The sequence below is a fragment of the Gymnogyps californianus genome, chromosome 5, assembly GCF_018139145.2.
Source record: "Gymnogyps californianus isolate 813 chromosome 5, ASM1813914v2, whole genome shotgun sequence".
NCBI classification, from domain to species: domain Eukaryota; kingdom Metazoa; phylum Chordata; class Aves; order Accipitriformes; family Cathartidae; genus Gymnogyps; species Gymnogyps californianus.
This window is the reverse complement of record NC_059475.1, coordinates 21,744,650-21,888,828: the sequence shown is the minus strand read 5'-3', so window position 1 is coordinate 21,888,828 and position 144,179 is coordinate 21,744,650. Positions and strand designations below refer to the sequence as shown.

Here is a 144,179-nt window from a genome sequence, read left to right as displayed (position 1 = left end):
CCACTGCACCCCGTTAGTTACTACCTCGCTGTTGGAGATGGGCAATAAACCTGCACAGAGCAGCTGCCACCAGATGTCCAAGCATGCAGCACAGACATGCTGAATGCATTAGTGACTAATTGAACCACAAGCAGCTGTGCAGAGGGCGGGGGAGTGGGGGGAGTACAGGGGGAACTGAGGGGAGAAGGGGAGACACATTTCTCCGTAGGTGGTTTCAGTCTGTCTCTGCCCCTCCCTTCCCTGGTCGGCCCTCCCAGAACACATCATGCCACAAGAACCTGGAAACCAATATATCAGAGCATGAGCTGCCATCTTTGCACTAAGCATTCTGTATTCCCACTTTTATTTCTTTCATTTGCAGTTTATCAGTAGGTAAACCAAGCTTATACTGGGCCATCTCCAGGATGTGCTCTTTCTCGTCTCCCTCACTCTCCTCACTGTCTTTCCATTCTCTTCCTTTTGATTTTGCTTCTTGACTTCTACCTCGACTTCTCTCTCTCATCTCCACTCATTTCTCCTTTTTCTTAGCCCCCATCCTTTCTCATCCACTCTCCCTTCTATGCAGCATGTTGGAATAATTAAATCAAATGTTTAAAGCTCCGGAAGAGCAGGTGAGCTTTACAAAATGCAAACATTCACACGACTCAGTAAACACTTGATACTTGCATAAGGAAACTGTTAACAGTACCTACAGATAAATCCTTAGGGGCTGTTATGCCTAATATGGACCTGACCAGAGCCGTTCAAAGTCAAGGGCAGTTTTCTACTGATTTTGAGGAACTTTGAGTCAAGCCAGCTGTAAACAGTATTTGGTTTACTCCCAGTATCTATATTATAACTCTGCATACTGTGTTACGTTTTTTCCCTGTGTATATATAATCTGAGAGGATAGAGGGATTATATCAGATTTATAGCCACTGATAAAATATTTTCCTGTCTAAAGAAAGTAGAAACCAAATTTTAGTTGGATTCATTCATGGAACAATTTCTGTTCACACCAGGTCTGTTTGTGCCAGTCTTGCCATAGCCACATATAACATAGCCACATTTAGGCTGTGCCCTAAACATAGCAGTGTGGGAATGAACAGTTAAGCCTGTCTTTTCCAGTTACGAAGAACACTAAAACCAGACCTGGTCTGTATATAAATGGAAACTTCCTGAATTTCAGCAGTCTCCCTCTTAGCCAGTTTATGACCCCTGTGAAAGGTGGAAGGGAAGGAAAAGTATCCTAATTTTAGACCATAATAGGCATGTTTGTTTTCAGAGACAAAGATAATAGCTGGCTCCAGTCTGGCTCTAGGAGGGAAGGTGCAGGTGTGTGCACATCATACAATGAACAGGGTGAGGAGGCTGACAGGCATACCAGTGCTAGGTTTTGTACTGCTAAACTTGCTGGGTAAAGCACACACCAAGCAGTCTGCCCCTCTTATATGGCTTTAGGTAATGCATTGCTACAGCAGTAGCATCTTCCTCAAACAGGCAGTCCTTTTGCCTTGTTGGATGTGCAGACATCAGCAGCAACTATCATTTCCCCCTTTCCCCCCCCCAAAAAAAAAGTTTTTAAACCTGTTAGTTCTGCAGGTTAAACGTAGCCAGGAATCAATGAACTTGGCTCCTCCTGGTGCAACAGCAGCAGCTTGCTTACTAAGATTTGATCCTTTCTGCCCGGGCATACCCAGACAAAGCCAGGACAGCTGTCTCCCTGAGCCCAACGGGAAAACAGGGAGCCCGAGGGGGTGCCTCAGGTCCAAACGGCACTAAGAGCCCCTCCACGGATGGAGAATGCACAAGGCAGGAACACCACGCCCCCCCAAGTTTGCCCCTTGGAGCTCACTTGGAGTGTGTAGCGGTGGCAGTTAGGAAAGCATTTTTCATTTCTGAGCTCTACATAATTTATATGGGGATTGTAAAGGAAAATAAACGATGACTGCTGAGGGAAATTGCTTTCTCTATATAAATAAGCAAAAGAAGGTAATTCTGGGTGACTCTGCAGGCAGGAGTTTTGTTTGAGGCTGGGACAGAGGCACAGAAAATAGATTTCATAAAATTAGTGAGACAGAAACTCTGTTTTTGCACATTTCCATGTTCCTGAATTTCCGGTAGAGAAATAGATAAGGGAGGATCTGAATGCTATTACAACACAGTGAGTTTATCTTAGAACTGGGAATTGTCACACTAGACCACACATCCATTGCCTACTTAACAACTTGGCTTAAGTAACAATGAAAGCCAGTATTTTAGAAATGAAAAATAAACACTCATTTGGGATATTATTACATCGTTGGTAAGAGTTCAATTATGTATTGAAGTTTATTTCTTTCATTACATACCTAGAATAACACAGCTGTGTTTGAGAATGCATGTTTCTTACTGACCAAAACCTGATATTATTTGTGGTTTATTTGCTTTGTCTTTTCTTTAATAATATTGAGTGACAATAATTTACTGAAGTTAAGAAAAAAATATTACCTTGAATATGATTTTGAAAATGTGCATGCATTCAGTTGCAGTCCTTTTGGGTTGCCTTTTGAGGGATGTTTGAGGTGACAGAATCTACCAGCAAGAGATATTAGCCAGACAGAAATTCTGTACAGAAAAAAAGAAATTTGATGTTTTATGCAATTGTAAATTACAAAATTTGCACTATGCTGGTGATTTATATAAATAAACTAATTATCAAATGACACAGTATCACATGATCATCATTGCTAACCAACCCCATATCATTTTTTGGTTCCTGCATACCATTTTTTCAATCATTTGTGATTCATTGGTAAAGAAAACATTTGTTCAGGAATTTACCAGATTCTTCTGAATAATGCATGTCTAAAATATTTGCAATGTGTTCACAAACTTTTAATTTGCAGAAATGTACAACTGGCAATAAATAAAGTATTATGAGTTATTTGTTCACCTCTAAAACATTACTTATATATGCTAAACATTTTATTGAAGTCTTAGAAGGATTAAGCAGGTCATGTCTGAGCAGCATTTTGAACAAGTCAGATCTGGAAAGCTATTAAGACTCCTTGAGATGTTGAAGTTTCAGCCAACTTGCACTGAATTTACAAGATATTATCTATGTCTGAGTCATATGAGATTTCAAAGATATGAGAGCAAATTCAGTGATATACAAATGGATATAAGACCTAGCAAGAGAGCCTGCAGTTTATCTGCTGTCCATTGTACCTGGAAGTCCCATCAGTAAAAAGCCCATCTTCCTATCTTTTGCAAGATACATTAACATAAATATGTTTATACACATAAAGATTTAGCTGGGATTCATACTCCACCCAGTTTGCTTTCTATAACCAACCCTTCTTTAATTGTTACAAGAATTTAATGAAAAGTTTCCCTAGGGGTATAGGTAGGAGAGGCAGAGATAATAGAAGGAAGAAAAAACTGTCCTGTTAGTCTGATAGATCTGGTACTATAATAAACTCTGCACACCACTATCTAGCAAGCAGGAACTGCTAGCCAATACCACAAAAAGAGTATCATATTAAACAGTTTTTTGAGAGTCTTGGGACAAAATGGAATGTGTTGAGTGCATTCCTGCAAAGCTTCTTTCCCTTATACAGGAGGAAAGTCACTGTTTGGTATTAGCTAGCCCACAAGTACAGATCTACATCAACATCAACTCTTACAAATGTATTACTCCCTAAGTGATGAATTATACGAGGCATATCTCAAGGGGCATAGATGTGAGATAGACAGGCTATGAATGTTTAACAGTCTAATTCAAATAAAGATATAAGGATACTAAAGCTTATCTCAACTATTTAAGGATTCCTTTTTAACTTCTCCCTCCCATATTCAAATTCATTTCTTCAATCCCAGCCTAGCTAGTTTTTCCTCTCTTCTTAATCACATATTTCTCTACAGACAGATATCTGAAACACAGTTCGCACGGCCCAGTCTTTGCTGAACTTAGCAATTCCAGAATACTTTGCACTTTTTCTATCTTAGCCCATTAGAGAACTAATTGAAGCACTCATAGAAAGCTGAGAAATAAAAAGGTAAAAATACACCATATGCTGCTAGTCACATGCAGCCAGAAACTCTTACTGAATGTCTGAGGAGCTTCAGATTGCATCTCTCAAGAGATTACTCATTTCCTTCTAAAATATGGGTGCATCATGTAGAGAGCACAGCAGCTCCTTTGCACAATATTGTTAGGTATGAGAATTTCAGAGAATAGAAATATCATTTTTCTCTAACTGCAAGTATAGTTTACAGTCTTAATTATTAAGATTGTGATTACCTGAATTAGAACGCAGCCAAGACTATAAGACTATATACACACCTATGAGTGAGTAAGACCAGAGTATTTGATTGTACTGGTTTTTTGCCTGGCATGTGGAAGACATGGATTTAAGTCCTTTACCTGCTGTGACCATTTCAACCACAGCTGCTCTCCCAAGAGTGTGCGCTAGCTAGTGGACAGTTTGATCCCCTTGAGCTGGATGTCTCTCAAGCATTCGTGTTGAAGTTGCTCCATTTTGCTTAGACAGTTAGGGAAATATGAGGCCAGAGAGAGAAACTGAACCTATGGCTGGATGGCTTTGTTTGACACTCTTGTGGGAGAATCGAGGTCCCTTCCTCAGGGAGTAGGCAGTTTCGCATGTATTTGCACATATGCATAGCAAAGAAAGCTCTAGCCTGCTTCAGAGTTGAAAACATTGTAGCCACAGTTGTACGGCATTGCATATGAGCTAATTAGCCTTGCAGACAAACCTAACTAGCTAGGACCAGCTGCATTCTGGTAGTGATCTATGGCTTTCAGGAACTCATGCCTCTACATAGCTTGGCATTACATCATGTGGAAGTACCAGCTGGGTACATCTCTTTGCCCTCTTCTACTGTATGCTGAAGTCATGTTCCTAGTTCCTTGAGGTGAGCTTACCTAAAGAACATAGCACACACATTGCGGGATTTAGTCATAAGTCACCAGTAACACTGCTTGTGGCCTTTCAGATAAGAAAGGTGATATCTCCCACTGAAGTCTGGGGCAGTCTGTCCTTTCCCCACCTCCCTTCTTTTTTTCTTTTGCAAGGCTCTTCAGGATTTCAGATTTTGCTGGTATGGATTTAGCCTGAAGCAATAGCCTATTCAGTAACAGATTTTGGCCTTGCCAAATAAGTTCTTTGCCAAGCAGGAAGTCTGGCCAAGCAAGACTAGGAAAAATTCCTCCTGAGACTCAACTGGAGTAAGCGTTAAAATTCAGACAGGAAAAAAATCAAGCTGAACATTAGGAAGGTCCTACCAGCTACATAAGTGGAATAGCTTCTGAGAACACGCTCATCCTTGCTGAATGATGGATGAGATGACTAGACCTTTTTAACTATAAGTCTGTGATTCACTTAAGAGGATCCCACATCTCAAGTGCTATACTTGAAACATCTGAACAGTCACTGAAACCAGCACTAGGAATTAATCACATCATGGTGGGTTTTGCCACTCCTCAGAGACTTTACTGCAGACAAGGGGTGCTTTCAGTCACACAGCTTTCAGGCTGAAACTCTGTTCCTCTGTTTCTTGGAACATAGGTTAATTACTTTATGGGAAAGAACTTTTGTATTTTAACCTGTCTCATCTCTATTCATGTTATTGATCATCTCACAGACATCCTGGATTTTACATTCCTCAAGAATCCATTTTATCATCCCTGACAGATGAGAGATTATCAGTAGATAGCCAATTACTAGGTGAAAAATGAGGAATAGTCTGAGTATGAAATTATGAGATTCATTCTTAATGGTCTCTTACTTTCTGCTCCAAAAGAAACACCAACTTATCTACACTTTCCTCCACTCAGTGCCTTTGTCATGGAAAGACGGCACCATGTTCTGGGCTGTGCAATGCAATTAGAGCCTTACAGGATCAAGATCTTAGAATAATTTCTACTGCCTCACAGATTCAGTAATTGCTTTTAACATAAACAAGAGAAAACATATGGTTTGATGCCTGACTGAATTGAGAATTCAAGTCACAGGCATTGTAAAGAAAAAAAGAGTTCTCCTAAAGACACATATAGTGATCTTCTAGGTCAAGTACACTCTCATTGCCATGCTGTTACACATTCTTCAGTGCTTTCCACTATTACTTTGCAAATAATGGTCGCTTTTTAGAATGCTAGGCGGTGCTAAGGAATATTGGAAATAATAACTGTGCAGCGCTGACTTGTTTCATAAATTCTTATGAGTGGAGTGGTACAGAGGGAAAGAAATAATAAAAAAAGAGGGACACAGGATTTGAAATGTGGGTACCAGGACTGGGCTAAACACATTCTTTTCTGGTTGGCATTATCTTCATGTGGTCAATGAATCATTTCTGAGCTGCAGGTCAGAAACATGTAATATATAATGCCCTCTTCCTATAAATATGGTAACAGAGTAAGGAACAAGTATAAGATCTGTCAGGAGATGTGTTCTTTGTCACTGAAAATATCACCTCCAGAGAGACAGAGATCTCAAGCAAAATGTACTTATGTATTGTCCTTCAGATGACTCTCTACAATGCTCATTCATGTGCATGGTTTAAGCCATGCAACACTGACCATACAAGCAACTCTAAAATATCTTCATAAATCTGAGAGCCACGAGACAAGTTATAGAACACTGGGGAAAAAGAGGGGAGTTCCAGGAGAGGTTCACAGGATGATGGCTCCTTTTCCTTTCTGGGGCAGTTGAGTTGAGATGGACACACAGGGCGACCCAGCAACACTGGCCTCAGCCATTCTTTCCTACAGGCAGAGACTCAAATTCACTAGAAGCTTTGGTCCCAGCTGAGCCTTCCCCATTGCTAAGTAGTCCCAGAATGAAGCTATGAAATGATCATGAGCCACAGTTTGATCCTCTGTATATTTAGGTTTTGGCCCCTTGTCCTGAATGTAAAAACTCTAAGACAGAGTTGTCCTCTTAGAGGTAGAAAAGTAATTTCTTGATCTGAGTAGAGATTCCTTTTCCATATCAGTGTAAAAATACCTTTTCCCAAGACAAACACAATTTTTGACAGTTTGAACCCTTTTAGCATTTCAAGATCTGAGTACTACCTATCAGCCAGTCTGCAAGTTTGTGTGGAAAGCAGTCTGAATTCAGATGCTCAGCCCTTCTTCAGAAGAATTATGATCAATGTACAACCCAAACGGCACTCAGATGTATCTCTCAATGACCTCAAACCTAACAGTACAACAAAAGGGGAATAAGATACAAAATAGTCTTAGAAATTTGGTCTGTTCCATGCTTGACGTATTAAAATCAAGGAGCTTGATTTCCCCATTTCGATTGTAAAGTTTAGCTTTGGTTAGGAATCAAAACCTATCCCTAAGGCTGAACACTTACAAATGTAGGACTATTTCCAGTAAACCAATATGCCTCACTAGGCCAAATACTATGTTGACTTTTCTCCCTATGTATATCCTAAAATCGAACAGATTTTAGAGGGGAAAGGAAATTCCAAAGTCTCAAGAATTTCTATAAACCTCAGCTTGCCTTCGCTGTTAAATCAAAGACACACCAGAATTTGCATCTCTGATGATTGCTATGAGGTGGAAAGACGTGCAAACAGCAGAAAAAAGGTGAGCCTGGAAAGAATTCAGAAACCTGCTTTAAGCCATAATCTCAAGCCAGATACAAGCTTGAGAGAGGACACGAGCCATGATACAGACAGAGAACTCATTTCCACCCAGCAATTAAGACCGCGTTGCCTCAATCAGTAATCATTTGCACGTAGTCACAACCTACTCACACTCATTGTAGATAAACGGAAATTCACTTCTTAAATTTATTTTTTAATTCAGCATCAAACACATTTGTTTAATTATTTTCAAAAGCTTTTGAAATGGAATCAGAAGCCATCTGTAGGGTTTATAAACTTCAGTTTCCAAATGAACAAACACATTTTTCTCAACATCCACCTTAGTCCAATCGTTTCTTTCCTTTGCATGTGGCTACATGATGAGCGAAGGAAAGACATAAATAACCATGCCAAGTATTTGGCAATGACCTCTCTATTATAGTCAAGAAATTGCACATCAGATGAGAAGCTGCAGAACTTAATTAAAAGGAAACAAAGTTACACAGTTTGTTACACTGGTTTGTTTGTTTTGGTTTTTTTTTTTTTTAGGGTTTGTTGGTTTTTTTTAAGTTACAATTTATTTTAAACTTGCAGAAATCCTCAACATCCTCTTAAGGGAAATAAAAGTCTCAGCTATGCAAGTAGATTATAGAAAGTACCAAACTGGCGTTCAAGGATTGCTTGGTTTAAAAATTCCTCTATATTTCTGCACAGTTGCTCTGCTGTTTGGATTCCCATGCAACTATTGATGGTGTTAGCTTTTGTGGAGACTTTTTTTTTAAAGGAGAGGAACAGTAGCAGAAATATAATTTTTTATTTGGCTGTAAATGTCTACCACATTACGTTCTCTTAAGTATGCTTTTAAAAAGAAGGAAAAAAATATAGTTGTGATATCAGGCTTCTTTGTATCTATTTTCATTTTGACGTGCAAATGAAGGCTGAAACCTCCACAGCAGCATGTAGTCATCCAAAGACACTTGTGTGTGTATATATATATAAAATATTGTGTGTGTGTGTGTGTGTGTGTGTGTGTGTAAAACAAGAAACTTTATGAATCACTCATCACATATTTAAAGAAAAAAACTACAAGAATACGTCAAAAGGGGATTCCTGAAGGACTTCAGTAGAATTCAGCTATGGCATTAACTCAAATCAAGGAACCACTTCTCAGTATCTCTCTGTGATAACTTGGTTCTGACTTCTGTGATTTCCTTGATATTCTTAATCCTGATCAGGTTTAAATAAGGTAGATACTAAAACTGATCAGCTCTTTAGACAAGGGCAATTCCAGTGCAAAGTCACTACTGCTACTACTGACCATATTTTAAAAGAGAACAACCCAGTTTGCTCTCTCTTTGGTGTGGGAGAGTAGGAATTTATTCTTTGAGATATTGCTTTACATAGGTGGCTACCCATATACTTTTGATGCTAGATACCTACATTCAAGCAGTTGTTCAGAGCTGTGATGCTGTGTGAATGGAAATATTTCCTTAGAAAACAGAGAAATCTACCTAAACCTCAGAGGAATGTGAGATTTTAGAAATAACCCTATTCCTCTCAACATTTCCTGCCATAGCTATAGCAAATGCCTTTTATAGATCCCATTTATAGGTACTTGACTTGGCTTGTCTACTCTATACGGAACTCTGGGTGAGGTTCTGGTTCTATTTGGGGAGCCATAGGGCTGACACACCTAATTATTAGGTAGTCAAGTGCTTTACTGGATCTGATCTAAAAAAGTACATTCCTCAGAAATTATGTCAGTGATTCTGACTGGTTCCAATGGGACTATTCTTGGGCTTAAATTTGTGAGTTCAGGTATTTTGCTGAATGCGAGAGCTCATGTTCCTAACTGATCACTGATTACCACAGAGACATTATTATACACCAACTTTCTTCTGTTTCTGTTACTTATAACCAGGCAAAATTAATTTGAACTGCTGCTATTGTATTTGCTTATCACTGTACACTGCTTTAAATTCCCCAAATTGGCTACTTAGGATGTGAGGCAATGGCAAAACAAGTTTTCTGTGTTTTTTCCTGAACTCTGTAATCTAAATTCTGCCCAGGCAAATCACACTTTTAACTAATAAGATATGGAAGACTGATATGTAAGATAGATAGGAAATTATGAATTAAAACAAGATTTCTTTGATGTTTTGTGGGATCATCTTCCATTTTTTCCCAAACAAATCTAGGAAAGACTAGAACGTTTATTACAGGGAACACCAAACAAAGAAACATCAATCCTACATGTTTAAGGCATGAAACAATGAAAGCTTTTATCATATTTAATGTGTATTGCAATTGCTTTATATAATCTTAAATTGTCCTTAGGGGACCTGCAGTATGTTTTGAAATATAGAGTTATTTTACCAAATCATTAGAATATTCTTTGATTCCTGACATCTCATAAATGGAATGAAAAGTCCATGCTTTCAGCTCATTTCAGATCTGCATAGCTCAAAAGTGTACTCAAGTAATTATAACAGTAAAGTCCTTATTTCTGCCAATGACTCAGAATACAGTAAAATAAGTTTTCCTCTATAACACATTATTGCATTTTCCTGCAGTCAGAAACTGAGTGTTTAGCACTGTGGGAGGCATGGAGAACACCCTGTTTTGCTTAGGAAATATCAGATAGACTAGCAATGAAGAGATGGGGAGCTGAGTTGGGAGGGAGCAAAGTAAACTGGCAATTAAAGGAAACAGGAAAAGAAATTGTATATAAGGAAAGTCAACTTAAAATGTGATTTCAGGTGAACATTTCAAAAGATAGATTTACCTGCCAGCCTACCAGGAAGTAAGAGAGTTGAATTTGTGAAAGGGATTCAGGTATCTCATGGTCTTGTCTCTGTCTCACTAGAATCTATAATGCCACAGTAACGATACTAACTACAACAGAAGCACGTGTTTGGGGTTTTTTTTTCATTTTGTGCAAGATCTAAAACTTGCATCCTTGTGCAGTGTCTCCTCTTAACAACTCACTGAAGAAACTTCTGACATCTCATTATTTTAATATTTGAACTTCCCCTTTCTACAGTCCCCAAAAGGCCCCGTTTCCCCTCTGCTACAAGTAATCATCTCACCTCTTCTATCACAAAAAGTACCCAAAATTCTTACCTAAATTTAAGAAGTAAGTGTTTCACATTTTTTCAGTCTTTAATTAGGTTTTACAAAACTCTTGTTAAACCAATTTTTCTCTGGCAGGATGTTAAGTAAAAAATTGAGTCCATGTAAGTTCTCTTTGAAAGATTCTTTAAAATTTTAAATAGAAGTTGTGTTTGACCCATATTCTCTGGCGTTTTCACACAGTAAGCAGCCTAGCTTCAGCATGTGGTAATTCTCAGGATATCTGCAATGACTGATAGCACATGGTTGAAGGTACTAGATACAGAGACATGTTCTATCACATTCCCTCTTGAATGCAAGTTCCTGTGTCACTGTACAGTCATCAATGGCTCATGATACTGGTTCATCAAGTGCCTATTTCATACTCGAGGCAGCTTCAATTATTCCTAACTAACTGCTGCTCAGAAACTATTGATGACTACACATTTTGTTCAAACAAAAGTGCTCAAGACAAAAAGAAATTCCCAAAGAGAAAGAAAATTGTTTACCTGCTAAAGAATCTCTGAAACACAACTCTTTACTATCTTTCATAATATCACCTAGTACAAGAAGTGTTTACCTGTACTTCCACTCATTCAACAAAGGAACAATTTATTCTGTTTTACTCATTGGATTAATGAGAATTATGTCAAAAGAGAACAAAAAAGAAGTTGAATTAACATGTTAGTTCAGAGAGACTTTCTGCCCAGTGTGTTACCCTTTTATGTTCTTGATTAAATAAAAATTAAAATGAAGAAGGTTCTTACATGCCCTCACTTTTCTTTAAAGATATACATAAGAGTATATCTTTACGAATCCTGACTCCTGTAAATATCATTGCATAGTATGAGATTGGATCCCTACTTTACCACCATGTTAAAAATCATTTTTTAGAAAGATCTTTTTTTTTTCCCCACTATACTTTCTCACTGCACTTCAGAGCATACACATTTACTGTATTTGTGTAGAATACATGGGCAGAGAGGGAGTTCCTGATGCTGGTGACATTTTTTCCCCACACACTTAGCAGACTGTAAGACGTGTGCTCCCGAAGCAGCAATGACTGTCAGTTTTTCCACTACCAATGAGATCATAACTAGAATTAAAGAATTTCCTCTTCCATTGCGTATGATGTTCTTTCCTTTCTTTTTACTTGATTTCTTCGCCAATCCTTCTGGCCTAAAACACAAAACCTGAGCATAAACTATCTATTTCCCTCAGCACTTTAATCAAAGTGGTTATCATCCCTCCCAGCTCTCAGGTTAGAACTCTGTATTTTAAAGAATTTTGCAATTCTGACTTAGAAATTGAATTGATTGCATGTTTATAAGAATATGTGTTTACATTTATGTTCTCATTTATGCATATTCAGATCTTAATGGAAGAAATTATTAGATTAAGCAAGAAAGTGAAGCAGTGCTAATCAGCACAGAAATGTTTGTGTTAAGCCTAATAGTTTTTCCTTCAAAGGGTCAGACTGGATATTCATCTGTGCAATGCAAACAAAATAATTCCTCCAAAATGGATTTTCTCATTTGAAGAGATGAAGTAAAAATATTTATTCATCAGTTCTCTCTTACTATGTTGGCCAGAGAAAGTAATTTATATTCTACTGCAATTAGAAATAACTAGATAGGTCAGCGTTGCAAAAATCCTTCACAGTTCTCTCTTACAACAGCACTTTTAAAGAGGAGCAAATAAATGATTTTGTGCTCTATACTGATGTATGTGGTCCCATTGGCTTGAGAGGGAGTGCTCAGAGTGATCAGAATTTTACAGCATGTGGGAAAAAATTTCTAACAATGAGGCTTGTTTTCCTCTACAATCACTCCCAAAGGGAATGACAATAATAACAGAGCCCAGCAAAGCAGTGGGTAACACAGAATATTGAAAATATTCTTCTTTGTCAGGACCAACAGACTAATTTGTATGTTTAACCCACATTACTTTGGACATACGCAGATGTGTCCAATTGAAAAATGAGCTTAAATGGATACAGTAGTTTGCTGAGAGGATTTGAAGATGCACTGGAGTGCTCATAGGAATTTTGCATGGTTTGTGCATAATTACCTCCATGGTAATAAAGCAAAATATTTGTACAGGGACAGAGAAGATCAGGGGTTTATAAACAGACAATACTATCTACGTGAATACTAATGCAGGACCACTTTGACAATCTTCATGCACTTTTCCTGCCAGCCTACATTAAGTAAAGCCCTAAATTATTTCAGTGACCAAGAATGCAGCCATTATTTAGAAAAAAGTCTCAGGAACAAACCTGGTACTTCCACAGTAAGATGTCCTTGGAGTTAGCTGGTATTTTTTCTAAATAACAAGAGTCAGTAATGATTAAAAAATTCAGTATGTTGTCCACTGATGCCCTTGATAATCTTTCTTATATTCATTTCATGAAGAACAACAAACAAGTTCACAAAAACTTGCTTAAGTCCAGAATAAGCAGGTTTCACAGGGAAATCTGATGCTTGCACCAATTCCATCACACTTTTGTGATCTCAGAAGTAAAGTGGTTGCCATCCAGAATAACTCCTTTTTAATATATACATCCATCTGGGCTCTTGAATTGCAGAATCAAAGCTTCATATGGTTTAAGTCACAAGATACTGAAGTTACCCAGAAGGGCAGCAGCAGCAGAATTACTGCCTCAAAGTAGCTCTCGTAGTCTATATGGCTATATTTTTGCTTTTCTATTATGTTTGTTTAGCAATCTTGTATTTGGCTAAATAATACTTGTGCATGATACTGACACAGTCATTTTCCCAGACAATTATTACATTTACAAGTTTAATCAATTGCAGTAATTGCATCATCTTTGCTTTCAGTAAGGTGAACTGAAGTAATTTTAAAGAACATAATAGCAATAATAAAACAAGAGATAATTCATAAGGTTTTCCATAGTCATTCTAGCAGCAGATCTCAAAGGAGTATTAGGATGCCTCTATTTAAACTTAAAAATAATAAGGATGAAAATAATCTCTACTTACATGCTTGATTTCAGGGTTTCTATATTTCTTCTTCAGATTAATTTATGCTACCTTATTTATTTTCACATTACTTGCTGCAAATGAGATGCATAATGTATTGCTCCTCTGTCTTGATATATAGATGCTGATTTTCTGTCCATCATTAATTATATCTGTTGGTCTGGGAAAACATATTATATTAGCTTACAAAATTTGTTCAGGTTTAATTGCTACTGAATTGAGGCAAGGGAATAATTTTTCATAAAACCAAGACCATTAACAGCAGCTGCTCTAATTGTCTTTTCACATGACAAGAAGAAAACTTTTTTGTAAAAGCAATTAAACAGCCTCTTCTGATGTTTACAAAGAAAACATTGTAGAACCGACTAAAAATGAAATTGGCTTAAATATAGTAAACGCAAAAATGAATCCAGGGTATTTTCATTCTTCACTAAGTAAAATGCAAAAAGCAAATAAGCAGAAGCAACTGTGAAAAGCAAAGTTGTTTTTTTTCTCCCAGAACACCTTCTGATGTCCAATACTTAGAAGTTGTTATCTGTCATACAGTTACAGATTCTTCATTTTACATACAAAATGGACAGCAATCTTGTATTTTTGGTCACAGGCTCCATTAATAATGTGATACATATTTTATGTACACACTGAGTGTGACACTCATTATGAACTTATTTGAAATTCAAACTGATGATATCACCAGCAATAGCAGTGAGGATGGAAGAAAGCCAGGCATCATGGCCTCTCAAATGAGCCTGAGGAGGAAAGCCATTGAAAATAAGCAGTGCTGGGAGATTATTGTATATTACTGAGCCTTACTGCAAGATCAGTCAGTTTAATTGATGAACACAATATCAATCCCTTGGTTCTGGGAGCACAGGATGAAAAAAGCACACATCAACACTATTAGTTACTTTCAGGAAGTTACATGAGGAAATAAACTCATATCAAGGCCTCTGTTTAACCAGCTTGAGTGAATAAAGAGGGAAATCGAAAACAGTGAAAAGAAGAGTTTGTTGAAGACCAGTTGACCTGAAGAAGAAAACAGAAAAAGCAAATAAAGAAATAAAGATGCATTGTGAGAGGGCCACCTATATGAGCCTTATTAGGGTGTATGTACACGAGCCTCAGGGTTCAATATTTCTATGCCTATTGAAATAGCTTGGCCATGGCAGTAATGCCAGGAGGCTGGGTAAAGGTTCGGGTAAGTTTTTTTAGCCATTTCTTTCAATCTATACCTTCATGACTGAACTCCCATCACTCTCCAAACTAAATCACAGAATCACAGAATGGCTGATGTTGGAAGGGACCTCTGGAGGTAGCTGGTCCAAACCCACTGCTCAAGCAGGGCCATCTAAAGCCAGTTGTGCAGGATCATGTCCAGACAGCTTTTAAATGTCCCTGAGGATGGAGACTCCACAACCTCCTTGGGCAACCTGTGCCAGTGCTTGGTCACCTTCACAGTAAAAAAGTGTTTCCTCACATTCAGAAGGAACCTTCTGTGTTTCAGTTTGTGCCCATTGCCTCTGGTCCTGTTACTGGGCACCACTGAAAAGAGCCTGGCTCTGTCTTCGTTACCCCCTCCCTTCAGGTATTTAAATAAATCTGTAAGATCCCCCCTGAGCCTTCTCTTCTCCAGGCTAAACAGTTCCAGCTCTCTCAGCCCTTCCTCATAGGAGAGATGCTCCAGTCCATCATCTTAGTGGCCCTTCATTGCACTCCCTCCAGTCTGTCCATGTCTTTCATACTGGGGAGCCCAGAACTGGACACAGTACTCCAGGTGTGGCCTCACCAGTGCTGAGCAGAGGGGAAGGATCACCTCCCTTGACCTGCTGGCAATACTTTGCCTGACGCAGCCCAGGATACCATTAGCCTTCTTTGCAGCAGGGGCACATTACTGGCTCATGTTCAACTTGGTGTCCACCAGGCCCCTCAGGGCCTTTTCTGCCAAGCTGCTTTCCAGCTGGGTGTCCCCCAGCATATAAATATTTTGCATCTAACTTTGGAACATCTACACAGCCTTTTTAGCCATTATTTTTATAATAGCATAATCATGGGCTTTTCCGTTGCACTGGATATTTATTGCACAAATTTTGGAAAAAAACAGCTGGTGACTTTGCAGCAATGAAGAGATGTAGACTCCTTGCACTGGAGGTTCAGAATGTCTAACTCAGTGTCTGATGTACTCAGCTAGATCATATTTCACTACTATAGTTATAATATAAAGTGCAGCAGCTGGTGAGTGTAAGCTTGACAATGCATTCTAGTAGACAAAATAACTTTCAAATGGAGATTCCAAGCAGTTTGCCAGGAATTAGCCCTGAATATGTCTTGAAAATAATAACATTTTTCCTACTTTGTAATTAGGATAGAGGGATCCTCTCATTGACCTAGTCCACTCACCATTTTCAGTTTTTCTTTTCTGTTGTAATTACCAGAGAAAATATTTCGTGGTATAAAGGTCAGCTTAATGCCACCTGGACTGTCAAACAGTGCATCAAACATCTACAACGATTAGTAGTAGACAGCCTTTAAAAGCTACCAAGATTTGGTCTTGTTTCTATGCAAGCCATCAGAGAAAACCAATTTTAATGGTTCAGCCCTAATAATGAAAAGTTAAGGATTCTCTTCTAACAAAGTGCTGATTTTGCCTTGGAAGCAAAGATAATACTTAATTGAGCAAGACATTGAGCAAAATGAAACAGCTGAATCAGTCTGGAGCAATGTACTGGTTGAAATAGGATGGGGGGAAATGACAATATTTACATTTGGAAGGAAGAAACAGAACACAAATGTCACTGTGTAAATTTTTGGTTTAGAAGATCCTATTATCAAATCAATAGGAGCAAAAAACAGAAAAGAGTAGAATAGTTCAGATGGTGGTCTAAGACATAAATAATACCATGTGTGTACCAGAATCTCATTTCCAGTTAGTTATCAATCATAAAAAAAGAAATGCACATTGCTGTTTGCTCTTTGTGGGATTCAGTTTCCTGCCCAGTAAACTGTTCTCTGCTCACAGTTGTGAAATACTACATGCAGCTGTACTAAAATACAAGGTACAGGCCAACCATGTGAACTAGACTGCTGTGTATAACTGATCTGTCTGACCATTTTTTTACTGCATCATGTTTTACATAAACTTTATTGAATGACTTTATATTCTCCTACTCATTAAAGAAGAAGATATTAAATAAGTGAGCCAAGAAAACAGAGTCTCCTCTAGAAACTTTCCCATGTACTAATGATTCCCTTTTTACAGTTTTTTTTTCTGACCTCTCAATTAGTCAGATTTTGTTTCTATTTTCTGGTGTAACGCTGACTGAACATGTATGATTTCAGTTAGAATACCCATGTATACTATAAACATGCATGTGCTGCATCTAAGTGCAAAATCTCTTCTGTTCATTTTCTCCTTCATGTTCCCAACTTTTGCTGAAGTGATTCCTACAGATTCTCAACTCTACATGCTTTTATGCTGTTCCTGCTATTGTCAAAACTCATTACCAGCTGCTAATATAAGAAGAGCTGGACAGATCCAGCTCTCTCCAGAAAACTCAGCGCATATCCATGAAAGACGTAGCAGATTCTTTCACTCTAAAAGCCAATGGAAAAAGGTTAGCAAAGATTGTATTCAAATTTTATTAAAGGGATTGAGAAATCAGTTTGAAAATCAGCACTGGCATTTTATTAAAACATTGTGATATTCTAGATTTAAAACATTTTCAAACTATTTTTGACTTTTTTTATGCTTCCAGGCCTTTAGCAAGTTCTCAATTAAATTGTCCTTAAATACTGTTTATGGGAAAGTAATGCAGATCAGCTTTTTCCCTCCAGCTATTAAAGCAAGCCACTTCATTTATATAATTCATCTATTCAACTGCAACAGAGATTATTTAACTAAAAGTTTTCCTCTTTGATTTTTATGTTTCAGTTCCCCTCCCTTTCCTTCCCCTTTTCTTATTTCTTCTCTTCAATTGTTCAATCCACTAAAAATTTCTTGCAACAAATGTCAAACTTAATATGTTATGCATTTGAGGAGATAATTCAGATGGTTTGTTTTACACTGTGTATTTATGTTTAATATGATCTCACAAAGAACTCTCTTATCTTGAACAAAGAGCTCTCAGATTTTGGACTTCCCATTTGTTCAGCTGAAGACTTATGTGTTTTGTAAGGCTGGACAGAAAGCACCAAGCAAAAGGAAGTTAAATTACATAAAGGCCATTTGCTTCCACTATAAAGGAAGCCAAGCTAGGGAGGAAAAAACCCCATGAGGTTTCCTCCGAAGAATCTACCTTGCCATAGCAACCAAAGGCTTTTTAGAACTAACAGATGAAAAGGTCAATAATCCCTGATTCTTGAAAATTTGGAGTTTAGTTCCTATCACCCTTCTCATGCTTCTACACCAAAGGAGCTCTATAATTCATGTTTCTATTTTATTCAAATGCTTAGCAGCAACTTACAAATGCTTACAGCAGGCAGAACAATACTGACACACCTGAATGGTAATGACTTTCTCCCAGACTTCCATGTAGAAACGCAGTAGATATGTAGTGGTCAGAACTATATCAATGCAGTCTCTCCCATCCTGAGAACTAACAAGTCCCTTTCCCATGGAGCACTAGTAGGGGTACAAAGATGCAGCTGAGATTTAAATAATGGCAGACAATGATCCAAATGAAGACAGAGAATGCTCCAGCATTCTCTCAGTAGTCTTTCTGTTTTCACTCCATGAATGCATGAAAGAGCTGTTCATTGTATCAGGTGCCATGCCAAGGAAGAAAGTAATATATGTTTTTGACCTTCAGTGGTTTGGGACCGTAATACTTGTAGGTTCACAAGAAGAACATTTAATTTTGCATCCCTCTCACTCAATACAGTCCAACTGCTTGCTCTCTATGAAACCAACTTGCGTAAGTATTAACAGCAACTGAGTTGAGGAGGTTTTCCAGAAAAGGAACAGAAATTTTTAATGAAGAGTAATATAAAATGAACAGACTGAAAATTAGTGCATCAAATCTTCTCCACTTAGAAAAATCTGAGAGAATCAGATGCATATATCTACAAGCACTTCATTTTCCATTCCTTAATTTGTTGCCACACCTCTATAGAATCACCATCTGGTCCTAACACTAGACTACTTACTAGAATGGTAATCAGAGACAAAAAAACGGAAACACTGTTTTTTGTTGCTGCCTGAACTGCTACTTTTACTTCTTCCACTCAAGTTTATTCATGACTGGTCCCCTAGGAATACCTTCGCATAGGACTTTGTATCTACAAAAGCAACGCAACATGTAAAAAAGTACTTTCTGGGCATTACATGCTGACCTGGATATGTTCCTTCCAGACAAGAATTATATCATATTATCTGATATTATGCATGCTTCCTATGGGAAAGTTTCCCATGGGCAGAAAGTTGATGGCTTAGATTTATCATTCAAAACCTCTGAAATGGTTACATTTTGTGAATGTTCTCCAACATTTTCCAGAAAATTTTCAGTAGCTACATGAAAAATGATTGAATTTTCAACACAGCTTTTCTCTTTTCAAACACATAAATTTAATTACTCCTCCTATATGAAATTTATTAAGGAATCTCAGGGTTTTCACTTTCACAGAGAAAAAGCAAGTTTTGTTACAATTCATAATCTTTATGAAAGGATCAAAAAGTGAAACTGCAAAACTTCGTGCAAGATATATTCTGTTGATACTTTTGCAGAAGTACAATACCTTGTGACCGTGAAGCTACTTCCTCTTTTTTTTTTTTTTTTTGCTAAGCTGGAGTTTGACCACTGAGCTGAAGACATTAGCAGTGAATTGGAAAAATCTCTCCCTGTACTAGGATACATTAAGTGAAATATCAGAGCACGTGAGCCTGAGTACCGTGTTCTGTACTCCCTTCTGTTTATCTATCCTGCTTATTTCAGGCCTCACAACCATCCTAGATTGTTTCCCTTTGATTATATTTTCCTATGTTGAAGGGATTAGATAGTACCATGCAATTCTATCACTTTCTCATTTTATGTCACACACAATTCTCTTCCCCTATTCAGCATTCCCCACAGCAAAACTCAACTGTGGCTAATAATGCATGTTGCCTTTCTGACTATGTAATGCACTGATAATCTGGAATCTCCGGCAAGTTTTTTTCTTAAGTGACCTGCAGGGCAATAATGAACAGAAATTACTTTCTTAGAGCAACAGTGTATATATTTTAATATTTTCTGTATGATTCATCTTTGTATACACTATTTACACATCAAAATTCCAGGGAGACTTAGCCACTCCAGATAGGCTATTAACTCAGACGCTAAGACTGGCAAACTGTCTCCAAGTGATAATGTACATACCTACACTAGGCAAGATAAGTACATCAAAGAGGCAATAGAGAGTGTGGTCTGTGGAGGGAAGTGTTTAGAGTTGGATTTCTGCATACTTCAGCCACTCAGAACAGCTATGTTAGTGTACAAAAGTCAGCCATTTCATCATCTGTGCAATTTATGCTTGGGTGCCACATGGTGACTTCTTGTGCCACATCATAGTGACTTCTTGTAGGAGTAAAACAATTTTTCCAGTTGGGAGATGGGGGAAGAAGGAGGTGAGCAACTGCAGAGTACTATAAAATTAAATATCTAGTTAATGTCTGAGGATGGACATTTTTTGCTTGTAATTTAAATAAGCTCAGCAGGATGACATTTTCATGTCACCTCCCCTTTCTCAAACTTTCACCTGTGCAGTTCCTCAGACAGCATATGAGCAGTTCTCTGAGGAGCCAGTATTTTGGTGGTTTATACCATCTAAAATGATGACAGACCATTTTAACCTTTTAATCTTACCTCCTAAAGAAAGTAAAATGAAAGGGTTTTTTTACCTGCAGGCTCTTCCACAGAAGTGATAGAGGTGAAAAAAGAGTAGTTTTTTCTCCTTGGCTACTACTTAAAATGCTACTTAACCCACTCAACTTGTGATTAAGGTCACTGCTATGTTCAGAAGGATGAGTCTTGGGAAACGTTTACTGAGAAGTGTGTTTATATGGAAGATCTAAATAGTTCCTGCACTGTAGATTAAGGGAACTGGAGGGAGGAACCAGGGACTAACTTCACAAAGATTGAATACACATTTAGACTGTAAATTTGGAAAGGTTTTCCAAGCTTACCCAAAGCAATTCCCTGTTCAAACAGTCACCTAGTCACAAAAGTGACTTTTCATGTTATTCTGATCTCTATCTTAAAAGTCCCATGAATACTATGGACTGTTTTCTAATGGAGGGCTCCTCCAGAGCCTTCTTGCTCTCATTTTCAGACTCCATACAATCACAGCACCTCTCTCTGTTTGATAGTGTATTCTTTGGTTTAAGATGTCATCTCTTGGTAGTGGCTATCCTCCTCGTTCATGTGCAGAGAGCAATATCACCTTTTCCACTTGCCTTTCTAAGCCAAAGAATGCAAATTTCTCCTGAGTGTCTCCATTCCCTTAAGCATCCTACTTGCCCTTCTTTGCACCTCTTCCAGCTTCTATCAGTTGTTCACATACCTACCACCTCTACCAGAAATGCTTTGACTGATAGCTCTCAGAACATTTGTCTTTTCCCATGGATGTATATCTTGTTGGCACCTGATAGTTGTCTATTCTCTCACCCAAATTCACCTCCTTTCTAAGCTGCCTACCCCTGTGGTAGTCCCAATTCAGAACAGTTTTTTGATTAGTCTCTCCATTAAGTGCTTTTCTTTACTGTATTGCTGAATTTCATCTCATTTCTATTACTCCAGTCCTCAATGCATTCAAACCTTCCTGTGTGATGATACAGTTCTACCATGTGATGACAATGGAGCATCATCTTTGTCATCATCAGTCCAGCCCTCCACTCCCAAGGTGCTTCTTTACCTCTCTTCTCCTTTACCAACTCCTTCTCCACTTTATAATTCTTGCACTCATTCCCTTCTTAATAATTTTTAATGTGGCCCTATATATGATGCATTTAATTCAAATAAATAAGATTTTCCCCACTGCCAAATAATTCCCTGATTTTCTAGAGAAAGAGATAAAAGATTTAAGTGGCACAACCTTCTGTTTGCAAAATCATTGCTTGAATGCATCCTTGTTTCAATCTTTGAGTAATCCTGTCCTTCAAATTTGCTCTGAAGGCTTCCTTCTCTTTCAGGTTGAACTAATGCACCTACAGATATGCAGATATATCCCTTCCTCTGTAGGTGTTGGTAAAACATTTGCTTTTCTTCAATGTTAATCTGAACATTGTATAATAAATACATGCAACTTGGCCCTGCAAATTTTTGCATGTTAGCTAACTTGGAAACCTAGGAAAGAGGTTGACACCGTTTTAGGTTTTGAATCATAATAGATAAATAACTTTACTCCCAATCACGTCCTCACTGCATTGAACATTTTTCCTTATAAACTTTTCAGTTGATATGGCTAAAGGACCTCTTGAAATCTATTTTTTATGTTCTTAACAAGGTCTGTCTTAACTAGGTTCCTGTTGATTCTTACTGTAGCCATATACTTCATGTCCAAGACAGGGTATTTTTGGTAAGCAGACCATTTTCCATTCATTCCCAGCCCTCTACTTATCACTCTGGAGGTACCTATTATCTATTAAGGCACAGAGTGCCTTGAATAAGTTTTCCCTTGCATGAAATAGGAATTCCTGATAGTTCCACAACATTCTAATTAAGCATCAGAACAGTCTACATGCAAGCTTCTCAGCTTTCCTGCTTGAGTAACTTGACTAACTAATCCCCATCCTTTATACAAGAAAATTATTTGTTTTTCTCTCTTAAAACTGAAGGCCTTGTTCACAGATCTGCTTTTGGTTATCCTTCCCTTAAATTTATAGTGGAATCAAGCCACCATCATTCAAGTCACAAGTGTTTTCTGTGGCCAACTCTTCCATACCACATTTGTAGCATGTTTTATTACACACCCATACCAAGCTAAATAACATCACCCCTTTCTAATTCAGGGAACAATCCATGAAGAAATATATTAACTATCAAATCTGGGAATGTCTAAGGCTCATCATTGTAAGTGGCATTTCTTTTCTAACTCTTATCAAGAAAGCTAAAAATCTCAGAGTCATGCAATTCCCAAAAGTCTTTCCTAACACCATTAGAAATATGAAAACATCTATACAGGTTTCAGTATTGTCCTACGATAGCTTATTTTACTATTCTTAACTAGATTTCCTTTTGATCCAAACCTATTCTCCTTAAGTCATGCTACCTCTTTTTTGTTTGGTTTTTGTTTCTTTGTTTGTTTATGTCTGATCATATTGTGAGTATGTTGCATTATCCATCTGCCTTAACACCAGCTAAATGTATAAATAGTGTTTTTGTATATGGCATACCTCTCACTACCTACACTCCAGTCATGATTCTTATTCCACCATGTTCCTCTTATGGAACCTCCTCCTCCCCATGCCGTCTAGTTTCATTTCCCCTACCATCTCAACTTCCTCCGTTGTGTTACCAGGCTGTGGTATTAGTATATATATATATTTGGTTTCTTGCTTACCACACCCAGTCTCTGGATGAGGTGTAGTTCCTTCAGTACCTATACTGTTCCTTGTTTTCATCTACATGATTCCCTTTGCTGTCTTTCTGTCCACTGATCATATTCCTTTGCATTTTGTTGTATACTTATTTCTCTGATTTATGCTCTTGGTGAGCAAATACTAAGCCTCAAAATCATACAAGTCTCTCCCCGCCTTCTTCCCTTGTTCCTTAATTTAAAATTCATATGTCTCATTATCATTGCAGAGATTTCTCCAGGTAATTGGATAGAAGATGAATTGAAGTAGGTCACCTATTAGGTCTTTACCTTTTTTACACGGCCTATCATAGCACAGTTCATGATCAGTAATATAACAGTCAGAAATGCAACATACCGGCTCCACACGAGTGTTGAGGTTACTGGCAGAAAAACACTGTGGCAGAGGGAAGTCTATAAGGCTTGGATATAACAGGAGATTACCCAATTCCAATGTTCAGGCTGGTTCCTGCACTATATTTTTTAGACGTTTGTCCAGTCTTATTTTTTAAGTCTACTTTAAAGCATTTTGCAGTCTCATAGTTATACTTCCTCCAAATTTTTCACCTTATTAATTTTTGTAATACTTCCTTTGCATCACAGTAAATTCCTGTCCTTCTTTGGCATTCACATGCTTCAGCTTTTGCAGACTGTTATCACGATTCCCTCTGACTTATCATTTCACATTTTCCTCCCAAGTCAATCTTTCCAGACTGTAATCATTTTGCTACCATGCCTTGCTCTAGAATTTTTGCAGTTTATCAACAGCTTTTTATGTGAGCCCTTGACTTACACAGAATATTCATCCTGCCTTACCAAACACGCATTATCTAAAAATAACACAAATTTTTTCCACTGTCATATCTATGATTTACAACCTCATTACTGAATGAAGTCATAGAATTATAATACTCTTCACGCTGACAACTAACTTAATCACTGCTTGATTGTTTCTCCCAGCTTTAGTCATGCTTTGTCTCTTATTGTGTAGTACACCTTTTGGGGAGGAGGAAACATCTTTTTCTACAATGTCTCTGTGCAGCACATCATAAACTGATGCCTTGCTACATGAGGTGGATCACAAGCATTAACCACAAAAGAACATATAGTGACCACAGCACAATATCTTGTATGAATGTAGAACATCAAATACTGTTTTTTGTTCTTGGGTTTGTTTTTTTCTTTTCAACTCCTTGACATGGAAAAAGGTAGCAGAGGTGATTCGGTATCTGCAGAAACCGAGAAAGTCCAATGAATCTTGAACAGTTTGTTACTGTGCAATTATCCAAGGCTTCTAAATTTGCCCTTCAAATCTCAAATCTAATATGATTGCATAAATGTGCATTCAGAAGCAAAGAATTTTGACCTTAAATTTGTTCTTATCATGAAGTTCTGAATAGTTATCATCATGAAGGTTCAAGCACAAATACTAGGTATCTGAATGAAAAGTAAGTCACTATTGTTGTGAGAAAATTGCCTTCAGCAGCATTTGGCAAAGTCCATTGGGCTTAGAAAAAGAGAGCCTATGGACTTGCACTAACCTCCAATTGCAGTGTTGATTTACAGAGGACATATTCCAAGTTTCTTAGTCTCAGAAAGCAGACTACAGATTGCAATTTATTTTCCTTTGCAGAGACATTGGAAGAGGGAGAGTATTAGAAAGGGTCTCTTTGTCCTATTCTCACACAGCATTTGATGTTATAAATTTGCTTGCAGTTTTATCACTGTGCACCTAGACCTGGAAGGGCAGATTCTAACATACTCACCATGAAGTGTGTGGTCGTCAGCTGTGAAAATATAAATGTAGCATTGTTAATTTTTTTCTTCCACAAAAGTCCAACCTTTCCTTCATGGACATGAAAACAGATTTGGCATGTGCCTCTCTGTCAATGTGATGGAAGAGAATATAAATCCTTCAAGAACTCTACATGGAATCTTTACAGCGTGGAGAGTTGGGGTTTTTTCCCTCTTTTTATTTTTTATTTCCTTTTAACAAAGAGGCAGTCTTTTAGCTTTCAAGTAATGGTATAGAAACTCAGCAACCTAACCTATGGTTCAATGTGAATAATAAAAATAAGTTGTCGAGAGGAAGCAAAGAGTTGTGGAGGAGAGAGAGAAAAAATAAAAAAGAAATGTATGAGAAGAAGAGAAGGGAAAGAAAAATGAAGGGGAGACAGAGCAGAGTATAAAATCTTTCCAGTGAGTTCCGATACTGGAGTACATGTATGTACAAATAACTGTGCAACAGATACCAGAGCACTAGCACTATGAGCACTACTGTATATTTGACTTTTTTAGTTGTAAGTGTGTACAGCTCCCCCTTGAAATTACTTCAGGCAATTCAAAGGAAACATTGGCTGCTCACAGAAATCCTAAGAAATCTGGAGAAGTTCCAAGATTTTTTTTTTTGTCTTTGCCAGCCATTTTGAAACTAAATCTACTGAAGGAGAGCAAAATCTGGCTTGTTTCCTCTGCCTGTATGTTCCAGAGCCCTGCAAGAATCTTTCCTTTTTCTTCCTCCATTCGAGGATCTAGCTCAGTTTTTCATGAAGTATTTTTAGGTCATGTTTTTACGAACAATAAAAAGCACTAAGAAAATGCCAAAGTATTATTAAAAGAGAATGGAAAATTTTATATACAAGGTTTAGCTAATAGCTCAAATATCCTCCCTACATCTCTGTCTTTTTGAAAGTATGCCAGACAGGGCTCAATTTCATTTCAATTTCATTTCAATATTGTAGATCAAGAAAAACATTTTATTATATGCAGGGAAAGGGGAAGAAAGGAGGGAGAGACTGGCTATGTAGGGAAATGCCTTCTAGTGAGGAAAGAAAATCCTTAAATAAATAAGTTTTAAGGCTCTGAGATTGGAAATAAAACACACAGTCCTATAATTTTAGATTGTTGCTTGGGTTCCAGGTCAGTCTTATGTAGATAGATATTTCCATTTGCTGGTGGCTTAGTAGCTAGTATTGGTTTCTCCACCTATTAAAGCCATGTAACAATATCTGCTTAAAAATCATATTTTAAAGGTCTGCTAAATTTTGAAACAAAATTTTTCTAGGTGTCTGCTGTGTTAAGGTAAATTTAGTTTTTGGAAAATTTCAACCAGAATAGTTTAGTCTTTTCAAAAATTAAGAATATATTGTTTTATTCAAATATCCATACTTCTGACACTTTTTTCTTTCAGTTCTTCTAACACCCACGTACTTTACAGTTTTACATGGGAGTGGTTGTTGCATCAGGAGCATGCCATATTCCAATCCTATGACTGCTGCTAAAATTCTAAGAGTAACTGCATCTCATATACACCCAGTGGCTCTTTGCAGCTATGATTATTAAATATTCCACCTCCACAGGGCATGCCCAAGCACGGGGCTAAGCACAACTATCCTTGAAACTGCCAAATTCCACGTAGCCAGACAAACCCCAGAGAAATAAAGAAGCTGTCAACTCATTACAGAGCTGAGTGCAGATCCAGCCAATAGTTGCTACATCACACCAGATTGTAACCAGCATTCTCTTAAGCTGAGAATGGGAAATTACACCAAACTGGGAAAATCTTAGCTTCTGCAGGTGTTTTAAATGTTTTTCCCTTTAATTAGCATCCCATAAAGGCAGAGCAATCATGTTATATATTGGTAACAACCCACCCAAAACATGAACTAGTAAAGATTCCTATGATTCAGATATACATGGACTTTCAAGTAAAATCCTAAAGGGGATATAAAAATTGGAAGTTTTAAAGGAATTAAGGAATTAGGCTAGAGGACCATCCAGTGTAATATCTTGTCCTTGAGTGAGCAAGACGTGACACTCTAATAAGGAAGAGAGGAAAACCTGGCAACATGTACTCTTTCAAATACCAAGAATCAAACTATTTATCTGTTCCATTTAAAGAACTCAAGACAACTCATCTAATGCCATTTCTAAAGTACTTTTCAAGTGAGTGTGATTTTTTTTTTCTTAATTAAAAAGGCCTTCATATTTCAAGCTGCCAGTACAGCATTATTCAACAGAAACTTAATTAACATAGTAGCCTCTAATGGTGAAGTTCACTTTTCTGTTAGGTTTACTTTCCATTCTAGCAACTTTTTTTTTCCTGATCACTACGTTCCAAGCACCACCAGTTTTGCCTCTTTAAGAGACAGGAACTTTATTTTAGTACCCTTCATATCTGATAGGTAATGATTCACATGATTTTGCTGTTATCTTTTGACTGGCATGAAACAAATGTTTGGCTTTTGTATCAGATATACTGTACAATTTACATCTCAACTTTAAAAATACCAAGTAAAATACAAAACACATCAGTTTCATTTTCTCCATCCGCCAATTTTACACAGCAATATCTAGTCAATTTTTATTATATGGGCATTTATAATGGGCAACAATTGCTATTTATTTAGCAGTCCATCATCATCAATTGACTCTAACTGCAGGCTACATTTAAGGATAAATTTGTCACTGCAATACAGCAACTGATGGAAGGCATATTGTTTTGACAATTGTTTATTTCAGATGAATATATGTGAGAATTTAAGGAGGAAAAACACAGTGACTTGGAATCTGACAATTCTGGGTCCTGTTCTTAAATGCAAAGGAACAGTCATAGGCATAATTACAGCAAGGTAGTCATCAGCACTCTGTATGCAGTTAATTTAATCCTGACTAAAGCCAAATGCACATCCAGATGGGAAAAAAAGATGGAGAGCCCTTCTGAGAGTCATGGGCAAGATGCAGAGAATGAAACTAGGTCCCCTGTTAGTCATCTGCACCCCAAAACTTTACTGCCCATTAGTCAACAGCTCCTTATTCATGGGTGGTGATTACCACATTTCCATGGCAAAAACCTCCTCTTCCCAGTTACACGCTGAGCTCTTTCCCTCACCCAGGAAATAAGCCACAAGCAGGTTGCTTTGCTGCTTTTCTGGTTCCAACAATACCTTATTTTGTAATGCATTACTATAATTATTTCTTGTTTCTGGCTATTCCCGTAATAATTTTCAAGCTAAAAAAATTTTCCAAAACAAGTGTATGATGCATTGAGGGGAAAAAAGTGAAAGTATGTAGGAAACAAGTGATTATTTCCTCAAGTGCTAAAGATCCTAACTGATCTTTTTCCGCCGCAGAATATTTTAAAATAAAGTTTGCTTTGCAGAAATACAAAACCAGCCCCCAGATACATTCATAGACATTTTGGTACCTGCAGTCCTTATGCTATTTTTTTCCCAGGCTGTTTCTGTGTCCTCTTGTACGCTTGTACATCATTTTTTGGCTTGCATCAGCAGGGTGAAAGCATGTAGTACCCTCCTCAGAACAAAACCCAGGGTGATGTAACACTTGCTTTGCTCTGTCAATTGCTCTATGTCCAAACACCAGCCAAAAGTAATCGACCACTGTCTAGAAAAATAGAATCTTAGATGATGATTTGCATGCAAACTTCTCTGGAAAGAATAGGCATACTATATGTTAAAACAAAGTGAATAAATGCAGAAAACAAATTGCAGATGTGTCTTTCATATACAGTTGGAGTACAGAGGAGAGAAGATTTGAGAGAGTTTGATCCAGTTAATTCATATTTCAAAAGCTGCTGGTTGCCAAAACAGTATGCATGTGTTAATTAGGACCTCTATGTTGGTATTTTTAATCTTGACATACCTGCAGTGTAATGCCAGGTATATATCATATAACTGTGTGCTGTTGCAATTTCTGTTCTAGTGTGCACAGGCATTTGGTTCATCTCATTTTGCCTAAAAGGAAACAGAGAATGGTGTTAATAAAAATATGAAAGTGTCCTAGAATAGAGTAAGAGCATTAAAGACTGAAAGTCTCTATGTCAATGTCTCCTGAATCATTTCATCACAAAATTTATGACTACTTCATGATTAATCCAAAGCCCAGAATGCTCCCATTGGCTGCAGCAAGAGCCGCCTTTGCAAGCAGGAAAGTAAGACCCAGCGAGCTGAGGCTTGTTATTTCTTACGAGTTGGTTATGGTGATCCTGTAAGAGTAGAATTAATAACCGAGAAGTTATTAATTTGGCTGCCTCTGCCTGCTGTGACGCTGAGCATACCTCCTACTTTGTAACTCTCCACTCATTTCACAGGACTGGCAGCAGACCAGACTACACATAAAGACAGCAGTGGTCTGCTAGCCTTCAAGCTTGCGTAACTCGGTTTTCCAGAGATGGGGGAGACATTTTTAAGCGATTTAAATGAAGGAATTCAGTATTTCTAAGTTAACAAGCACCAAGCCTGGGAAATCCCTGCTGTTCAGTTTCCATCCAGTAACTCTCACTAGCTTCAAGACAGTCAAGAGCCATTTCACAAGTACTTAGGCTGAGATTTACCTGAAATCGAGAGCTAGAACAAGCACTGCTTGTATTCCTCTTGAGCACACCATGACTATAGTAAACAGACAGAATTTTTTTTTTTTTTTTGGCAGAATAGTTATGTCAGTGAAACAACAAAGCCACAACAGTTTTAAAAAACTAATGCCTATGTTCTCCTTACGGCCATTTTAAGAAAAGCTTTAATTTTTTATAAACCTAGCTCTGCCTTGCTCTAATTTTCATATTTTTAAGTTACAAGGTTATATCATTGTCCATTTACACACAAATCATATGGACAGTATGCAGGCAGGGTTTTTTTCAACTTACCCAGCGGGTTTTTTTTTTCCTTCTGGTTTATATCAAATGACTACTGCAGACTTAATGTTTCATAAACAAGAAATTCTGTCTCTTCTATTAAGCAGCACACACATCAATATGCTCTCTCACACAGACACACCTTTCTATTATACACTTTTCCAATAAAATTATACATAAATAGAAGGAGACATAATCCTGATTTCTTCTGACCACTTTAGGTAAAAATCTCTAGTTAAGAAGTTTCCAGAAATTCAGTGAAAATACCTTGGATCATATAGTCTAAACAAAAATAATTTTGAAATAGACAACATGACAATAGACAACCTCACATTTTTATTACATCGACATTTAAAGTCCTCTAAAATCTTCCTACTTATGATTTATTAATTGTAATACAAAGTTGCTTTTTCATAAAGCGTAGTTTGTATAACACAAAGAACTATTTGGGCTTTGTTTATGGAGTTATTCTGTACCAATTTAAGAATTATTTTTGCAAGCCCAAACAACTTGGAAAGTCCTCTGAGAAAGAGGAGTTATCTCTTTCTTAGTGTGCATTCTTCAATTTACTGTCAGAAAAAATATTTACTGGTTTGCTAAATTGCTCTCTTTCTTAGTATGTTTATGAATAATACTGGCATGACATACAAGACGTATTCATTCAGGGTATTTTCTGCCTGTAGACAGACAGACCCCACCAATAGTCATTCAGCCTCACAATCTCCAAGCTTACTCAGAAGATAACCAGGCACATTTGGAAAAGACAAATAGTTAACTGACTCAGTGAAAATGATCAGATTTCCAAAAATGATCCCCCTGATGTAATAGAAATGTCTTTAAAAGAACAAATGAGTCATGTTGCTATAGCAGGACAACGTTTGTATGCATTGTAGCTATGCAGTATAACCATGGAAAACTTTGTGACAACGGGATAATCATGCTTGTGTAACTCATGCATACAGACTTTGCTATTATCTCAGTCTAGCTCTACACGATTCAAGACTTCTCTTGGTTTCACTTGCTGTGAACTATCACACACAGTATATCACAAATTCCTTCACTGGCACATATCGCATCTCTGGCCATGATTATTCCACCCAGAAAGACAGATAGTGAAGCCACAGTGTACTGCAATTCCCTTGGCACTTTCAAATGTTAACTTCTCTAATGCTACACTTAAAAAGGGAATACCTGCAGAAAGTGGCATCAATTGTTTAGAAGACAGCACTTTCACCTTCTCCCACCAAGTGTTATGCCCGAAAGGAAGAAAATAAGATATTTACCCCTTTCATTTGCAGGAGACATCACTTCCCTCTGCAAAACATGCTGCAGGCAGGAGGGTTATGTCTACTTTCACTGATAAATGTTTGGCCCTTCCTTTCTCTGAAACTTGAAAAGGCAGAGCACTGATTCATTGTGAGACAGCAAAACCAAGAAATGGATGCCTACAAAGAACCAGACCAAAACATAGACTCATACATACCTCAAGGACAAACCAGGAAGGATTCAGGGGGCCTCAGCTCAAGGCTGTGATCATCAACAATCTTATCTCAACATTTTGATTCCATGTAGACATATGTTTTGTGTCAGTAAAATGATTTTGATGTCTGCTACTGAATATGCTCAGAAAGCCCAAATGCAAAATTCACCGAGATCACAAGAGCTGAAAAGTGTGATCAGATTTCTTATCATTGATGGGAAATATTGATTACTGTTCACCGAACACTGAACAGTAAAGATAATCTTTATTTATGGGAAGTAATAATTAATAAGGCATAGACTTACTCCTGAGAAACATGACTCCAGGACACCCTTCCACATTAGCCTCTCTGGCTGACTGTCTTTGCTTTTGAATGTTGTGTTCTTGGCTACATAGTGGCTCACTCTCATGATATAGGTAAAGATAACCAGGTGCCAGTTTACCCTCTGGTCTATCTATGGGTTTTTTCCTGGAAGGGTGAACCCTTGTCAGAGGAAAGCACTGAACCAAGGGTCTTCTACTTTCTGAGCAGGTCTAAGTGTCAGACTTCCTTTCAGAGGAATGCATGCTAAAAACCCCACCACCACTGAGCCAGCATCCTGACTGCAAGAACAAATTGGCCTCCGAACTCTAGAAGAGGGTTTCTTACTGGGAATTTCAGGTTTTCATATACCTCAAGTCATGAATAAAGTAGAATTCCAAGCCCAGGAAAAAGGCCAGATTTAAGAATTACTTCTCTACTGGCCTCTATCAGTCTGCCTTGAACAACCAGGCTGACTTCTAGCCCAATTCTCCATGCATTGCAAGATGCTTAACATCCATAGATTCCTTTTTTTCATCTGAGACTTCCATCATTATCTTCCAAGCTTTTCAGTAATTTTGACAGCCTAAAAGACTCAGAAATCCCAGGGCATGAATTAGGAATATAAATGCTGGTACTGGGACAGCTGTGTGCAAAAGATATGTGGGAAAATCTCTCATAAAAACATGCACCAAAGTCTCTCCATCTCTCTCTTCCTTCTGAAAGAAACAGTGAATTGGATTGCCCTGTTTGGAATCGCATATTCTCTCAAAATCTGTAAGGCAGAGTGTTGCAAGTCAAGTGATGTCTCATTTGCCTCTTCATAATGTCCAGATGCTGGCTGCCAAGAAAAAATTACTTCTGAATTCAAAATTCACCAGGCAAGACCATTACAATCATAATAAGAACCTGATGAAAACCGGTATTCTTCCATCATGTGTAGCTAACATTTACTCCACAAGATTTCATTGGAATGAAAAACCTCCTTGCTTGCACCTCTGATCACAGAGTCTGGGAAGCCTCACATCCTGTTCTCCTCATGAGGACTGGGTTCTTCCTCTTTATGTCTTTGAGAAGGAAAAAACCAGAGTTTCTGAGCTTTGTCAGCTCCTATGCAATACTATATTTCCCTCTTGGGTTCATATCCACATTTACCAGCAGCTTCAGGTGAGAAATGTGATAACATCACTACAGCATGATCTCCTGATTATGACCTGATAGATCTATTATGGCAGCAGAAAGCATGCAGACATGAAATACATGCAGACAGACATCAGCAAATGTTGCATTACTGTCCATGGCTAAACAGTAGGTGAACTGAGGCAGCATATCTCATCCTGGAAATGTAAGAGTTCTGTTGTTTAAATGCAGCTAGTCCAGCATGACATTAAGCCAGTGGAAGTATTAACTCATCTCTATTTCTGTGCCCATGTTAATACTGAGCTGCAGTCAGCATTTCAAGTAGTTACTTTCAAAGGAGACGTGACATGCATAAAGAAGAACTATTAATGTTCTACTTTCTTTGCTTATAGCAAAATTTATGGGTTTCACTCAGCTTCCCTTCCTACTTAACTTTCATGCGATGCCAGGGTGAGGTCTTTGCTTTCAAAAAAAAAGAAGAAATTCTTCCATTAAGTCTTTAGAAATGTGTCCAGATGATCAAAACAAACACCAAAAAAGAAGGTCCTGAAAATTACTTTGCCAAAGAGATCTCACACTAACCTGTAGAGTTGGGTGTTGTCAACTGATGACCTATTCTGTGTACAGAACAACTTATAGGCTAGATCACCATGCATGAACACTACAATTTGCTGAACCGTTAAAAACCAAAACCAAATTTAGATGACAATCCAAATAATTTCTGGACAAAAAGGACACGCTGCTGTTCAAAAGAGTTTTCACCATTTAAACTAGTGGTTGTGATAATTCTGTCTTTTCTTATACACTGCCAGAGATTTACATAGCTAAATTATGGAATGAGGTGTCACCTCTGAAAAAGGTGTACTTTAAAGATACTATGGCATAGGCTGAAGTGTGAGCTAGCAACTTGTACAAGGTACGTATTGAAAAGGAGAAGGAAACTCCTTTTCTTGGTTGCAAATGCAACCATCAGACCATTTGCGATTGAAAATTCGCAATCTGTGTTGCTGAACACAGAGTTTGATTCTCAGAGCCAGCTGCATTTAGGGAAATATGACGTTATTCACCTTTGGAAGAAAATTATGCAAGAAACTCCCTGAAGTGGAAAGAAAGCCACACACCTCCCCAGAACTAATCAGGGGAGTTAGCTATGCAAACAAATTTCATTAGTTATCAGACTGTTTTGGATAATTAAGTCTCATGGGCCAGGGTGTAATCACTGGAAAATTCCCACCCTCTCCCCATCTCTGTATATAACTTTGAATAGATTCCTCATGTGTCTTATTCCTGTTTTAAGAAAGACCTGCCAGCAGACCAACAGGCAGATCATTGCATCAGGCTTTTAACTGAGACCATGGGTGGTTGCAACACAGTGGAAGGCTGCTAACGATTTCCTGTGGATCAGAATTAGGAAAACAGTGCTTTGAATGAGAACAGCTTTGCAGTTCAGTTGTCAGGAACCAAAGACAAGTGTCAGAAAAGAAGGTAGTGGAGAGACTATAAAACAATAACCACAGACTTGCATGATCGACTAGATAGGGAAACACCTGATGATGCTGTAGAGTTACTGTGGCTAACTTCAAGGCAGCTGCATCCACAGCAAGCTGAAAAAACTTGTTTCTCTTTCACCTGCTAATGGGCTCAAGCAAAAGAGAACGTAGGCCCAAACTTTGGGACTTTGCCATTATCACATTTATATTTGAAAATCTGTAATTAAAAAGGAACCTTGAAACATTTGGCTTTATAAAAATATGCCTTAACAACAGAAAATCAATGAAGGAAAAACCCTGCTTTGACTTGTAGTGTTGGATAATAATGCATTAAAAAAAAAAAAGAGGACATCCTACTCTAGGCTAAATCCACCCTCACAAATAAATATGGCAAAAAAATCAATAAGGACTGTAAAGTAGATGCACTACTAGAAATATTTTTTCCAAAGCGCACTTGTGATATTAGATCACTACCAGCAGATTTCTGAAAAAAATGTCAGCCGTGGCATCAGTCCTTATAAAGGGAGAAAAGAACAATATGAGCAATTCTCACCTGTTCTTTCACCAAAAAAAATCTTCTCTCAGCATTAATAACTTTGCAAAAGTGTTTTGGTTGAAACAGAGGGGAAAAAAAACCAAAGCCACCAGGCTAGAAATTGTACAGCTTGATAGCTGAGAAACTCAGAGCCAAAGATATGCTCCCTTTATTTTTATCTGATTTGATTACTAATTTAATTTACTTTCTAACAAAACTTACATGGCAAAAGTAAGTATCCTTGACATAATGGCCTTGTTTCTATTATTTAAATCAATATTACACTAGATTTCTGGTAAACCATACAGCTATAATTGATTTATATTGCAATAAACATGTTCCTTATGCCTCTCTATACCATCCATCTATAGCACGTCCCCAGGATTAACAGACTTTGCGAGTTGTAGGAAAGTCAATTCAGACACTGATGGATCTTCATGAAGCAGCTCAGACTTTCAGGCAGTACAGAGGAGTCCAATAAAGGAACGTCCTGCCTGCGGAAACACAGTACTTTTTCTAATGGCAGCTGCCATTGAGTCATCAAGCAAAAGTGGTTACGGAGAATCTCTTTCCCAATGCCTTGAACTTCAATGATTCAAAGACACTAAGTACATAACATGTTGCTTCCTTTAAAAAATTAACCACAAAGCCCAAAGAATATTATGAAAAGAAATAATGTAGCTAGAAACTGTATCTAGGGGTGACAAGCCAGACAGACTTGTGATGGACCAGCTGATGCATAAAAAATGCAAAAAAGCTAAACAGATTTCCCTTTTTATAATACTATTTTTGTATGTCACAATGAGCTAAAAGTCCTTTTTTACTTAGAGCATTCTAGAAAACATGGCTTTGGCAAAACCTCCATGAACCTGCTAGCTAGTAAGAATGGTGCTTAAATTGGTTGTTCAACAGAGTCTTTTTACAACATATTGCTGAATATGTAATTAGAACAACAATTTAGGCTGAAAGCTCCCAGATGAAGTCCAATGGAGCTGCGCAGGCTGAGACTAGTGGAGAACCAACCCTTTGTCAGACTGTAAAAAGGGAGTTATACACAACAGCTCAAGGAGTGTCTCCTAACTCAGTGTAGACAAACTGTATTATTTACTTGAATAAGTCTAAAAAAAAAAGTAAAAATAATGAGTGTAAAAAAGAGATCATAATATGCTTCCTGTATAATGACATCACAGCAGTGGCTGGATACTCCTATCTGATTGTTATAGTAATGGGTGTTTTCAAAATGCATAGTTTCTGTGTTGCAGTCTACACCCACTGCTTTACCAAGAAATCTCCAGAACTATGTTTTCATGCTAATAAATAGCATGCAAGCAAATATCTGTTTGGGGGAGAGGGGCAGGGTTGCTTTGGTTTGGTTTTTTAAGTGCAGCAGCCTCCAAGATGGATCTCAGCAGCTGCTCAACAGCATGCAGTAACATGGCACAATAAGTTTGAAACAATCGAAATTGAAGCTGTACAAGGAGCTTTCTAGGGAAGCTGGAGGCAATTAGTCAACCTGGAATATTTCCCACAGCGCAGTTCACTATACAGCCCCTTCCCAGTCCTCTGCTTATTCCACTATTCTGTTGTGACTATCTTTGCTAACTTTCCAGCACAGTCTTAAAAGCCAGTTGCTGTAGTATATTATGCAGGCTTGGAAACTATTCAATGCTACTATTTGTACTGTGCAGAGAGAGGGAACTTTGCCTCTCCTTTCAGATGGGACAGCGTAGTTAAAATCTTGGTCAGATGTTCAACTTGGAAGAGATTTAAAATTAACATTCAAGTATGAAAGACCTAATAACCCACGGAAACAACTGGAGGAAAAACCACCATTATTAAAATGGCAGAAGAGCCAAGGATAACTATACTTATTGTTGACATGAGTGAAAGATCACTTGCTTCCATTCAAATCCCCTCATATTTCATACAGAATATAAATTTGAATAGGCAGCACTTGACTAACGGTAAAGCTGAGGCCTAAAGTAAGAGTGGAAAAAGAGACTTAAAAAATGAAAACAGAAGAAAATGAGAATGGAAAATTGAGAGGCACACAAAACAGAATGATGGGACAACCAGTGGAAATGGGTGTGCTGGGAGACAAAATTGGAGAACAAAGAAAGAAAAAAAGATAGAGGAGACACACTAAGGGGAAGAGTAAGAGGAAGAAAAAAAGAAGAAAAGAGATCAAGAGATGAAAGCAATGCCGCGGGGAAAGGAAAGCACAAGATAAGGCATTGGGATTGAATAAGACAAAGCAAACATCACCTGGAAGACCCTGGTGTTCCTAATGCGTCACCTGCAAGTTTTGTGAATATTAATAGATTTACATGTTCTACTAAAAGTGCAAAAACTTCTACTAAATCTTCTACATAATTTTTCCCCAGATTAATTAGTTAGCTGGCTGACTACCAAGTGAATCTGCCATTGTAAAACTGCTGTCACCATAAAACACATTAATCTCTACAACAGTGAAGCTGTGCAGTCTACCAACTAAATTACTGTAAATACTTTATATATGGTGTATTGTTGACTGGAGAGTAAATACTGTATACAATGTATGAATATACATGGTTACATAGTGTACTCTCTCTCAAGGGTTACCTTCAGTTTAGCACTGACTGTCACTCTAAATCTGTACCTATTTAGCGATGGCTTTGTGAAATAAAAAGCTTTTCAAAGTTAAATTTCCAGAGGCTGCCCTAATCATGTCAAAACATATAAACACCGTGAAGGTCTGTAACATTTCATTTTGCTCCAAAGGTATTCTTTTGACTCAACCAATAACGCTTTCCAGGATATCTCATCATCCACCAGGCTACTGAGAGTGAGGGCTATAAATTTTTGAGAGCACTTTTATGTTCTCATTCACTATGTAGCATCTAAAACAGCTTACAATGGCAACATTAAAGACTGATGCTCGGCAGTTATGGATACAACTTGAGGAAGATCTTGTGGCATCATAACCCATCCCACACTTGTGTCCTTGTTCTTGAAGTATCCTTGTCCAAGAAAAGGATGAACTCCTACTATAATGCCCTAAAAATGAATTTGGATTTATTTTGCCTTTTTCCAGGCATAGTGCACTTGGCAACTCAGTGTATTTCTTCTTACTTAGGCCAGCTCTGTGTGGCCTAATATTTCTCAAATGAGCTTTGTGAATCTAAAACCTAGCAAGGTAGAAAGTAACAGCATCCTGAGTTTGCTATACCTCTGGCTTTTAGAACAGAGGTCTAATGCTGAGATAAAATTAAACTGGTTCTAGTACACTAAGTATACACAGGCAATTAGGGTAAAAATGAAAACTTATTTGTTAAGTGAAAAGATGGGTACATTATAAATGCATCTCTGAGACTACACTTCCCATCTATTAAAGCAGCATATAAGAAATGAATACAACACTAATTTTGAAATGTAAAAAAAGTCTCTGTAAAAGATAAGCTGGAAGGCTGACATTCTGCTAGGAAAATATACTTATGAAAATACAAAGATTAATCTTCAATAAAAGTTGAGATAAACTTGAATAAGCAAAGATAAAAACTGAGATTAAGAAAAGACTGGAATTAAAAGAGGCTTGGGAATTGAGAACACATTTTTCACCTTGGTAAAACTGCAGCAAGGGAGGTTGCACATGGAAGCCATAGTGCATTGAGGTCTTCGAAAGCTGAACCAAAAAGTGACTCATTCTTAGGAGGAGCAAGGGCCAGAGCAGTCCCACAGGGACTGAAAATGGTGGCAGAGCCAGATGCTGCTAATAAGGGTTTATCGACACTCCCAGGCAAGGCAAGTGATGAACCAGGTACAGAGTCCATCCAGGCAGTCCAGTCAGGAGCAGAAGACAGGGCCAGAAACAAGGCTATAATGTACATCCAAAGGGTCTGTTCCAGGAGACAAGCTGCCTACAGCCAAGGTCTGATATCTGTAATTTACTTTTCTTAACAAATGGCTTTCTGCAGTCTGAGAAGCTTCATGAGGAATATGTTATTTAATATGCATAATTCTGGAGCTATTTCTCCAGGTAAGGACTTTGCTCCAAGTAACGTGCCCAACAGGATTATTTTCTGCATCTTCTCTCTATACTGACTTGTTGGTCAACCTGAGGCTGTTCCAAGGAAGCGTACACCCTCAGAAATCTCATTTAAGCACTCTGAAAAGGGTGGTTTTCCTTAAGAGTTCTTTTCTGGACAGATTTATAAGGATAATGTCTTCTGATAGTGTCCACTAAGGTCTTCAGCAATATTGCATTTATGATTTACCATGCCTCCTCTGGAGGTACTGTGTCATCACATAAGCATAAGATCCAGCCAGCAAAATGCTTATAGATGCCAGAGCAGAGGAAAAGAAGAAAACTGCCTCAAGGGAACACGGTAAGGGAAAATGAAACTACTGCAATAGCAGGAAAGAGATATGAGAAAAGAAGACCAGGCAGTCTGGAAAATAAAAATAAAACACTGGGTACACAAGGCTTGCTGGAACTGGAAAGGCCAGCAACAGGTTTGACAGGTAGATTCTGTGAAGCAATCTGCAAACAGATTGGCTAGTTCCTTACAAATAAAAAATGAACCACCAAAGAACCATTCTCTGGTTGCTTTCGTCAGAAATGTGTCCCTTGTTCTGGCTTTCTACCCCTAAACTCAATGACCCCTGAGTAGAAGATTGAGTTGATAGCTCTTGCCTTGTTTTAGTTGTAGTCATCAGTCACAATGCTGTGGTTGATCACTATATGTTTACCTGGCAGGCACAGCAAAGCAAGCTTCTGTTCTTTCTGGAGCCTATGAAAGCTACAGAGAAGAGCCTGGTGTTTGTAGGTCATAATGCATTTGTGTTCTTAGAAATCGGAAATTGCTAGCATGCTGCCAAACACATTGGCATATTGTAATAATTCTGCTGCTGAGACAAGAGCAATGACAGCACTTTCCTTTCTTAAAAACAAACTGTAATTAATGATTCAGTGAGATGCAGTAACACTGTAGTAAACAGTAGAGATGAGGCCTACTAGTTATGAAGCACAATGGAACTTTTCTCAAGAAGAAATAGCAGTGTTTACCCTCTCTCTAATACACTGCTGTTTTTTCTCTTGCTTATTCACTGTCATAGAAATGAATGTGCTGCTTTAACGATAACAGTTATTTTTGTGATTTGGCAGTGGATCTAAATGTCAAGGATGGAAATCCTGACCTTCTTAAAGTTTAAGGATAGTAAATGTTTTATTCTGTTATGCGCTGGAGACAAAAAAAGACCTGTGGAAAATCCAGGTCACAGTAAGAAGCAAGTTTCTTCCAAATCTAGGGGACAGTTGTATTACAGGCTTTGATTCCTGTTTCCTTATCCCCATTCAGGAACTTTGAAACTTATGAGTGATGTGTCTAATATCTATGCCCATACTTAGTTGCAAATGGCTCTCATTTTCCAACCATCCTTTTCTGTATCACTCCAGTTGTTATAAGGTAACACAGTAAGTTAATATGCGGATTTTTTTAAGCAGTCTTTGGTATCAGCAGTTCTCTTCCTCCTACATCATTCTGCCTTCTGTTCCTAGTGCAGGCAAATTTAGACAGTTTTCCACACCCTTTGAGGCATTCTAGAAAATAGAACTTACTTTACAGTAAATTGAACCAAACTTGCTTGGTGAAGTAGGTGCTATGGAATATTTTAACATCAGAATGCGAGGGTACGCCTGCTTAAAATTCTGGCAGATGCATGATAAACAATACACTATGGAAATGCAGCCTGGAAAGTTACAACTGTTTCCAAAGCTCCAAAAAGAATGACTGATACCCCACTGGAGTTTAATCATGCTACCTTAGGGGTGACGTACAATAACATGTATTTAGTTATTATAGAGAAAATCTTTCCTTCTCAAGTACCCACCCTACTGCTAATAATCCTGAAAAGATTGTCTCCAGTGTAAAATCCAGATTTTTCTTTTTCCTCCAGCTAAAGAGCAATAGCAATTTTATAAAAGAGTCTGCCATGCAGGGGACTGATGTCTGGATAACAGATTTGACTCTCTGAAATGTCAGAACTGAATAAAATCGCTGGAGAAGGTAAAGGCAGAGAATCATTGAAGTACAGTGTTCTCATGGTGAATACACAAGTGCACAGCAAACTACACTGTAGCAAACAACTTTTCATCAAGACCACTGGGACAGATATCTTTTCTGTTAAAGGAAAGTCAGATTAGATGGGTTGCTAGCATTTAGCATTGGCATCAACATGTGATACTGTGCACAGAAAGTCATTTAGGTTCAGTAGCTGTTAAAAATGGAAAGGGAACGATGAAAATAAACCATGGTTTTGTTATCTATAGCTTGTTAAAAAGGATTGCAAAAGATGCGCACTTGGGAGAATCTTTGCTTCTTAAACCATGCACAATTGTGTATTAGAGAAATCAGTATATCTGCCTTTGCAGGTTTGTCCTCCACATGTGGTGGGCTGATGTCCCATACTGCAGACATCTCAGAGTGGCGTGAAAGGCAAAAACTATACTCCTTTAGACTGAGAGAAACTGAAGAATCTTCTGGTATCCTTGCTCACCACATCATACATGTACAAAGGCGTAATAGACCCTTATTGCTCATACCTCTCTAAAACATTTCATCCAAATGATACAGGCAAAGAAAAGTGCTTGTATTTCTTGAATATGTCTGGGGCGTAAAGACGTGGCATGATTCTTCTGGTTTTTTAACTAAAATGCTTTGGAAATATTTTCCTGTTCATTTCCCCACAGAAACAGGCCCATAACATCTGGAATGAATACCATATGTTCATGGCAGTGTTCAGAGGACAAGGCATCTCAGGAAGTTCTCCACTGATTCCTGGAGGAAGTTACCTTTTACCCAATACAATACTTAATGCCTAATGCATTACACACAAGGCACCAAAAAAGCTAAAGTACATCAGCAGCCAAAAAAGAAAAACTACAAAATAACAAACCATTCAGTCTAGACTGGGTATCTGCACTTAATAACTTGACATTTTCCTCTGAGCTACATGAAAGTAACCTCTCATAATGCTCTACAATGTGACAACAGAGGGCTACGACACTCACCCAGTGACACCACTTCTCGAGCAGAAAAGAGGTGCAGAATCAGAGCTATTTTTTTTGGAACTGAAATGGTTTTATTTTTATTAAGTACATTGTAGTCAAGGAGTCATTGTTTTCCAGCAACACGAACTGAAAAAGTGCCTGGTTGGCATCCCAGGCACAAATTTTCCTACCTGGATACTTGAACTAGGCCAGACAAGCCACTGAATAACTCGATCTCTATCCTGCCGATCATATATGCACTCAATAGTGTCCACATAAGAAATCTCAAAGACTTGTTGCATTATATACTTACAATGGCTGGCGTGAAGGCAGCTGTACAAATGTTAACTTTTACTGTGGATAAAAACCCATGATGCAGAAGAGGCATGGAAGGTAAGTGCGTGCTCTGTTCTGGAGCTCACTGAACAGTTCCTGAAACAGAGAGACAAGGTCGGCTGTGAGTCACTGGACAACTCACTTCTTCCTCCATTCACCAGACTTGCTCTGCTTCCTACAGTGCCAGCCAGTTGACCTGCTTCTCCATTTTTGATATCCATCTCTAGTCTCTGGCATATGTTCTTCTTGGAAACTCCAAAACCCTCTTCAGCATGGTCTCCTTCTGTAACCTTCTATCTCACTTGCCGGCATGTACTCCCCCTCCAGACAATTTATCTTCCTTGGAATACAGTAGGAATTGCATGCTCATCTGTTCTAAAAATCAGGCCTAATTACGGACCTAATTACATGACTGATTGTATGAATTACAATCATGTTAATTAATTGTTAATTCTTATTCCAAATAATCAGTTGGAACAGTACTGAGAAAAATCCAGTGTATGGCCTTTTATAGCAATTCATTTGCCTTGGTGTTTGAGATCAAAGCCATTGGTTTGATGATTCTCCTGGTTTAAGACAACAAACCTAGTGTGTTATAATCAGCATCAACATGTACCAGCATCTCTTGCTTTTTTCCCTACTGTTTTCCTGCCGTAGTATCAGCCTACTATTCACTAAAGAAATGTTTTATTGTGTACATGCAAAGTATTTAGAAGTTGTCTACCTAATTATTCTTAGGTTTTGGAAAGTCATGTATGCTGGGAAAAGTCCATATCCTTACAGCAGGATTTTCTTCTTTGTTTATGTCTAGGTTGAGGGCTTTATCATTTAAAAAAATCAAAAAGTGCATACAGAGGAAATAACAATATTTCATATTAATTTACTATGTAATGCAGTTATCCTGAGGATCACTATTTAATTTTTATTTCCCCTCTAAATACTCAATAAAGGAGTCCAGTTGTCCTCTTGGCTGGATGTGTTCGATGTGAAATCAGAGCACACTTCTAATTTATTGTTTGCATACATCTTACCCAGTTTTAGTAGCAGCTACATGTTTTTCAGTTCCTGATTTTAAAAAGTTTCTGTATTTTCTTTCATATGTCTCAGTAAATCCCTTGGTAAGCACCTGGTAAGCAGGCAGTCCTTGGAAATTTGGGGTGAGACTGTGTTTGCAGTTTGGAGTTTCCTGGGCACCTACACTTAAAACTCAACAGTCATTTGTAAACATTTAGCTTTGTGCCAGGAGTTACTAGACAGAACTTCCCTCCTCTTTGATCCATGATCCAAATCTCCAAATTATAGATAACAGCAGTTGATGCTGAAGATTGGATCAGATTTAATCAAAAGTGAAGATTAAAGTGTCTCTTTCCTGCTGTTTCTATTTCATTGAACTTCAGTTCACTGCTATAAATGATCTGAAATCTATCAGAAAGATAATCAAATCAAGCTATTCTCCAGCAAGTCCTTTGTTTCTTGTTTTGAGAGTAGCTTGCAAGCTGATTTCTTACCTGTCTATGAGGCAGCTCTCTGTCAGGAACGCAGAAGTTGTATGTAGCATGTGTATCTTTATCTTCAGGACATGCACAGCTACTGATGTTGTTAGAAACATGTCTCCAAGTCTAAGGAGAAATTGATTCTTTTTATATCATACATTGCAGTGAAAGTACAAAAGGTCCTGTCAAAAAACAAACATTCAATTAAAAATAAAATCATTCAAGTTCATTCTCCAGGGAAACAAGAAACAGCAAGTCAAAACCTAACAGTGGTTTCTCTCCATGCTTACTCAGTGATGTAACTCAGCGATGAGAATTCATTGTTTACACACAAGCCTCAGTGTTATTTTAGACACCTTTGGATATCCCACCTGGTCTCTACCTGCCACTCCTGAAGAGCAGCTGTTGTGCCCTATAGTTTTAGCTTTTTCTTTTTTTTTTTTTTTTTTTTAACCAGGTGTAAAGGGCCACCACAATCCCAACAGGCAACTTGGGGGGGTAAAAAAAATTAAAACAGTAAAAGCAAGTTATAAACCATGCTAGCTTCAACAATGGTGTATTTTATATATCTCTCAGTAAACAGCTTCTAACAAAGTGATTTGGCAACAGTTGCAGGAACCCTGCTCTACACTGTAAAACACAGTATGTGCTTTTCATTAATGAGTCCTGCTTTAGTGAATCTTGAATCAAAACAGTTTACAGATAGACAAAGGAATTCTTTTGAAGGGGTGGCAAATCCTGCTGGATTACAGTGGGTAGTGAAGAGTTTACAAAAGAGGAAATAAAGTAATCTTAATTAAATACTTCCTCTTGCTTCACAGGCTTTCAGTAGTTAGCTCAAAAGAAACCATTCAAAGAGTTTTCTGGATAGGCAAATGAATACAACATTCACAAATATATATATATATAAAAAATAGTAACAAATTTTTACTTAAAGTCTCTGCTTTTCTCCTTTTGCAGAATCTGTGAAGATAAATATCAACCAGCTCCTGACATGGGGCTGGTAAGCATAGAAGACAGCTTCAAGGAGAAGCAGCACTAGCAGGGATTATTCAAAGCCAGTGGGAAGATGAGCTAATGACTGAGAAAGGATGGCAACCCAAGCTTACAGAAAAGGATGCAAGCAGGGCTGTAGGTTTTTTGCCTTAAGCATACAATTCACAAACTGGCTGAGATTTCAAGACTTACTTCTAACAAACAAGAACAAAGTGCCTCTAGAACATCTCTAACACAGTCAGAATAAGCTCCACACCAGGAATACCCAGCCTTCACATTTATGGTGGTGGAGAAACTGTTATCTTAAATGTACAGGGACACTGTTGAAATCATCACAAAGAAAACATAAATCTAATTCTCTGGTAAAATTTCTCTCACCTTTAATCTCTGGAATCTTTATAATGTCCCCAAGTAGCTAAACTAGATCATAGAATCATAGAATCATTTAGGTTGGAAAAGACCTTAAGATCATCAAGTCCAACGGTAAACCTACCACTGTGAAGTGCACCACTAAACCATGTCCCTAAGCACCATGTCTATACATCTTTTAAATACCTCCAGGGATGGTGACTCAACCACTTCCCTGGGCAGCCTGTTCCAATGCTTGACAACCCTTTCACTGAAGAAATTTTTCCTAATATTCAATCTAAACCTCCCTTGGTGCAACTTGAGGCCATTTCCTCTTGTCCTTTTGCTTGCTACTTGGGAAAAGAGACCAACACCTGCCTCTCTACAACCTCCTTTTAGGTAGTTGTAGAGAGCAATAAGGTCTCCCCTCAGCCTCCTTTTCTCCAGACTAAACAACCCCAGTTCCTTCAGCTGCTCCTCATAAGACTTGTTCTCTAGACCCTTCACCAGCTTTGTTGCTCTTCTTTGGATGCGCTCCAGCACCTCAATGTCTTTCTTGTAGTGAGGGGCCCAAAACTGAACAAAGCATTCAAGGTGCAGTCTCACCAGTGCCAAGTACAAAGGGATGATCGCTTCCCTAGTCCTGCTGGCCACACTATTTCTGATACAAGCCAGGATGCTATTGGCCTTCTTGGCCACCTGGGCACACTGCTGCCTCATATTCAGCCAGCTGTTGACCAACACCTCTAGGTCCTTTTCCGCCAGGCAGTTTTCCAGCCACTCTTCCCCAAGCCTGTAGCGTTGCATGGGGTTGTTCTGACCCACGTGCAGGACCTGGTGCTTAGCCTTGTTGAATCTCATACAACTGGCCTCGGCCCATCAATCCAGCCTGTCCAGATCCCTCTGTAGGGCCTTTCTACCCTGAAGCAGATCAACGCTCCCACCCAATTCGATGTCATCTGCAAACTCACTGAGGGTGCACTCAATCCCCTCATCCTGATCATTGATAAAGATATTAGACAGAACTGGCCCCAATACTGAGCCCTGGGGAACACCACCTGTGACTGGCCACTAAGTAGATTTAACTCCATTCACCACAACTCTTTGGGCCTGACCATCCACCCAGTTTTTTACCCAGTTGTATTGGGTTTGCATGGCAAGGTTTTGGTGGCGGGGGCTACAGGGGTGGCTTCTGTGAGAAGCTGCTAGAAGCTTCCCCTATGTCCGATAAAGTCAATGCCAGCGGGTTCCAAGACGGACCCACTGCTGGCCAAGGCCGAGCCAATCAGCAACAGTGGTAGCGCCTCTGTGATAACATATTTAAGAAAGGGAAAAGAAGTTACAGGGGAGTAGCAGTTGCAGCCAGAGAGAGGAGTGAGAATATGTGAGAGGAGCAACTCTGCAGACAACAAGGTCAGTGAAGAAGGAGGGGGAGGAGGTGCTCCAGGCACCCATGTGGAGATTCCCCTGCAGCCTGTGGTGAAGACCATGGTGAGGCAGGCTGTCCGCCTGCAGCCCGTGGAGGTCCATGGTAGAGCAGATATCCACCTGCAGCCCGTGGAGGACCCCACGCCAGAGCAGGTGGATGCCCGAAGGAGGCTGTGATCCCTTGGGAAGCCCATGCTGGAGCAGGCTCCTGGCAGGACTTGTGGACCCGTGGACCCGTGGATAGAGGAGCCCACGCTGGAGCAGGTTTTCTGGCAGGACTTGTGACCCTGCGGGGGACCCACGCTGGAGCAGTCTGTTCCTGAAGGACTGCACCCCATGGAAGGGAGCCATGCTGGAGCAGTTTGTGAAGAACTGTAGCCTATGGGAAGGACTCACATTGGAGAAGTTCATGGAGGACTGTCTCCCGTGGGAGGAACCCCACGCTGGAGCAGGGGAAGAGTGGGAGGAGTCCTCCCCCTGAGGAGGAAGGAGCGGCAGAAACAACGTGTGATGAACTGACCGAAACCCCCGTTCCCCATCCCCTTGTGCCACTTGGGGGGAGGAGGTAGAAAATTCAGAAGTAAAGTTAAGCCTGGGAAGAAGGGAGGGGTGGGGGAAAGGTGTTTTTAAGATTTGGTTTTATTTCTCATTATTCTGATTTGACTAGTAATAAATTAATTTTTTTCCCCAAGTCGAGTCTGTTTTGCCTGTGACAGTAATTGGTGAGTGATCTCCTTGTCCTTATCTTGACCCACAAGCCTTTCATTTTATTTTCTCTCCCCTGTCCAGTTGAGGAGGGGGAGTAATAGAGCGGCTTTGGTGGGCACCTGGCACCCAGCCAGGGTCAACCCACCACACCAGTGAAGAATACACCTGTCCAAGCCATGAACAGCCAGTTTCTCCAGGAGAATGCTGTGGGAAACGGTGTCAAAGGCTTTACTAAAGTCCAGGTACACAACATCCACAGCCTCTTCCTCATCCACTAAGCAGGTCAACTTGTCATAGAAGGAGATCGGGTTAGTCAAGCAGTACCTGCCTTTCATAAACGCATGCCCACTGGGCCTGATCACCTCATTGTCCTGTACGTACCATGTGATGGCACTCAAGATGATCTGCTCCACAACCTTCCCTGGCACTGAGGTCAGACTGACAGGCCTGTAGTTCCCCGGATCCTCTTTCTGGCCCTTCTTGTAGAAGGGCATCACATTTGCTAACTTCCAGTCAACTGGGACCTCCCTGGTTAGCCAGGACTGCTGATAAATGATTGAAAGATGCTTCAGCTTTCTGCTGTATGGTCAGTTGTTTTCTTTGTCTTCTCACAATTTGATTGCTTGAAAGAGATGAGACTGAGTGTCAGGAGACCTGAGACACTGTCGTGGTTTAACCCCAGCCAGCAGCTAAGCACCACGCAGCCGCTCACTCACTCCCCCCCACCCCTGGGATGGGAGAGAGAATCAGGAAAAAAACCTCGTGAGTTGAGATAAAGACAGTTTAATAAGACAGAAAGGAATGAAAAACAATGATAATGATAATAATAATATGACAAGAGTAATACTAAAAGAATTAAACTATACAAAGCAAGTGGTGCACAATGCAATTGCTCACCACTCATTGACCAATGCCCAGTTAGTTCCCGAGCCGCGATCCGCCCCTCCCAGCCAGCTCCCCCAGTTTATATACTGGGCATGATGTCATATGGTATGGAATAGCTCTTTGGCTAGTTTGGGTCAGCTGTCCTGGCGGTGTCCCCTCCCAGCTTCTTGTTCACCCTCCAGCCTTCTTGCTGGCTGGGCATGAGAAGCTGAAAAATCCTTGACTTAGTATAAACACTACTTAGCAACAACTAAAAACATCAGTGTGTTATCAACATTATTTTCCTACTAAATCCAAAACACAGCACTATACCAGCTACTAGGAAGAAAAATTAACTCTGTCCTAGCTGAAACCAGGACAGACATGTTCCTCACTAACGTTTCACAGTATCACTGGAAGCTGAAGGCAGCTTTTTAAGATGTAGTTGGAGCTATTATCCTAATCTTTTCAGTCTCTTGGCACCTCTGTGGACAGTTCCGTTAGTATTTTCATTTCACAACTCTGGATTCTGTTTACATATGAGCAAGAAAACAGTTGCTAAGGAAAGGATAGTCAGAAACTCTTAAAAATTTTAACTCTTTCTGATAAAGTTTAGTCCTCACAGACTTTAAAAAAGTTGAAGTTTCCTTTCAAGTCCAAATATGCTTTCATTGTAACCAAAAACATTTTTAAAATTATTCTATTCAAACTTACAGGATCCTTAAAAAGGTCTTTTTGTATAAGGATTTCAGAGATAACATAAGTTCTTAGCAATTCATGGTGAGGTGAGTCAAGGCTTTCTGGGATTGCTGGAAAAACCGATAAAGCATTGCCAGATAAGAAATTCTTCAAAGGATTTAAACTGACCTCTTATTTTAAAAAGTGGTGGTCAGTACTAAAATAATATTTATGCATACATTTTATTATTTATATAAATCTACATCTAAATCAAAACTTCTGCAAATGAACATCTTTGAAATGTTCATAGCAATTCTAATGAAAACATTTTTAACTATAGTTAAAAACCTCAGTTTTGTGAAAACATCAGCATACTTATAAATGTTTTCAGTAAACTAGACCACTAATTCTTTCAGTACATTGAAACAAATTTTAAATGAAAAACAAAAAATGAGTAGAAGAAAATTAGATGTTGTTCTCACCTGGTTGAGAGCCTAGAAAAAGGCCATCTTTACATTTCCTACCATCAGTGACAAGGGGATCTACTCCAGAAAACTTACCTAGCAGTTGCATACCTTAAGCAAAAAAAATTGCAATCTACATCTGCTGTTCACATATGAAAATCCAGTCAACCATTCTAAATAACCACAAGAATAATAGCAAACCACATGAAAACATTTTTTTTTTAATATCACAAAAACTTCAGAAGAAACCCCTAAAACTTCCAGAGTCAGAAAAACATATTCTAGAGTTTGTAATTAGAACTTGTGGTTGGTAGGGCAAAGAATTGTCACTTAACAAGACAAAGCTAAAATTTTGTGTCTTTAATTAATCCGAAAACTGGAAAAAAACAAAACAAAAAAACCCTCCCCCCAGCCTTTAGGTATGCAAGGATCCAGAGTTCTTCTGCCACTGAGTTCTCTACAGCATTACTGTTTTCCTGTCCTAATCTCTCTCGCTTTCTGTCACTAGTTAGGCAAACTGTTATCTCAGTGGAGCAAGCATCACCCACTAATATGGCTATTCAGTACTTTTTGTGGTTTTTTTAGAGATGGCGTTTCCTGTGGCGTTGGTGCTTGTCTAGTCAATTCTGAAATTAAGAGCAAATTGGTAATTACCATCCACGACTAGTTACTTTGATATAAATCTTACACACACACACTACTGAGTTGGATATAGTGCACATCCACAAGCAGACAATCACCACATTAAACAGCTTAAAAATTAAATAGGACTCAGGTTTAGAAAAGTGCAGAGAAAATAATGGCTTAGCCTATGCCTAAATCAGTCCTAATACCATGTGATTTCTAGAATATCCCTTTCTGGATTCATAGATTTATCAACAAACTTAATAAAGTACTCTGCAACAGTTGCAGGTTTTGCTTGGGTAGTTGATTATCTTTTTATTTTTTAATGAAAATAAATGTTTAAAACCTCTCCAAGAGCACTAGACACATTATTCTTACACAAGACAACTCTTTCCACCACTACATCCCCCGAAAACACTGTGACAAGGTATGTATAAGGGAAAGCTGCCTCCTCACACAAAGACTGCTTCATAGATTCTTCAGGGTATCTCTCTTAGCCAAGAGTATTTGCTCCTAGCTATCATTTCAACTGTCTCATCACTTGTGTTTGAGCAACAGATGCAATGTTGCAATTACTTTCTTCAAATGTAATCAGGGCAGGTTTCTCTTAGGCCTCCCCCAATGTTGTACCTATACACATATACATTGACACACATACATTAAAGCAGAAATGTTGAAGTCTCAGTAGTGGAATTCAGAAATCTGTCTCTCTGTTCATCCTGTAGCCTGAATCTGAAAGGCTTTAACAATTGTGGTTGAAATAGCAGCTGGCCCTCTTTACCAGTCCATCTCAGCACATACAGAGATATACATGTGCACAAGCACACATGCAAAGTATGCACACATGCTTTAAAAGGAGGTCCAAGAAGTAAAATTCCCTTTCTTAAATGTGTTATGGAACATTAAATTTTTGAAGTATTATTTCCTTCAGAGTTTGCTTAAGACAATTACATGGACAGAGGTCATCTGCTTATACTTTATGGCTTAAAGAAAAATCCAGGCATTCCTTGATAATCAATAAAATAGATATAATGCTATACAAAGAAAGATGTTCAAGTACAGGTGAAAAAGACTACTTTCTTTTGACTTCCTTTCATCTTTTCTACCCTGCACAATAGGGATTGTCTTCCAAAATAAAGATGTCTTCCTGCAATTGCTGAAATGTAGTCTTTGGCCAAAACATCACTCTCTCTCGGCCCAGATCTCACTTAATATTTAAGCCATGTGAATAATATTTAAGACACTCCTGATAGGTCAATTTAGTTTCATAAGTTTGTAGCGGCATTGGTGCTACCAGTAAAAATGCAATTGCTAATCTCCAGGTAAATAGTGAGTATTGACCTTAATAAGCAATGTTCTTCCCTCCTTATGTCAACACACAGTACAGAAAAGCTGTCTTGTTTGAAAACGGAAGTATTAACACAGCAGTAGTTCTGTTGTGGTAAAACGGCAACCCTTTCCTTCGATTTACAGTCAATGAAACTAGCTGCATTGTGGCTAAAGGCATTGGAATGGAACTATTGACAAAAATCTTGTGAAAAGGAGCCAATAATCACATTTCTTCTTTATTAGTATTATCCATTTCAATAAGAGGGCCTAGATCCTCTGTTTGTGGCCTTCCTCTGCAGCTGTCAAAGTGGTTGAAGCCTGTCAGATAGCATACAAATATATAGGAAAAGCAGCCAAGGAGGTGCCTTAGAGCATTGTTTAGGATAATTTAGCACATCCCAAAATGGCTCTTCTGCTCCAGGCTGGGAGTCACACAGAATCATTAGCCCTTGTTATGAGCTTGAGTTAAGACGTCACCTGCTTTGAAGACTATGATAGCTAGATTAGGTTCAAAATAGGAATGGACAAAGGAAGGACTCCTAATCTGCCTGAAAAAGCTTTAACTCTTCTATACTTGTCAACAGGGAAATGCAAGATGTTATAACATCTGATAAATTTCTGTAGGCACAACCAAGTTATTTGTGAATTGACTCCAAAATAATTCTGTACATAACTCGTCTCTCTAAATACTCTTGGGGGAATAAAAAAAGTAGGAATATTATTTTCATTTGAATCTGTGTATTGCTTGTACTATAAAGTGAATAGTAAACGTGCTCTACAATCCTTGCCAAAATGAGCAAGTGAGTAAGCAACATACTGCACTCAGAATATTTGGTTGAAATTTACACTGTAAGCCAGAAGTCTTACACTTCAGAAGAGTGTAAGAAGAGTTTCTTTCTTGATCAACCAAGGGATCCGTTATAGTTCCTATTTTCCATGCAAGGAAGAGAAAACAGCGTGATGCTGTCTGCTGAAACCTAGAGAAACTCAGTGCATGCTGCTAATGGAGACTGGGACATGATACAGCAAGTATAAGCATCTGCACAAGCAACCAGACTCCATGGATATTTAAGCTTATAATTTATTTGGCAGGGAAGAAGTTAAAAGTGCACCAAAGTTGCAAAATGAAACATAATTACACATATTTTCTTAAGATAGGCAGCTGAAACAGGAATTGGTTGATTACTAGGTCAAGAAAGAGTATCCTACAAGGTTCAATTGCTTGGATCCCTGCAAAGTGAAGCGAACAGCACGCTATAATGAACGTTACATAGACAATGTAAAAATCATGAAACTGTAGGAGAGAGATCTGCTGCACTAACAATTCAGTATATTCTTCATATAACAGTGAGCAGAAATAAAAATGTTCACAGCTGCCCTTTCTTCCTATCTAGGTCTAGGTCACATGAGAGGAACTTTTAAGGTATAAAAGAGAATCTTGTCTTGATCTCTAATCTTCAAGGAGATAAATAGTGGTATTCATTAACATAGCATGAATCATTTTCCTTAGTACAGGTAAAGAACAAACAGAAAAGTCTGTCATTTTCCAGCTAGTTATTTCTCATAATGACACAAATGTTTAACTTGCCAGGTAGGACAATTATTGTGGAGAGAGGGAAGAACAATATGGTTATTGTATCTGAATAATTATCCACTGTGATACCTAGAAGTCAAAGCAAAACTGACATCAAAGGGAAGGAGTGCAAACTGAATTCAAGCAAACACTGATGGTGTTTCACTGATACAGATTAGGCAGATTTTGTAAAGTAACCATGCAAAGTAGCCAGTCAAGCTTCCAGTAAATGATTTGCACCCCAGTTTAATCAACACATAGGTCTTCACCCAAATCCTAAGTTTCTGAGTTTCTTGGAACATTTACTGGTTAGCATGTTTCTACAAATCTCCAGCAGGCTACCGTGAACATCCTCCTGCTTTACTCAAGCATGTTTACAATGAAAGAAATTGCAAGACGTTATAAATTTAAAACTTATGCTTAACTAGGAACATATTGAAAGGTCCTTTCAACTGATCAGTTTTTTCTCAGTTTAATCTATGATGGATGTAACTGCCATACTGACTTAGAGGGATCTGCTCTCTATGCCTTCAACATTTTAGGGACAAATGGAATAAAACATCATCGAATATGAGTCAGCAGCGTGCCCTGGCAGCCAAAAGGGCCAACCATGCCCTGGGGTGCATCAAGCACAGCATAGCTAGCCAGTCGAGGGAGCTGATTGTCCCACTCTACACAGCACTGCTGCGGCCCCACCTCGAGTACTGTGTGCAGTTTTGGGCACCTCAATATAAGAAGGACATCAAACTATTAGAGTGTCTCCAGAGGAGGGTGACCAAGATTGTGAAAGGTCTCGAGGGTAAGACTTACGAGGAGCAGCTGAGGTCACTTGGTTTGTTCAGCTTAGAGAAGGCTGAGGGGTGACCTCATCGCAGTCTACAACTTCCTCAAGGGGGGCAGCAGAGGGGGAGGTGCTGATCTCCTCTCTGGTGACCAGTGACAGGACACAAGAATATGGAATGAAGCTGCATCAGGGAAAGTTCAGATTGCACATTAGAAAAAGGTTCTTCACTGAGAGGATGGTCGGACACTGGAACAGGCTCCCCAGGGAAGCACCAAGCCTGTCAGAGTTCAAGGAGCATCTGGACGAAGCTCTTAGTCATATGGTTTAGTTTTAGGTAGTCCTGCGAGGAGCAGGGAGTTGGAGTCAATAATCCTTACGGGTCCCTTCCAACTTGAGATATTCTAATTCCAACAGATCAAGGTAAGTTAGTGTTTACTATTCCTTCTTTATTCATGTCAGGTGCTTTCTGAAACACTTCAAAACCAAACACCAAACCATCAAGCTATAGTTTAAATTTAAGAATATCTACATAGTAAAATAGTTCGGTGACTATATTTACACTTAGAGATCCAGAAAGTCAGAAAACCAGGCTGCTCAGTCTGCCCTCTGCTGGCATTTCTGTATTTCAGTTTTCACTTTAAAACAAGTCTTTCATTGATTGAAATGATCGAAAACAGTGGCACCACCAAGGCTTATACCAAACAAATCCACTGGTGAGGAGTACATCAGCACCTTGATTCTCGTTTCTGAAGAATGATTCAGTGAACAGCTCTATATGCAGAGATTAATAGGCTGATTAATACACTTTCTTGGAAACAAATTTTGGATAGATATACATATATTTCTGGTAATTTACGAAATACAGCAAAAGAAAAAAGCACACTTCATTTACTTTCCTGTAGAACAATGTTTCATTTTTCATGCTACATTACTATAGTCAGAAAGGAAACTGATAGGAGACATACTGAAGATACTTCTCTATTGTGCTAACATTCTTTAAAGCCACTGCAGCAATGCTCATCTTCCTTGCATCTTGAGATCAATGTCATGCTCATCTTAGATACACTTCTTCTGCAAGAATAATATCTAGCTGGCATATTTTTAAAATGATTGCTAGGACTTTAATGTAAATGACACATTCTCAAAGGGTTTGACCTTGCCTCTTAACACCAACAGAGAAATCTCCACTCAACTCTGTCATTTGGCTGAATTAAAAAAGGAAACATTAATAAACTAGAAGTGTCTAAAACTTAACCTAGTATACAAAGACTAAAAGGGAAGGATCAGAATGTTTAAATTACTTAGGAAGGGTTATCAAAACATTAATCTCATTTTATTGGACTATCATTTAGCTAATACTTGGAAACTTTCAGGGAAGTGAAAAACCATCATCATCATCATAAGCATACAAACAAGAACATACACTGAACAACCATATTTTTCTATCTTTCTTACTTACAAAGCACTATGTGACTATTTGCATGTAATTCAATACCTGTTTGAACAAAAAAAAAGGAAATGCAAACAGCAGTCTACCAACAGGTATTGGGGAACAGGAAATTGTAGGTGCTGGGACACTTCTTAAATGATAATGCTTGATTGCTTATTAGCAACCTTCAGAGCAAAGGAAATAATAGCTATTTATTTCTGATCCATGATGCACTATAGTACTAGATGAGAATCTCTCCTGATCTGGAAAACTCAGAAAAATATTAAGAGCGGGTGGATGGCTAGTTAAATTTTATTAGTTGTGCTGTAGTACTTCATGAGAAGTGAAGGGATATTTTATTTTAAAGCCTTGAAAAAAACATAAATCATTCTCTAATTTCAAGAACAAGATAGCATGAATCAGAGCAGTTAAGGCAAAGCAGTCATGAACAAGAGGCTTAAAAACAGCCCTTTCACAACATGAAAGTGGTACAGAATGTAGGTTGAAATATTACCTACACAAAAGGCAGCAGAAGTTACTCTCATCACTAGAATAATTGGTACAATGATCTAATAAAAGATTTACTAACCTTGCAGGAGTACAAACAATAATCAGCATAAGCTCGAATTGAACAAATAGCTCAAGAGTAGTAGTTTTCATAGAATCATAGAATGGTTTGGGTTGGAAGGGACCTTTAAAGGTCGTCTAGTCCAACACCCCCTGCAATGAGCAGGGACATCAACTAGATCAGGTTGCTCAGAGCCCCATACAACCTGACCTTGAATGTTTCCAGGGATGGGGCATCTACCACCTCTCTGGGCAACCTGTTCCAGTGTTTCACCACCCTCATTGTAAAAAATTTCTTCCTTATATCTAGTCTAAATCTACCTTCCCTTAGTTTAAAACCATTACCCCTTGTCCTATTGCAACAGGCCTGCTAAAAAGTCTGTCCCCATCTTTCTTGTAAGCCCCATTTAAGCACTGAAAGGCTGCAGTAACATCTCCCTGGAGCCCTCTCTTCTCCAGTCTAAACAACCCAAACTCTCTCAGCCTTTCTTCATAGGAGAGGTGCTCCAGCCCTCTGATCATCTTTGTGGCCCTCCTCTGGACCTGCTCTAACAGATCCATGTCTGTCTTGTACTGAGGGCTCCAGAGCTGGATGCAGTGCTCCAGGTGGGGTCTCACCAGAGCAGAGCAGAGGGGCAGAATCACCTCCCTCGACTTACTGGCCCTGCTTCTTTTGATGCAGCCCAGGATACAGCTGGCCTTCTGGGCTGTGAATGCACATTGCTGGCTCATGTCCAGCTTTTCAGCCACCAGTACCCCCAAGTCCTTCTCTGGAGGGCTGCTCTCAATCCCTTCATCCCCCAGCCTGTACTGATACCAGGGGTTGCCCTAACCCAGGTGCAGGACCTTGCACTTGGCCTTGTTGAATCTCATGAGATTCACATGGGTCCTCTTCTCAAGCTTGTCCAGGTCCCTCTGAATGGCATCCTGTCCCTCAGGCATGTCAACCACACCGCTCAGCTTGGTGTCATCTGCAAACTTGCTGAGGGTGCACTCGATCCCACTGTCTGTGTCGTTGATGAAGATATTAAACAGTACTGGTCCCAATACAGACCCCTGAGGGACACCACTCATCACCAATCTCCACCTGGTCATTGAGCTATTGACCACTACCCTCTGGATGTCACCATCCAGCCAATTCCTCATCCACCAAACAGTCCACTCATTAAATCCATATCTCTCCAATTTAAAGAGAAGGATTGTTGTGGGGGATCATTTAAAGGCCTTATAGAAGTCCAGATAGATGACAACAGGTGTCCTAATCCTATGAAGGATGGTCTCTTTCTATGCTATGCTCCTGGAAATCACTCTCATACAGTCACAGCAGTTCCATTTAAATTCCCCCTGTGGTCTGAGTCTTAATAGTTTTCTTCTTCTAGAAAAGACCACCTAACTTGCAGCAACATTCAATGTCAATTTACAGTCCCGCATTCAAGTTATATAGCATCATCCAACTGTGTGAGATAGAGGGCCACTGCATGTATTAGTCTACAAATGACACCACCAACACTACTGCATGTTTCAAAAAATACTTGCTCTTGATCTAGCACTACCACAACAGTTTCGTGGGTTACAGAAAGGGGCAGCTTGGTTGAATACCATAAGAGAGCCTGTCTCTCACGACAATCCATCTCCTGCATTCTTTTCTAGCTTACGCAGCTGGATGAACTGCATGGGGTCTGGAAACAGATCAAAGAGGATTTTGAACACATAGACATTACATTCCTTGATAAGCAAGTCAATGACGTGCATTCTTGTGAATTCTTAAGACAATACTTTTACATTCTAGGAAAAGGGGGGGTGTGTGTGTGTGAATCATCACCAACAACGGACACCTAAGAGACCTAGTTAAAAACAAAGATACAAACAGTTGAATTAAAAAACAAATCACAGTATGAGCTAGCAGTTCAGTAAACTCTATACACCTTTTAGTGTCATGTAACCTGCTTGCTTATGGAAAACTGCCTGCTTGGCAAGAGGACTCCTTGTAACATGGCTTCCTTCTGCCAAAAGACAACATTGGGATACTTTTCAGCTCTTCAGTCACCAAAGCTTTTGAATATGTATGCTGTCATATTTGCCACATCTCAGCTGTGCCTTTTCCTATGCAAAGTTTTTAATTCTATGCTACAACTTTTCATATCCTTGAAGCAGAGTGGTTGTGAAAGATACTGGATTGTCCATCTGTAAGAGCAAAATTCTTCTCCGTAAAAGTCTACAGCACAAATCATAGAAATCAAGCTTCCCAGCAGCTGCTCCTGGTCTTGCCCATTTTTGGTTAACATACAAGTAGATTAACCTTACTCTGATTAACCCATATCTGAAACTGCCAGGATAAACTGAGTGGTACTGAAAGGGGCTTGCAATGAGTACTTCTGACAGAAAAAGACCAACCCATCTGACCAGCTGGCACTGATTATTGTGCAACCGTTATTTACTATGTGCTTTATTTCCACTGCTTTCAAAGAAGTTACAATAATGCACAACATTTTCAGCAGATTTTAGGGAGGAAAAAGTATTCGTTATGGTCTGATGTAATCCAGGACAAAAACTCAGTGGAAAAATGAGAAGTCATACAAGAAGAGCCAAGAAAGTAAAAGAAAAAAAAAAAGTTTCAAACTTACAGGTCACCTCCATAAGATTATTAATTATTAATCCACATGATTAATCCTAACAGCACCTTTTTCTTTATTTTCCATCAACGTATGGCACAAATTGTTGCATAACACATCAAGCATGACACTTAGTTCCAACAATTGTGAATTAGTTTCCCCCAACGCACTCTGCAATTGCATATAATTTAATGCAATCAGTATGCAACTTTCTGTACAACACAGCACATAAAGGCATGTGTTCAGACTTTGTTTCTTGGATTATTTGTCATATTTATGGCTTCCTACTCAACTCTAAAATTCTATCGTATCCAATGGGACTAATCATCAGTTGAAATAAGAGTGTCTACTGTATTTTGTATGGATGGAAAGGAGTATGTAGACAAAAGGATTAGGTGAAAATAGCACTAAGCATTCACTTTGCAGGAGTGAGGTTCTTTCAGGGATTACATGTAGGAAGATTAATTACAGAAATTTTATTTCATAAGGAATACATTGCAGGAAAAAAGATCAAAAGAAGTCAAATATTCCGACAGCGTAATTAGGGATTAAAGTGTGACACAGTTCAATACGTGCCAACAATCACAAAGTCCAAAAGAGCTACTCTTTATTTTTTTCTAACTATGCCTCTTGCAAAGGAAAATGATACAAAGAAAGTAATTTTCCCCAAGCATATCCTTAAATTGTTATTTTTAGTTTTTTAATTCTTCAAGAAAGTAGATGTCTTCATGGTATTTCTTGCTTAGGTAGTAAAAAAATATGTTGACAGAAGACATTTGAAAGAATAAAACATGAAAAGTTGTATTTTTCATCTGTGAAATATTTACTTCACGGCAAATTTGCTTCAAATGTAAGCATCACTATTTCATACGGTTCACCTTCTGGGCCATTTTATCCATTGCCCCCATACCCAAATCCCTAAATTCTTCAGGAAGATATTCAATGTTTTATTTTAATCTGTATGGGCAACTATTTGTTGTCTCACTTCTGCTGAAGTGGTAGATGTTGCCAAATGGTACGATTACTCTGAATTAAGGAGATCTGACTGCTATCACGTCTGAATTCCAGAGATTTCCTTCACAGGCTGATGACTGACAAATCACATACATCCATCTTTAAGTCAAATGACAATGCTGGCAAGCAGCCAGGTGTAAAGAAATTGGAATTAAAGCTTGTATTAGCCTTACTGAGATTTGCCTAGTTCCAAAGTTGTAAAGGTTTATTTAACCTGGAGAAAAAGTTGCATTGTCTTCACTTGTTTGTGTTGAACAGGGAACGTGTAATGGATGTATAAGTACCCACACGAATGAGACATGATAAACATTCTATACTTACATACAATAGCGCCTTCCAGTGGCTCCAAAAGAAAAAATAAAACATACTGACTCACACTACACAAACACACATACACACAAAACCATAGTTGTACACATCACTCATGCAGCCCTTAACTGTGGCCAGCTAAAGAGCAGAATATACAAACTCTGAGGAGCACACAACAACATTAGAGCACCAAGTACAAAAATGAAGAACAGTATATCAGATTTTAAATTAATGTGCAAATTCTCTTGGGCAGAGCAGATTTGGCTATGCAAACAATGAGAACTTCTTGTACATTATTAAGGATAATATATAATTTGGTAGGTTTTTTCCCTTCAAAGTAATATGGGATTGACAAATAAATTTGGAAAAAATCATGGTTAACCATTTAAAATTGCAAATTAATCTTCAGCACCCAATCTTGAATATAATTTATCAGTGAGAAACTCCTGGAAATACAGAATGGATATGTCCATTATTGCACAGTAAACTAGATTTGGTAAGCAAAATCTTTCCCTACTGTTAGATTAACAGTTTATGAAATTTATGAGATCAGAACAAGCCAAAGAAGCAAACTCATTTAGCAAAAACTCTCAACTCAGTATTAACTAAAGGTTTTGTCTTGCAATTAGCTTTTTAATTATGGCAGCAGCTCAACAAATAAGTCCTCCAAATCTTTAAAAAAAGTACTTGCACAAACTCCCAGAATTCTAAATTTATATTCTCACCAGGTCCTGTAAATGCAGTTATTTCATTACAAACACATACAATACATGGTTCCATATTTATATATAAGAAAAAAACCCAATCTACTTCTGTTAATTTAAACTCCAGGCCACTGCACTTAAGCCTCCAAGTTACAATTCAATATACACTGATGATGAAACACTTTCTACTTACATCTTTATTTTACCCATGCAAAGAACAGCATTAATCAGTATATATTCAGTGTGTAAAATTTGACCTTTCATACTGGAATCTCTATGAGATTAAGAGATGACAGGTAGTTTTTCATCACAATAGTGCTGGCACAATTAACTTGGGTTTTAAGTTAACTGCAATATATCACAGAGCATCTGAAAAAAATATTTTTTATATGTTGTGGTACTGAAGAAAATATCTGAGTTGGGGCAACTTCTAAATTTAAAAAATGTAATTGTCTCCAAATTAAGTCAAAGAAAACCTATTATTAATTTTTTTTTTTTTTTTTTTTTTTTTTTTTTTTTTACACAAAATGTTGTTTTCACTAAATGTTGGTTCCATCAGAAACTAAAAATCAATGATGCTGAGATTCCATCCTTTACGGAGAACACATTTATTCAGACAAGTTTATTCTCCTCTCTACCCCTCTGCAACGCATTAGATCATGCAGTTATCTTAAAATACTGGAAAAAAATAGATGCACCTACAGTTTAAATGTTTTTTAATGAGTTCTAATTATATGAAGCCATGGATTTCACCAGATTACTTAATATTTTGAGAAAGTACTTTTTTGTCTATAATCTAATTTAGTACCAGAATTTCCTGTCATTTCTTTTCCCCATTCACCTCCACAGTCATCTTGTTTTCTTCAATGTAGCTTATAGTAAAGGATAAGATAAAGAACAGTTAAATCTGTGATGTAAATTAAGTTAAACCAAAACTTTTTTGGTTTGTGTCTTTGCTCTTATGTAGGAAGCCATTGAAATATCTGTTAAAATCTTATAAACCTTATTCCAATTTAATTTGGATGGCACAACATGCCAGAAAAGTCCTCTGAAAATTGAAAAACTTTCTACTATAGCAATATAATTTAGCTACTCAGTTATCTCAGTACTCACCAGGACTCATAGCAGCACTTTGCTCAATTATGACTCTTGCCTTCCTCACTCTAAAAGCTAGATATTTAGCCCTTAAATAAAGCATCCCATTTCAGCACAGGGAAGACCCCACCTGGAGTACTGCATCCAGCTCTGGAGCCCTCAGTACAAGACAGACATGGATCTGTTAGAGCAGGTCCAGAGGAGGGCCACAAAGATGATCAGAGGGCTGGAGCACCTCTCCTATGAAGAAAGGCTGAGAGAGTTTGGGTTGTTTAGACTGGAGAAGAGAGGGCTCCAGGGAGATCTTATTGCAGCCTTTCAATACTTAAATGGGGCTTACAAGAAAGATGGGGACAGACTTTTTAGCAGGGCCTGCTGTGATATGACAAGGGGTAATGGTTTTAAACTGAAAGAGGGGAGATTCAGACTAGATATAAGGAAGAAATTTTTTTATGATGAGGGTGGTGAAACACTGGAACCGGTTGCCCAGAGAGGTGGTAGATGCCCCACATCCCTGGAAACATTCAAGGTCAGGTTGGACAGGGCTCTGAGCAACCTATCTAGTTGATGTCCCTGCTCATTGCAGGAGGGGTTGGACTAATGACCTTTAAAGGTCCCTTCCAATCCAAATTATTCTATGATTCCCTTTTAAATTTCATAAAGTTTTCTTGAATTTTACTTTACAGAGGAGATTGACTTTTCTACACAAATGTTATGTGCCATTAGTACTAAGTGTTTAAAGAAATGTAGTATGTTAACTTTAAAGTCTTTTAGCTTTACAGTATAAAACCTGGTCATTGCAAAAGACTAAAAGCATGAAAATTAATAGGTTTTCATGTTATTTCAATAAATTAAATATTTTAACTCTCCATCTCACAGTAACTATTTACTCCTCTATACAGAAAAACAACCCCAAGTACATAACAGTTATCTATGTTGTCAAAACAAGAAGCAATCTTCATTGAGTTTAACACAAGGCAAGTCGCATTGGATTCTCTATGTTGGCTTTCAAGGTCTCCAGAAACTTTGAAGCCAGTTCATCATCTACCACCCGACCATCACTTGAAAGAGTCACTGTCATGAGTTGATGCTGCTTAAGTTTCTCATTCCCTTCTTCATCTTCCACAATCTTGAGCTCTGGTCTTGCTCGGCCCACAGCTAGGATGCAGGCCTGTGGAGGGTTTATGACTGCAGTGAAATCATTGATGCCAAACATGCCCAGATTGGAGATACTAAATGAAAGAGAAAAATGTTACCAGTAATGTCAGAAGTTATATATCCCCTAGAAGAAATAATCTATATTTAATGACTACTATGACGTAATTCTCTCCCAAGGCCAGATCCATTAACTTTAAAATAGATCTGAACTGGATTTCAGATGGGCACATTCAGACTCTCAAGGGTTTGGGATTTTTGCCATTACAACTAACACGCCTTTTAAAAAGTCCTGTTTCTTTACAGTAATATATCCTTGCATTGCACGCACTAAAGGCAGAAAGTAGGACAGGAAAATATCTTCAAATAAACTTTGCCTGTCCCTGTTCCAAGCCAAATGTCTTTTAGATTGAACCTCACAACTTCAAGTTACAATGGCTGCTGATAACCAAGTGATACAATTTGGGCACCTAGATATCATTCAGGTACAGGAAAGCCTCATCATGCCTTTCTCCCCTGAACATTTTTGTCTGTGTCACCAACTGGGAAGTGGTATATTAGGAAAGGCTTGGACTTTTTTGTGACAGAGTGTCTATAGAGAAAGCTGGCCCACCATCTCCTCCTTTTTGTTATAGTTACTGCAAAGAATGGAAAAAAGATTAATCTGTATAGAATCATACAATAGTTTGAGTTGGAAGGGATCTTTAAAGGTCACCTAGTCCAACACCCCCTGCAATGAGCAGGGACATCAACTAGATCAGGTTGCTCAGAGCCCCATACAACCTGACCTTGAATGTTTCCAGGGATGGGGCATCTACCACCTCTCTGGGCAACCGGTTCCAGTGTTTCACCACCCTCATTGTAAAAAATTTCTTCTTATATCTAGTCTAAATCTACCTTCCTTAGTTTAAAACCATTACCCCTTGTCCTATTGCAACAGGCCTGCTAAAAAGTCTGTCCCCATCTTTCTTGTAAGCCCCATTTAAGCACTGAAAGGCTGCAGTAACATCTCCCTGGAGCCCTCTCTTCTCCAGTCTAACAACCCAAACTCTCTCAGCCTTTCTTCATAGGAGAGGTGCTCCAGCCCTCTGATCATCTTTGTGGCCCTCCTCTGGACCTGCTCTAACAGATCCATGTCTGTCTTGTACTGAGGGCTCCAGAGCTGGATGCAGAACTCCAGGTGGGGTCTCACCAGAGCAGAGCAGAGGGGCAGAATCACCTCCCTCGACTTACTGGCCCTGCTTCTTTTGATGCAGCCCAGGATACAGCTGGCCTTCTGGGCTGTGAATGCACATTGCTGGCTCATGTCCAGCTTTTCAGCCACCAGTACCCCCAAGTCCTTCTCTGGAGGGCTGCTCTCAATCCCTTCATCCCCCAGCCTGTACTGATACCAGGGGTTGCCCTAACCCAGGTGCAGGACCTTGCACTTGGCCTCGTTGAATCTCATGAGATTCACATGGGTCCTCTTCTCAAGCTTGTCCAGGTCCCTCTGAATGGCATCCTGTCCCTCAGGCATGTCAACCACACCGCTCAGCTTGGTGTCATCTGCAAACTTGCTGAGGGTGCACTCGATCCCACTGTCTGTGTCGTTGATGAAGATATTAAACAGTACTGGTCCCAATACAGACCCCTGAGGGACACCACTCATCACCAATCTCCACCTGGTCATTGAGCTATTGACCACTACCCTCTGGATGTCACCATCCAGCCAATTCCTCATCCACCAAACAGTCCACCCATCAAATCCATATCTCTCCAATTTAAAGAGAAGGATGTTGTGGGGGACCATGTCAAAGGCCTTACAGAAGTCCAGGTAGATGATATCCGTAGCTCTTCCCTTGTCCACTGATGTAGTCGCTCCATCACAGAAGGCCACTAGGTTGGTCAGGCAGGACTTGCCCTTGGTGAAGCTGTGCTGGCTGACTCAAATCACCTCCCTGTCCTCCATGTGCCTTAGCATAGCTTCTAGGAGGAGCTGTCCCATGATCTTCCCAGGCACAGAGGTGAGGCTGACAGGTTGGTAGTTCCCAGGGTCCTCCTTTCTACCCTTTTTAAAAATGGGTGCAATGTTTCCCTTTTTCCAGTCAGCAGGGACTTCACCTGACTGCCATGACTTTTCAAATACCACGGAGAGTGGCTTGGCAACTACAACAACGAATTCCCTCAGGACTCTGGGATGCGTCTTCTCAGGTCCCATAGACTTATGTATCTTCAGGTTCCTCAGGTGGTCACGAGCCTGATCTTCTCTTACAGTGGGAGGGACTTTGCTCCCCCAGTCCCCATCTTGTGGTCCATCCACTCGAGAGGTGTGGGAAGACACGTTGCCAGTGAAGACTGAGGCAAAAAAAGTTGTTGAGTACCTCAGCCTTCTCCTCATCCATTGTTACCAGTCTTGCTCATCAGGGGGGTATGCTTTCTTTGACCTTCCTTTTCTGGCTGACATACCTGTAGAAGCCCTTCTTATTATTATTCTTTGCATCCCTTGCAAGTTCAGCTCTAGCTGCGCAGTGGCCTTCCTGACCCCATCCCTACACAACCGGGCAGCATCCCTGTACTCTTCCCAGGATACCTGTCCCTGCTTCCACTGCCTGTGCATTTCCTTCTTGTCCTTTAGTTTGACCAGCAGGTCTTGACTCAGCCATGCCAGTCTCTTGCCTTCCTTTCCTGATTTCTTACACATGGGGATCGAGAGCTCTTGCGCTCTATGGAAAACATCCCTTAAAGATCTGCCAGCTCTGTTCTGCTCCCTTGTCCCTGAGGGCGGTTTCCCAGGGGGTCCTATTGATTAACTCCTTGAACAGCTGGAATTTCACTTTCCTACAATTCAGGGTCCTGACTTTACTCTTCGCCTGACCCATATCCCTCAGGACTGCGAACTCCACCAGTGCATGATCACTGCAGCCCAGGCTGCCTCCGATCTCGACGTCACTGATTAGCTTACTTGTGCTGGTGACCATCAGGTCCAGTAGGACTGCCTATTACCTGGCTTAAGAAGTTATCCTCAATGCATTCCAGGAGACTCCATGCTACTTTTCCAGCAGATGTTGGGATGGTTGAAGTTCCCCAGCAGGACGAGAGCTTGTGAGCACAATGCCTCCTGTAGCTGGAGTAAGAAGGCTTCCCTCGATCGGGCAGCCTGTAGTAGACACCAACCACAAGGTTCCCTTTGTTGCCTCAGTCTCTAATTCTTACCCATAGGCTTTCAACCTGCTCGTGGCTGTTCTTCAGAGACAGCTCTTCACACTCTATCCATTTCTTGATGGAGAGGGCAACCCCTCCACCCCTCCTTCCTTGCCTGTCCCTTCTGAACAGCCTGTAGCCATCGGTAGCTGCACTCCAGTCATGGGATTCATTGCACCAAGTTTCAGTAATGGCAATTAGGTCATAGCTTTCTAGCAGGACGGTGGCTTCCAACTTGTCCTGTTTGTTGCCCATGCTGTGTGCATTGGTGTAGAGGCACTTCAGCTCAGCTGTTGGCCGTGGCACCTTCTTAGAGGAACACCCCTTAATTCCTTTGAGGTATTTCACTGGTGTTTCCCTGTTGGCTCCTATTACCTCAGGAGCCCCTGGCTCATCTCCATAAGACTTCGAGTGTGCTCCAGTGTAGCCAGCACATCTCAGAGCAACAGGCTGAGAGCCCTTGCTAGCACCCCGTCTCTTGGCATGTCATCCCACAGCTTGTCACAGGCAAGCCTGATACCATCCCCCTCCCCCTTCAAGTCTAGTTTAAAGCTCTGTCAATGAGCCCTGCTCGCTCCTAAGCAAAGACCCTCTTCTCCCTTTGAGAAAGGTGAATCCCATCTGACGCCAGCAGGCCTGGTGCTGTGTAGGCCATCCCATTATCAAAAAACCCAAAATTGTGGTGGTGACACCAGTCACGGAGCAATGTATTAATAGACTGGGTCCGTCTGTTTCTTCCAATGTTGCTGCCCACAACTGGAAGGATAGAGGAAAAAATAACCTGTGCTCCAGTTTCCCTTACTGACTGTCCCAAGGCCCTGAAGTCTCTTTTGATGGTCCTTGGACTATGCGTTGTGGCTTCCTCACCACCCACATAGAAGAGCAGTAATGGGTAATATTCTGAGGGCCGTGCCAGGCTAGGAAGTTTCCCAGTGATGTCCTTAACCCGGGCCCCAGGGAGGCAGCGGACTTCCCTAAGAGGAGAGTCTGTCCAGCATATTGGACCCTCTGTTCCCCTCAGAAGGGAGTCGCCTACCACTATAACCTGTCTTTTCTTCCTCATTGAGGTGGTCGTGATATGGGGGAGTAGGCCTTTCTGACCTTGGCAACACCTCTGGCATAGCTGCACTGTCATCCACATCATCTATTGGCTGGCCTTCCACATCCAGAGCCTCATACCTGTTGTACAGAGGCACCTGGGAAGGCGAGGTAGGCAAGGAGGGGGTTTCACCTGCCATCCTGAGCATGGACTTGCCTTCATTCACTCCTTCCCTTAAGCTACTGCCTTCAGCCGGGCAGGAGGAGGATACAGGATCCCCTTGATCTTGTTTTTTATCTGGTGGCTGTCCCTGTTTCTGTCTCAGGGAGGGCAGAGCATGCTTCCATCAATGTATCTTTCTCAGACTCCCTGATGCACCTTAACCTTTCTACTTCCTCTTGTAGCTCTGCCACCAGGCTGAGCAGATCATCCACCTGGTCACACCTCACACAGCTGTTCTCACTACTGCCATCTGTTATCAGTGAAATGCCTACAGTTATTCACACTCAGGGGCCATTTGTGTTGATGAAGACATCCAAGCCTCCACTGCTGCCTTTCCATACTTTTTTTCTGCTGAAAGGCTTAGAGATTTTTTTTGACTGCTCCTCCAGCATGAGAGCCACATAATCCAGACAGTTGCAACCCAGGCACATTAATATACATTACAGCAATGTTTCTGCAGAAGTCTGTATTATTACTCTCATCACAAATTACCTATTCTACAAGATGTGATTAACATAAGCATTCAGAATTAGCTTTTAAAAAATGGACAAAAAGTGAGCTAAGCTAAAGTTTATGCAAAAAAAATGTTGCTTGATGATACTGTGTCATAAAATACAGTACATTAAAAGTTTTAGAAACTTTGAGTGTAAAAAGTTAGCTGAGAAATTAATTGTGCAACTGTGTCACTACATTTATGCTAGTGTTTTATACATGCCATTTATTTCTCATCACTGAGCTCACTAGCTCTTTTTGCAGAGTACATTTTACAGAAGAAATGTTTACTAAATATATGCTACTATTTAAAATTTATGTACTCAGTTTTTAATGTTTCAGTTAAAAGTAAACTATAAGAGTTAACACCACAACTTTGCTGTAACTTTTTTTGCCCCTCTAGAGACATTCCTCTGAAGAGTGAATTGAAGACAAACTGGACATCGTTGTCTACTGCGATACCTCTGCCAAACAACACCTTTTAAAATATTTATTTTGAAACTATTATCAATGGGTTTTCCTAACTACAGAATGCAATTTAAAAAACAAACAACATTCTTCTGCAATTAGGAAAAATTAGGTGCAAAAATAAAAGTCAGATCAGTCTCAATATGAAAAATATCAATTTCACACTAGGCTCAGATGAAATAAACTTGTACCAAGATAATTGTTTCCCCCTGATACAGGACACTCAGCCTAGGTTTGGCCCTTAGAATCATCACATGGAGTTTCATCCTAAATGGAGCAAGATTTTAAAAGGCAATGCATTAACACACAGTGGAATGGCTCAGGATAAAACAGTTCTGAACCCACACTGCATGTATGAAATGCTGCTAGAGAGTTTTACCTAAAAGATCCTCCCTGGTACTCTTCTGGTAACAGTTTTCCATCTCTTGCTTTCTTTGCTAGAGCCTAAGGAAAATGAAAGAAGAAAAAGAAGAGAAGAAAGGAAAGAAGTTAAAGTGTTGTAACAGACTAATTCTTTTTACTTTAGTAAGACATTATAATTACCACACAGCCATTAAAAAGTCATCTGCTTTTGCATTTAGGGAAGCACCCCAGCAACATTGTTGTTGTAGCTGCAATGATTTGGCAAAGAGACTAGGACACAAAACTTCATTTTCCCAATGATATTGGCTGTTCAATAAAAGCTGTTCTCTCACCTTACAAACCTTGCTCCAGTTTTCACAATGGAACCACCATTCTCCCTGGTGTTTTTAGATCATAAAAATATCTAGTAAAATACTGATGAGACAAATTGACAATATTCTTCTTAACATATTTGTTTAAAGAAACTGCCATGTACCACTTGAGAACTTTCTAGCAGATTGAGATAATCTGTTTCTTCCAGCTAAGCAGTCAACTACCTCAAAGATCAGCCTTCCTGTGACCTCCATTTCATTTGTGAGACTTTCCTACTTCTAAATATAACAGATGAAACGGTCCACAAACATTTTGTTCAAAATACAGCCCAAGAAGTTCATACTATGTTCTAAGATAAGATCACAGAGAAAAAGAACCTTATACCCACCTAGGATGTTTCTAGCTCACAGGTCTCCTTACATGGAAGCAGTGGGAATCAGGATGAATAATTCTTACGGTAGTTGTCACATTACACAAGAAAGGACTGTGTAGACCTCAAGAGAAATGGCACTCATTGGTGGGTCAAGAGGTAGTTATTCAGCCACCAACTCGTTCCTAACACCTGTGAGTACCCAATGGAAAAAGTGGTGACTGGAAGTGTGTTGGATGACTTCTCCATTAAGTAGCAACCTTTTCAAAATCAGGAGCTCTTCAACTGACAGAGACTGAAGTGGCAATATATGCAGGACAGATGATCTATCCTATTCATACAGAATACATTTAGTGGTTTTGGCTTGTATCATATTTATTCTGCAGGTGAAAAAGCGCATGAAAAATGTCACATTGTGACAATTGCAGCATTATGACATTTTAAGACAAAAATAACTGTTTCCAAAAGCACAGTCAAGGAAATAGACTCAGATCTGCTTCTGGGAAGACTGATAAAAGCAACACAGTCTGTTTATATTTTCCTTCTTCTGGTAAAAAGAATAAAACTAATGATAGTTTCCAATAATTTAATTACGTTTAGGGAAATTTTGGTGGAAGTGAATAAAAAAAACCAAAAAATCTACTTTACCACAACATGAAAGAAGTGATATATCACATTTGTGAAACTTTCTTGGAGAAGAGTATTCCATGAATCCCCTCTGTTTTCTAGGAATTTTCCGCTCCCTTTTTAGGAATTCTACCTCTGTTTTCTAGATTTTTTCCATGTTCTTTCTAGGAATTGTCCTTTTTTCTTTCTTTTTTTTTTTTTTTTTTTTTTTAAATTTCTAGATTGCTTTCCAGGAATTGCCCGTTCTGCTTTCCAGGGATTTTCTACACACGTTCTATGAATATTCTGTTAAGCACTCAGTTCAATCTACCAAGAGGTAATTTCTATGAAGCCTCATCCCTGCCTTTAAGGACCAGAGTCAGTAAGTGGAAACTATGATTGAATTGACTTCCTTTTGTTTGCATGTAAGTGGAAGTAGAGTCATTACAAGATAAACTTCTGCACAGATAATGAGTTGGTTAGTAGTAATAGTTGTGACATGGATTAATCCCCTTTCATGTTGTAATATAACTCTGTTGGTCATGGTAAACAACTGTCTTCCCTGTATACATTTCTAAACATCTTTCAAGGCAAGGGTTCTGAAAGGCCATGGTAGTTTAATGACTGCAATGACTTCAGCTTAGAAATAAACACCAAGAAGTTTAAGAGTATCTCATTCTAATGAATCGCCCACCAAATAATTCAAGCTTACACCAAGTTTTACAAAACTTTGACACCCTTATTATGAATTTAAAAGTTAAAAGGATACACTGAATTTTATTTTAGGCTTTTATTCATCTCTGAATAATTAGTGAACCAGAAGTCAATACCCATGGGAACAGTGTTCACACAAATAGAGTCAATATGAGCATAATGCATATGTGCAATTGCATTATCTGAATGATGAAAATATGGTGCTAGGATGCACATGACCTGGAAAGAAGTTAAAATTAACATGCAGCAGAAGGGGACATATAAGCAATCTACACAAAGAAAGTGCTTGCCAAACTATAGGGAGACTGGTAGAGAAGCAGCTGCAGTTTCAGTTTGTGCCTCCCACATGTGCATGTCAGGTACATATTTATTTCAATAATTCAATGAAAAAGTTGAAAAGCAAAATTATGTTAGTGTGGACACCTGCAATCTATGTGACCCAATGACTTTCACATTGAGTAGTGTGACCTATGTTACACACATTCCATTTGAAATGAAAGGGGAATGCTTACTTTATCATAGTCCTATTAAACATATTGCAAGCGTACATTCCCATCATGGGAACTGCAGGACACTGTAGTTTATGGTAAGAGAGGTTTGTAATATTGCATCACAGTATCACAGGTATTGGGGATGATAATGAAAGCACAACCTATACTTCACTTCTCATAATGCTTTTCTTCTTATCATTCTATCACTGATCACAGAATAATGTAACAATCTCAGCTGACCTTCCTCCTTGGCTGGCTATTATATTAGTGAAAAGATTTGCTTTCACAACACATTCAATATGAATTAAGCAATACGGACTGGAAAAAAAATCTTAAAAACATCCAATTATGAATGTTTTGTGGCATGACACTTACACCTTTTTCTGCTACAACTTTGTTGGTTGTTCCCCTCTGCCAACACAGACTATTATGATTTCTGTAGTTTTCAGTAAAAGACAAAAATTTACAAAGTGCAGCTTGTATCTAGTTTTGGGACAGTTTTATGCCCTAGCAGCTACTTCCATTGCATTCCTCAGATACTGTAGGCCTTTGATTAGCGCTCATTAAATGACAAAAACGGCTTGTGTTGGGGCATTTAATCATTCATTGTATTTTTGCCTGCCACAAAATACTTCTTCTGTGGCTGGCAACAACTACCACAGATTCAAGTTGCTCTAACTGGCACCTGGTCTATGCAAAATACTGATCATTAGTCTGAGGATTTTAATGTTACCTTTTGGGTGACATTGTCAACTGAACTGCATATTGAAAAAATGCAGACAGAAATAAGTGCCATAATATAACTGCACAGAGTAACACGAGCAGGTACAAGCAAATTTCTGGGAAAGAGGGGAAAAAATCTCCCAAACAAACAAAATCTCAAACCCAAAGACCAGAAATACCAAAGAAATTAACATTATCTAGCTTTCTCATGAGGATTAAAGAAATTCAATTACATTAAATTGCAGAAGTCTGTACAGGTTTATTTCTCAAACAGTCTAGCCAGCATTCAACTAAATAACATGATGGCTAAGTTATTCTTAATTAAAAATGAAAAGAGTTGCAAAATTAATAATAATTTTGAAGTCTAAGGAATGCTGAAACTACACTAGATCCATTTTGAAACTGCCTTTATTATTACTGATGTGTGTATGGGTCATGCTACCTTTTCTGCTACAAAAAACTGTATAGCTACTATATTCCTCAGCCTACTGTACATTTAAGACCTACTTTTGCAGAGGCAGCAATTTCTTTTATTCCCTTGGCAGCAACATCTTTTATGATTGGTGTAATAAGACCTCGGTCTGTTGCCACAGCAATAGAAATGTCAATGGACTGCAGCTGCCTGCAGACTTCTCCATCCCAGGTTACATTCACATCTGGCATTTGCTAGAAGAGACAGAGAGTAAAAAAGACAGCTGTTAAAAGAACAATACTGCAATCAATTACCAACAAAAAGGAAAATCCTTTAAGACATGTAGCTACATACAGGCATTCACCAAATTAGTGCATCACAGACTGCTGTCTGTAAATGAAGGCAAAAGAACAGGTCACATCTGTCATCAGGACTGCCACAAGCAAGGAAAAAAAAAAAAAAATCACTGTGAGGATCTAAGAATAGATGGACACAATTAGCTTGCATTTGTTTTTATTTTATTTAAACTTACTTTGTCAAAAAGGATGAATGTATGCTCCAGGAACTGAAAATGGCAGGGCAGGGTTTTTTGGTGCTGCTGGAAAAAAATTTACAAAAGCCTACAAATTCCTTCAGGAGTCATGATAACACCTTACGGATGCCCAGCATGCAAAGCTACAAAGCAGTGTCATTTCTCCCCAAAATAAATCACAGGATATTGACTTAAAAAGCATGGAAATGGACATCCTACTATACTCGCGTATTGTTTTCCACTTGTGTCTCAAGCATGACTCTCAACAAAGGAAGCTACAAATAGAATATGCTGCAGGTACACTCACTGTTATTCAAATGAAGTTCTCCTACAACACATCAGATTTCTTTTTTGTGTGGACTCAATTAAAATTGAGATGTTTACTGATAATTTCAATGAGATTTTTGAGTTTACCATATAAAGCTGAAACAGGTTGGGGGAAAAAATACCCCAACATATAGGTGAAGTTTCAAGTAACTGGTCATAGATGGTGAAGGTACTATTTCCAATAAATCCAAGATTAGTATTTAGTGACCTTAATGAAATTAGGAATTAGGAAGTTGACTTCATAGTGGAGAAGGTATTCCAGAAAAAAAAGTATGGGAGGGACACATTATCTCTATCTAAACTAACGCCACTATCTATCTATCTCTATTTAAACTAACTCCACTCCTAGAAGAAGCGGTGTAACAATACGCTCAGTTTCTATTCTTCAACACCAGAATATATATTAAAAACAAAAACAAACAAACAAAAAGGATGTTAGTATTCCTCTTTGCAAGTTAAATAAACTTCAGGAAAGTCCCACAGTATACACAGTTGTAAGATGCTTTCAAGTGGGTCTTGAAAGTATGACACTCTGCATAAGGTATCCAAAAGAGATGGTAGGGACAAGGAGTTTCTCCTATCAACCTCAGTATGATTAGAATAGTCTTAATTTTGATGTAGACCAGACAGTATTATTTTTCCCATCACTTCAGCATGAAAGACTGTTTATTTTTAAAGGACAGCTGCTATAGTGGCTGTTGTTACTCAGGCCAACCACTTATGGATATCAGCCTGGAAGCTTTCATTCTTTCCTCCAGCCTTACTCCTCCCTCCTTGTTCCAGAAAGCCAGAATTGTTCTAAAGGGCTATCATCTGGTGAGCCCACTGGCACATTCACAAACCTCTGGCTGTCAAATGGTGAGACCAAACCGAAAAGTAGAATTCATAACTGGACTTGTGATCCTAAGAACTGTGAAGGAGAAATTTAGCATGTTAAAGAACTGATACAAGCAGTATCTTGAGGCGTTTGCCAACCAATCACAAACTGTCAGACCAGCTGCTGTCAGTTTGTTCAAGGTAGAAGAGCATGTCTTGCATTGTTCAGAAAGAAAATACTAACAAAATATGATTTGAACAGTGCCCAGAAAAGAGTCAATAAAACTGCCTTGAATTTAAACTCGCAAATGTATTCACATCACCGAATTTCGGAGTGGGGAGGAGCACGTGGAGGTGGGTTTTCTTTTTTAAACTAGTAGTCCACATATTTTCCTGAAACACTGACAGAAAGTAGTAAAGACATTGAGCTTGATCATGAACTTATTTCCTCGTATACTGAGTTAAATCTGTTTGGTTTTTTTTTAATTTATTATTTTAATAGTCAAACAAATGCTAGCATAGATTTGTAACAAAGCAATAGGATAGGACAGAATAGTTAATGATTACTTCCATATAAACACACTATTAATGTCCCATAAAAAAGCAACCAAAAAACGCAGAAAACAAAACACCTCTATTTCTTCTAACCCAATGCACAGGAACTCCAGCTTCTCAGAATCAGACCTGGAACACCAACTCATTTATAACTAAAGATGCACTGATTTTACAAAGCTGTATGCATTATCATTTACTAGGTTTGTCTATTGAATTTCCTTTAAGAAAGTTAAAAATGACATGCTACACATGACTTTCTCCTGTTTGCAGCATAGAACTATCTAATCCTTAAGTTCAAAATTCAAATTCTGTATTATAAGTGTCAGCTGAAAATACTAGGAAAAAGAATACAAATCTAATCACAGACAAAATATTTTTACTTGTATATCAGAAAGAGAAATCATATTTACAGAATTCATTGGTTAGGTCATTTTGTGACGGCAGATAAGGAAATCTTGTTTTAAATAATGGCAACGAACAACATGCATAATCCACATATATCCTTCTTCAAAGTACAGTAAAGCAGCCTAATAGATAAATGGACAGGAAGCTACTCGTCTTTTAAGTTTCAGGCAGCAATTTAAAAAACCCAGAAATAACAACAAAAAACTGCTATTATATAAGCAGAAGTAATAAAAAGTACATTGAATGCTTGTATTCAAGTCATTCTTTCACATATAGATGAATTGTAAACTAGGATTACATGCCATTATCTTTCCTGACTGGTCTTTTTTTGTGTAGAAGAGAAAAAACACCAACCCTAATCTTTCTTTCATCTCTCTGTCTCCTGTTCCTTTCATCTGCTCTCTGGTGCAGAGATTTCTTATCCCACGCTCGCAGCTAGCAGTTCACAGTAATTTTTGGATGTCACCATTTCCTCCCATAAGGTCTCATTAGGTCACAAAAAGAAGCTTCTTGCTATGTTCACATCTAACAAATGCGTAGCAAGCACATTTAGCTCCTCCTTCTGTTTCTGGTATAGAATAACTTGGGAAGTTTTTTCCAGTCTATCCAATGCCCAGAATTTCTCTCATGCACTTGCTTATGAAACTATCTAGAATCCTGTCTATTTTCTGTCAAAATCTATAGCTCTTGCAAATATTTAGATCATGTTTCACTAGAAATTTCTCAAATCCATTCCAGTGCAGTGTTCTCTCAATTCCATATATCCATGGGAATAGATCCCAGCTTAAACGTAACTTCCTCCTTCAGCTTTTGAATAGTTAAAATAATCCTCGCAAATGAGAAAAATGGCTCTCACTCCCTTCCTGATGTTTTTATACTGTTGTGAGGTAATGCAACTAGTCTGGATCCTTATTCTGCTTTATCTTGTCTGTAGCTTTTAGAACCCCCTGCTCAAACGATGCAATGATATCAGAAAAGTTTAGCTTTTCTAGGCATTTACCATATAGCTAGAAGGTGTGATCACTGTGCAATCAAGAAGGTATAGGTAATAAATCCATGTGTCCTGGTTTCGGCTGGGACAGAGTTAACTTTCTTTTTAGTAGCTGGTACAGTGCTGTGTTTTGGATTTAGTGTGAGAATGATGTTGATAACACTCTGATGTTTTAGTTGTTGCTAAGTAGCGCTTATCTTAAGCCAAGGACTTTTCAGCTTCCTGTGCTCTGCCAGCAAGCAGGTGTGCAAGGAGCTGGGAGGGAGCAGAGCCGGGGCAGCTGACCTGAACTAGCCAAAGAGGTATTCCATACCATGGAACGTCATGCCCAGTAGATAAACTGGGGGGAGCTGGCCGGGAGGTGCGGATCGCGGTTCGGGAACTAACTGAGCATCGGTCAGCGGGTGGTGAGCAATTGCATTGTGCATCACTGATTTTTTTTTCTTCCCCCCCCCCCTTCTTTTGTTGCATTCCTTTTCATTACTATTATTATTATATTTCATTATTACTATTGTTAGTATTATATTTTACTTTAGTTATTAAACTGTTCTTATCTCAACCCACGAGTTTTACTTTTTTTTTCCTTTGCTTTCCTCCTCCTCACCCCACTGGGAGGGGGAGGGGGAAGCGGCTGCGTGGTGCTTAGTTGCTGACTGGGGTTAAACCACGACACCATGGCAATACCAAACTGCTTCAAAATCTGCATTCATTCATTGTCACACATAAATACATTGCCTTGATGACAAGGGCAAACTCCATAGGATAGTTTGAGGATCAAGCGTGTGTGTCCCTTAATTATCCTTCTACATGACAGAGATCTTTTCCAGCTGTTAGTGATCACTAAAAGACACTATTTCCTCCTGAACCTTAAAAATACTGGCCTTCAAGCTGGTCAGAGCTCCCATCTATGACTTATTCTAAAATTAAGTGCAAACTGAATTTAAACCAAAAATGCTCCACATCTAAATGAAACCACCACAGTTCTTTCTTTTCACAAGTTTGGAAATAAGATTAATTTCACTTATGTTTTCCAAGTGATTATATTTGAGACACTCTGGACTAAGAGGAGACAGTTCCAAAGCGTGGGAGTTCTCCTAAAGAAGGATCTCTGAAACCTTTCAGTTTCAAAAAATTAAGTGGCACTGGGAGTGTTTTCCAAGCAGAGCAATTGACACAAATTGGAAGGCAATGTTTCCAGTTCTACCCAGAGAACACACAAATAGCTTATGGAGACTGTAAAGCCTCTGTAGTTTGGCATGGAATAAGTAGATCCTAATGAAATTTAAGGTCTTAGCCTCAGGATGTATTGCAATCATTTAACTTCTACATTGACAAAGGGAGCAATGACAATTCTTAGCAATGAGCAAAGATTGGTTGCCTGAAGAATTTTTAATTCAAAGCAGAGGTCACTGAATAGGCCATCAGAATATATCTGAGGTAATATACAAGATTGGTATAAGACTTGGATAAATATTTGTTTATAACTGTAAGAGAAAATAAGATGCAACAGCAAAGAATATTAGACTTATCTTGCTAATTGCTTTAGCCTGCTGACAAAGCATCTACCATTATCTGCAGATGATAACTGTAGTAAGTGGATCTTTACTAAGAAGTTCTCATTTTTACAGTCCACAGCATAGACAGTGTAGAGAATTTTACCTGGAGAGCTTCAAAAAACCTGACAATAAGTGATAAAGAATTACAAGCTTTGCTATGATCACATTCATATCTCCATACAGGCTCACAAAATAGACTTCTCTTGTCTCCTTGGCAGTTTACTATAAAACATATTTTTTTTTAAGTCAATTATTCACTTACCTTCAGAGTAACTGCAGTTGCCTTGATAATAAAATCATTTACAGATACTTTAATGTCATCTGCAAAAAGAAAAAAAAAAAAAAAGACAACAATCATTGCTGACAAGATTTGTTTATCAGCATTTCTGTGATGACAAGATTCCAGTGATTCAGCAGATTTGTTTCTTTGAAAACTGCCAGAAAGTAACTCATCTTCAAACTACAATCATAAGAGCAAGAAAACTTTTCTCCCCCTTGGGACAAAATGAGTATCATCAAGAAAAAGTCTCCTGATCAGACACATTCTTGTTAGCTGTTACTAGAATGTCACAAAAGCTGCAAACTTGAGTATTACTACTCATTCTTATAAGTAGCAGCCTATGTGTTTTATGCTTTACATATTTACTGTCTATGTAGAAATCTATCATAGGCTAGATTATATACAGAGAATACTGGAGACTACTATTCTTTATGTAGTGTGATGCATTAACTGGAATAATTGCAGAGATCAGCTTTTATTCAGCTATAAATCAGAAATATGTTATTCTCCAGTGACCTTTGGGGCCTTATAATGTAAGAATAGCAAGGGGAAGGCATCTGTCAATCCTTAAAATGGGTTAACAATATATTCTAAAGCAGGCTGCAAAATAATATGAGAGTTACAAAGTTGTTAAACTAAAAGCAAAGCTACACACAAAAAAAGGCAGCATTGGCCAGAAGCAGATAAAATAATCTTGAGAGGACTGGATTTTTTCGATGTGAGCCTAAGAAATACTGCATAACACTTCATACATTTGCTTCCTTTCCCCAAAAGCTCGGGAGAAAGGAGGGATGGAAATAATGGCTATATTTGCTCTGTATTATTTTTTCCAAGTTTTAGGAGACCGAAAGTACTAACTGAAATCAGGACTGGCAACAGAAGTAAAGACTATAGATACAATGCATAATATGCCACAGTTGCTACAAGATTATCCTGAAGATACACGATATTTACACAATATTAAATGCATCATTTCTCACAATAAAGCTACATTACTCTGCTACCATCATCACTGCTGTCAGCTGAACAGATCAGGGAGCAAAATTACTTCATTTTCGAGTCTAAAGGTAATACACATACCTTTAGAAATGCTTTTGTAAAGGGAAAATTATTTATAGATAATTATATTAAGTGAAATCTTCTTAAGTTATCATAAATTTGAAGGAATGAACCAAGTATCCACTTACCACATAACTGACCTGCAACATTTGCCATGATTAACAATCTATGTATGACAGCCAGAATTCTAATGTAACACAATGGAATTTGCAAGTACTATGTTGCATTGACAGAATTTCACATCAGACAAACCTGTATCTTGGTCATCAAATATATTTTGGTATTTTATATTTTGATTTATATATTGATTTATATATTATATATATTTTGATTTATATATTACCTTCCTAACCCTTGGCAAAAGTGTCACTGTCCACTAGGGGGGCAGGAATACAGTGAAAATACGGGAGTACAGTTAAATGAAGTATGTCTGATAATATTTTGCCCTCAATCATTGAAGTTTACAGTAGGGAAAATTGCCATTTTTTACCTCCAAAACAAAGAAGCTTACAGTAGGGAATGCTGCATAAAACTTCCACATTACGTCTCATCATGTAGTAGAAACCACCATCATTTCCATCAGAAAAAAAAAAAAAATCTACCAGGACCATCTCTGCAATTCATTTTTATGCAAAGACATATGGCTCTTTCCCACCCCTACATTTTTAGAAAAATATTCATTAAGAATCCACAGCAGCAGGAGAGATGTGAAAAATTTTAAGTGAGCATTCCCAAGACAATTTTTTACTTCATTTCTTATGACCTGCTGCTGTTTAAAGAAAATATCAACATCATAAATTGTCTTTGACATTAACTTGTGAATAATGTATCGTTAAAAAAAAAGTCAGGTAGAAAAATGACCTAGGTACTCTTGCATTAAAAAGTAGCCATTCAAAACTCCAGTGAAAGGAGAAGCAGCTCCTGTATCATCATCTAGAAAATCTGAATATACCAGTCTAATTCAATTTAGGACCTCACAAATGGATAAACAAGCATGGGCTAGTCACCAGTACATAGCAGTAGCCCTCCAATGTCAGCATTCTAGTTCCTAGGTGTACAGCTCTGACATTAAGCTGAGAGAAAATTCACTCACAGGGTAAACCTTCGGGAACAGCAAATGACTATGAAGTACCCTAACACTCCTGGAGGGCTTATGTCTTGTGCTATAATGCCACATCAAAAGATCTCTATATTGGGATACCCCCAGGAAAAACGTAACAGTCTAAATTGCTAGAAATACCTGGTTGCAAGCAGATCTTTTGTTATATCAACAAAAACATGGGTCAAGGAGAGAGAAAGAGTATCAACTTCTTTGTCAGACAGGCATGTCACCACATGAACACTTATCTGTGTCTAAAACATAGCTGGTGCTTCTGTATACAGAACCTTTCAAGGCTAACATTAAGTTAACCTTGAAAACCCTTTTCTACACATCCATGCAATAACCCATTCATGTAAAGAAATTTAACTTGGACCTCGAAGATACTTTTTGATGTTGCACTGTGATAACAAAACTGTTTTTTAACCTTGCTCCAGAGGCAAAGCTTTCAGTAAATTGAAAATCCTTCTACTGTTGAGCACTAGTATCCAGATGACCCAAATGGGGGAACCCTATTAAAGATTTAAGCTGGAAGAGATGCCACATATAAAAGCTATAGTATCATTCTGGGGTAGGGGGGGTGGGGCAACAACAAAAAAAAATCCCACCTACCTACAACTATATCTGGAATAATATACAGTGAATATTGGATTGCTAATGTGCCTGCTTTTCCCTGAAGACAAAAATTACTCATTTGAGTTATGTCGGTCTTGTCATACAAAACATTTACAGATGGGACCAAGAAAGCTTCTGAAGACCTAGGCATTCTGCCTAGGGCAACCACAATACCTTTTTTTTTTAGAAAAACAAACAACAAAAAAAACCCCACAAAAACCATAAAGGCTAAAGATATCTTTCAATTCCTGTTCTATTGCTATTCTCCTTCATCATGCTAGAAAAACCCCAACAAGCAAACACACACAAACCTCATAGGAAGAAATAGAGACAGGTAAACAGTACCAAGAACATTTTGGTCAAATCACTGAAAGATTTCATCATAATTTGCCTCAAGAACAACTAATTGTGGATCATCACCCAAAGCTACAGTAATAAAAACATTACTTTAAGATTACCAATTCACAACGCTTCCCTGGTCAGAAGGATTTAAGTCTAGGACTTTGGAGTCTATATTTCATTGACTTAAAACTGACAATTGTCTCCTGAGTGACAGAAAACCGTATTTTGCTCTCCACCAAATTATTTATTACAGAAAAGTTATTTAATGCAGATTGTGCAATGACTACTTTGCACCTAAGAATAAAGGGGCACATGAAAGTGTATATCTCCCTGGGATACCAAGAAATGCCAGCTCTTACCTCCCTGTGCATTTGTACAAGTGCCTTATCAATGAAAGATGCACACCCGTCCATTTTCCAAAGTTCGGTACCCAGTTCTTTCCTTTCAAGAACTGAAAAGCGATGTGACATCAGGATATCTATTCACAAAACCACAAACTGTTTTATTACTGCTCATGGCTAGCTAGAAAAAAAACCACCCTCCTTCTTTCTTCTCTTATTTAACATCAGTCCAAACTGAATCTTCTACCTCCAGGATGCTCAAATACATTTCAAGTTGCAGATACCCCAAAAGATCACCTGAAACACTATTTGGACTCATCATTTCTGTGAAATCAACACATTCTTTCTGATTCACTTTAATTCATTTCAATTACCAGTAAAGCTTCAAATGAAAAACAAGCTTTATTTTTACAAATCATATTGATTAAAATAATGTGTTTCCAATTATGTATAAAAGAATAAACTTAACGTAAAAAAAAAAATTAAATATACATGATACACATTTTTTCCAGGCTGTCATTTAAGGTTTCTCTAAGACATTGCTTAGCTACTAGAATTTGACAGAACCACATCTCAGGGAGACCACCCTCCAGAACAGACCTCAAAAACTGATTGTGGAACCCATCAAATTCACTCTCCCAACTCCAGAACTACTTACATTGAAAACCCTCCCAGCTGTCATCTTTGCTTCCTTTAGTCTTATTTCCTCCTCATTCTTATTTTCAAGAAATGTAGCCTTCAGATGTACAGCAATACGTTGTAACAACTCATATTTCCTCCCCTGTCAATCTTTCAAGCTCTCTTCCTCATCAGCTTGGATTGGGTTCTTCATCCTTTCAAAAGTTTTGTGAAGCATAGCCCTACTTACTACCTAGAAAACTTTAACTTAAAAATGTCCTCTTACTCTTTCATGACTTTTCAAAGTCATTACTATATTTTGCTTTGAAAGTAATAACTGACTGATGATAACTGAAGTCTCAAAAATGACATAAATGTTAAAGGTAATTTAAAATTCTAAATGGTTGATTTTTCCTTAGTATTACTATCACATACAGCCTCTGAAAAAATTGTTCAGTAAAAAGTTATGACTCGAATGAATGTGCAATAATTGATGATTAACAGTGTTTCTTTTTTTACAGTCTAATAATCCTTGTGATTTGGGGTCAGTTTTCTTGGCTAGTGTTCAGACCCCTCCAACTGGCTTGTACAAGTGTGAAGATATTTGTGGCCTGATTCTGTCAGTAAAAGTCTCTAGGTTTCACAGACTTCAGTTAAACCTTAGAACATGCAGCACTTCTCAGAACTGGACCTAATTTGTGCAGGTTAAATAAAGTCACAGCAATGTCAGCAATACGTGGCCCCAGCTTTCATGCTCTTCTGTAAATGCTTTAATAAAGGAGAAGAAAGCACTTGGTTTCTCAATCAGTACAGCAATAAAAAATTAAATTAAAACTACCCTGCTATGCTATATTGAATGCAACATTCACATGGCTTTGGAAAACTATCATTTGAACCTGAACTTACAAGCTTTCAAACCATGACAGCAATAATGAAACTTTAGAACAAAACTTGAAGTGCCACATGTCACTGCCTTAGACCTATAAATATTCACTTTTCATTATTGTGGTAATGTCTAAAACAGCATACCCTATTAATTCTATTTCTACTACTTGGTGTAATAATGAGGATAGACATCTAAAAGCTGAACTGTTGAGAACAAATGATTTAAATGGTACCAGAAAAAAAGGACTAATTGAACAACACCAGAAAGAATCCATGTGAGATTATGTACCTTCCTCTTGTGTAGGCAGCTGTATTCTCCCATGAATGTCTTTAGCCTTTAGAAACAAACTGGTCTTTAAAAAAAAAGTATAGTAGAAGAAAAAAAAAAATACTGTTTCTCCTCATTATAAAATAATGGGCCTTCAGAATTTTTTAACCCAGTAACAGACTTAGTACCAGGCTATAAGGTGTATGTGTGCATGTCTCCTTCAGCAAACAGAACTTCACTACTTGCTTATGCAGCCTGAACAGTGTGGAAAATGAGATTTCATAAAATGGAATGAATGATGAATGAAAATTAAATTTATAAAGTGGCAGAGATTAATCTGCATGCCTGGAATAGTATCCAAACTTTGTAGGTATTGAAAAGTGAAGTTTTGTAAACAAATAAATGATTCTTTCACCAGCATAATTAGGTAAACCTATCAAAAGAAAAAGTAATCAATATCTTCCCAATTTGATCTGAAAAGCGATCTCTCCTCTAAAAGAATGAAAACTAATTTAAAAAGCTATGCCTAATTAGTTTGGCTGCAACTGATAAAGTAGATAACAACTGATCTCAACCAATTTCCAGCAGATAAAACGCAACAGATGTCATGTCATTTTAGGCAGAGGTAAGATATCGTCAATTCAATAAACAATATTGCTAACCTCAGACACTAGAAATAAGTATTGTTCTTTGTGAAGAATATTCCACATTTTATAGAAACTCAAGACGAGAAGAATCACTTACAGATATTGCGGTCAATCATACTACGTGATCTTGACTAATTTATCAAGTTCTGCCTTAAAACCAGACAGATTTCCTGAGAAGGCTGCTCTTCCTGGACAGCTGCAGCCAAACCTCATTTCTCAATGTATTAGTATTAGTTAGAGCTCCATGGACAAGCAGGAAATTGAAGGCAGGCATTGCCCAAACCCAGGCCTGTCTCCCTTCCCCTCAGCTACTGCTTCCTACTTCGCAACATCACCTCAATTGTGCTTGTACAACTGTTTTACAGGTCTGATGCCAAAATGTATCTGTGGTCTGGGACAGCTTAAAATAACTCAAGTTTTGGCATCAGAGGGAATGAAGATACTACAGAGGCAGAAACATGCAGCACAGGTTTTCAACTGTTTAATCCAGCTTTTCTGTGAAGAAAAATATCTCCAAAAATCTATAACCTCTGCAAGTAGCTTAGGAGATAAGTGAAGATGGAAGATGTGACTGAAAAAGGACAATGAATTCATTCATTAATTTTTTTTCCACAGGTTACCAGATTGGTGATAGAGATATGACCTTGCTGAGAAAAATAGTCTTATAGTGCAATTGCTCAACAATTCTCTCTGATCAGACTTCATTACAGTCCTTTAAATTCTTGTTCAAGATGTGTATTTAATGGAAAATAGCTGTATAAGTATGATGGGAAAAGGAAACATTACATTACAAAATAAATTTTTCCTCAGGCTTAAATATCTGAGTCAAAAGATACAATAGAAAAATCCTCTAACTTAAGGGGAGTTACTGAAGAGCAAGATTAAGCCCTAGACTAATACAACTCTAACCTACCTAACTGTAAATCTGGCTTGATCAAATTAACTTACAGATATCAAAGCTTTATGAAAACATTTGTTTCCCTATTTCTGACACAGGTATTTATAAATAGATTGCACTGTGTTGGTGTCCTCTTTACAGAATATTAAACCAGCTAGCAAAGTAAAACGGGGGGGGGGGGGGGGGGGGGGGGGGAGGAAAAAAAAAAAAAAGGAAAAATGCTAATAACTGCAGGCAATTGCAAGAACTGCCCTAATATAAAACAATGCTTTCCTAAAGAGTTTCCACGTATTTTGGTTTAATGCCTTCATGAACTATGAAATTGGAACCACTTCCTGTAGACAACATTAAAATCAGTATATTGACCAAATATTTCTAAATATAATAGACTTTAATTTAAATTAAGAAGATTATGATGTTAAAGTAATAAAAACTTTCATTCAGGTTTTTTACCCAACTAAGTAGAAGTCCTTAAAGACACTAAGCAAACAACACTTTTGTGATATTTTGCATGAAAATGAAGTACCTGCCTGAAGAGTGCTCTGTTGAAAAAAATCTTGTTTTTTCAAATGCATGTCATATATACTTTGTTGAACTGAGATTTGAGAAAGAAGATTCTAGTCTGCATAGTTAATTTTGAAACTATTAAAACATCCTATTGTACAGTACACTCAGCTGATTTTAGCAAAAACAAAAACAGTTTTAGCAAAAACAAAGCAATCTTTGATTATGATCTTAAACTTCAAAAACTTTTTCTAAATAAGTTACTTCAGGGAATACAAGTTGAAACAAAAAGGGAAAATTTAATTTCTTAATCTTTCACATAAATATTTCTGTATAAATAAGACAGTGGACACATGAAAACTGGGATTTACACACACATATATATATTGAGATTTATAGCTTTTAATCCAATTCTCAATGTATATATTAAAATTGTCCAGTTTTCCGTGGGAGAGATTTCTATTCCAACAGCTTAACATAGATTTAAGCATATACATATAAATTTCAGTGAAAGAGATAACCCTGCCTCCTTCACATTAATACCATTACTTTGCCTTCAAGTGGAATTTCCCATGCATTGGCTGGCATGTGCTAAAAAAATCCCTTTCTTTCCTCACCATGGATAAAGCCTTTCTCACCCAGAATTTAAGAGGCTGCATTAGCTTTCCTTCCAGTAAATTCAATACAGATGCCAGCAAAACTAAATTTTAACATTGTACTTAGAAGGACAGAGCATGAGTGTATTTTAATTTTAAGCTTCCCCTATTATCTTTCACATGAATAATCTGAGATTTTAACCATCAAGAAGCTAAATATTGCTGCATCTGGATGGAAGGAAACAAAAACCTACTGGACAATGCGTAGTCCTGTGTTAAATTGCAGTTGTCTACAGAGTGTTGTGTTAGTTGGCAAAGTAACACCTTTGTCTTCCTATACTTTGATAAGTTGTCCAATTCAATAATCAACAGGGAACTACAGCTTGAGTCCAACATATATAATACTGAAAAAGATTATTTGAATGCATAGTGTTCTGCCTATACAAAAATCTACACTTCCTGGGCAAGATTATGTAAACAAGACAAACTATGCATTAGTATCACGTTATAGTAAGTCAGTTTAATCACTAACCTTTGGCCAATTCTTTTCTTAATTTCAAAATAGCATCAATGTCACAGTCAGCAGCAGCATACGCATGAGGTACAGTAGTTTTAGACTCTGTTAATCTCTTAGCAATAACTCTTCGGATGTTGCTAGCTGGGATTTCTATGAATGTGCCCTGAAAGAAATCATATACTGCATATTAAATATCAAGAGAGCAAACATACTTCCCCTTTGCTGAAATAGGACTCCAGCATTGATGCGTTATGATCAGTGACTCCTGCTCACTTCAAATATCCTCTAGATATCAAAAAGTGATATATTCCAACTACTGAAATTAATATGATTAAGACCATTGAGTGTTCTAGTCTATTCCACTTAACTTGGATCAACACAAGAGGTTTTATAGGATAAAGATACTTTCACTTCACAGTATAGAATTAATGCTACTATTCTAGCAGACTGCTTAAAAAAAAACATTTCCAAATATTCAGGCATTAATTCTCAGCCAGAGTACATAAGCACTGTTCCATCTGCCAGACCTGGCATATTGCTCAGAATATGCTTTGTTCCATTTAAATTATAGTAGAGTATTTCCTCAGTAAGCTACTGCTTTTTCAGTTCCCTGAGTGGTTCCTTAAGACAGACTTTACTGCCTATCTTTGAATTTTTGTTATTCTTCTCTCTCCTTCCAGATGTATTCAGGAATGTTTCAATGCAGAAGTTTTCCCAACTTCTTCATAGAAGCAAGTCAACTTTCAAGGAATCTCTTGAAATATCAGTAACTACAAAAAGCAAGAAAATAAGTGATTCTGTAAAACATTATTTTGTATACCTAATCTATAGCACATATACTACATACTGCGTAGTACTCAACACACAACTAATTGCAATATGTATGTTCTGGAGCAATGACAAACATTTTTTTTTTTTCTGTAATGGAAAAATATCTAAGTTTGAGCTTTCTGTAATTTGTTTGGTTCTTTGTACAGTGCAAAAAAAAGCAGCATTTTCTAAATATTATGAATTGTAGCTACATTGTAAACTTCAGCCTATAAAGATACTTCATATTTAGTTCTAGAGCCAGAAAGGTTTTTCCCCCCATTTTTCACAAAAGCTTTTCAATTTCTACTAATGTACATTTCAGCACGGGTATTTATTCTTTAAAAAACAATTTCTAGTATTTCTAACATTTCAAATTAACATAGAAACTGTATTTAGGTGCTAGAGTTTGCAAAATTACTCTTCAAAGCCCTTTCCTTCCTCGCTTCTTGACAACTCATCAATGGACATTTACATATATTTATATTGCAGGAAAGCAAACAAATGAAGTACAGCAAAAATAAATCAGGATTCAAGTTTCTCTGAGTTTGGAATACACACTGTCATACTGATCCTGCAGGGACTGAGGGAAAAGGTGTATTGTTGATTTCCAAACTAGTGGCATCTTCTTGTTTGGCGACTGAAATAAAACTGCTGCCTCTCTGACTTTCCCCTTTCCAAGGCCTGCAATGTAAATTTTTTCATGGCTTCAGTTTGCAAGTTACACAAAGTAGTGTGCACATCATAATTTCAAGAGCTCTGCAGTTTGAACTACACTGCTTTAGAATCACTCAAACATACTGAAAACTGCGCATGACTGGGCTTGGCATCTGAGTGGCCTCAGTTTCCTTTGTCTCTCCAGTTCTGGAAATCTCATATAGCTACTTAAGTAGCCATGGCAATATTTAGCTGTAGCAATGTCGAGGACTTAACAGAAGCATTACCAGTGCAGCAGGTTGTCCTGGTGTGGAAACTGGTGGAACTGCTGGCCTTGGATAAGCTGAAGTCACAGCGGTTGCTTGCAAAGCAGAAGGCACTGTAGTAGGCTGGGGAGGAGCTGGAGAAACCACAGGTTTCAATTCACTGGGTTTGCCCTTCTGCTTCTCTTGCAGAAGTTTGAGAGCATCCCTGGTGATTAAACACAGTGAAATACTGACAACAAAGAAACTATTTCAAAAATTCCTAAAGTATTACTATTCCATCACTTATTTTAGTTAATTAGCCAGTTCTGTGCATTTAAATTTCTGTTGTCAAACCAAACATTAAGGTGATTTCTAACTGATATGAATTTTGTGTCTCTTCTGTGATATCTTTTTAGTAAATTCTCATCAACTTCTGTGAATAAAAGGGCTTGAATATGCAGTAACAGAAAACATTTGTGTTAGAGAAGCGTAACATTCATCATCACTAACTGTAAGTGTACAAGGTAATTTGTGAATTGCACTAACAATTCTTCTAAATAAGATATCAGAGTACATTTACTCAGGCTATAAAGTCTCAAATAAAAGCTGTTTCATGTGTTATATTTGTAATCATTTGAATTTAATGTAGTTAATTAGTGCTCACAGAAAATTGAGTAGTACATTTATCATTCATTTCTCTGTACCTTTCTGACATAAATATGCACAAACAGGTGTAGATAGTATACAAGTCCATATTTCATAAGCAATTTGAAAGATAGCAACACTAAAGAACCAAAGCCAAAAACTGAGTAACATCTAACAGTCCCAGGTGTGGCTGAACCTCATCTACTCTATAAGCATTCTCCCACGGTCTTTATACTGACATAGCTACCACCACAAAACTTCCCTTTTGTGGGCACAGTACAGACATAAGTAAACTCCCATCTTTAAGCTATAATACTACATCTACCCTAGATGCATTGTATTTATAAAGCAACGTGCTAAAGATTAGCACCTACGAGGCTAAACAGAAAAGGCTGCATTTACACCACTGCTGCCAATTGCAAGGGAAATAAGCTATAGTAAAATTTCTGGTTTGCAGTTGTAACTGCACCTATACTAGCGACTTGTTAGAAGAGCTGTATCAGCCATAGATCTCCTCTCTTTATGCTCCAGATCTGATAACAAAAGTCTGTATCATATACCCTAGATAAATCTCTATCACTTCATGAAGACATCACCACAGCATGTACACAAAGTTTTATGTACACAAAGTTTTATCACATAAACTGGCAGAGGAAATTAAAAATAAATGTAAAAATCAGACTACTTACAACCATACCATGGCTTCAAAACATAAGCCATAAATACTAAACAACAAAGCTATCTAGTTTTATTAGATTACTGCTTGAGTGAGCGTCTATTCTTGAGTGAGAGTCAATAGTTTGTGTTATTAAATTTTTGTAGAAAGGACAAAATCTCAGAACAACGCTATGCATTCTTAGTTCTTCCTAACAAAGTAGCACTCCAGAACCAAGAACTGAAAACTGAAAAGCTCTGTATTTTCTATACAATGCCTTTTACAGATTGCTGACTTGCTTCAATTTATTTTTAGCTTCAATATATACTTCAGCAAATGATATTAAAAATTAAAAAAAAAGACTGAGCTCAGGATGCAAATTTGTCATTATTAAAGTTGTTACTTGTTTTTCCAAATTAACATGTTAGACAAAATTTGTTTTAAAAATAAGTGTTTAGTATTTAACATAGCTACTGTATCGGGGAAAAAATTAGATTTCATTGAATGAAAATCATTCCCTAGCATTAGGGACAAAAAAAAGTAACTGCATGAGAGAATACAACTTTCCTAGCTAACATATTAGAACCTACCAAAAATTACTTAAGGGTTTTAACTTGGCAGTCATAAGACAGACCATCTGCTCATTATATTCCATAATACATAAAATAAAGCTTTTATAGCTTCTTATATATTTTAAAGCTAAGGAAGTGCTTTAAAATTACTTCCATATATTATGCAAATGACAAAAAACAGATGGTCCTACCTATCATAGCCACGTCAAAATGCTTTAATAATTTTGGTGGCTATTAGTGTGTTAACTGAAAAAGTATTGCCAAAATTGAGCTTACTTTTAGATTACAAGATTCACTCAGGAGTTTTTGAAACTCATGCATGAGTATGAGATATAAATAAAATATACATATATAAATAATATTTCATATATTTATATTATATATATTACATAAATATTTGTTATACACACATGTATAACACCAATTCCACATGATTTAACTGATAAATAGGTACAGCAATGTTATGACTGTCATGGCTGCAAGATTGTGAGCCTGCATATAAGTAGAGTTGGAGGAGGCACCAAAGCAAATCAAATTAAACAGATTTTAGTACAAGTCAGGCAAATAGATATTTTATTAGAACTGGAAAAGGAAGGGTTGGACACATCTTTCCAACTACTCTATAAACCTCTATCAACACAGGATAGTAATGGAGAAAGATGAGAGAAAGAAGTAACAAACATGAAAGAGAGCAGTCTGCTCCCCATAAATGATATCAGAGCTGGGTAAACATTTATTAAACAAAAATATGCCTTACCAAACTGTTATTATTACAAGTATTCAGTTTACCACTACTACAGAAGTGTGTAGTCTTTCCACTTCATGTTAGCCAAAATCCAAAGAATGGCAAAAGTAAACTTAGTATTTTCTGCTCAAAATGTACTTTGTTTGAAATGGACAAGTTAGAGGTTATACACACACCTAAAAATCACTAAGGACCCAATGGTGCAACAGGAGATGCACAGATTGACACTAGCTTCCTCTGATGGCAGTTATTGTTACTAAATTGTCCCAATCCCCTTTCATCTGAACATCTGATTACTCAATTCACAGATTTCCTGGAAAAAGAAAAAAGGTGAGCGGAGAATGTTACACATCAGAAACTTCTAGGTATCGGACTTACTGCACTATCAACATTATAGAAGGAACTCATTCCTCCATATGGCGGCTGACAAATTGCACGCAGCATAGATCCCACTGTAAGTCTGCACTCAATACATATACATGAAATGACTCTGGAAAGAGAGTCACTACAGCACTACATGTGTGCGCTGTGCCTTATTTGCAAGCTGAAAATGCAAGCACCTGAGCAGCTCAGATCCCAAATCACGCTAAGAGTGAGAGCTAGTACGAAGGTACAGTTGGGAGGAACATGGCCTCAGAAAAACACAGTTATTATTGGTAACTAGCCCTCCCCCCCGCCTTTTCATGGTTGCATTTATAAATCCCTAGATCACTAGTAAATAGGATGAAAAAGGGCACAAGTACTCTGAAACAATCAACAATTTTAACACAGCTCTCCCAAACACAGCGTCTGAGCTGATGACTAGAAAAATGGTGCAATCTTTGACGGAAGTTGTGAGTTACTTTGTACTGACACATCAATTTTCTAGTATATTTCTGAAGAAAGCAGAGGATATTGCTTAAAAATAAAGCTGCCACTCCATAAGACAAAAACAAGCAGGAAGAAGACAACAGTAATTCAGCCTTGCACAGATACATAAGAGAAATGAAGTATCAGCCTACTACGGGAGTAGATTATGACAGAGAAAGCTATTAACAGCAATAGGAGTTTTCACTTAAAAGTTTTAGAGTGAATTGAATTTAAAGATAAAAAGTTGGGGACAAAGAATCTTGCTTGCTTAGATAACTCACTATCTTTCTTTGTTTCCTGTAATCTGGTGAGCATGAGCCCTGTTCAATAAGGAAACTCAGTTTGAAAGTGAAAAGTGAATAGTCCCTCAAAGAATCAATCACTAGTCTACTTGGAAAAGAGACCATGAGTCACTCAGCTATAAAGCATAGAATATATTTTAATAGTAATGTCAAGTTAGCAAAAGAAATATTTTCCTGAATATCTGTAGCAGCTCTCTACAAAAATCTGCAAACATTTCATTTCAAACTGAACGTAATAGCAGAGCCTGTAGGCACCTGAAAGATTAACACCATTTCAAACGAATGGATTAAACACCCCCCAGACAGTCTGTATCTTAAAATGACATTTCAAAGTTGAATCTTTTGTATGGAAGAAAGCAGTTTTGAAAAAAGACTGTGTTAGATAATTCTCATAGCTACAGAAAAATCTTTGCTACATCTCCATGACAACTAGGGAATGTTAATTAAGTAGCTCAGAGTCCTAGAGGGTTTCCACCTGCCATAGCCTAGTAACACACCATAAATTACCATTACACTTACATAATTAAGAAAAAAACATCTCTGATAATTTGCTGTTACAGAGGATATATCTATTTAACACCTTATTTTATCTCAAGTCAGCCAAAGACCATAGGAAAAAATTTTGAAAAAACAGCAGACTTCCAATGTCTGCTTCTCTGGGTTCAATTCCAAGTTATGCTGACCTGGTTGTGTTTGAATGGAACTAAAATTACAGCAGCTAACAAGGTTTGTGTAGATGAATGATGGCATTTGTCAAAAGGAATAATTTTACTGACAACAAAAGTAAGTATTCCTGCCAAAATCCTCATCTCCAGTAACATACACACTAATGTGAAGATAATGCACGATTTCAAGGCTAAGGGCTCTGGATCTACCACAAGAGGTTTTTATACACAAGTTACTCACTCCAAGGCTTGAGTGCCAATCATTACATCAGAATACTCAAGTGTACAGTAAACTACTAGAAGCCTGATCACAACAAACCACAGGTTTGTAAACAAACAGTCTTTAAATCAAAGATGGGGAAAAAAACAAAGATGGGAGAAAAAACAGAACTGTGGATTTCTTACCATTACACTTCATTGCTTTCCCCAGCCTAATAAAAAAGGAAACAAATTAAATCCTGACAGACTTCATAACTGAACTTCAGTGAAAGAAGCAAGAGATCTGAACTCCTCAAAGAAAAGGAGTTGAAGAATACAGGCCACTGGTATTTTATTTTGGCTCTGAATACACCTCTGAGTAGCAAAATTCTTGAGATCCACAATGGTAGCTAACAGTGGTGCCTAGGAGTTGATAGCCACCATTAGGCTGAACTGCAGGAAATATGACAGCAGCACCATGTAGCTCAAATGGGATATAAAAACAGAAAGTTTTGTTTGTTTGGTTGGTTTTTTTTAAATTAAAGGCTTCTTACAATATTTCCTAAACTATTCTCCATATCTTCTCAACAGGTTTTTCAAATTTCAAAGCCATTCCCCCATGGAAAAAACTGGAACAAAAAGTTGGCTTTTTAAATAAATGGGCTTTTCAAGTTCATGGAGATTGCTCTAGGTTCAAAGGAAGAAATAAGGGAATGTGAGGTTGTAGCTTTACTGAAATATCTACATACTCTTTAGTGAAGACTCCTCGAGGCCCAGAAGGTGTAATATTGCTTGGATCTAGTCCATGTGTCTCCAGAATGTTGCGAGCTGCAGGACTTAAGCGAACCCTAAAGAAATGAAGAGAAAAATAAACTATTTAAACAATAAGATTAACTTATTTCATTTAATGTATATCAAGAGAAACTACACAATATATGCTCTATTTCAGAAGCAACAGCTGGGGAAGAGAACAGAGTTCTGTACAAAGGCTGTGATCCTAACACTGAAGTCAGACTGTGTCTCTTCACCAAGCTTTAATGCAAGGTTGAATTTAAAAACACAATAATGACCTTAAAGGGATCAAAATAAAGAGTGGAAAACTCATCTCCAAACTTTTCTCTTACAGCAGCGATGCAATATACTTGTGGATTCTTCTGGAAAAGATTCATCAGTGAAGAACCAAATACATTTAAGACCAGCTTGTTACAGTAACATCAAAAAATGAGTTTTAGGAGCTCAGACAAGAGGGTTGCTCATCTCTTATTTGTTTCGCTAGCTGTAATTGCATCATTAATGCAGCTTAGTTCTAATTATAACATTACCTTTGCCCTAGCTTCAATTTTATATTACAGGATTGATTTAATGAAATGGCTACTTCTTCGGAAAGCAAAAGCCATACAGATGCAGTTGCATAATTCAGTATCTGCTTTAGAAGACTAAATATTAAGCCCTCCCACACTCAAACATTTTAATCAGCATATACCTAAGATATACTATAATACTAGTAAACCTGTACCTGCCGTCTTGACTTAGATGAGGTATGCTCAATAGTAACATTTCTGCCTCGAAACAGAAACAGTGATCAACTACAAAGCACAGTACATCGCTACAGAGCGCCCAGCGCACTGTAGCATGTTTTGCTTTCTGAAATGAGGAAAAAACCCAACATGTAGAGAAGAGGTTTCCAAATTCTTAGATACAAAAGCAGCAACATTTTCATAAAAGAATAAATACTTGGTTTCAAGTCTTTCCACAAAATCTCCAATTCATTATTTCCTAAAGGAGACTATATTTGCACCACACTGAGTTTTAAGAACTGTCCATAAAGCCCTCGGCAAAAAAACCATGTCATAAATGATCACTTGATTCCAAAGATGCTGATACACTTCTAATTAACAGTTGCAGTGAAACAGATGCACATCTGATGTTCTTTGGTACTAAAATGCATGACTTAATCCTTTCAAGGATCCTTTCCTTGGATCATCCTCCTACTACAGGTAACGTCTGGGCAATGACCTCAATTAGTTGTCTTCCACTTGCATGAGAAGAGCCTAAATGCTGACAGCAAAAGTAAACAGAGCAAACCAGACAGAAAAGGTAATGAAGTTGGGGAAAAAAAAAACAACCCAAACAACCAAAAAAACCCAGAAAACCAAACAAACCCCAAAACAACAAAAACCAAACAGTTTGCATAGCACATGCTACCAGAATTAGTTTCCTATTCTTTTCTTTAATAGGCTGTAATTTTACAGCTTTTGTGTTATCACAATTCACTCCAAATAAGGAGTGATACCTCCAAATAATGTACATCCTGCAACACAAACACCAGTGATTACTGTTACCTGACTAACACTTTGGGGTTAATGTACTCCCCCTCCAAGATGTTTCCAATGCTTAGAGTACCCTAACGGATCAAAACAAAACAAAGAGCACGTAAACCCACAGTTTTGAGTTTTTCACATTCCCTGCTATGAAAATAAGAAGAAATTTTTTTAATATCAAAAGTGTAAGAGCTTGGAAGGGTTTTGGAGTATGCCATTTGTTTATTTTTTCTCCTAAAAAAGAAATCGAAAACAAGCTATAGGTAAACTGAGCATCTGATACTTAAGTATTAGTGTCCATCGTATATAAACACAACTTCTTCCTAACCTAAGCTTAGGATCCTTCATAAAGCAATTGTATATCAGAATAAAAGCACGTCCATAGAAGGTGCTCTAATAAAACTATGTTCTTCGAATTTATTTATTTGGCTTACAAGCAAAGAAATATTCTGGGCAGGCAAGCTTTATTACCTCACACATACTGAAACACTCTCTTAAACTAACAGCTTAATACTAGGTAAAAAGGCACAAAAGATTATTCTTGGTTCAGCTCTACTGACCTAATTAGACAAGAGTTCCATTTCATAACAAACAGAAACTTACTGCAATTTTCCAGGTTGATGTTCCAGTTTAGGAGGGGCTGAAACTGAAGGATCTGCAGGAGTTGTGGTAAGCACAGGTGCTGATGGAGCCAGAGAAGATGGATCACTACCATCAGCTGGTATTTCAACTTGCTTCCAGTCCTGTCCTTCCTCTACCAGCAGACAGATTAGTGAGCCCAAGCGTACATTTTTGCTTCCTTCTTCCACCTAAATTTATGGCAATGAGAACATTAAGTTACATATTGTGCTGTCTAGACTAATATGACTAAAAATGGTAGATGTGAAAATTTCAGGCATATTAATGACACTTCATCATGAAAATATATCCCATTTTATTCTACTAAGATGACTCATGACCAAAATTAATTATAGTTGCTATTATAAGGTGAGGAATATTAACTTATGCCCCAAAATCCCATACATCTAAAGTTAGCATTCAGAAATCAAAGCAAATTACAGACTACTGAGTACCTCCAAGAATAAAATCACATTAGCTACTGAAAACAAATGTGGATGCCTAATCTTTGCGAACAGAGCCTGAAAATTTTGTTGGACGCATTGAGTAGATGTACTTTGAGGTATCTACCATGTATCTAGCAGTGTTACTTTTTAAAACACAAGCTTGTAAATTCAGAAGCTAAGGGAACAAAAAGAGACCAAACCCCCACAACAACAGTGCTTCATTACTTCTTTTTGAAAAAGATAACATTCGCTTTCCACTAACTTCCACCTCTAAGTTTGTCTATAACTGATGCCAAATAACAAGTCTGTCCACCAAGAAAGTGACAGCACTTATGTGGTAGGTAAATCACTGTTTCAAAGACCATATGAACAGAAGTCTTACAGAAAGATAATCTAACATAAATATAATCTAATTAGATTGGATAAAGCCAATCTATTCTAGATGTTCTTTTTAAAACAAAAAGATATCTATCAGTCAAAATATCTCTTTGATGCTTTGGCAGATAAAGGCATGCCAGTCATTTTAACTTAACAACCTCATGAAGGGCTCCTCCTACAGTCTCTGAAATGGTTGCAGAATTACAACTCTTCAGGTTCTCAAAAGCCATAACCTTTCCAGGGCATCAGGCCAAATGTAAGGATAGACCTTTAGGACCACAGGCAGTCAAATACAACTTAGACTGTACCAGCCCAAATAGAGCTGATTTCTAACAAAGGAAATGGACATTATATTTCCATCATAAAGCCATATTGCACCTACATTTGCCTCAAATGGAGCTGGTATGTATCTGCAATGCTGACATTTTACCCAAGGAAATGCAAGTCACTATCATTTGAAAAGCCCAAAGACAGACACACAAAATAAAAATATCCATAGTATCAGGTATCATGCTGCTCTTACCACCTTAATTGGGTTTTCTAGGCACTTAAACACTAATAAATAAAACAGAATGCTGTAAAGACTGTACTAGGCAGATGCAAACACTAGAACATTATTACTCAGATAAGATTGTTGTCTGCACACTGTTAACTCCACTGACAGAATGTATTAGATTTCACAGGATTACCCAGCTCCCTCACTAGAAGGGCCAACACTAGACCTAAGAAGGAACAGCAAAGGCAATTTGTTCTCAGTATGTTCTGGTAAAACTGCTCACATTTACAGTTTTGTCAGTTCACTTCTTTTTCTCCCATGAACACGAGGTAAATTCTAGTGTAATACTTCTTTAAGAGTATTTATTACATGAAAAAATTATTTAATACTTAGTTCAATATTTCTTGTTCTGACCTCTTGATGCATTCTTCTCCATTAATATTCTGAAAAGCTCCATTTGAGAGAAGAAAGCCTGAGAGTCCCTCAAGACTTGATCATATTTTATTTTTATTGAGATGACTTTAAAGTACTTGGGGATGACAGAATGCCAACCAGAAGTCCTGAAATGATTTGTCTAAGGCTGAAAGATCCTATCACAGAAAGGCCCATTGATAAACAGATTTGTAAAACTACGTGTAATTGCAATGTTACTACCACTCATAATCAAATAAAACAGCAGCTTGAAGCTATTACAAACGCAACCTGACCTAGTCACTGAAACACAAAAACTGGGAAAAACAAAAGAAAACAAAGCTATAAACATACAAAATACTGAAGTTATTCACTCTAATAGTTTTACAGCATTATCATACTTAGCACTGAACAATGTATTTAGAAAAACTATGTTTACCAGCATAATACTCAGATGTTTGATCCATACCAATGATTATGCAAAACAGATGTCCCCCAACTTCAAAACTCCCCATAACATATTAATATGCAGCAGTTAACATTTTTTTTCCAAAATAAGAATAAACCAAATTTTTTGGCATGTCTTCTCTTTCCTTTACAAAGGCTTGCACATACAATAGAACACTTTTATTTTCATAAGCAGTCTACATATCGTAACTGAAGCACTGCAACATGCTTGTGGTGTCAAGTCCTTACCACAATTTTGGTGTCAGAGTGCTTTAATGGTGCTATGGTAACACATGCAGAAATCCAACAGGGATGGTTGAGCCTTCAGAAACAGAACACAAGACTTACACTAGTTAGGCTTTGTTTATAACCCAGCATTATATAAGCATTCAAAGCCATCAATGCTGTCAACTCTCACTCTTCAGAGCAAGCCAATTGTGTTTTTTCTCATGTTCATCACTCCAAGACAGTTATGTGAAAACTCCAGCATTCCTTATTTTCCAATGCAAGTTTCCAGCCCAGATGACTACAGAGTTTATACTTTTAAAAAAAGTGTATGTGTGTATTTTTTTAAAAAACATGTTTTTAAACACACAGCCTTTGCAGCTCGGAACTAGAACAGACAAAGAAAAATTGTTATTATTTTGCTTAACTTTTCATCTCCTGGATTTGTGAGTCACTTCCACATTTTCATAATTCACAATACCAGAAAACCTCTCTGTATAAATCTCAATGAGCCCCAGAATCTCAGATATAGAAAGAGCTGAAATAAGTAGCTTAACAATACTTCTATTAGTGTGTGTACGCATAGCCAAGAAGAGTTAGAGACCCTAACTTTACTGACAAACCAACAAAGCACAGGTGAGCCATGACAGGGAGAAAACATTGGAGGAGATTAAGTGTACAGAGGAACAAAGTTCCCTCAGAGCTGTTGCCACTGCAGCACAGTGCTTTAGTCACTAACACACATATACCAAAGTAGATGTTTATTTCCTACACTGGGAAGAAAGGTGGACAGAACTTATGCTGGCTCACTGTGCAGTGGAAGCTTTACACAAAGTAGTTTCAGTTCATACCAATTCTCATTTAGGTCATGAATGAGAAAATGGTAATGCATATTAAATCCAGTTCTTAAGGAATCATTCATCACCTGTTTTTGGTCCAGACTGAACTAATAAGTATTTTAGGCAGAAAAGTCAGTGTTAATTTAAGAAGCAACTCTACTGAAAGAATAATCACTATTCTGAAATTACCTTTCTAATACTTTCATTCAGTCATTTAATCTTTTACTGCATTTTACACTGAATCAGATGTGATCATTAAAAGACCTATTCAGACAGAAAAGGAATATATGCATGAGTATCTATTTTACTGTTAGCCTGCTCTTTCTTAAACCATATATACTTACATTATACAGTCAAGAAAAACAAGAAGGGTTACAGAAGTTGAATTCATTTAATCTAATGAACCTTCTAGCTTTAAAGGTAAAAACCAAAGTGTTAAGCAGATAGTGTGTGTGTTTGACTCAGTTTTCCATACTGAACTCAGTCAAGACGGTGCGGAATTGTAGTTGGCATCAACGAACATAAAATCGTTGCCTCATTTCTTTTAGGAAGTGAGTAAGCTTCAGCCAGATGCTGATAACTCAGATGCATCAAACATTCTTAATTTCCCACGAACTACATCACATACGAAACTTTTGAGTGGCCTTTGGAAGGACAGTCTTTTCAATAAGAAATCATCTCCCTATCCACAAACCTGAGACAGCTTAATGTTATAAACCTTACACAAACATCTACTGAACACCCAATATAGTCCAGAAATATCCACAGGATACTGCAGAAAGACTACTAAGGATCATACTTGAGCTAGGAAAAAAAAAAAAATCAGAAAGTTCCTGATCTTATTGCTCCCCTATTATTTCAGTTTCCAAAACAACAGGTTTATTCTGTACTTTTTAAGAGACTGGAATAAAAGCCTATTTGTGTATCTATTCTGTACTCTAATACTTAAGCCCACCATTTCTAGATTCCAAAAAGGGCGATTAAAAGAATCCATTAAAGATTGGGTTTGCATAATAATCTGTTCATGTTACTCCAATAAACCTGCTTCTCTTCCCTTAATCTGAAAGACATTATAGTTATTTTCTACCTCCTGGCATCTCCTCAGACTCAGCTCTTGGTGTATGATTGTTATTGGATAATGAGGATATCTTGGCTAAGGCTGAGTGTCACTGCTCCATGATACTGATATCACATAGTTGCTGGTGAGTCTGGTTTTGATCTATCAAAAAACTTGCCACAACAGCAATATACACAAAGAAATTTTGGAATTTGGGATGCATTTGGAATACAAGACAGGAAACATGAAAAAACACAGCTTCTGAAATACTAATGCTACTTGTAGTCACCATGAATTACAATTAAAAAGACTTGAAAAAGCAATATTGGAGTCTGCTATTCTTTTCTTACTGTCTCTCTGGGAATCATTCTTTAATACTTTTGACAGAGACAATGCCCATATCTCCTCTTCACATAATCTAACAAAGCAGTATCTGTAAATGCAGAATAGATACTTCATATTTAAAAAAAAAAAAAAAACATGAAGAGATGTCATGGTTTAACCCCAGCCAGCAACTAAGCACCACGCAGCCGTTTCCCCCTCCCCCTCCCAGTGGGGTGAGGAGGAGGAAAGCAAAGGAAAAAAAGTAAAACTCGTGGGTTGAGATAAGAACAGTTTAATAACTAAAGTAAAATATAATACTAACAATAGTAATAATGAAATATAATAATAATAGTAATGAAAAGGAATAAAACAAAAAAAGAAGGGGGGGGAAGGAAAAAAAAAAGTGATGCACAATGCAATTGCTCACCACACGCTGACCGATGCCCAGTTAGTTCCCAAGCCGCGATCCGTGCCTCCTGGCCAACTCCCCCCTGTTTATATACTGGGCATGACGTTCCATGGTATGGAATATCCCTTTGGCTAGTTCAGGTCAGCTGCCCTGGCTATGCTCCCTCCCAGCTTCTTGCACACCTGCTTGCTGGCAGAGCATGGGAAACTGAAAAGTCCTTGGCTTAAGATAAGCGCTACTTAGCAACAACTAAAACATCAGAGTGTTATCAACATCATTCTCACACTAAATCCAAAACACAGCACTGTACCAGCTACTAAAAAAGAAAGTTAACTCTGTCCCAGCTGAAACCAGGACAAGAGGTTACACAAGTTTTTGTCAAGGCTATTAGATGCAAAATAATTTTCAGAAACATTCAAAATTGGAGAGAATTAAAAATAGTGAAAGCATTACTCACCCAGCAATTATTAAATTAACTATATGGAGACTAAAAACACATTTAAAAATATGTCTGATGTGAGATTTTCTCCTGGGATAGCAGAATAGATTCTCTGAAACTTATTAGATGTGTTGCTCCACAGTTGAACACAAAAACTGAGAAGTTTCAAGGTGCTACAAAAAAAACCTGAACATCTAGGAAAAATTACTATTTAGCAATGTAAACTAAAAGAAGGAAAAGATTTACAAAACTCTTACTTGTTTATATAAACTAGAGTTTAAAATGCAAGTTATCCTGTAGAAATGAAACACTAATGACACTTTCTTGTAAGGCCTGATACACTTCACTTGCAGCCGAGTTCCATCTTATATCACCTCTCCTTCCCACCTATTTTGATGCTTTCATTTTTGCAAAGGATGTTCCCTTTGCGTATACAAAAAAGGAAGATAATAAACAGACCATCACTTCTTACATGCTGCCACACAGAAAACTACTCTCCCTTTTTTTGCAAAGGATAACTATATGAATACATGCTGTTGTAAGAAAATGCAACTATAGTAGAGACAGACAACCCAAATAGCTTTTGTAATAGCAGCAGAAACATGTGTCTCACTGTGCGTAGGGTAGAATTTTCTCCTTCACACTGATGGCTCCAGGAACTAGTTTGTACCTATGCCCATTCTGTTGTTTCCTAAGTAGCTAGATTGCAACTAATACCAGTACGCCTATATATAATTATGCAATCCACAACTCTTGTGTAGCTATTCCCTAGATGAGACATCCCTGACCAAATTACATAATATTTACTATAAAAGTTTGCCTTGAACAGCATTTTCTTTCAGAGTGCAATCTTAGTTCTTAATGATTGTAGGACTGTCAGTAGAATAACACTGTTGTAGTTAAGCAGAAAAGTCTCCAAGATTACACAGGATTACCAGCTAAACATGAGTCAATATAGACACTGATGCAAAAAAGGAAGGGTGAGAGAAGCATAGCATATTTCATTTGGGAAATGTTCCATTAAATATTCGAGAAGTATTTCACTATATAATGTCCTGATGAGGCTTTAGATAGAATATTTAATCCAGTTTAGAGCATCATACTTCCAAGACAAATTGTTAAAGAGAGCTTGAAGGATTGTAAGAGAACAAAAGAGAGTTTTGAAAACAATCCTTTGGAGGATGAAGAACTCAAGCTTTTTCAAACTTGCAAAAGATAATACCTTGGAGAGATATGTTAAGAGTCTTCTAGTACATAAATGATTGTGATAAATGGAATAGTTATCAGCTGCAATTTGTGGCCACTGCATCAAGAGAATAAGAAAGACAGTTTACTTTTGTACAATGATTTACTTTTGATGATTGAGAAAATATTTTTTCTAAATGCAAATACAGAACAGTGTCATAGCACGTAAAGAGTCTCTGTCAGCCAATGGTCTAGGTAAATTTGAGCTGCTGTCAGTACAGAAGGCTGCAGTAATCAATGACTTTTCCAACCTACTTGTCTATAGCTCCTTGACTCTGCACCTTACACTGCCAAATTTCACCCCTTTTTATCCATTCTGATCACAGTCTGATCTTCTGTATTCTCTTCCAGGTTTTTGCAGTGTGGCAGGTTTACCCTGGCTGGATGCCAGGTGCCCACCAAAGCCGCTCTATTACTCCCCCTCCTCAACTGGACAGGGGAGAGAAAATAAAACGAAAGGCTTGTGGGTCGAGGTAAGGACAGGGAGATCACTCACCAATTACTGTCACAGGCAAAACAGACTCGACTTGGGGAAAAAAATAATTTAATTTATTACTAGTCAAATCAGAGCAGGATAATGAGAAATAAAACCAAATCTTAAAAACACCTTTCCCCCACCCCTCCCTTCTTCCTGGGCTTAACTTTACTTCTGAATTTTCTACCTCCTCCCCCAAGTGGCACAAGGGGATGGGGAACGGGGGTTTCGGTCAGTTCATCACACGTTGTTTCTGCCGCTCCTTCCTCCTCAGGGGGAGGACTCCTCCCACTCTTCCCCTGCTCCAGCATGGGGTTCCTCCCACGGGAGACAGTCCTCCATGAACTTCTCCAATGTGAGTCCTTCCCATAGGCTACAGTTCTTCACAAACTGCTCCAGCATGGCTCCCTTCCATGGGGTGCAGTCCTTCAGGAACAGACTGCTCCAGCGTGGGTCCCCCGCGGGGTCACAAGTCCTGCCAGAAAACCTGCTCCAGCGTGGGCTCCTCTATCCACGGGTCCTGCCAGGAGTCTGCTCCAACGCAGGCTTCCCACAGGGCCACAGCCTCCTTCAGGCATCCACCTGCTCTGGCGTGGGGTCCTCCACGGGCTGCAGGTGGATATCTGCTCTACCATGGACCTCCACGGGCTGCAGGGGGACAGCCTGCCTCACCATGGTCTTCACCACAGGCTGCAGGGGAATCTCCACATGGGTGCCTGGAGCACCTCCTCCCCCTCCTTCTTCACTGACCTTGTTGTCTGCAGAGTTGCTCCTCTCACATATTCTCACTCCTCTCTCTCTTGCTGCAGCTGCTACTCCCCTGTAACTTCTTTTCCCTTTCTTAAATATGTTATCACAGAGGCGCTACCACTGTTGCTGATTGGCTCGGCCTTGGCCAGCAGTGGGTCCGTCTTGGAACCCGCTGGCATTGACTTTATCGGACATAGGGGAAGCTTCTAGCAGCTTCTCACAGAAGCCACCCCTGTAGCCCCGCCACTACCAAAACCTTGCCACGCAAACCCAATACATGCAGTTAACTAATTAAGTCAATATCCACCCTTTTTAGAACTACAAACATAGCTAAGTGCTAAGACCAGAAACTGAAATATCTTCCAGGGAAATTTTACTAGCAACACTTGTGGTCACAATAAAATTTAATAACTACAGCCTTCAGAAACAGCATAAGATTTCTGTGGAAAGCCAGCCCCTCCAATTTTTAATTCTTCTTCCTGCCTTCTACATAAACTTAATTTGACTGTGAAATGTTTGTATTAAACACAGTGAAACAATGGAACACAGCAAACATCAAGGAACAAAGCAAACATCAAGGAAACAGACATTTAAATTTCATGCCTATTTCATTTTTCAGACAATAGTATCTCTTCATAAATCCTTTTCAATTTTGACTGAATGCCATTAAGCTTTAAATAGTCTCATTATTAAGAAGTGCATGTATATAAAGCAACATTTGCAGGGCAGCATCTGATACACCTTGTGTAGTGTGGAACTACAAAAACAGTCGCATCTTTTAGATAAAGTCCCACAGCTCCATGGAGTTGTTAAGATAAGCATCCATGCTCAGAAGCATGACTGAAATAGTGGATATCATCTCCACAAAGGGATTTAGAGTACTGAGTAGAGTTAGAAAAGTTTCAGACTTCTTATAGTTATTTATTGATCAAAAGATATGATCACATGGACCTAAAATGGATAGAGAACAACTTTTTTTTCAGAAGAGGTATAGATTAGTTGAAACCTTAATTTAAGCTTCCAGAAATCATTGCTTTGTGCTTACACAACTCTGCGTACTAAAACTAGAAATACTTTTAACTTCGTTTCACCCTAAACACAGTGGAATTCTTATTATTTCTTCCTGCATTTCAGATGCATTGAAGTCTACAAAATACTTCTAATCTGATATTTGACTCCTATAGGTTAGGAAGGGGAAAGATTCTATAGCTTAAAAGGAATCTCACATTTAAGTTTGAAATCATATTTTCCAATTATCAACAGGTTCTGAAAAACTGTTTTAAGAAAACACTAACAAAATTGGTATGCAAATTATGTGCTAATAACCCTTTAAACAGATTATGCAAAATAAAAATAACCATTTTAAGAGTATTACCCTTCATATTACCAGTTTAAAATGGTAAAAATATTTCTAGCATAGAACATAAAGGATCTCAGTGAAGAGAAAAGTCAACAAAGAAGTGTCTCCCTAGTTCATGTTAATGAGCATTCAGTTAATGAAAACCTATATAGTAAATTCAATTTTATTTATAGCTCCATAAAAGTTACTTTTGTCAATTAAAGTTTCAAATTAAAGGCTGGATTTCTCAGTCAGGTCTTACTGTTGATGCAAGAGGGGTTTCTTTTTTTGTTCTGTTTTGGGGTTGGGTTTTTTTAAGTGTGTTGTTTTTTTTCCCTCCTCTCCTCCTTCCTATCACAAAAAGGATTTTGTTCAATACAGCTTTTCACTGGGGTCTTGGAGCTGTTCTCTTAGTGGAGAATTCTGTAACTGCAGTATCTTCACTAAACCACCACCTCTGTTCAGCCAAGAATTTTCCCTTTCAAGTTCATTCCACTCATCTTGTTACATTTTACTTCTCAGTCTCTACATTTTTTCCACTCCCTTCTCTCCCAACATACCAATTTGAACCAACCATTTTGACAAAGGGTTTCATAATCTATTACACATATGGCAAAACAATTTCTCCTAATTTTTTATTTTATTCAAAGTTCTTCCAATTCACCCTGTTAATTACTGTGGAGGGAGGGAAGAAACAGCTGCAATACTCCACCAGCATGGAAATGAGACTGTTTGGAAAATTTTAAAAAGTGAGGAGTTTGGGAGAGAAAAGCATAAGAAATGAAGAAACAAAATTTTAGTCCTTCCAAGCAAACCACAAGGATGGAGTCTTGTGAGGGTAAGGAACGCAGGTTACAATTTACGTGTGTTCTTTTCTTTCAAATGAGGCATAGGCTAGCCTATAAGCACCATGAAAATTTGGAAAATGTGGTTTCTGACAAAAAGTATATTACAGCTTTATTAATGATTTCCACACCCAAGAACAGCAAAAGACCATTATTGTATTGCTGGAAAGTCAAACATTCAATCAGCACAATTTCTGTATATGTATCATTTAGTCTTTAATAACATGCTTACTTGTATTTCTTCCATTTTCTATGAAGCTATATCAAGATTGTACAAAGGGATGGAGTTTCGTCTCTAGGACATTCCTGCTTCATCATTTTTTGTGGCTTTTCATTTATGGTTGGGGGTTTTTTTTTTTTTATGATATAAAAGATATATAAGGACTGAGGCTGAAAGGGAAGTATCATCAAAGACAACTGAATCCTGTCCTGGAGAACTGAAATTTCATCCTTCCTGTGACCGAGTTCCCACACAATACAGGGGCAAGTCATTTAAAACCAGACTTTTCATATAAACATTAATGGCACATTCTTCGTATCTTGAATGCAGGAGTTGAAACTCTGGTGTACAAGTTGAAGTATGAAAACTTGCAATTGAAGCTACAACAGTATTTAAATACAAAGCCCAACTAAGACAAAAGCCCTCTATGTTCACTATAAGGTGGCAAAAGAGTGGCACCACACAGCTGCATAGTCATGCATCCCCTCTGCACCAAATCATGCTGGGCTGCGCCTAAGTAACAGCAAATACCCATGCCTGCTGCATGGTGTTCATTTCACGCCAGGTTCAACAGCACTTTGTAGATACAATTTGTTGGCCAAGCAACTGAGTGGTAGGCAAGGGTAAGGAGCCAGAAAAAGGTAACACTACAATGTTGGAAACCCGAGTTAAGCAATGCTTCAAGACACAAAGGATCCTTTCACAGAAAGAAGACAAGCTAAATTAATAGTCCTGGAACAACCAAACCTGACATACTGCGTACCAAGACAGCCAAAGAGTCTGTCAAACACTCTTAGAGTTAAGACAAAATAACAGTACTAATACTCATTTTAACATGTCTACCACCAAAAAAAAGCTAAGAAGCTGCACAGTGATTCAAGTAGATTTCTTCAGTATCATATGGTTGAACATTACAAAGTGTTTCATAACTTTTCTCGGAGACACTAGCTCATAGGTAGGATGTTTAAGTGTGGTAAGAAGCTCTGTATATATCAGTAATGCATTAAACCTGAGAAACATTATGCTGCAGAACCTTGTTTCCCCATTTAGCTGCCTATTTGACTGCCCAACTAGATCTTCTACAATTGTAACTGAGCAAGTTGTTTTATCTTAAACAAACTGCAAATTCATTGCAAAATCATATTTAAGATTATCCATGTTTATCTACCCAATTTCTAAAATGGAAAAAGAAAAGATATCAGTGTTCTTGTTGGAAGTGCTGGACGCTAGCTGACAGTTTAAGCCTTTGCAAGATAAATAAGAGAACTCCACAGATTTGGATATGGTTTGGGGAAAATTTTAGAATAAACTGGTGAATATTGAAAGGAGGGAAAACCCTTTCCCTGTCTTTATACACAATTAATAACAACTTTCATTCCCCTCCCTAAAGATAAGAAACTCTAAAATACATTTCCCATTATACATATTCAATGGACAAGAAAAATATAGTCTCCCTTAATTTTTAAGCATCAAATATGAGCTTTCAGAAAATGTAATATTTACTTTTTACACAGAAGCAGCAGAAGGCCTCAGAATTACAGCCCCACCCTTCTAAACTCTGATGAGAATTAACATCAGGTCATTTTGAAATAAGAAACATTTTTCAAAAATGTTAGAAAAGAGGAGGAGGAGAAAGGAAAAGATACAGAATTTGACTTGTCTTTTTAGAATACAGTATGCAAAGAATAGCACAGGCCTTGCAAGCAGACCTTAAGCAATGCAGGGTTAGAACTAAGTCCTTCATCCTGATCTCTGTAGTCCAGTTGTTACTGCTTCCATCTTGGTATAGAACAGGATTTAAAGCCAAACATAAACAAGGAACCCAAACAAACTGAGCATTACCTCTGTTATATATGCACATACACACAAATACTCCAAAATGATGTTCAGAGAACTTCACATTCATCCCAGTTCTCATTCTTTATTTTAAGCCTAATTAATTTTAAGAATACAGGAAATTAGTAATTCTAAGAACTGTCCTCTGGGTCAGCCCATCTTGTATAATGTTCCATCTTCAATGGCCAACACAAGATAATCTAGCACGGAGATCACACATCCTGGGTAAAGTACCATCCAAAAGTCCATATTCCAACTAACTGATTGTAACTTGTTTTTCTATAACTCAGAGTAAGAGATGTCATAGACTGCAATATTTCATGGACATAATTCATAAGGTGCAAAACATACAAAACATAATCCAATCAGGTTAACTGAAAATCCATTAAACATATATAGAATCATGTACCATGTACCAGTAGTCTGGTATACGTACGAAATAGAGCAATTATTTCTCACTAGGAATGCAAGTAAGTGCATTATTCTGAAAGCTGAGCAGAAGGAAACTTAGCTATCTAAACTAGTTTTTGAGGCAATATGCCAAATGACAATCTGAAAAGAAGTTATATCATCCTACTCAGAAAGGCAGAATCCCTACCAGTATTTTAGCCAATATGCCATCATCACTTGATTCCATGGTAATCACCGCTTTGTCCGTTTCAATTTCACACAATGCATCTCCAGCATTCACTGTTTCACCTACAAAATATAACAGAACACAAGAATATTTAGCTTAAACTTCCTTTCAGATCTATTTAACCATGGAAGATAGATATTATCCATATAATACAGCCATTTTACATTCTTTAATATATTCTATAGCTAGCTGATCCCCCATCATTATTTATCATATTGTATCTTTCATTTCCAAATAAAAACATTAAGATACAGGGAAACAAACTGCGGCAGCAGAACATTAACATATTCCAAATACTGATGTTTACAGTACGTTTTCCAAGAGGAAGTACACACACAATGAAATTTACTTCCAGACCACCATCACTCAGTAACACTGCCATGAATAAAATCTTGAGCCTTTCATATTCATTGCTAGCCATAAGTCAAAACAAGCTATTTAAAACTGTAATTCTTTAAGACAATGGTCACAGGCAACGACATCTTCAACTAAGTATCACAGTTCTCTAGTTTGTATCTACACTACTAAAGATATTCAAATAAAAACCTCAGGAACTTTAATCTCTTGGGAAAGCATGTCTGCAAGCTTTTTTCCCTCAATCTCCTATATAGTTAAAAAAGGTCTTTTAGAAACATACTTACTTTGTGAAATAAAAATATGCACAAGTGTTAGAAATTGCTTTCACTACATTACACAAATCTATTATTAATTTTGAAGTATACTCTTCCTCTGCTTTTGAAGAATATCTGTATCTGCTAGTGCAGGATAAAGATAGTATGGGTCTGGATTCTTTCAACAGATCAATAATGACTAGATGGCAAACATTAAAATTGAAATTACATTGAAAAACTTTGAAGTAGTTGAATGTTTTGGCCTCCAACACAACACGACAACCTTTTCCTTACAGAGCACTGAAAAATAGGGACAATACATACAAGCCTAACACATGACTACAATTTTTGTATGAAGTAAAATTTTAGTATTTTCCCAGTACCAGAAATGCTGCAACAGTATTATCTGTGTAAGCATTTAATTTAATTCCTGATATCACTCTGTTTTACTTAAGCATCAGAATAAACCTAGTGCAAGTTACCATCTGTATTTAGGCAAGAGATAAACACTTTTTTTTTTTTTTTAAATAATTTTTTCCTGTTTCAGGACTACCTGAATTAGAAGGGGCAAATGAAGTGTTGTATGATCCTTGTGATCTCTGCAGTAGTAAATGAAAACATTCAAAGCTCAGTCACTTACATAATTATATAAGTCATAAATGTTCCTATTACAGAACTTGGCAGGGGAGTACACAAAGTAGCACCTGATCTTTTTAATTTAATAATCTAATTGCCACACCGTACTTTGCAATAACTACAGCATAAACAGTTTATAAAAGAAAGTCAAAATTCCAGGCTCTATACCAGTGTTTTAATTCCCTTGCATCATTAATTCAAGTACCCATATATCAGATCATTAGGCAAGTACTTCATAGATGTTAAGACGTCAAATTGTTGGGCAAATTCTGTAACCCACAGAGCTAAGACAGGCAAGCAGAAAGGAGCTTAACTCCGTATCTTAATTATTCTCTTCTCCCAACCTGCAGACTGTAAGTGTTCTGCACTATTAAAAAGAAATCTCAGCACTAAGCAACCTGCAGCAGTAACTCCAACAGTGCAAGCTAGCCAAAGCAAATACCTTCATCCATGTGTTTGTCACACATGACATTATCTCTTAACTTGGGTACGTGAGGCTGTTCACAGAGAGCTAAGGATTCCCTTGCACAGGGAAGACAAGAGGCAAATTCTTCAGAGAACAGGGTAAACCACTTTTCCACTACTTTTTTTGTTTTCCTTTCACTGTTGCTGCCAAGAAGTGGTCATAAGTTTGGAAGGCAATTGATTAAATGCAATTTTAAGAAGAATACTTTGTAGCAGCATTCAAAAATCTCATATGTGTTTCAGTACTGTCCTGGTTTCGGCTGGGATAAAGCTAATTTTCTTCTTAGTAGCTGGTACAGTGCTGTGTGTGAGAATAATGTTGATAAGACTCTGATGTTTCAGTTGTTGCTAAGTAGCACTTAAAGATTTTTCGGTTTCCCATGCTCTGCCAGCAAGCAGGTGTGCAAGAAGCTGGGAGGGAGCACAGCCAGGACAGCTGACCAAATTAGCCAAAGGGATATTCCATACCATAGAACATCATGCTCAGTATAGAAACTGGGGGGAGTTGGCCGGGAGGGGGAAGGTCGCTGCTCAGGCATCAGTCAGCGAGTGGTAAGCAGCTGTATTGTGCACCACTTGTCTTTTCTTGGGTTTTATTTCTCTCTCTCTTTTTATATTCCTTTTCATTACAATTATTATTATATTTTTATTATTATTAGTTAGCATTATATTTTATTTTACTTTAGCTATTAAATTGTTCTTATCTTAATCCATGAGTTTTACTTTTTTGCCCCCAATCCTCCTCCCCATCTCACTGGGAGGGGGAGGGGGGAGCGGCTGCATGGTGCTTAGCTGCTGGCTGGGGTTAAACCATGACAAGTACCCAAGCACAACAGAAAGGATCACAGTTATTTTCATTAGAGATTGCAAAATTTGTGAGAGCTCCTAATCGATGCTCACTTTGATGTCAATTACAAATCAGCTTTCCCAATAGATAGGACTGGAAAGAACACTTTTGCAGAGCATATCTTCGCTCTTACACTTTCTAATGAGAGCAGTATTTGCAACAGAAGTTGCCTGAATGGCAGCTCTGAGATTATATATAATGCCCATGAAAATTCTTATAGCTAGGCTGATGTCGTGGTTTAACCCCAGCCGGCAGCTAAGCACCACGCAGCCGCTCGCTCACTGCCCCCCCACCCCTGGGATGGGGGAGAGAATCAGGAAAAAAAACTCTCGTGAGTTGAGATAAAGACAGTTTAATAGGACAGAAAGGAATGAAAAACAATGATAATGATAATAATAATAATATGACAATAGCAATACTAAAAGAATTAAACTATACAAAGCAAGTGGTGCACAATGCAATTGCTCACCACTCATTGACCAATGCCCAGTTAGTTCCCGAGCCGCGATCCCCCCTCCCAGTTAACTCCCCCCAGTTTATATACTGGGAATGATGTCATATGGTATGGAATAGCTCTTTGGCCAGTTTGGGTCAGCTGTCCTGATGGTGTCCCCTCCCAGCTTCTTGTGCCCCTCCAGCCTTCTTGCTGGCTGGGCACGAGAAGCTGAAAAATCCTTGACTTAGTATAAACACTACTTAGCAACAACTAAAAACATCAGTGTGTTATCAACATTCTTTTCCTACTAAATCCAAAACACAGCACTATACCAGGTACTAGGAAGAAAATTAACTCTGTCCTAGCCGAAACCAGGACAGCTGAACAATTAGGATCTCTACTGAAGCTGAGTTTCCTTCTAGATTACATCCAATTGGCATTCAATAGCCTACATGCTCTGTTCAATTACTGACAGACAACTATCCAAATTACAAGATACAAACGGCATTCCTTGATGTACTCCTTGCAAATCAAATCAAAGTTGACTGAGCATAGAGACTGAAATCCCTGGAGGTGATGTCTCAGAAGGCAGCAGAGCTACACTGCATGAGGAAACTACTAGCACTGTTGCCTATTCTGTTTCCTGCCCACAATAACAAGACTATTTCAGTCTCCTGGGCTGTCTGTCTATCATCTTTCATCAACATTAAATTCATACATAATAAATACAAGTTTTTAGAAACACAGTTTTATTTTTATGAGAACTACTTTATTACCCACAGGAATCAATATGAAACTGCATTAGCAATGAGAAGAAAATAGTAAAGCTGTCAATTAAATTCAGCATTTTTCCTTCTGCGGTACTGAAATCATCTGTCCATCCTGTGAAACCATAAAATGAAGACATTTGGTATTTACACAGAGAGCAGAAAAATTATCAAAATAGTATTCTACTGACACCTGCTGGTTATACAGTGGGAAAAACATTTCATATGCAATCAGCTTTCTTCTGTCAATTGCTTTAAAATATTTGTTTTCTTGGATATGAGATTATCAAACATTTATATTCAGCAATGCCACTACGTTTAGATGGCCAGCTCACTGGAGGGTTATGTAGTTACAAGCATCCCTTGCAGACAGCAGGAGTATAAGCATTAAATCACTTTGCTTTTTTCTTCAAAATTTATCTTCACTTTTTTTACAGTTGTCATTATGTTTATTTTCCAGACTGTCAGAGGAAAAAAAAAATCTTTAGGAACTAATTATGGTCACAGATGCGCCAAATAAGACAATATACTATATTCAGTTTTGGTCTTGTTTCTAAATAGAAGTAGAGCAATAAAAATCCTAAAGTCGTTTTCTCTCAAAGTCCAACCATCAATTAAGATTTGATTTTAATGTAATTAAAATAGGTGTGGAGCTTTTTTTTCCCTTTTGTGTTGGCATGGAAGTGTAGTGGAAAGACTGAGAAAAACCATTGTATAGCTGTTGCGTCCTAAGACCTTTTTATGAGGAAAACTGATTCATTTGTGTTGTGGAGCAAACTGGAATCTACTTCAACTCCTATCATGCTCTCTTCTTTGCTTTCTCTTCAATTTTGAATGCTGTATTTATTGTAAAACAGACTACTGTTGATTTTTAATGTCTTACAGTTATTGACAACTAATGAAAAGAAAAAGGACTTTGAATCATTCTTTTCTCTCTGAGTAATCTTGGACTTGATACTTGACTAACTGAAGCTTCAAGTTTCAAGAACATTGGTGCAATTACTTTTTACAGACACAGACTGCCATATTGTTCCTAGTAAATTCTGCAGAAATTCTATGAGAAATTTTACAAGCAAAAGGTCATGTCCACTACTAGAGCAACAAGTTGCCTTCCGGCTACCTCAAAATGTATTCAAAAATGTATAAAAGCAAAGTACTCCCGTAACACAGTGATGGAGGCTGTACCAAAACTTAGACAGTAAGCCAAAGGAAATGGCTTATCTAGGCAGAATAGTCAAAACATATGTTTAGCTCACCAAATTGTGTCTGTCAAGGATAATATGCTTTAAGAGATTTTCTTTTCTCCAAACGTGTTCATCTCTTTAGCAAATCTAAAAATGTCTGAGAACAAGTCCTACAGTCATCTAAAACTCTGCAATGCATCCTATACCAATGGACAACTGCTACCTGGAATGCAAACCTACAGTCAAAATCAGTTTTAATATTAAATTGGAGAGGGGAAAGGGTAGAAGGAGAGGGGAGAAAGGTCTCCTGACAGAACAGGGACTGCTGATTCTTCTGCAGATCATTTTTCATTTACATACAACCTACGTGAAGACAAAACATACACTCAGACTGTTTATCTAGCCGCTCCAACATATTTTAACAGAAGTACATTACTTTTCAGTTGTAAGAGCACAGAGAACCTAAGATAACCAAGGTTGTTAGGGCTTTTTTTGGAGGAGTAGTTTGGGTTTTGGTGGGGGTTTTGTTTTTTTTTGAAGGAGATTTTCCCATATGGAATTTGGGTTATGAAAGTAATTTAAATTTTTCTATCAGCTTTAATTATAGACTATAATTTAGTTATTAAAAAAAGTAAGCCCTGAATAGCAACTATAAAAATACCATATCTTTCATGTTATTTTGTAACACAGCGGAATAATGAAACAGACCCTCCCCAAAGTCAAAGGCTCCCAGACTTCCAAAGTTACTATCAGCATGACAACACTGGGAATTAAAAACAAGACACACACGCTCACACCTTGGAACAGCCTGATGGAAATTTTCCAAAAATATGATCAATGCAACCTTTTGGAAAACAACCAAAGGAAAAATGTTTCAAGAACCAACAATCTCAAAGCAGGTATTGTTCAAGACGACAGCATCCATATAGCAAACATTTTGCTTCAAAATACTAAGGTACAACCAGAAAGAATGATCTTATTCTTACAGAATAGATTTATATAGCTGAAGAATGACAACAAATGTGGCCATAGAAAATGCTATCTTACCTTCCTTTTTTAACCATTTCACAATGTTTCCTTCTTCCATTGTAGGAGAAAGTGCAGGCATGACAACTTTAATACCAGGTGTACCTGTAAAACAAGTACATGATTATCTAGACTAAATACTTTTTCAGTGTAATTATTTTCTCAGTTAACTGCTGAACACAAATGAAACTAAAATGGCATGAATCTGAAAGACAGTTGAACAGAAGATTCACTACGATGCTCTTTTTTTAAGCTTGTATACAAACATGCGCTCCCAAAAGCACCAAGGAAAAGAAGGCACTAAGTACAGAACCTACATGTTACACAGAGAACAAGGGCCAACTTGAATATGAAGTCATAAATAATACAAAGTATTAAGCAAATTAAACTCTGTCTTAAATAAAAATATGACACAGAAACTTTGGATCTGATGAAGATGACTTTAGATGCTCACACTGCTTCAGCTTTGATTCAATTAATTGTTCATGAAAACCTTCTCCACGACCAAGTCTTAGTGCATTATTAAAAACATACAAACTAGTATTTCAAGTACCCCTCAGTTCAGCCTGACCTACTGAACAATCCTACAGTGGATGCAAGTGAAACAGAGTTATATAACTTTCGTCCAAGAGAAATGTAAACAGAAAAAATCTAGAGCTTGGTTAGAGCTCCAACTACATATAAGCTATCATGTGTAGAATGAAAAAGCAGCTATAAAATACAAACATACATTAGAAAAAAAATCAGCAGCTAGCATGAAGCTGTGATTTTTTTTTTTTTTTTTTTATTTCCCTCTCATGCCAGAAATGCCACGAATTTCAAAGCTGAGCCAGCTAATATCCCCTGCCTCTTGTGTAGCAGGGGCATATGTACTAAACCAAACCACATTTCCTTTTTTGGGGGCTTTCCACACATGGCCCTACATATGCTTAGTTCTGCCCCTGCTTAGTTCTGCCCCTGTCAGGGTCTCTTTGAGCGAAACTTTGATTAAAATGCTGTGCCACAGCCTCTCATTTACTCCAGGACACAAGTGAATGAGATGAGTGTCAAAGACTTGTCCTCTCATCTCCTGCTTGCTTGGCAGGAAAGGAAGTCTGAACGTACGACTTGTCAGATATAAGCAAGCCCAGAGGAGAGAACGCACACACAGACACATGCATGCACACATATCTCAGTCCTCAAGAGAGGCCAAAATTGCTGCAATCATGAGAAACTGGGTGAAAGGTATCGATATATTCCCTGCTGATGAACCATGATGTGCTGCAGAGGATAGTATAACTCCACCCACAAATTCCTCAGTGGTATTTACCATAGTTTTTCTTCCTAGTTATGCAGTATGTCAGCAGTATGATTATGAATGTATGACCAGACTACCAGCCAGGCAGGCATCTTCTCTTCTGTCTCAGCATACTTATGCATCCTCAGGCTTCTAGTCATGGGCATGCAAGTGTGAGAGCAGAGTGGGGTGTAAACATGCAGAACATATCTAGCCAATTGTTAGAATCCTTTCTGACTCTTAAGCAAAGGCTAGATACTTATATCTTGATTATTACCTCTGTCTTAATGCTGAACTGCAATATTACATGCTTTGCCTTGACATGCTTTTAATCCATTCCCCCAAAGTTCAAACATTAAAAAAAGAAATGGGAATTCCTAGACCAGAAGTTTCATTGATCTTCTCAAAATCCACCACAAACACTACATTCTCCTTTCTCCTCTCCTCCTGCTCTTCGCCACAGGCTGTGGAATTTTTTCCAGATGACAGATTAAAGCTAATCTTTTAAATTAATAAAGCCCCCTGATCCTAGTACGCCAGACACTGATCATCCACCTCTTTCACTGATAAACTTTTCCAATGTTTATTTATCCTTTCTGCTAGGAAGCTACATCTACTTTGCAGACTGAAATTGCCTAATTTCAAGTTTCAGTGATTGGATCTCATGTCTCTGTTAAAAAGCTTGAAAGATATCTCCTTACAGAGATCCTTCTCATGAGTAAGTGTCTATGTATAGAGACCAGGTAAATTCTTAGCCTTTTCTTTCCTTTGACAAGCCAAATAAAAAGATCTGAAGAGTCCAATGTATTTAAGCAACACACCACCACAACCTCTCTGGTCCTGCAACACCATGTACTAGACATAGCTAGCTAGCAGATCACTTCAGTCTGCCAACTGACTAAATCTGCTTAGTAAACCCATACACAGAGAGAAGTGGCACTGCATAGCAGCAATCTGCGTGCCACGTAAGTGGGATTCTTCTGAGGACAGGGCTTATGATACAGCACATTCCTCAGGTTCCTAGCACACTACATCTCTTGTCATGTGATCCAGTATACCAAAGTAGTATTACAAGCTGTATATCAGAACACAAGAGATACTATCTTTCTGAACTTTTAAGGATAGTTATGAGGCCAAATAAATATATCTTTTCAGATACTATTTTGTAAGCGTAGTTTTGCAGCACCTGACTGATTTGAGGCTCTTTCTTCAACTATTATATTTGAATTTGTATTCAGTTAGAGAACAGAAATAGACACGTAGAAAGTACATTGTATACAACAGCAAGAATCAATTCTGCTTCATATTCCCTTTTCTCTAATACCCAGCATTAAGGCTTATTATCATTCAATAGGGAACACCACATTTCTCCTAGTTGCTGTATTGTTAAGAGTACGCAGGAACAGCTTTAAAAACTTAGAAATTAATCCTTCCCCCCCCCCCCCCCCCCATTATCCGGAAGAAAAAGGGCAAGGAAAAAAACTAGAAGAATTTTGAGCTGAAAAGCACATGTCACCTAGACTGAGAATGCTTCTCATCCTTAATTCCAAGTCCTAAGAGTTACCATGTTAACCATGAGATCTTAACAATCTCAGAGAAGACAAAGACTGCAGTGAAACTTCAATTAATACATAATGATTTAAGGGAATTAAAAGCGTCCACTCATGTTCTGTAATTCATTAATGTTAATACACCCAATAAATCTGACCTTGTCTTTCTCATTGCTACAGGATTATGAAAGAATAAATCATTACACTTGTAAAAGAATGTAGGTATTCAACCATAAATATTTCAGAGGTTGGGTAGTTAAAAACATTACATAGTTTTTCCATTATTTCTATTATTTCCACTATTATTTCATCTCTCTTCCCACACCTCTCAAGTGGATGGACCACAAAATGGGGACTGGGGGAGCAAAGTCCCTCCCACTGTAAGAGAAGATCAGGCTCGTGACCACCTGAGGAACCTGAAGATACATAAGTCTATGGGACCTGAGAAGACGCATCCCAGAGTCCTGAGGGAATTCGTTGTTGTAGTTGCCAAGCCACTCTCCGTGGTATTTGAAAAGTCATGGCAGTCAGGTGAAGTCCCTGCTGACTGGAAAAAGGGAAACATTGCACCCATTTTTAAAAAGGGTAGAAAGGAGGACCCTGGGAACTACCAACCTGTCAGCCTCACCTCTGTGCCTGGGAAGATCATGGGACAGCTCCTCCTAGAAGCTATGCTAAGGCACATGGAGGACAGGGAGGTGATTTGAGTCAGCCAGCACAGCTTCACCAAGGGCAAGTCCTGCCTGACCAACCTAGTGGCCTTCTGTGATGGAGCGACTACATCAGTGGACAAGGGAAGAGCTACGGATATCATCTACCTGGACTTCTGTAAGGCCTTTGACATGGTCCCCCACAACATCCTTCTCTTTAAATTGGAGAGATATGGATTTGATGGGTGGACTGTTTGGTGGATGAGGAATTGGCTGGATGGTGACATCCAGAGGGTAGTGGTCAATAGCTCAATGACCAGGTGGAGATTGGTGATGAGTGGTGTCCCTCAGGGGTCTGTATTGGGACCAGTACTGTTTAATATCTTCATCAACGACACAGACAGTGGGATCGAGTGCACCCTCAGCAAGTTTGCAGATGACACCAAGCTGAGCGGTGTGGTTGACATGCCTGAGGGACAGGATGCCATTCAGAGGGACCTGGACAAGCTTGAGAAGAGGACCCATGTGAATCTCATGAGATTCAACGAGGCCAAGTGCAAGGTCCTGCACCTGGGTTAGGGCAACCCCTGGTATCAGTACAGGCTGGGGGATGAAGGGATTGAGAGCAGCCCTCCAGAGAAGGACTTGGGGGTACTGGTGGCTGAAAAGCTGGACATGAGCCAGCAATGTGCATTCACAGCCCAGAAGGCCAGCTGTATCCTGGGCTGCATCAAAAGAAGCAGGGCCAGTAAGTCGAGGGAGGTGATTCTGCCCCTCTGCTCTGCTCTGGTGAGACCCCACCTGGAGTTCTGCATCCAGCTCTGGAGCCCTCAGTACAAGACAGACATGGATCTGTTAGAGCAGGTCCAGAGGAGGGCCACAAAGATGATCAGAGGGCTGGAGCACCTCTCCTATGAAGAAAGGCTGAGAGAGTTTGGGTTGTTAGACTGGAGAAGAGAGGGCTCCAGGGAGATCTTATTGCAGCCTTTCAGTGCTTAAATGGGGCTTACAAGAAAGATGGGGACAGACTTTTTAGCAGGGCCTATAGTGATAGGACAAGGGGTAGTGGTTTCAAACTGAAAGAGTGTAGATTCAGACTAGATATAAAGAAGTATTTTTTACGATGAGGGTGGTGAAACACTGGAACAGGTTGCCCAGAGAGGTGGTAGATGCCCCATCCCTGGAAACATTCAAGGTCAGGTTGTATGGGGCTCTGAGCAACCTGATCTAGTTGAAGATGCCCCTGCTCATTACAGGGGGGGCGGGCTAGATGACCTTTAAAGGTCCCTTCCAACCCAAACTATTCTATGGTGGTTTTTTTTTTTTTAAATGTGAAATGGAAACATTGTAGCAAACCTGTAACAACCACAGCAGCCATCAATGATCTTGATGCTTTAAAATGCACCAGCAGCAGAAAGGGAGTTATTTATTCCCCAAAGTCCCCAGGAGAGCAACACAATCAGGATCATGCTCCCCAAAACACTTGAACTGTGGAAATAAGCCCAGTGTATGCATGGTTCATGTTCCCAGAAGACTGCATGAGGAAATACACATATCTGTCTCAGCCTTTCATGGTACTTAAATGCTTGATAGTTTAATATTACTCATTACTGTAATGCTTAGAAATGTATCCAGACAATGTTCCTCATAACACTGGCAATTCCCATCTGATTTACCTCCAAGGATTTTCTTTAAAAAGTTTCTTGCAATCTCTCATCTTGGACCAATACACAGAAAAATGAACTATGTTAAGAATGTGTATTATTCTGTGAATGCCTATTTGTGTTCATTTACCAAATCATGTTTTGTCTATGATCATTTTTCAAATACTACAAACTAAAGCATGAGTTCACAATTTTCTTTACACTATATATGTTCACTCAAAAAAAATATTTACAGATAACAAGAAGTAGAAAATAATACATTACAGGATGCAAAGTGTCCTCTGTTTCATTCATCTAACTTGACAAACAAATTTGACAATGAAAACATGATTTTTGAAGTCATATCCCACAAATATCTAGGACTATCTAGAACTAGTGGACATACTTCACTGAAAAAAGTGAAAGCATTCCACATTTCTAATGAGGAAAAAATTCATTTTTAAACATGATGGTTCACATGTTTCACTTCAGTAAAGAGTCACTTGATCCATTTCCCAGAATACGCTCCATGCTTTGGCATAAATACAAAATTGAGCAACAAATTTGTGCCACTGTAACATTTTTCCTTTTGTGTTATGAGCAACTACCACAAAACATACAGTCCATTCTGGTCTTTTGGTCAAGTTAGGAGAGAAGATCCAGCAGCAAGTACACATGAAGTGTATAACAAATAAATAAAATAAACAGGATACAAAGCAGAAGGAAGAATTCAAAAATCAAGGCACATGTCAAATCTGAAAACAAGAAACTGCCATTTTCTATACTATTGTGCCTCACTGCAAGAATGGTAACTGTAATTGAGCAGCAGCACTCAAAGTGACCTTGGAAGGTACATGACTATGCCTTTAATAGCCAATACAGTAGGCTAACAGTCTTCTCAGGCACTTAACGAATTATTACTAACAGTTATACTGAAACAAAACCACACCACACAGAATAAATCCACTTGTCACTAGATAAAAACTTTGCAAAACCTCTATTAAGTGGGAGATCAGACAAGTACTCGCAATGGTAACTAAAATAAAATTCTTTCCTTCATCCTTCCCCAGCTTTCCACCAGGTACACAGAATATTTGACTTGTAAGGCCCAAGCATCTAATAAAGGCTTGTTATTATTACATAGAGAAACTTTTCTGCTACCTGAGAAAGACCAATATATCATATAGCTCAAAGGAAAATTCTTTTTTGGAAAAAACCTACAGTGTTCTGCTACTCCTGTTTGGGAGGACATGGGGAGCTAAGGGCTGCTCAGCAGCTTCAGCAGGCAAGAGAATATAAACTCTCTTAATGAGATAATGTTATCTCCCTATCACTGATGTGAACCTGAGTGCTAGCAGAATAGTTCACTCTGCATCACAAAGCAAAACAGAAGTAAAGAACGTCCATCTTTCCACTTCTAGTCCCATGCTTTGTGCTGTAAATAGAGTATTATAACTCAAATAGCCTTCTTTCCCTTCTTGACCTATGGAAACACTTCAGTGTAATTCTGTCCTCAGCAACCTGCACGTATATTTAGAAACTGTAAGAAAAAAAATGTTTGAAAACTAGCCCTATGCTCCACTTTCTTTGAAGATGCTAAATACAAGACCTTGCAAGTTGTGGGTAACTACCTGGAATGCTGCTAACATTTTACTTCAAAACATAATTACATATAAATATTATACTATTCTATGTGGTGATTTCATTCAGAAAAAGAAATATCTGGCTGTAAAATTCTGTGAATTGTCCCTGCAGACTTAAAACATATTGTAAGATGACCGCTGATGTCATAGATGTTTTCCTTTAAACTGTTCACTGAAAGTTTGAAATACGGCTTAAATTACAAAATAACTTGCATATGGAAACATTTTGTTTCCCAAATGGCTTCAAACAAAAAAGAATTTAACAGATACATCGTAAGTCTTCATTTTAAAAGAAAATATCAGTTTACTTATAGTTGCTAAGTGTTAGCATTTGAAATTCTGCTGTATTCTCCCACATGGGAGTTACATACATTTTTAATCTATTTTATTGTTTGTGGTAAATAGAGCTGAAGGTTGACTGTTAAATAGCAACTAAGGTATATGGCATAAAGCTAACATGAATTATTTAGAAAGTCACTGCAAACTTCTAGTCACCTGCAGCAAGCAAGTTGTTCAGAAAAAACACACGTAAAAACTGAATCAGCAGAGAGCTGAGAAGATTTTATCCCTACACTGGAAAACCGCATGCAGGTTCCAACCCCCCCACACCCCTCCCCCCAACTCCTATACTCACCAGCAAAACTTAAATCTATTTCTAGGCTGCTTTTGCTGGCATATCAAAGAAAGAAAAATATTTCTGACACACTGAGAAAATTTTGGAGGCAGAGGACTTGAGAGAACACAACACAAAAAAAAAGTAATAAGTTATCTCAAGTCATTTTTAAATTGGGCTATCTAGGGAAGAACTTTATCTTTAGAAATAATGTTGATAACATGAATAACCATGGCAGCAAAAAAAGTGGACAAAGTATACCAACAAATTGCTTTACTTCTATTACTTTACTTTGCACAGAACTTTCTTTTTCTCCTTACTTATATGCAGCTTGATCTGAACTATGCAGAATTATACAACAAAATTATAATAGTTACAGCATCCATTACAGTAATGCACAAGAAAAGATTTCAGCAACAGACTTGGCAATGCTGTCGTGCTGATTTTAAAACTCAATTTCTAATTACAACTTTCAGTTGCCTGGAGGTCAGATGCAGTCAACAAGTTCACTGAAAAACTTCCCAGAGAACACTTTTATTAATGTTACTTGGATGCTTTAAAGTAATTTCATAGCTACAAAATCAAAGTGCTTTTTAAACAAGAAAAGCATTTCTTCTCTCTACAATGTATCACAAACCTAATTTTGCAAGGTAGCACAATGATTACATTTTGAATGGGGCCAATTCAGGGAAAAAGTTTTAAGCCATGCACGACTGCCTCTTGTTCCACATTAACTTAATACCAATCCATGATACAACCAAAAGGAGCTGATCAGTCTTCTGCCCCAATTGTTCACGTTCACACCTTTATTCATACTACCAGCAGTAATAATACTCATGCTGCTGCCCTGTTATCCAGATTGGGGAATGGGTTTTGCTGGAAGTTAACCTGATCACAAAAACAAATACAATTTCAGTCAGGTTAGCTTCCTGATCTGGCTCATCATACAGCAGCATGAATAAAATCAACATCCAAAATGGGCAGTGGGAACTAGGAGAGAATTTAAGTTGAGTTAAAGCAACTGTGGAACTACAATCCAAGTACTTATGCAAAGGAAAGGAAAAAATGAGGTGCACTTCAGCTCCATTTTCTCCACTCCTTTCTCATCCTCCAAGCTCACCAATCTATCCATTCCTTGTGCATTCATTTAATGTTCATGCATAGAGATGCCTTTGTTCAGAGAAGTTCAGTAGTGTTGCAATTAAGAGCCTTGTTCAGCAACAGATACACAAGTACACTAGCTACAACAATGGTCTCCTGTCAAAGCTATTTTAGTCACTTTTCAGTTAATGACCATATGCATCCAAAAAACAGGCTTAAATGCATCTAAAAAAAAGCAATCTTACATTCAACAATTCCCTTCACCAAATATTTTCCCTCATTAAATAAAAAAACCCATGCTAATAAAAGGAGTCATTGCATTCATGTAGGTTAGTTGCACTGTACAGGCAGTCCTTACAAGCACTCTGGGAAGTAAGTATTGTTCCTTTTTCATTACGGGTAGGCAAAAAGTTCTGGCAATTCACACAGAATCTCAAAGACAGAGCTCATTCACATAATAGAGTTTAGAGCCATGGGCATATGAAACTTCTGAACTCCCAGTCACCATCCATTAATTTTACTGCTATCAACAGTAACTGTGTTGTTACATATCAATTATCTGAATAAAAAAGGAGGAAGACTTAAAAAGCTCCACATGAACAGTAGCTGCTATTTTAAAGAAAACCCTCTGTGTATCCAAGAGAATTTGTTCATGGTGACACATTTTAAGAATCATGTTGAGTCTGGGCACAACGTTTCTGCCTCGTTCCTTCGCCATGAAAAGATTCAATGCATATTTAGGCTGTGTATCAAACAGACTGAAGAACAGGGCTTTATGAGAAGAGCAGACTGGTAGACCTCTGTAATACCCTATTAACTACAATCTGAGAATCCCATTGACAGTGAAATTTGTACTTAAACTTATTCAGCATAACACAGGTTCATTGCCTCTTTTTGACCTCCTTTGCTATGGAAACAGCTACAGCATTGTCAAACCAAAAAAACTGCAATGAACTGAAGACAAATGCTTTAATATGCCCCACTGGAGAGATATTTCATAACTTCCTAAGCCATACTCAGTAGTTAGTAGAGAACTGAAAGATTTACTCCAACCTGACATCAATAATAAGATTAAGAAACATTAAAAACAAAGGAAAAATTGACCGACCTCTAACATAAAGGTTCATTCTATTTTTCTTCCTTCCTTGTAACCAACAAACTAGGAATTTAATTCTGAATTAATCTTTTTGACTATGCAAAACAACTTTCTCTCTCCTCTACCACCACCACAGAGAGGGACAGAAACACATAGAGAAGCAAAAAAACTAAAGTGACACAAGAAAATTAGATCCACATGAACCAATACTTCAAATGGTGGCATTTTCAGAAACAGAAAAATGGAGAAATAAAACTAATGCTAAAATATAACTGACTTAACTTTAAATTCTCAAACTAGGAACCAAGAGTGAGTTTTATGTCCAGAAGAGCTGTATGTTACCAGAGAAGTTACAACTTGTGTCTTAGTTTTCATTTTAGAGGCTACAATAAACATTTAAGAAAAATGGTGTCACTGAGATATGCACCACCTTGAAAAGCAGTAAGGAATACTAAGAGGGTTCAAAAAACCAAGTCAACAAGGAAAGCCTGAACAAGTTAAAGGTGTGATATATCCACCTTAATACATAAAAGCTTACTGTAAGGGAGAAAAAAAATTCACTTATTTCCATATCCAAAATTAATAATTTGACTCCAGCTATATATTAAATAAGCCTTTCTCACCATAAAGATATAAAGTAGTACAATAGATTGCCTGGCAGGACTGTAGACAAGAGGTCTTTAAGGAGTTAGATAATAAGACTAATACAGAGGTAGCTAATCCTGCACTGGACAAAAAGACAAACATACATTATTTTATGAAGGAAGAAATTTTTTTTCTAATAAAATTTGAAAGTAAATAACATTTGTTTCAAGAACAGGGATAGCCTTCCCTGTATCATACACAGCAGGTTTTGCAAAGGAAAAGATTTTCATACTGCAAAGCAGCAAAGACAACCAGTGCTGGAAAAAAGGGTATACTGAGATCTAAGACACAATGATTAACAAGTCTCTAAACTACTACTGAGTTTTATTGTAAAATGCACATAGTTTTATTACACAACGTTAGCAACAGCTCACTTCTTTATAAGTGCACTTAAAAAACAAAGAGTTCAGGTATTTTATGCTCCGTATCACATCAGTACCTAATAACAATGCACCTGATTATTGTTTAAACATTTTACAAGTTGTAACTAACAGATCAAGTAGAGAAAGAAAAGATCACATTTCATTTGGGCATTCAAAACTCTTCCCACATCTCTTAGAGACAGGAAAATATGGAAGGTGTGTAGATTTGGCTGGTAATTCTGTAACAACAAACTCCTAAGAAGAGAAAAAGTATCTTGAAAGGCATAACCTCATAGGTTGACTTCTATGTAGCAACATATGCTAGACATGCGATTAATAAATTCAAACTCCATTTAAAAAAAAAAATTACATAAAATATAGCTTCCATGCCCTTCTCCAGCTACTTGAAACATTACTTGTAGAATAGTAAGATGACAGAAAAGTGGTGGAATCTCCAAACATTGAAAAAAAACAAAATAAAAAACTTTTAGTACTTAACTATACTTACACTTAGAAAACACTCAACTATTTTCAATTGCAAGCACTTTTTTCCCCTATCCACAACAGAATATTTACATATTTGAAGACCTAGTTTCCCATCAATGTGGTTTCCTCTCTAGACTCCAATTCCTTCAGTTTTTTCTCAGTGATCACATTTTCTAGACCTTTAATAATTCTCATGACTGTCTCCAAATTCTCTCCCATCAGTCCATACCCTTCCTGATGTAATTCCAGTACCTCAAGACACCAAACCAAACAGCACCCTGCCAAACTAACCCATCTCCATAGCCTCTCATCCACTTCCCAACCGGTCATTGCCACTCAGTTTCTCCTGCTCAGTACACCAACGGCCCTGCTCGGCCTCGCCATCCTACACACCTACCTCGTAACACCAGGCACTCACACCTCCCCGCCACCTTGCACAGCCTTTACTTCTCCCCCAGCACCACTTACCCTCATCCTTCACTTAATGGCGCAGCTCCTCCACACACACCTGCAGCAGGCAAACAGCACAGGCACCCGACTAACAACGAAGGGTGCAGAATCAGCCCATCACTCACCCAGTAGCTCTCGGGTCCCGTGCAAACGCCTCCAGCCTCCTCGAGCGGTGAAAGACACGCCAACGCCCAGAGCTGGCCGCCCCGCCAGCAGCAGCCTCGCCACCCCCTTGCCGCCACAGCTCAGCCACAAGTAAGCTGCCATCTTGCTTCGCCTCGCTTCCCTGCCCCCTCCAGCGCCGGGGCTGTCTCTCTCACTGCCTGAGCAGAAAAAAAGCGGCACGCCCCCCACCCCGCGGCCAAGTCGCCTCAGCGCGGAGGAGCGGCTTCACCAACGCCCTCTACTCTGCCGCTAGCCACCTGCCTGCCGCTGGCACAGCGGCAAGCCCTCCCGCAGCACCAGCCGTGGGCGCTCAGCCACTCGCCTGCTCAGGCGTGACTGCCTCTATCGCCCCAGGTACGAGCAAATACCTACCACAGACGCGCCCACACCTCTCTCAGCCCTGCCTCCCTGTCCGCCCCCGGGGTGCGCCCGCATCTCCTCTCTAGCTACTCCCGCTACTGGCCCTTTCCTGCGCTCCCGACCTGGGGGGGGGGGGGGGGGGGCTGGTCTCCCCACCCCACTCCGGCCAGTCCGCCTCCGCCCCGGGGCAGGGCACGCGCCGCCCGCGCCCGCCAGGGTATCGCTCAGGTCGATGACCTAACGCCAGGGGCAGGCAAGCGTTCGGCAGGCGCCCGCGCAGCCCCCGAAAGAAGCCCCCAAGAAAGGACCCCGCACACTCGCCGTCCGCCTGGCGCCATGGCGGCTGCCGCCAACGACCGCGACGCCGTGCAGGTAATGAGCCACGCGCAGGCCCGCATGCGGTGCCTACCTTTAAGGCCGCGTGGGCTTTAAAGGGGCGCAGGGCTTGGCAGCAGGACGGGCGCGCCCGCCTCGTCCCGGCGGTGTCCCCTTTAAGGAGCCTGGTGGTGCGCGATGTGGGCTCGAGCGCCCCGGGGCCCCCTTTCCGGCTGGGAGGGACTCTTGGAGACCTGAGACGGGACAGCGAACCGGCAACGGCCATGCCGGCGTGCCTGGGCCCTGCCGTGATCACCTGTGCCACCCTTGATACTGCTTACGGCCCCACCTTCTGCCCACCGCCTGGCTAGGGGCACTTTGCGTCAGCGGGAGCTCCAGGATAGTAGCTCACAATTGCAGTTGTTGAGGCTAACTCTTGTAACCTTAGTAATTAGCTAGTAACCTTTGTAGTTGCTAATTAGCAGAGAGTATAGAGATGTTATGACATTTACTGCACTTCCCAAAATGTTGCTGGCTGACAGTCTGGCTGCAGTTACAGGACTTGTGGCCCTTTTTTATTTATTTATTTATTTATGGTAACTCTGAGATGTTTTTTAGGTTTGTTTTGGGTTTTTTTGTAGTTTGGTAACTGTTTGTTACTGTAAGTCATCACAACCTGAACATGAGTCGGCAGTGCTGCGCTTTATCAAACGAAGCAAACGTTGTGCCAGAGTGCATGGGACCATCACCTGGATGAGGCTTGAAATACCTGTTCTGTTTGTATGTGGAACTGCTCAAGAGGCCAGCCCAAGCATCAAGAACAGTGTGGACCAACAACAGGGAGCTGAGAATCATCATCAGCCTAGATAATGTGGCCTGTCAGGAAAGAGGGAAAGAATCTGCTTAGTCAAAAAAAAGAAAAAAAAATGGGGAGCAAATAGAGTTGTTGTCTTAGTATGTAAAATGTTGTCACAGAGGTGAAAGGGAAGAATGTCTTCTTTATGTCCATAACTGTTTGGTAAGAGATAACAAGCTTAAGTTTCAGCAAGCAAGGTTTAAGTCAGGCATTAGGAAAATATTTCTAACCTGGGACTGTTAAACAGATTGCCTAAGGAGTTTGACTCACTGTCGTTGGAGGTTTTAAAAGATGAGGTTAAAGTAGGAGCTTCCAAACCTTGTCCAGCTTGCCCCAGGCTGCTGTCTCCGTCACTTCACCTTCCCTGTCTCCTGCCTCAGAATCACTGCTGCTGTCTTGCATCCATACCTGTTTCTCCCATGCTGCCGCCACTGCCTCCCCATGCCTGGTTCTGCAAGTCCAACACCAACTGAAAGCATTTTCCTGTGGCATGCAGCCCCTGTAGCAACTGCAACAAGATGTAAGTGGTCTGTCTGTTCAGAGGGGCTGCATTAAACAAAGCCTCTGCTTGCTGTGATTCTAAGGGCCAGAAGACAATCTTGAGGGGCTCACAAAATCCCAGTTCCCCTTTGCTTAAGTCTTACAGTCTTACTTCAGACCATCAGGAATCAGTCTGTCTTCAGCTTCAGAGTCACTATGGTATCGGGGTGGGTATTTTAAACATGAAATACAGTAATATTTTTGTTTAGATAGTTTATGGTTATAATCAGTATTCAATGATCCTGGAAAAACACTGTTAAACTCTGAGGATTGATTTATAATCCTGGAATTCTTTGGAAAAATAGTCAAAATTCCTTGATTATATTTATTTTCATATGTTCTTGATGAAAGTAGCTTCTGAATTTGAACTTTTAAAAATTATTGTTATGATTTCAAGTGGTGAAAAGCACTCCTGTTCTCCCATGAATATGAATTTTGCAGTAAATCTCTAGATCCATCAAACAGGGAAAATATGAAACAACTGTAGGAGTGTTATAATCTAGGGGGTTTTATGGCTGCATACATTCAATAAATAATAGCAATATAAACCTGTTTAATATAGCTTATTCCATCAAAAGTAGAAGAGACATAATTTTTCTTTGAAATGAAAAATACCAGTGTAGTACATGGGTTAGAAATACAGTGATGTCATTTTGAATAAGAGTCAAAACAAGATACTGTGGAACTCAGTTTCGTGACAGGTGAATAGATAAAAATTATGTACAGCCATTAATTCTGTGTAAGTAAATCAGAACAACAAAACAAGGACCCATAATTTACACACTATGCGCTCGTTTTCTATTTGTAAACATGACACATGCATTAATATTTTCAGATTCACAGTACATTTCAGAGTCATTAGTATTTGAGGAATGTTTAGTTAGTCAGAGTATACTTGATGTATATTACTATTTTCAGTGGCGAAGAGCTGGAAAGGAGTGGTTTCATTTTCACCTGTGTGAATGGGGAAGATTTCAGATATTTTTCGCTGTAAATGTAGGAGTTTGCTTACTTGGCCTGGGGTCTTTTTCCTTCATGTACTCTTGTATATGCTGTTCTATTTGTTTCAGGTAATGTGAACTGATGAAGGTTCATGGTGCTTTAAAAACCTTAACTTCTCACATAAGTTTCTAGGACTGCTGGTTAGAGTCTTGTTTCTATCACTTGAAATGAATAAACAGATGATTTTCTAATATATTAAAAGAGACTGTAAATAATAGAAACAAAATCAGAGCACACAGGAATAGCATCTGAACTGAATCCCAGTTTTTTAAAGATAATCGCTTCAGAAACAAGTGCCATTGAAGAATATGGTGCTACACTATTAAGTTGAAGTTTGAAGTTTTGATCAGGCTTAACGCATATATAAAAAGAATTATGTGAATGTTGGCTGCAGTAGCAGGGGACTGTATTTGGTGACCTAAGGGTTTAGCCTTCCTAAAACTAATCCTTTTTTCTGTTGAAAACAATGCAAGGAGCACATCTGTTGTGCTTAATTGCTGATTTCTGTCACACACAAACAAACTGTATTACTGTGGTAATTCTCACCCCATCCCGGGGAGATAAATTGACATAAATAAAATTACTGCTCTGTTTCTCTACTGTTTGATTCCTTACTTTATGGGTTCAGTTGTATCAGGATTTTTGTGAAAGTGCATATGATTTTTATTTTTACACTGGTAAAGACTGGGAAGACTTTGGCTTTTTAATCTCTCAGATACACGCAAAGAAATACTCAAGACAACGTGCAAATGCATAAATTCAAGCACACAGCATGAATTAAAGTAGCATCTCACAGTTTTCTCTGTGTATACTGGTTATATTTCTCATGTAAATGATTCCAACATTCAAAATTTTTAATTTTCCACAGTAGTACTCACTTATCAAAGACCACTGTTAGGTACCGCTTTCTTAGTTTCCTATGTTCAGTGCAGAGTAACGTTTAGGATTTCCAATAAGTAGTTTTGGGTTGCACTGTAAAGTCATTCTGTTTTAGATTAACTATGAATGAATCTCTGACACTACAGATACCTTTGGTTAATAGATAAATATAGATATATTTATTGGTGTAATAAACAATGGAATATGGAAAAATTTAAGAACTTTTTTTCCTTCTGAAAGAAATATTAAAATAATGCAATTTTCCCTTCTCGCTAAACTGCATGTGAGGTAACCTCACATTGTAAAAATGTAGGAATGTGAAGTTCATCAAATAATTTGCCTGTGTTTTCTATGGTATTTTTGACTGCTATGTAAAAATATTATATAACAGAACTAATAAAGTCTGTTCTACTGAAATTTGTAAATCAAGCAAAATAAACCTACAGAAAACTGATTCGATGGGAAAAGTTATTAGTTGAGCTTTTCAATATGGATAATGTTAGATGCATTTATTTTTCTTTTTTTTACGGCAATAGTCTATGACTTAATCTTGCTGGTGTAATACCTGTGGGCCACTGCACTCAAATAAATTTGAGATGAGACCTTTCCTGTGAAGGATAATCAGACATGCATTGTATTTGGGGATTTTGTTTGTTCATTTCAAGCTGTGAATGGCCCCTGCAAAGTGTGAAGGGCATTGTGCAAACAGGCAGTCATTTTGTAGCTGAAGTTCATAAGCATAAATTAAACTGTCCTACTGCAGCACGAAAGTACTGCCCCTTTAAACTCAATTTCAGAATTGAAATTCTTAGGTTTGTGGTGTTTCGGATGGTTTTTAATTTATTTCTTTATTTTTAGGATAATTTACATCCAAGAAATCTTATCCCAGAGCTTTGTAGACTGTTTTATGGTTTAGGCTGGGTAACAGGAACTGGTGGAGGAATCAGCTTGAAACATGGGTAAGTAAATATGGAAGAGAAAGAATGTGATAGTTAGAGAGGGAGAGAGGGGCTGTGTTTAGTAGTTGGTGAGGGCATTTCAGTTCCATGAAAAATGTTTGAAAGTCAAGAGTGAGCAAGAAGGTAGAGGGGGAAATTAACAGTGCGCCAAATTTAACCATATGGAAGGGAGGTGGCTAGTCTGAATTAATCATTGCAGTCCCTTCAATGGAGAGAGACAACTTCAGAGAGAGACTTTTTTCTGTCCTTTTCCTATCTTTGTTTAAGGTAGATTAATTGTCTTTAAGGAACAATGCATTCCCCGTTTTTCATTTCATTGGCTGTGGAATTTAGAGTGGGTTACACCAGGCACAAGGCTTTCAGATGCCTGCAGTTAGATGAGATGAATCCCACCCTGGACATTTTGCAGGCAAGACATTTCCTTTAAGAAGGAAATTACTGTTCTACTGAGATAATTTCTAAGGAGATATTCTTAACATGTAGTTAAAGCAGGACAGGTAACAGCAAAACAAATTTTGGTGTGTATCCACTACTAAGGAGCACCACTTTGCTTTTTAATTTGCTCATCTCCCCCTATTCATACTTTCCAAGCTTTTAATGGAGACAGAGCTCCTCTCAGTGGCCACTGAAAAAAGGGAAGTCTTTCTGCAAAACACCTTGCACAGTGCCTGCAATTCTGTCCCCAGTCACAGGGTGTTGTGACACTCTAACTTGAAAGTGTCTGATCTCTCATTTTTCTGACATACACTTGCATGCAGACACAAACAGCCATTGCTATTCAAATATATGAGAGATATATATCTGACGTAAAGGCTCTAAATGCTAGTATTTGTGCTGTTATAATGGCTTTGTGCAGGTCATTTCACTTCCCTGCTTGATTTTGCAAGCAAAGCAACAGCAATAATAATAATGAGAGGAATCATGAGAGGGTTAATTCTTGCTTTTAAAGTTCTTTGTCTATGGAAAGATCTTTCTAGCACTGATTTCTCATCAGTAGGTAAATGTAGCCTATTTTCTTCTTCATTTCAGTGCGATTCATGTTGGTTATGGCAAGACAAATGGTGTCAACAGAGAATACACTAACGTAGTACAGTTTTCCTCAGCAGTTCTATAACTTGGTTGCTGAGGCTACACCGAAATACATATTTGAGTTGGTACCAATATTGTATATGGTCTAGGAATAGTAATCTATGTGGCTGTACTGTTTTATACCTACAGTAGTTATGTTTCAAAATCAATAGCTATGAGGCAGAGATCAGACTAGCTTAGAATTGTTACATAGGAAATAGTGAAAGAACAATTGAAATTTAATTGAAATTCTAACAACTGGTCTTACCAGCTAATCCCAATCAGCATTACTCACTCTGCAGTTCGTATCAACTACTCGGAATAAAAATGCCAATTTGTACGTGGGATACCATATTAAAAATAGATCTAGAATTCTTTGTCAGGTGTCCTGTATTTCAAAGGCTGTATTTCATCGTTAGGTTTTCCCTTTGTGGTTAATTTCTAAAAAAGAAAAAGATATGTTTTAAGAAAAAATGCATGTCTTTCATTAGTAACCGAATTACTACTTGATTTCTTGATACGTTGTGCTCTCAATCATCTTGCTCATGCAAAGGAATTAAGACTAAATTAATGCAATGTTGGCAGTGTTAATTCATGAATGTTAAAAATTACAAATATGAGAAAGCCACATTTTGAGGTGTTTCACAGCTGTTTTACCACTATGAAGAGTACATCATCTTAAGAGCTGTATTTTTAGAAGAGTTGGAATCATAGAATAATTTAGATTGGAAAAGTCCTTTAAGATCACTGAGTCCAACCGTAAACCTAACACTGCCAAGTTCACCACTAAACCATGTCCCTAAGCACCACATCTACATATCTTTTAAATACCTCCAGGGATGGTGACTCAACCACTTCCCTGGGCAGCCTGTTCCAATGCTTGATAACCCCTTCAGTGAAGAAATTTTTCCTAATATCCAATCTAAACCTCCCCTGGTGCAACTTGAGGCCATTTCCTCTTGTTCTATCACTTGCTACTTTGAAGAAGAGACCAACACCCACCTTGCTACAACCTCCTTTCAGGTAGTTGTAGAGAGCGATAAGGTCTCCCCTCAGACCCCTTTTCTCCAGACTAAATAACTCCAGTTCCCTCAGCCGCTCCTCATAAGACTTGTTCTCTAGACCCTTCACCAGCTTCCTTGCTCTTCTAAATGCTCTTGTCCAGAAATACAAAACATCTCGTGGTCCTTAGGAAGTGTATCTGTAACTTGACTGATTATTCACTAGATGTCTCTGTGCTCCTGAATTTAGTGTGTTACTGTTGAAGTCAAATAGTGATTACAATTGAGAGAGATAATCTGGGGGTTTTTTTGCTGTTATTGAAAATATTTCAGATACCATCTTAAAGTCATTTTAATTTAAATCAATTTTTTATAGTCTTTGTTCATGTAAACCTTGCAAGAAGTGATGCACTTCTACTTGAATTTCAGTCATTTAATTGCATTGAATTAGTGTTATCATTTATCGATACAAATAAATATATAAATGCATTAAAAACCTAAACTGCACAGTTATAACAAAAAACAAAAGTATTTACTTTGTAGAATACTACAGATAATTAGTATGTTTATAGGTAGTCTGTGGATTTTTAAGTAATAGTTTTGTCACCTGTTTTGTCATAGATCAGTATCTGCTTGCAATTTCTCTTGTTCCATTTTTATTCTGAATTCTAGGGGTATGAGTTTGGAACTATTTCAGGGGGAGCCTGTGTGGGGTTTTTTGTAGGAAAAATAAGGCTGCACTTCCTACATGTGTCTCAGATCTCTCGTCAGGTTGAAAGCACGATTTTGTACCCCTGCAAGTTAGAGATTTCATATGCCCTTGTATGATTCGGTTCTATTTTGAAAACCATCTACATGTCAGTCTATGGAAGGAGCAAGAAAGCTATTAAATTATGAGGGGCTAGATTTGCTATTGCCTTTTCAGTGGATCGAGAGCTCTAATGCCCATGCAGTTGAACAGCCCTGTGTTTATCGATTTTCCCTGTCTGTAACTTTCTTAGGAATGAAATCTACATCGCTCCTTCAGGAGTCCAAAAGGAAAGAATACAGGTACGTTGAACTGTATTTTTACCTGAGAGCTCATCTTGAGATGGATGAAGGTACCTTTGTTTAGAGTTTCATTTTTCCTTATGTGAAGTCAGAAACTTGTTACACTATTTACTGCCTTATTGAAACAACTGAGGATTTCGCCTAGTACTCCACTAGCATAGCAAGCCAACATGTGTTTCAGTGGCCAGTGTAGATTAGTCTTGATGATCTCTTTGCTTTAAATTAACACAGAAGACTCTGAGATGTGAACATTGCTCAAGTCCAGCTTTATTCTTTGTCAAGCTTGAATGGCTTTATAGCTGTCTGGCTACAGTTTCAAGTTACTGTGGCACATACGTAATTAAGCATTAACACCTCATCTCTATTTATTTTCATTTGAGTGATTACAAATCTTTGTCTTGATATTCTCAGTAAATAGATGGGCTCTCCCCATGAAAAGGTGACCTTGTCTATCTGTCTCCTTTCCCAAAAAAACCCAAAATATAAGTGGAGGGGAAAATGGTAAATGATAACTATTTTATGACAGCAGGAACTCCCCCAGAATATAATAATATGTGGAAAGGATTTGTTGTTCTATAGATCTGAGGGTAATAGAATGAGAAGTGAAAGGAATCTCTTCACTGATAGAAACTTGGGGTTTCGCAGCAGTGCTCGCTAAGGATGTTAGCGAGTAAGGCAGGCAAGTAAGGCATAACATGGCAAGACTGTGATGGTCTGTTCTTTGCTAGCAGTAGCAGTGGATTGGGCACAGTGAGTAAGGAAATCTCTTCCAACTGTATTTCCTGCTGATTTTTAAAATAACATTAAAGACGAAAGTTTTATTGCTGCCCTGAACAATTCTTTGTGCTATTATGAGTAACATTCATGTGAAGCTACTAAAAGCAAGGTTTAAAAAAAAAGTTCTACAATTTAAATATATTATGTGTAGGTTTAATTCATGTCCTTTGTTGGTTCTTTAAGGGGGGAAGGAAAAGTACATCTACATTTATTTTTTTGAATCAGTTACTACTTTTCCTTTTGATCTATTGTCTGTTATTTAGATACAGGCTGTGTCCTTTCTGAGAAAATTTTAGTTTTACAAATACCTGCTTGGCAGCAGTCTGAATAAAAAGAGTACCTAATATTAATTCACATTACACAATGTCAGTAAATAGTATTAGAAGCTAGAATAAATGCGGTGTGTTACAGCACTTTTACAAAGTTAGAATCACATTCTATATTAAATATATAGGGTATATATTTCTCTCCCTAGAAGGAAAACAAAACTATTTGGGTCATCACAGGTCAAAATAATTTCTTCTTTCTTACAGCCAGAAGATATGTTTGTTTGTGACATGAACGAACAGGACATCAGTGGTCCTCCACCGCACAAGAAACTAAAGAAAAGCCAGTGCACACCTATTTTTATGAATGCCTACACTATGAGAGGTGCATAGCAAATGTTTTTAGTTCAGCGATAACTGAAACACTGTATATACACATCCACAAAATTGATATTCAATACCATATTCTTTATACGTGAAAGTTACAGTGAAGTAAACTGTACTAACTGAAGTAAACATGAAACTATAAAATAAATTGATTTGCAAAGGATTATGTACAATGGAAGGTAATCTGTAGTAACATCCTGTGAGTGTCATTGACATTTTATTATTCTCACGTAGCTATACCTGTGATCATTTTTTCAGCACTAATTTTTAGTGCAGTATATTAGTAGGTTGCGGGAGGAGCTGGGGGATTTACAGCAGTTTTATACCAGTAGTTTTGCCTATTCAGCAACTATGTTTTAAATCCTTTTACAACCATTGGCTGTGATCAAAGGTTCTCAGTTATGGATAAGTGAAAAAAGTATGACACTTTTCTTTTGCAGGTGGAGAGTAATAGAGAGCTTTTGCTGTTGTGTAAGATTTAGATCTGTTACTTTAGAAAGTATTTAGGGAGTCTTTTCTGATCTTCCTGCACAAGAAGCTTACGTATGTACCTGAGGAAAACTCATTTCATGTTTTTGGCAACATTGCAACTTTATAAGTAAATTATAATTATTGTATACCTATCTTTCCATCATGACACAATAAGATAACGATAAATATTTTTTCAGAGAATCAGTGGATAATCAAAGAAGAGTACTAGCATGAAAAGAAAGTAAAAGTCTTTAAGCTTTTGTCTCACAAATAAGTATGGGAATTCTTTAGAATCTGAGAACTCTGATAAAATTAATAGAGTGTTTCAGTCATTGCAGTATGTAAAGAAATGTACAAGTAGTGTTTCTCCTTGAATTTGTGCAAGGAGTTTCTCTCCTGGAATTTGTCACTAACTAGAAGTTAACACTGGTGTCCTAAGACACTCCATAATTATCCTTTATAGATGAGTAATTATCTCATACCTTTATTTAGGTTGCTGTATATTTTTTCCTCTAATACAGTAGATCACCATTTGCTAAGATGCCTAGCCAAAGGAAATGAATCAAATATGTGAATAAAATTTTCTTCATAGACACATTTTAAAATTAATTCTAAATATATATTTTTTCTTCTTTTTCTGTTCTTAGGGGCAGGCGCAGTGATCCATACTCATTCCAAGGCTGCTGTTATGGCTACCCTTCTTTACCCAGGGAGTGAGTTCACTATTACCCATCAGGAGATGATAAAAGGAATCCAGAAGTGTACTTCAGGAGGCTATTACCGGTACTTCTCTATATTTAAGAAAAGAGGCATGCTATTTGATCATTTGTTTTCAGCAATACAAATAGATGACAAGTCATTTGAGTTATGTACATTAAAGTGTGTAATATAAAGTATTAGGAATAAGAAGTAAAAAGACCTCTGGAATAAATCAGTCATTGGCTTTCCGTAAGAAGGTCTCAAGCCTATGGAAGAGATCTGAGATAAAATCTTGTAATGTCAAGGCTACTGTGGTCTGTTGAGCTACAGAAACAAACCAAATAAAGAGCTATGTCCTGACAAATATCTCAAGAACAGAGATGTTAACACATCTATACAATGTTAAACTGAAAGTGGAGCCAACTAACATTAGGTTGGATTGATAACGTGCAAACTACGTTTGGGTGGACTTCACATATCACTGCCTGTGCTAGTTTAGGGCATGTTAAGAGAGTAGAGGATTTCAGATTTTACTTGAAAGACTTTGAAAGAAAATTCAGAATAAACAGCTCATTAAAGATAACGTTACTACTTTTCAAGGATGAGCTCTGAGGTAAGTGCTGAGTTATTCCAAATTATGTGTGATGGCTTGTTTTGAGGACTCCACCCACAGAGTGTTGAATTGGGATCTGCAAACAGCATTTGTATAATACGTGACAATTAGATGAAAAATTGAAATGCTAAATTCTTTCCGCTTTTTGATGTTAATTTTTGTAACTATTGCCCTTTGGCAAGGGAGCAAGCCATATGTCTGGCGCGTGATTTTATGCCCAGGCATATTTTACTCAGTTTTGGTTGACTTGCCAGCTTTACCTTCTTGTCAGCATTAGTATTTGTATTTTTAATGTGGCAAAAGACACCCCTTATATTGAATTGTCTAACAACACTGGTTTTAAAAAAATCCACAACAATTTTCTTTTTTGGATATGCATTTTGAATTCTCAAACATTCCTAAATGTTAGTCAGGAGACATTGTATTTACTGGGTTCCATATCTCCGAGTTGTCCCGTGTCATCCTGTTAATTTACCAGAAAAACTAAAGAAATCAAAGCTCCAGATTCCGTGGTTCCTAAGTACATATTCATCCATACTAGACTGATTCCACTGTCTTGCCTCACACAACGCTCCCCATTGAATTCAAAAGAAATTCGATAGTACAGAACGGTATCTTTCAAAAAAGGGATTGACAATATATTGTTTCTAATTACATAAACCTTTTCTGGAAGCTATCCAGGAAAATGCTACAGATAGGATAATCAGAAGTATTTGTTGGCCTAAATATGATCCCAGTGATGCCAGAATAATTTAACCTTTGACTTCAGTAGAAGGAGAACTAGATCTGTAGTAAATAGCTTTGAAAGTCTCAGACTGTCCCAAGATATTTTATATGAAGGTTTGGCTAAATGTAGGCTGCTTATATTTCAATAAAACTAAAGAGATATCAAATATTTAACTCATTCAGAATCTTCTTGGGGTTTTATAGCTATTAGTTCTTGATAAAAAGCTTATGGTTATGATTAGGAATCAGTTATAGTATTTCTGACTGCTTCCAAACTCACATCCAAATAGAAAGCAGAACCTAGGAAACCAATCCCTTAGCTCATTTGGCCTAACTAGTAGCAAACACTCCAAATCTAATTTTAATGATCAGAATATGTAAGAGTCAAAGTAAACCTACAAAAAACACTTAATTTTCTTCGTTCGCTATTTTTATAGACCTCCTTGGGAAAGCATCATCATTGAAAACTGTAAGGGATGAGATTTTTTAATTTTCTGAATATCTGATCTGAAGTACAAGCTGTATTATTTTTACTATTGCTTTCTCTGTGTTTTATAAAAGTAAGTACTACTAGCATCCACTCATGATATATTCGTGTGATCTCAATGATAAATCTGAACCTGAACTGGGGACTTATTAAAACTATTTAAACAAGTTTCTGCCAGTGTTAATTAAGGTTCAAACAATGCCAAATATCCCAGTCCTCCTTCAGAAGAAACTCTTAGGCAAGTTCCACTGAGTAACATGCATCATCTTGTCTTTGGAACTGCGGTTCTCAGGCTCTCTTAAGATCACATATAGCCCACCAATGACTCCATCACAGAGAATTTATTTTTCATGTGTTGACTCTACTTCCTATTTATATGCCTTAGCAGGACAATCTTATTTCCAGGGGCTTTTTGGACTAGCTAAATTATATTTTTTCTGCTCTCCAGCAAACAGCTTCATTTCCTTCTTCATGATGTGATTCTTTCAAATAATTTAGTCTGAGATAAAGCTTGTAGGTGATGCCAGTACAGGATGAAGAGAGTCTGAAAATGTTGTAAAGGGACTCAACTGCAAAGTGGTATGTGAACAAACAGCTACACCTAATACATTAAAGTGTTTGGGGTTTTTTGTGCCTCAAGTGTAGCTCAGGTATTGCCAGCATAGCATATGTTTGGGAGTGAGAGATGTTCCTGAGAGTTCTTATGTTACAGCGTGACTCACAAGAGAAGAGCGTAAAATCGCTAGTGTTGAGAATTTGTTAACATCTTTACACAGTCTCTTTCTTAGGGAAAAACTTCATACATCCAAACACAGCATTTTTTTAAATACATTCATTTTCCTTTTAGATATGATGATACACTAGTGGTTCCCATTATTGAGAATACACCAGAAGAGAGGGATCTCAAGGAAAGAATGGCACATGCAGTGGAAAAATACCCAGACTCTTGTGCTGTATTGGTCAGACGTCACGGAGTTTATGTATGGGGAGAAACGTGGGAAAAAGCCAAAACGATGTGAGTACAATTTAAGAGTATGGTATCTTTTGCCATTATACCTCAAAATCTTCATGACCTTAGTGTTGTGTGTATTTCCAACCCATGGACAATGATTCAGACCACTAAGTTCTGGCCTCACTGAATGTATAGGGAGCTTTTGGGAATGGGTTCATCCATGATTCCACCACTTGGTTTTCCTTTCATATCAATGCTGGCTGATAGGGTTGTCAACATTTTCCTTTCATATGGACAAGTCCCTCCTCATATGAAACCTGCAGATAATCTCTGCTTTTATATGACACCTGCCAATACTGTTTGTGTAGTCTTCCCTAGTCCCATTTTTGGAATTTACTTCTTCATTTGCTGATGGAAATGCAGCAAATCAGGATCATGTAGCAAAAATGCTGAGCACTTTCCATACTGCAGTAATGAAAATAAAAGATAATAGAGCTGTCCAGTCAGACGTCGCATTGGTGTTGTAAAGCTCAAGGAAGAAAACTATTAATTTTCATAAAACATGGTAAGACTTGAGCCTTACTTTACATTTCACTTTTTTTTCCTTTTAATTTTAGGTGTGAGTGTTATGATTACTTGTTTGATATCGCAGTGCAGATGAAGCAGCATGGGCTAGATCCTTCAAAACATCCAGGAGGAGAAAACGGGATCTTGTAAATGACAACAACATTTACATGCAGGTGTGAATTTATCTGTAGAGATAATCTGTTTGGAGGGAGGGACTACAGATGACACCATCACTTCAGTCTGCTTTCCCGCTCAGGAAACTTCAGTATTGCACATCTCCCCCACTCCACCCCATTACCACTGCAATTGTATCTATGCCTGAAATAATACTCCTTTACCACACAATGCAACAAAAAGATACGTATTAATAATTAAGTATGTCCTGTGCATATTCTAGCACCTATGTGCAGCATGGAGTACAATTGCTTTTTAAAACTAAATTGTATCGAGCATTACCAGAAAAAGCCAATGGACAAAAAAGACCCCAGCCTAGTAAGCTAATCTGTACAGAGATGCCTGAGCACCCACTTTTGTTCTTCAGCTTGTGGGATCAGGTTTGATTTCGGTCCATCTCAGTGGTATTACTTATATGGTGGGGTGGGTTGTTTTTTTTCTTTCAGCAGAAATGGCTGGTTGCAATTTGATTAAGTTTGATTAGTGTAACCTGTTTACCTCATACAGCAAATTGCCATGACTTTCTGTTTTCTAATGTAGCAATGTTTTGAAAGTTTTCATAACAAATATTTTAAAGTAAAAGCACATAGATGATATGATCAGGCAGTACTTTACATGAAGGATCCCTGAAACAATTCTCACGTAAGGGATATACAGCTCGGTATGGCAAAACACAGTGGTAGCGTAACATTTCCGTCTGGGACACTTCCTGAAAACCTGAGCAAGTTTAAAGATACCAGTACTGAGATTATGAAGGAGTTGCTAGGCCAAAGTGGTCGTCTAATTAAACAGGATAGGCTAACTTGTTGCACAGAGTTGGCCCATCAGATAATCCTTTCCACCCACCACATTTGCATCAGAAGAGATGACAAATGGCTGCTCAGGCAGCATGAGCCCAGAACAGACAGGTACTTGGATCATTAGCCTTTATGCCCACACTAGAGGAGGAAGCAGTGAGACAGGAGGCTTGCTGTCAAGTGAGTCTGCATGAACAGGTATTTGGAGTGCTGCCACAGCATACAGTGATGAAGACATGCTGGCTACCACACCTGCACAGAGCTACCTCATGGCCTGCGAGAACCATTCTAAAATTGCTCCTCAACCCCTGCAATTGAATAGGTTGGGCTAATGCAGTGGCATTAATATTCCTTTACCTATTTCTTTTGACTAAATACCTAGTTTTAGAATATTTTCACTTTTATCTTGTTTCTCCTATACAGGTTTCTTACATGATGATGGGAGTTCCAGATTCCACCTCACACTGTTAAAACCAGAAGGGGGTGCTGTTATACTCAGCTGATTGACAGATGTTAGCAGTCAGTTTTGACTGTTAAACACATCCAAGAAGAAAAGGAGAGTTAAAACAAACAAACAAAAAAAGCTGAACAATCATTGCTATTTATGAATCGTGTCAAATGCTATAGTAGGAGGAATGAAAATTCAGATGCAAAAAAAGGTTTTGAAAAAAGCTATGGAGAACTAATGTGACATTTTGTTTGCATGCTTTAAAAATTCATATTTCAACAACCTGTATTTGTTGATCCTGCTCTACTGCTACATCATTTAACTTGTTCTAGATCTCCATTTCTGAAAGTTACAGTAGCCCTTATTTTTGGGGGGAAAAAGTGAGAATGACCCCTTAATTAGAAGTTAGGTATAAAGTTTAAAGCATTGTTTGAACTGTTGATTTATTCATGCCTTGTTAATAGGGTTTTTTTTTAAATTAAGCCTGTAGCATATGTATTTTTACATTCTCTTAATTGTCATTATAATGAGTAGGAAACACATAATTTTACAGCATGCATTTGGAAGTTGTTACTGAGAGACTTCTCTGGGTCTTGTCTGGGTTTTAGCTCTTTAAATTCATTCACTTTCAATAAGATTTTTTTTTATTACAACTTTAAATCAGCTTTTTATGACCTATGATTAGCCAGCCTAAGGTAGATTTAATCAAACTGCTCATTAAATACAGTCTCACATACTTATGTATCTTAGTGTCTTCTTTCAAAATCTCCTGGAATGGCCCCCCAGTGGCATCAGTCTAAGCCTTGGTTGACCAACTTTCTGATTGAGTATTGAGACTCTAGTCCCAAGGGTGAATTGAGACAGGGTAAGCACCAATTGACCTTGTTTTCTGCTAGGGACCATGCATTCCCACCACTTCCCCTTGCATCATCTCTGGCACTTTTTTGAGCTTCCGTGAGATGAATTAACTCTTCAACCTAAGAGAAAACTACTATAGGAGTGGGGGGAAGAAAATTATTGTATTGTTTCCTAACAAGCCACTGGTAAAACATTGAATCAACTCAGAGGTGTGTCCAAAGAGAACCAGAGCCGGGGCAAAAGAGGAGATGGCTGAAGCCAGAGATGGCAGACGACGCTTCCCCCATTTCATGGGGATGACTATTCAGACTTACTCGGCTATTTGTGGACAGGCATTCGCTGTGGATGTTCTGAAGAGTTCAGAAAAAACTGAAATCTGTGGAAAGTATTCTGCTAAACCAAGAAGTCGGGAAGAAACTTCTTATATTTTTCACCCATTAATGAGCATTGACTTTTCTTTAGTTATGTATGTCAGACTACTGATTATAGCACAACATGTGCCGTTGGTCTGTCTAGTTACTGGTAATTGCGTTGTGCTGAACTTGCACAAAAAACATCCTGCTTTGGCTTGGTGGGTGTTCGTGTCCCCACATAACAGTCTGTCACTGGGCTCCAACAAAACTCATTTGCAGTAAGGTGTCATGGTATAAGCCAAGCGCCTGCTGACCTGATCCAACCTGCTGGATACCAGCTGTTTCTAAGCAGTAAGATGTGGTCACCTGTGCCATGACAGCTTGGTGTAGCCACCAGAGTTGCTGCTATGCTGCCAGTTTGTCAGCAACCAGATCCCTCTTATCTCCACATCCTCATAGCAGCTACAGCCTGTCTTTCTGTGCTGAACAAGAGAGCATGTTAAGCATCTGCTGCTACCAGACCAACAGCAGCTGTCAAGGATGACATCAAGACCTCAACTGATGAAGTTACCACTCCACAGGAATGATTCATTATAGAACAATCTGCCATCAGAAGCTTTCTGAGTACTCATCTACCAAGATAATATACCCTTACCTCTCTGGGATGCTTCAAATTTTCTCAAGAGGAAACACCTAAGCTTTGCTCTCAAATTTTCCTGTCCCTGTCAGTCAGATACCAACTAAAGAGTTGTTAAAGGACTTGCCATATAGTTCAGATAGGCCTCTTTTTTCCCCCTGATGATTGGACTGCAAGACTTACCAGCGTCAATTACAGTGAATTTAATTGAACAAAATCTTTGCCATTCTATTCTTACATTAAAGGAATAACCATATTTAGTTCTTTTTTTGGATTTCCTTACACATTTTAGGAACACAAGAATAGCATTGACTGTTTTGTGGTTTATGCCATTGACTTTATTTCTGAACTCCCTTCCCAAATGCTTGTGCTACCTGATTCTTAAAATTTGTAAAGAGTAGTGGTGCTATGCTGGCAGACTGGCAGGTTTCATTAAGATCAGTGTCTTGTGACCATTAGGCATGTTTGTCCTTCCCTACTGTACATAGTGTACAGTGTGCAACCTTTAAACCTTAGGAGGAGGCTGACCTTAATTATTGTGAAATAGTGGTTATCGCTAAGTTACTGGAGGTTGTTGACTATATGTTTATTGACACCTTTTTTCATTATTAGACAGTTGTTTGTCAGTGACAAATATTTTGCAGTGACTCCACATCTTGTGAGTGTATGTAGATTGCAGTAAGAACTTGGGTGAAAAATGTTATTTTTTAGATTGGAGAGTGACTTTGGACAGGCTGCATACTCTTCTGCTCCACTTAAGCACAAAACACATCTCTAAGTATTTTCAAGACTTCAGAGGTGCAACTGACATGAAGGGAAAGCAAATTGTATTTCCCTTAGCTTTTCTTCCCTATGGGCATGCTAACAAAAATATTTCTTGATGTGACAATCCACTTAGTCTTGAAATCTAGTTGCCATCTATTGATTGTGACCTTTAATTCTTTATTTAAACTGTTAGACTTCTGCAAAAAGTAAATTCCTGTGGTATTCTGATGATGCTGTCAGAATAGGACATAATAATATCGTTCCATAATACTGATGTTTTGTAAGGATAAAGATGATTTTACACTTGGTGTTGTTTTGTTCTGCATGTATAATGATAACCTACAAAAGAATACTCACAAGGAAAGGTATTTTTTGCCAAATATATTCCTCTGGGGTCATGTTAATTACAAATATTCACTTCCTCATCCAGCTACAATTTGCCAGTCTGTAGCCTTTCTAAAATCTGTGTGAAATATCAAATTTCTGTAGTAGTAGTAAAGTTCTTTCATATAGGATTCCGAGACGCTCAGAGTCCCATTCAGTGGTATGGAAATGAGCTAAATACGCTCTTCTCACGTCTGTTTGTGTGTGAACTCTCAACAAAGAAATCAATGACTTCACAGCTTTGGTGGCTTCATAAACTTGTGAAATGATTACTGCTTCCCAAAGTGTTCAGAAAACTCTTACAGTTCAGCTCCAATTATGTAGAACAAAAATATGAAAATTTGCCATGTGATTTAAAGCTTCTAAACTCCCATCATTTTTAAGTGTAGATCATTTTCTGATGTGAATTGTAGATATTTTTATACAT

General features: G+C 38.2%; 2 protein-coding genes across 2 annotated transcripts; one reads left to right on the top strand and one right to left on the bottom strand.

Annotated features, from left to right (window-relative positions):
• Positions 1-62,087: 62,087 nt before the first annotated feature.
• Positions 62,088-125,424, bottom strand: PDHX (pyruvate dehydrogenase complex component X). The gene is made up of 11 exons (XM_050897515.1): positions 125,322-125,424; positions 113,703-113,786; positions 107,671-107,771; positions 94,877-95,082; positions 92,702-92,800; positions 87,364-87,547; positions 85,628-85,775; positions 77,206-77,264; positions 71,857-72,015; positions 68,150-68,214; positions 62,088-62,446 (listed from the first exon to the last, which is right to left on the bottom strand). The coding sequence occupies exons 2-11, from the start codon at positions 113,761-113,763 to the stop codon at positions 62,182-62,184; spliced, it is 1,347 nt and encodes a 448-aa protein (XP_050753472.1). The 5' UTR covers positions 113,764-113,786; positions 125,322-125,424; the 3' UTR covers positions 62,088-62,181.
• Positions 125,425-125,942: 518 nt separating this feature from the next.
• Positions 125,943-141,491, top strand: APIP (APAF1 interacting protein). The gene is made up of 8 exons (XM_050898186.1): positions 125,943-126,093; positions 130,172-130,272; positions 133,343-133,391; positions 134,702-134,819; positions 135,940-136,075; positions 138,665-138,832; positions 139,387-139,509; positions 140,731-141,491. The coding sequence occupies exons 1-7, from the start codon at positions 126,058-126,060 to the stop codon at positions 139,484-139,486; spliced, it is 708 nt and encodes a 235-aa protein (XP_050754143.1). The 5' UTR covers positions 125,943-126,057; the 3' UTR covers positions 139,487-139,509; positions 140,731-141,491.
• Positions 141,492-144,179: the final 2,688 nt, after the last annotated feature.

What these genes read in the sequence shown, in the direction of transcription:
- APIP (XM_050898186.1), top strand. Translation starts at nt 126,058, where the DNA reads ATGGCGGCTGCCGCCAACGACCGCGACGCCGTGCAG. An exon ending in ACGACCGCGACGCCGTGCAG is followed by an intron (nt 126,094 to 130,171) that starts GTAATGAGCCAC and finishes CTTTATTTTTAG; the next exon opens with GATAATTTACATCCAAGAAA. An exon ending in GAATGCCTACACTATGAGAG is followed by an intron (nt 134,820 to 135,939) that starts GTGCATAGCAAA and finishes TTCTGTTCTTAG; the next exon opens with GGGCAGGCGCAGTGATCCAT.
- PDHX (XM_050897515.1), bottom strand. Translation starts at nt 113,763, where the DNA reads ATGCCTGCACTTTCTCCTACAATGGAAGAAGGAAACATTGTGAAATGG. An exon ending in CATCAACCTGGAAAATTGCA is followed by an intron (nt 92,801 to 94,876) that starts GTAAGTTTCTGT and finishes TCATTTCTTTAG; the next exon opens with GGTTCGCTTAAGTCCTGCAG. An exon ending in CGAGGAGTCTTCACTAAAGA is followed by an intron (nt 87,548 to 92,701) that starts GTATGTAGATAT and finishes TTTAATCACCAG; the next exon opens with GGATGCTCTCAAACTTCTGC.